General features: G+C 36.1%; 1 pseudogene; it reads right to left on the bottom strand.

Moving 5' to 3' along the window:
• Window positions 1-86,208: 86,208 nt before the first annotated feature.
• On the bottom strand, window positions 86,209-132,050 carry LOC149169243 (calcium-transporting ATPase, endoplasmic reticulum-type pseudogene; annotated as a pseudogene).
• Between the last annotated feature and the right edge of the window lie 12,129 nt (window positions 132,051-144,179).

The raw sequence follows: 144,179 nt of genomic DNA, 5'->3' as shown, positions 1-144,179 counted from the left end.
AGGTACGTTGGAGGCCCATCTAATGGGCAGGTGTCAGCCCAAGTGCACCATGGGTTACAGTTATGGGTTGGTGAGCTAGTCTCGCACAAGTATATTTATGGTTGCATTAACTTCGTCCTACAGTCTCCTAGTTATCTGCGTTATGGCTCTCAATATGTTTGTCACTCCCGTAGCTTCATCGCAGACCACTGTTGCCTTATGGGTTGCTGCTATGAGTGTTTCCATGAGCCACTATGTTAGTGAGCTTCTGCTCGTCATTCCCTCACTCGGCTCAAGAGAATTCTCTATTCAATTGGCTCTGGTTACAGGTACTCATGGACTTGTCGGGGTTCCATTTCCGCTTCTCTCTAGGCATTGGTTTCTTTGTCATTCCTCTCTGTGTATCTGCTGCTCGGTCAAGCCTCTGCATGTTATCATGTCGCGTGAAAGGCCCAGAATGGGGAGTAGGTGAGGTGGTTCCCGCGGTTGCGCCACCCATCAGCGGTCCACCCCCATCTCGGACCCTTCCTCGGATGCGTTGGAATCTGGTCGTAGCAATCCTCCAGCCACCAGAAGTGGCAGGGGTAGGGGTCGAGGGCGAGTTAGGAATGATGAATGTGAGCATAATGCTCATCACACTATCCGTTACCGCATCCCTTGTTCTTTAGCTAACTCATCCTTCATAGCTTCAGTTACAATTGAAAAATGTGAGAATGCCCGGGGTTCGAGAGCGGCCCATCCTGGGGTTCTTGCAGATCAGAGGACGAAAAATCCGATTGATAACCAGCGCCAGGTCATGGGAGGCCTTTCTGTGGTGAATTATGAAGCCAACGCAGGTCCAAGTGCGCCAGCAAGAGGAGAGCCTATAGGCTCAGAGGTCCATCAGTCTGACTCTGAGGACTCACCTCAATTCGGGTGTAGGGTCATTGAGGAGCCATACACCTCAGAGGATGATTGATCCAGCCCGTGCGTCCATTCTTTGCAGTTTCTAAAGTAGGAGCTCACCTCCTTTTTTGAGTCTCGATGTTAATGTATGTTTCAGGTCTCTGTCAGTTAATGTTTTGTTTATGTTTAGCGATGGATAGCTGTGGTTCAATTTTGAGTTTTATGGGAGTCAAAAATATTGTTGTAGGTCTTCTGTGTACTGAGGTCTAGCATATTTTTGTAAAATGCCAACTTCATGGCAAGACTTTTGAAGGCAGCTGCCTTGTTGTAACACTTTTGTATAAATAATAGGAGTAGATTGATTGAGAAAAAAAAAAGGAAAAAAAACAATCGACTTAAGAACTATGATAATTGTGTAGAATATGGAGAATTAGTCATGCAACAAAATTTGCATAGTTGAATATTTATAGACCATGAAATGGATAACTATCTAGTAAATAGTTGTTTGGATATTCACTTGAAGATTTTGAAAGTGATACAAATCCATTAAAACTCTTTCGTATGAGCCAGGTCTACCCTAATTCTCAAAATTAAATGACTAAAATGAAAGAAAAGGTTAAGGCTCCTATCTGGATCTCATATAATTTAAAATGGGTGATTCATGCGCACATCTAAATTTTGAGAACATCATGGGGTATAAAGTCTCCACGATACCTTAGATAGGTACAAATGATTTGTCCTCATGGGCCTCATAGCCTTTTATATGGCTAAATTAAAAACTTGCCTTTTATATGGCCAAATCACAAACTTTCTAGTGATAACACTCTCTATGTTTCACATTTTTATGGTTGGTTATGTCGAATTATTTACTACATTTTCATTAGCCTCTTACCCCACTCCTTAATTAGCATGCCATATGTATTATAATTCATAATCCATTTAACCTCCAAGGAGACCTAGCCAATAGGTTCCTTACCTATTCAACTTCATTAATATCACCACACATGGTATAGTTGTTTAGTCACTTGTTCAAGGAACACATCTCCATATCTATAATGTATCCATTTTCACAAATCATAAAATAAAAAATAACAAAAATTTCAACATTTATACCATATTGTCCAATAGAATATCTTTCAAACATACTGGTATTCCTTATCATCCTTGTTTAAAGAATCTATATAAAGTCACCCATTCTTGGAATGATTTTGGTTGTTTGTATCTCTTCTTATGTCCTAGTATCCATCACCACAACTCCCAAATTTTCTATCATTAGATATTTATCCATTTTCTTCCACTTATCTTGAGTTATAATTCCACATACACTTAGCATACTGAGTTGATGCCCTAAAACTAGATCATATTATGTCCTAAGTTTATATTTTATAGCCACCCTTTTTACCATAATTTATTCTCCATCTAGTGAAATTATTGTGTTTCATCATCATTGACTATCCCATCCATAATTATCAAAATCTATCTCTTGCATAGTAGTAATTTTATACTTATTTGATTTCAAGGGGCCTCTCGTACCTTGTTTTTTATTATTCATTCTTATTAACACAAAGTAATTTTTTCGAAGAGAGTTTTTTTTATCATATTTCCCATTCCCATTTTATGGTGAAACCTAGACTATACAGATAGTCATCATTGCTCCTTTCTTCAATGCCCCCCCCCCCCCCCCCCCCCCCCAATATTTGGCATTATATCACTATCGCATCAAGATCGGTCATATATTATGACAATTTTATCTTCGATTGCTATGTGAATACCCATGATCTTATATGGATACAAAAGTATTCAAGTAAGATAACCTTTCATAGTACTACCCTATAAGTTCCAAGCCCCGCACTGACATAATAATTTGTATAGAATTAATAGTTCCCCTTAATGATGATACATATTTCCACATCATAGGTTATCTCGCTACACAATTATTTACTATCTTTTAAATAGTTCATCATGTGTAGACATGATCCAAAAGTGCACATGTATATTATCATGATATCTTTTTATGTCCTCTAGCAACTCAACTATGGGAGAAAATTGAACAATTCAATAGAAGATCGGAAGATCGGATGGGAGATATCACAGAAACCATCAGAAAATGGCCAAAGCACCCTTTTCAAATTCAGCTTCTAAACTCTCTGTGGAATCTAATCCCAGGCTTTTCTATTGGATACTCTAGAAGGAAAGGAATAGCATAATTTTTAACAACATCAGCAGGCCAATTGATACTCTTTGGCTTCTTCTGAAACAACATCTCCAAGAAAATCTAGCCATCAGAAACTGGCAAGACATGGAGCTGCCAGAATCACCTCAGGAATGTCTCATCTTGAAAGCCTGGAATCTGGACCTATCCTTTTTGGTCCATGTCAAAGCTCGTCCACCAACCAGTTCAGCCTCTCCTCTCACTTGGTCCCCTACTGCAATCAACTCATACAAATTGAATTTTGATGGGGCAGCCAAGGGCAATCCCAGGCCGACGAGATTTGGGGGGTCTTCAGGAACAACATGGGCGTAGTATTGCATATCTACTATGGAACCATGGGCAAAGACACAACCAACGCTGCTAAATTGGAAGGACTGTGGAAAGCGATTTGCATTGTAGATAAAAAAAGCTTCTTCCCTTTAGAGGTTGAGGGAGACTCCCTTATCCTAATAACAACAGCTACCAGAATACAAGCAGGTACTTTGGCAGCCAAGATAGCTTCTAGCTGGAGGTTGCTCCGCTGACAGGAACTTTTATAGGAAAGGCTTCATAATCACCAAAGCATTACCTTCAAGCATGTCAGATGCAGTGCCAACAAAGTAGCAGATATACTCGCCAATCAAGGAGTAAACCAACAACTCCCTTATTTCTCAGGACCCCTCGAAGACTCAGATGATGAACAACTCAAACATGAATGCACTTCTCTGGTGCAACAGGACTACTCACTCCCAGATGTGGGTGTTTGACAGGTCACAAGGTACGTTGGAGGCCCATCTAATGGGCAGGTGTCAGCCCAAGTGCACCATGGGTTATAGTTATGGGTTGGCGAGTTGGTCTCGCACAAGTATATTTATGGCTGCATTAACTTCATCCTATAGTCTCCTAGTTATCTGCGCTATGGCTCTCAATATGTTTGTCACTCCCGCAGCTTCATCGCAGACCACTGTTGCCTTATGGGTTGCTGCTCTGAGTGTTTCCCTGAGCCACTCTGTTAGTGAGCTTCTGCTCGTCATTCCCTCACTCGGCTCAAGAGCATTCTCTATTCGCTTGGCTCTGGTTCCAGGTACTCACGGACTTGTCGGGGTTCCGTTTCCGCTTCTCTCTGGGCACTGGTTTCTTTGTCATTCCTCTCTGTGTATCCGCTCCTCGGTCAAGCCTCTGCACGTTATCATGCCGCGTGAAAGGCCCAGAATGGGGAGTAGGCGAGGTGGTTCCCGCGGTCGCGCCACCCATCAGCGGTCCACCCCCATCTCGGACCCTTCCTCGGATGCGTTGGAATCTGGTCGTAGCAATCCTCCAGCCACCAGAAGTGGCAGGGGTAGGGGTCGAGGGCGAGTCAGGAATGATGAATGTGAGCATAATGCTCATCCCACTGTCCGTTACCGCATCCCGTGTTCTTTAGCTAACTCATCCTTCATAGTTTCAGTTACAATTGAAAAATGTGAGAATGCCCGGGGTTCGGGAGCGGCCCATCCTGGGGTTCTTGCAGATCAGAGGACGAAAAATCCGATTGATAACCAGCGCCAGGTCATGGGAGGCCTTTCTGTGGTGAATTATGAAGCCAACACAGGTCCAAGCGCGCCAGCAAGAGGAGAGCCTACAGGCTCAGAGGTCCATCAGTCTGACTCTGAGGACTCACCTCAATTCGGGTGTAGGGTCATTGAGGAGCCATACACCTCAGAGGACGATTGATCCAGCCCGTGCCTCCATTCTTTGCAGTTTCTGAAGTAGGAGCTCACCTCCTTTTTTGAGTCTCAATGTTAGTGTATGTTTTAGGTCTCTGTCATTTAATGTTTTGTTTATGTTTAGTGATGGATAGTTGTGGTTCAATTTTGAGTTTTATGGGAGTCAAAAATATTGTTGTAGGTCTTCTGTGTACTGAGGTCAAGCATATTTTTGTAAAATGCCAACTTCATGGCAAGACTTTTCAAGGCAGCTGCCTTGCTGTAACACTTTTGTATAAATAATAGGAGTAGATTGATTGAGAAAAAAAAAGGAAAAAAAACAATCCACTTAAGAACTATGATAATTGTGTAGAATATGGAGAATTAGTCATGCAACAAAATTTGCATAGTTGAATATTTATAGACCATGAAATGGATAACTATCTAGTGAATAGTTGTTTGGATATTCACTTGAAGATTTTGAAAGTGATACAAATCCATTAAAACCCTTTCGTATGAGCCAGGTTTACCCTAATTCTCAAAATTAAATGACTAAAATGAAAGAAAAGGTTAAGGCTCCTATCTGGATCTCATATAATTTAAAATGGGTGATTCATGCGCACATCTAAATTTTGAGAACATCATGGGGTATAAAGTCTCCACGATACCTTAGATAGGTACAAATGATTTGTCCTCATGGGCCTCACAGCCTTTTATATGGCCAAATCAAAAACTTGCCTTTTATATGGCCAAATCACAAACTTTCTAGTGATAACACTCTCTCTCTTTCACATTTTTATGGTTGGTTATGTCTAATTATTTACTACATTTTCATTGGCCTCTTACCCCACTCGTTAATTAGCATGCCATATGTATTATAATTCATAATCCATTTAACCTCCAAGGAGACCTAGCCAATAGGTTCCTTACCTATTCAACTTCATTAATATCACCACACATGGTATAGTTGTTTAGTCACTTGTTCAAGGAACACATCTCCATATCTATAATGTATCCATTTTCCCAAATCATAAAATAAAAAATAACAAAAATTTCAACATTTATACCATATTGTCCAATAGAATATCTTTCAAACATACTGGTATTCCTTATCATCCTTGTTTAAAGAATCTATATAAAGTCACCCATTCTTGGAATGATTTTGGTTGTTTGTATCTCTTCTTATGTCCTAGTATCCATCACCACAACTCCCAAAATTTCTATCATTAGATATTTATCCATTTTCTTCCACTTATCTTGAGTTATAATTCCACATACACTTAGCATACCGAGTCGATGCCCTAAAACTAGATCATATTATGTCCTAAGTTTATATTTTATAGCCACCCTTTTTACCATAATTTATTCTCCATCTAGTGAAACTATTGAGTTTCATCATCATTGACTATCCCATCCATAATTATCAAAATCTATCTCTTGCATAGTAGTAATTTTATACTTAGTTGATTTCAAGGGGCCTCTCGTACCTTGATTTTTATTATTCATTCTTATTAACACAAAGTAATTTTTTCCAAGAGAGTTTTTTTAATCATATTTCCCATTCCCATTTTATGGTGAAACCTAGACTATACAGATAGTCATCATTGCTCCTTTCTTCAATGCCCCCCCCCCCCCCCCCCCAATATTTGGCATTATATCACTATCGCATCAAGATCGGTCATATATTATAACAATTTTATCTTTGATTCCTATGTGAATACCCATGATCTTATATGGATACCAAAGTATTCAAGTAAGATAACCTTTCATAGTACTACCCTATAAGTTCCAAGCCTCGCACTGACATAAGAATTTGCATAGAATTAATAGTTCCCCTTAATGATGATACATATTTCCACATCATAGGTTATCTCGCTACACAATTATTTACTATCTTTTAAATAGTTCATCATGTGTAGACATGATCCAAAAGTGCACATGTATATTATCATGATATCTTTTTATAAATTTTATAGCCATGGAGACTCCACCCTCATTTGTATAAGAGATCATCCACACAAGTATGATTGGTTACTATCACATAGGTTTCATGATCTACATTGGATCATCATACAATTCTTAATCTTAGTACTCTCTAGGTGGAAAAATTGGAAGAATTGATAGGTACAACCCATTTTAGTGGTAAATCCTAATTTGGAAATTATCATTTGAGAATCTTCCAAAACCATTATGAGGTATCAAATTACAGTTTTTTGGAGTTGAAATTTGTATGACTCGTGCACACAAAAATAATGTTAATCTAAGCATTAATACCTTTCCAATAGTGTGAAAATCATCTCAATCGAATAAAATATCTGATTTTTATACTTCCCTCAAGTTGACGTATATTGTTATCTACCATAGTATGAGTGGATGCCTTGTCAACCCCCATTACTCACACATGTGGGGCTAGGTACATGTGGAAGTTTTAGGAGTTTTTATAAGGTCAAAGGTTGTATGAGTAATTGATGGTTGAGGGGGTAAAAAAATATTGTATTTTCGAATATCTAATATCATAAAATATTGTATACCATGTAGTATTTTAATTGCAAGAACAATATTTTAGATGTGACGATGAACTTAAGGTAGGAATTGAAAGACAAAAAGAGAGAAGAGAGAATAAAAGGTCGCTCTTTAGACTAGGAAACTAAAACATAGTTTGAATTTAGTTGTTTATAATTTCTTTACACAAGTATAATTGAATAACACTCTCCTAGAGAGGAACAATGTGCACTATGTGTGGCTCCTTTTGCATGCTCAAATAGTAGAAAAATCAACTCCCTCCTCGTATTAGTTAAGTAGCCCAAAAATATTGTTGTGTTTTCAAAAAAGTTGGAGTAAACATTAGACTTTACTAAGGATATCAAGTGGGTGTACTTCGATTCGTAGGGAGGATTCACTATTATCCTCCTCACATGGGTTCCAGTCCTATCAAGATTTACATGATTGTTGATGTTCCTCCAAATTAGCTACAATTTAAGGCCCATCTCACCATCCTTAACATTTAACCTCTCTCTTTTCATTTGATGACATTATTTTCAGCTACAATGTGTTCATTACGAAATTTTAGATATAATTTCATTTGTGCCTAATATTATTTATTTTTGTAGAATATTGTGAGAATATTGAGCAAATTGTAAAGATTTGGAGGCTAAGATAATGAATGGATTTGCACCCAGCAATAGATGGACCAAAATTGGATAATAAATGAACAAGGTATTAAGAAAGTATTGAACAAATTTTGGATCTCTAGTTATGAGAAAATATAGGAATGCACTTCTTGTTATTTAATGAAGATTCCTAATGTTGGGAACTAGATCCAATTTTTGAGGGATTTTGCAGGGGAAATTTACCTCCTTTCAACGATAATTCTTCCCCATCAATTTTTATAAGTTAAATTTTGAATTTTCCTACAGGGGCATGTATTTCTTAGTCTTCTCGTGGAGAAAAAACGTTATTTAGAAGTTCTACTTTCATTTCCAATATGGATGTACTTTGATTGATTCAAATAATGATGTTTGGTTCCATTTAGATTCTAAAGCTTGGTTTCCTTTATAGGACTCTAGGTATACCTGGGATTTTACATCCTAGGAGCCTCATAGCCCTGTTTTGCAATTTCTTTATTTTCTTTGAATGTTTTTTTCACGTCATCTCTTATTTCAGTATTTAGAACATTCCTCTTTTATTGTAGGTCATATTGGTTAAATGATTGAAGTTCATCATTTTTCATGTTATTTACAAAGTCACAAGCATGATTCTTCCCTATAAAAACTTTAAAAATTCATATTCATCATTGAGCTACTTGGATTGGTTTGCTAGTTCACGAATCTAGAATTTCTAGAAGTCTCTTGTAGTGAAATAGTAGTAAGTTTCTTATATTTTTTAGCACATGTTAACAAGCCTATTTTGAGTTTATTAAAATTATATTAAGTCCTAAAAATATTAAATTTAATACAAAAATTTACCCCATAATATTTTCACTTTATTAGGTTATACATTTGATAGGTTAACTAGCTCACTCATTCTTGAATTTCTAGTTTTTAAAGTAGTAATTTTCTATTTTTTTTAGCATATGTTAAAAAAGTTATTTTTGAGTGATTTCACTTGGATTGGAGTCCTAATTCATCCTAATTAATAAAAAAATTACACCATCCCATTTTCATTTGATTTTCTTCGTAGTTTGTGAGATAACTTAGAGGACACACTAGCTAGTAGACTAGGTATTTAGAGTTTTAAAGTATAAAGGTGGCATAATATGTTTTTTGGTGTACAAGTGCTATTGTGGATTTTCAAGGTTATAATTTTCATTTACACTCCTTATTTTACCACCACATCCTTCTTTATACCTTAACATCTTCTCCAAAACATTGTTCAAAGAAAGTACATTTCTGGTTTGTTGAAGGCCACCATGTGCATTGTTACTATTGCAAGATGGGCCCTTAAAGGGTACTAAGCTTCAAAAAGGAAACATAAAACCTTATCCTATATTCCACTACCCTTTCCCACCTTTATATAACCTTTTACACACTAATAATTCTCACGGATCCAAATCATGTAGCAAAACAAGTCAATCATGTAGTATCGTGTAGAAATCATATAGAAGTCTTGTAGCATCCTATAGCATTGTCTAAACTTGACCATATTTTATTTAAGAGATTGATTTTGGTATCTTGGGATTGAATAATTACCTCCAAACTTAGAATCCATGGTTAGGGAGTACCAAGGACCACTTTAGACCCATCCTTCCTTCACTCTAAGTACATAATAATAATTAAAATTAGTAGACAAGTTTCCACATTTGCATCAAAAATATTGTTCCCTTATGCAATGTGTAAGGAATTTTTTACTAAAGCTAAATTATCTTGAAATTAGTTATAATAAGGTAAACCATTCGATGCAGTTAGTTTAGACCTAGTTTTTGAAGTTATATTCTTAATATTTCCAATCATACGCTTTATATCAAGTTTATTTTTTCAAGCAAATTTTTACATTCTACAAGTAGAGTAATGATTTACATTTTGCAAGTAGAATCTTGATTTGGATCTACAAGTAGGATAACATATTTCATCTCTATAATTAGTACATTCTTATACCTTCCTACAATTGTAGTTAATTATTATTTAGAGTTGTTTAATGCCCTTTTGTTAATTTTAGTTATGGTCTATGCTTAGAGCAATTTATTTCAATTTTCACTGTTGGCTCCATATATTTTCCAGATTAGCAATAACATTAGCATTAAAGTAAATTATAGATAGAACATAAACATAAATCATAGAAGACAAGCCAAGACAAGAGGACACAATATGTGGCGCTAGCCAAGGACAAACCCGAATGTGGGGAAACCCTTGATCAATTCTTCTTATATGTTCTTCAATAGTTCAGCAGAGAGAGCGAGTGATAGTACATTTACAACAGAAGTCAACACTTTGACTTATTTAGATAAGAGCATAGATCATCTCTATGAAGATGATACATGAGATCAGTTGAAGACATGCTGCTTCAACTAATTCTCCAAGGTCACTCCTTCACTTATCGTTGTGCTGCATTTCATCATCATGCCCCACCCCACCGCGTTGCACTATGCTGCACCCATCATCAATATGTCGCATCTCATCACACTTCATTAATCATGATTGTACCCATCACTGTACTGCATTACGTGCCATTGCTGCACCATGTTTCCATACTAACCTATGTGTTGGTTGCACCTTGCTTGCTTGTTATCTCTAGCATGCTTGTTGTCCTTAGCATGCTTGACACATGATCATCTCTCATGCTGGTGACCAAGAGAGGTATCAAGGTTGTGAGGTGGGATGATGGCTCTGGACACTGTTGATGAAAATTGTGCAAGAGTCACTAAGTGATGGAGATGGGAAATCCAAGCCGACAGGGATTTTTTGGAAGGTCTAGCTTGGTGAGAAGGGACAGCTTCGGTTGCAGGAAGGCAACGTAGACAGAACCTATGTATTTTCCGGAATGAGTAGGCAACAAGGGATTGACAACAAAATGTGCGCAATTTTAAGGAGGAACAGGCATGGCAACATGGAGGATCAACAGGAAAAAAATACGTAGTTTTTTGGAGGAACTCACTGGGAGCTTGACAGCCAAAACTACGCAATTCCTATAGGGAACTGATAGCTAGCTTTTGGGTCACTGGCAATAGCAACTACGCAATTCCCAAGGGGAGCTCACAGTTAGTTGCCGGGAGCTTGGCAGTAGAAACTGCACAATTCTTAAAGGGAACTATTGGTCTACTGCTAGGAGCTTCTAGTGAGAGAAACTGCACTAAGGCTGGGAGGTCAGCCTACTAATCATCTATGTACAATTTCTAAGGTGAGGAGACTACTCGGCAGTAGAAGGCATGCTCATGAAAACTACGCAATTTTCTATATTAGCAGTTGGTCGACTATCAGGAGGACTGATTGGGAAAACTTCACAAATTTATGAGAGAGACAGGGATGGGCACTAGGTGTCTGTCAGCCTATCTTCCTAATTTCCTTAGTCAGTAGAGCGGGTAACGTCAGCAACTTGTGTGCATATTTTGAGGGTAGTTAGTCCCGGGGTGGCTACCGGGCCCAACTCCGACGCAGGAGCATTTAGCCCAAGGAAAATCATTGTAAATAGTAGACATAGGGGGTCATCCATTTTAAGAAATAGCTTTCCTAATTATCAAGTTAATGCAATATTTAGGCCTTTAAGTGTAATTTTATTAGATAACGGGAGAATATGTAAATGCTCTCAAAATAAATAAATGAGAACATGAGTAGTAGGAGTCAAATGCAACTCTCCAGGGGCAAGAGAGAGTTTTGTTAAAGGGGTGATTAGAACCTCCAGTGATCAAATCCAATGCATTCTTTTAAATAGTGAACTTGCGCGTTCAATAGGAAGAGGCCACTAATAGTAGAATTAGGCCTGTGTATGTGTGTGTGCGATACCAAAGAGTAGCAAATGTAATATGATCTTTTATATTAATATATGCAAGATTTATTCTTGTTCTGTGTCAATATGTTTAAGAAGTATGTCATGAGTGATTTAATATCAGTTTGTAGGCTCTTCAGGTTGCATGCAGAATTCTGAAGGACGCAGAAGCAGAGAAAGAGGAACATAATTCAGAAGAATCGAAATGGATCATTGAATCCATTAGAGATCTGCAAGAAGAACAAAGATCAAAGGAGAGTGAGGAGTTATGCCTAGAAGGAAGAACGAGCTGAAAATGAGCAGAAGGCAGGAACCTTTAAAGAAGCTAAATCACCAAGAAATTGAAGAAACAACATAACTTTCCAAGTAACAGGGATGAGAGGAGAAGTCCAGAATTGATACTCAGTAGCCATTGGATCTTCAAATATCAACGATCACGATTGAAATCACAATCAAATTTCAGACGTGCCAAGATACAGTGATAACAAACCCAACGATACTCCAATAAGAAATTGGCGATATCGCCGATAATCCTATTGGTGATCACGCAATCAGAGGTTCACAAAAAAAGAAGTAATGTTCTGGTGGATGAGCGATATCCAATAGCGATTATCAGAATATCGGAGTTCGAAACCATTAAAGTTCAGTGCAACAAAAGCATGGAGTAAATAGTGACTGGACCTGATGATAATCACAATCGCGGGTCTATATATATCTAAAGTACATGGATGCTGTTAGGAGGGGAATTTCCTTTGTATTCCGGTATATTATTGTGCCTGATACTTTATATGGCACAATATTTTTAACGTGAAAACATGTGTTAGAATTCCAATAGTGGAGATTGGAGTCAGAGACGGGATGGTGCATAAGTCTTGATAATCGATAGCGATCGCAATAAAGGTTTTAACCTTGGAATTTGTGCAGGAACCATATAAAGGTGGAAAAGGTGGGTTTGTGTATGAGTTCCCCTTTAGTAAAGGGAAAGGCGTTACATATATGCAGCAAGGAGTTGACCAGAGGCATAACCTATGGTTCAAGGGTTTTAATACAGTCCCGATAGGAATGTTCAAGTAGGGTGATTGAAGTTTTGACAAGAAAGGAACTTATAAAGGGCCATGAAAATTTATTATCTGAAGATTTCATTCCATTGTAGAGTACAATGGCTTGGGACAGTTGTGGATGCATTATTTTGATAAATCCATACTATGGGTATGTGAAGGTGGTTTACCCTGCACCAAACTCTCCGGGTGGCCATCATGAAGGTTGATGGAATTGCTTGTAGGCAGCGAAACTTGAAAAGACTTGCTTGGTGCTTTTGCACTATTTAGGTGACAATCGATTAAGTTGATGGCAAGGATATGTTTGGTTGTCAGAGAGGAGTCTGGTTGTGAGAATTTCAACAACATGGCTAAGTGTGTGGATGAGTGAAAGATGAAAATGTGATCTTACAACACACATCCCCATGACTTGACAATGAGATGACACGAAATAACGAGACACACATGTTCAACATGACTAACCGATGGCGTAAGCGACAAGTGCAACACTCATGATTAATCTTTGATTGACCATGACGATGCTTGCACAAGAGTGAATTGGACTTCATGCATGAGTTGAAAAATGATTTCATAGCAAACATAACATATACACATGAAGCAAAGGCCTTGACCAGAACATGGTCTCAAGCAAGAGATTGACATCAACATGCAAAAGCTTCAGTGGAATGAACAAGCGAGGTGGGTGTGAAGGCTCACACAAGCTCACAGAGTGAACCCCAATGTATGCAACCATCAAGGGAAAGTCTCAAAGGAATCTATATTATTGATAATAAAATAATATTAGTAAAATAAAATTATTTTAATATTAATAAAATAAAATTAGTTATTTTAATATTAATAAAGTAAAACTAGTTTTAAGGCTTCGCTTGGGTTTAGGTTTTACTAGTTCTATAGGATGTGATTTTTTTAGGTTGATTTTTCCAATTTTTGCATTTATACTTAGGAAAGAAAAATTTTATTCTACCAGAAACATTAGTGTTTTTTTTTCCTCATAAACAACTTTGCTTGGCACATAAAAATTCGGTTTTAGTAGCATTTTTTTTTAAATTTTGAAGATTGACCCTAAAAAAAATCATCGTTCTAGTATCATCACTTTTTCGTTTTCAAGCTGTATTTTTCACGAAATTTTTGTTTTCATTGCCATTTTTAAAACATGTTCAAAATTGACCCTAAGGAATAAAAACCATCATTCCAGTATACAGACTTTTCATTTTTAGCATTGTTTTTGATTTTTTTTCGGGGGTTTTTGGCCAGAGTTCTTGTTTTTAGTTTATACTTCCCGTTTCAAAGTTTACATTGTTCCTTGTCCATAGGTTGTTTGATGTAACAAGCTGCCATCCAAGTTTGGCTGCCAGAGCAAAGGAGAAATCTTTTAATTTCTTGATGCCCCATCCTCCCCATTTCTTTGGTAAATTGAGTGCCTCCGACTTGACCCATGTAAAAATTTTGCCTATCTATTTTCCCTTCCAAAAGAATCTACAACATAAGGCCTGGATCCTGGAGAGTATACCACGAGGAATCCATGCCAATGACATCCAATAGACCGAAGTGGCCTCAAGAACAACTTTAATGAGGATGATTCTGCCTGCCCTAAATAGGTATTTGTAGTACCAAATATTGTGTATTTTCTCCATCTTTGAATTAAGCCATGTCCAATCTGCTATGTTATACCCTAGAGGCTTCAACTTGTAATCCAAGTATCTAAGGCCATCCTCCAATCTTAGTAAGGTGAACTGGAATCTTTGTAGCACAAAATGTATTTCATATTGGGAACATCCAGTGTCTGTTAGAGTGGACTTGGTGCAGTTTACAGCCATACAAGTCGCTGATTGGAACAATGCGAATGTGTTCTTCCCATTTGTCAAATCCCCTATGCTTCCATTGATAAATATAAAAACATCATCAAAAAATAGTAGATGAGTTAACATGCATCCTTCTATGATTTTTATAACCCACAATCTGCCCCTTCATCTTTCTATATTTTTATAATTATAATTAATTATAATTATAATTAATTATAATTAAAATTAATTAAAATTATAATTATAATTATTAATTTTATTAATTATAATAATAAATATAATTGTGGGTTGCAATTACATCCAGGTATAGGAATATCACCCATCTTTAATGTGGTAGATTTATTCCCATACATTGTCAGTCATGAAGGGGACAGTTTGGTACAACCAAAACATGATACCCAGGAAGAGAGTAGTTCATGAATGGGACAAATGCCTTCAGCTCAGCCACTTGAAATCGAAGGAATCCTCGATACACAAGTGGCCAAGCAGACTCGGAGAAATGAGTACTTACTATGCCCCATCAAGTGGAAGAACCACCCTATTAAGGACAGTTCGTGGCTTGACTCAGGACAGATAAAACGTGTACAATATTTTATCGAGGATCTCATGGACCAAAGCCATGAATTTTCATCTACCTCAGGAGCCTGATGTAAGAGCATCCAACTAAGGGAGGTCATGGCTGGAGTGTTTGTCTTTGCAAACAGAATGAGCTTAAATTAGTTTTTTTTTTCTTTTTCATTTAAATTTCTAGTGATGGCATTTAGGACCTTATGTTAAGTTTGAGGCCATCTCATCCCATTATTTGTTTTTGTTTATGTTCTTTTTTCTTTTTTTTCTCGGCAAAGACTACTATCTATTAACTTAAAATAAAAATATTTTTACATGTAAGCGAGACCTCAGAAGAGTCATGAGGCATCTGTACACAACAAGTTCACCTTAGAATGGAAGGATTCTGAGCATAGGTGCTACAAAAAACTTCATAACAGAAAAACATTTCAGATAAGGACCAGAAGATGAGAGAGATTGTGCACGAGAGCATAGAAGCGAGAAGCCATTGCAAGTCTGCCTGTAAAACATTGCTTCTGCCCTGGAACTGAGCAAAAACTTCAAGCTGACGGAGATGAGCCATGTGTTTTATCAAGGAAACCTGAAAACAGTTGTCTACTTGACAGACAAAAAGCAAAAATAAATCGAACAGTGTCGCGTGGCCTTAGTCTTCCTTGCCCCCGCTAGAGGTCTTCTCATTTGTTGGACGGTCACTAGCCACCCCCAGAACTTCATCGCCGACCTTATCGTCCTCAGGGATTAAAATTGGGCAATTGGAATCATTCAGAGCTTCATCCCCCTCAGCAGGGAGAATATCAACATGGGGCAGAGTAATTCTCGGGCTATCAATATGGCCTGTCTGTTCCACCATAGCTTTCTTCGGGCTGTCCAAGGTCAGATGTTGCTCGCTGCTCTGAGAGGGTTCCGGAGCGATGCAGGCCAAAGGATGGATTTGGTTTTCTTCCTCAGAGATAATTAAGGTGATGTGGGTAGAGATTAGAGGTCGATTGAGGTTACTCTGGAATTTAAAATGGGTGGTCTGAAAGGCATTGTTTGGGAGAGGCCGACGAACAGAGCTAGAGGGCTGCACATTCGCCTGAGGTGGAGGGAGATTAGCAGGTGAGTGATCAGGGTTATCAGAGCTACTGGGAGAAAGCTGAGAGCCATCACCGAGATTACCTCTGGGTCTCTTCCTGCCCCCTTGTCAGACCATATTGAATAGCAAGAGAAGGGTGACGGAAACCACAAAAACAACAGAGAGCGCAATTGAAAAGCAAAATGCGTGAGCCAGAGAAGGATGAGTGAGCTGCTTACCCCTGATACGTGCTTGAAACCTGCAAGGCACACCTCTGAGAAGGAGGACTCTCTTGCTTCCCAGATAATTCGTGAACCAGAACTCAAAGCTAGAGTAATTGAAACACACCATGAAAGGGAAGAGTCGGGTGGTAATGAATATAACCATCCTTGCCATGCTTTGAACCAAGTAAACCAGAAATGTGCAGACACCACTGTTGCCGTCAAACTGTTGATCATCCATTTTACCTAAGGTGAAGGTCTGGGGAGCGCCGCTGCTCTGCAGCATGCAGTACGCAGTAGTAACACTTGGCGTCAGAGCCATTTATGGCCGTAGTAACACCCGCATCCAGGGTGTTTATGTTCTTTTTATTTTTGTTTAAAAGTTACTTTTTGAAAACAGTTAAGAAAGAATAGTTATCAAGGAATAACTAAATGTAACTACTGATAGTTCAGTAAATGGACAATGATATATACAAGGAAAAGAAAAAGAAAAAAAGAAAGAGGAAACAACTACTGTAATCACCATCATAGTATTGAATAGAAACAATTATGAAATTGTTCTGAACAAAAACAAGAAATTATGAATCCATATATTGCAGACTGAGTATTTTCTACCTAACTTAACAAAGATCATTTATCCATTTTATAATGAAGACAGAGAATGAATAACTAACACAGGATCAAAAAAAGTACACGAACAAGTTCGGTAAAACAATGAAGTGAGCTTGCAGAAGAATCAAGTAAATCATTGTCGAAGGCATATACAAATTCCTAGAGGTACCAACAGAACTCATAACTTTTTCCCTTTACTATTTAATTATAATAAAAAAATCACTATGTCTATATATCGATATCGAATACCTACAGTGCAAGATACAACTACCCAAAAATATGTCTAAGTTACAAAATAGAGGTCCTGTATAATAGTGGCAAACAAACCTTTGAGTTTCCCATGGGACCAACATGAGCATAGTCTCCTAGAAACATAAATATAGTCGCATATACAAGAATAACCTAGAGGCATAGATTATAGGTTACAAACCAAGGAGGTCGAAGCCACTACCCTTGAAAATAAACCAAGCAAGAAGCATAACAGTTCAAACAAATCGACAAAGGAACAACAAGGTGTGACCCTACCCGATACTTGCGTAAGTGTCAGGGCACATGACCAGGCAATAGTGAGCCCAAATCCATTTCCTATCACGACCACCAAAATGAAGCTGTCAACAACCAAGAGACAAAGTCGTGAAACAAGAAAACCAAAGATAGAGCTATGGGTTAGGGAAGGCTCACTTACCAGAGCCGAGTTTTGCTAACGAAGGAAGGAAGCTGCAGGCTAAGGCCACAGTTGCAGAGTGCCCACTGCTCGCCAGGAGCAAGAATAATCAATGATAGTCGAAAATGAGGTAGAATGTTAAAACATGGAGGGAGAGAGCTTACCTCTGTTTAGATCCTGGAATAACACTGAGAGTCGAGTTGCCCCACAACCATGACCTGCAGAAAAAAACCAAATTTATAGTCAAATAGCGAGGCGGACATCTAAAAACTAGTAGCATAATCGAAACCAGAGAACAACAAGGACCCAAGACTAAGACCAAGGGTCCCAAAACTTTAGAATAGGGTGTAGAATAGAGGACATTGTTGAGTGTGTAAGCGAAACCCTGAGGAGTAGTGACTTGAGACAGAGCAGAAACAGTCACCTCGACGATGCAACAGAAGACCAGAGCAATAGTGGAATGAGGCGAGCTAGGGTTTCTTGAGTATAGTAAGAGGCAAGAGGAGCAAGCCCCAAGACGAGGACACTTGTACTCAAATCAATCAAACCACAGTACTGCGCCTTAAAACCACACATCGAAACAAATCATCCACGAAATCCAAATAAATGATATGTCCTAGGTAATTAGGGTAGGGTACCATCAAAATATGCCTACTATAGTACTGAAATTTAGGAAAATTATTATAGAGGTTTTGGAAATATCTATTTTGGTGCAGAATATCCATTGTTATCGAAACCTAATTTAACATTTTCCAAGTTGAACATGAGTTAAATTAATCAATACCTAAGCTTTGCCTCCAAAAAATCATGTATAAATTCTGGAATATTCCTTTAGACTCCTCCATTAATACTCTACTCCAACACTGAAATTTAGGAAAACCATTGTGAAGGTTTTTGAAATATCTGTCTTGGTGCAACATAACCATTGTTATCAAAACCTAATTTAACATTTTCCAAGTTAAGCATGGGTTAGATTAATTAATACTTGAAGCTTTGCTTCCAAGAAATCAAGAATAACTTTATGAATATGCCTTCATACTCGGTCAATACTTAGAACTCATATTTGCAATAGGGCTTCATGCATGCCATAGCGAGGACTAATGTTGGATTACTATCAAATTCTTTTATATCAACAAATGAAAAATCATTGCATTCCTGTTTTGAGAATGGAGAAAATAGTTAGGATAGTTTCCACCTTATCAAATAAACAAATCCTAAATGTGTAATGTTGGATGACTATAAAATTATTTTATATCAACTGATGAAGAATCATTGCATTTCGGTTTTGAGAATGGAGAAAATAGTTAGGATAGTTTCCACCTCATAAAGTAAGCAAGTACTAAATCATTTTTGGTAGAAGTATATACGAATGGTCATTATTTACATGTGAGATGGTTATGGGTTACTCCGATGACAAAGGGTGAGACGGTTATGACATCAATCGTGTGTGAGGGTTATGGGATTATCTGTGTGTTAGTGTCAGTCTTTCCAGCCTTCCTCCAGTGATCAAATATGCTCTTACAAAGTGATTTTGAAGTGTCAAGGTCAAATTTTGTCATTTCAGTGAGTCTTCAAGCAAAATTTGGTCACTAGGCATTAGGTCTAGGGTTTTCCCAAATGTCAGTCCATGTCACCATTCAACTGAGTTTATCATCATTCATAGGGTTTTCATTATCATGTCAGTGTCTAATGAGTCATTTCACACCTTTTTCATGCTTCAGTTGCACCTAGGCAAGGTCATTTCCCTCTCCTAGGGTTTTGAAGGAAATTTCTCTTGGATGGTCAAATCATTGGCAAAACTTGTTTCCTGATGTTCATACACCTTTCCCTATCCTTAAAGTACCTTATCAAACACTTCCCATCCCTTAGATTCGCCAAATTCCTCATTTTTGCACAAACCCTAGTTTCTAGCTACGACCTGGCAATTTTCTAGGTTTGGCCTGTGTTTTGCCCTTTTCGACCCCTTCCGCTCACTCAATCTCAGAGATTCCACTTTCCCCTGCTTCCTAACATCCCTCCCCACTCCCAAAAATTTCCCCAAGAATTTAGAAGCCCCCTATCCCCTTCATTTCGCTTCATTTCGACAAAATCCCTTGTTTCACACATCGGGACAACTTGCACTCAAATGATTTTTTAGAGCAATAAAAGATGAATTTTGGAAATCTGAGAGAGGTTTTTTTCCATAACATGACAAAGAAGAAAAACCTCCTTCACGTTTTTCACAGGTGTCATGGTTTTAGAGAAATGCCAAAATTACAATCGCTGGATCCAAGGAGTTTGGCCAAGGCACAAAAACGGAAAAAGAAGACCAATCCCCTCCGTATTTTGGCTGAGGCTTCACTCAAAGATCATGGCACTCAATAGCCTAGCCACAGCTCAAATCCCAAAATTTTTTGAGAATTTTGGGTAATTTTGGCATTTTTTGGAAATTTATAGGTTTTGGCTCCTCAACGGGTCTCACCCACGGTGAGACCCTTTGTCATGGCAGCTCCTTTTTACAAAAACTCATCATTTCTAGATTTTTTATGAAAATTTACATATACGTATGGATGGACTTGAGTTTTTATGGAGTTTTGGGCCTCCAAAAGGTCAAAATACATGCAACATTTGACTTTCTGCCCCTTTTTTGAGTTGCAGAAAGCTGTCTTGGGAGAATTGATTTTTGACAGGGAAAATGAACTCCAAATTGAAAAATTATAGTTGGGTTGGAAAGTAGATTCAAATACCTTTCCAACAAGCTATCCTTCACCCAATTCTGACACCAGAAAGTGCCTCAAACAGAGCTCCCAATGTGCGCGACCCGTTGAGCAGAGTTTGCCAGATTTCACTGTACAGCCCAGAAAACGCAGATTTGACTCAGTTTGACTTTTGGGGTTGAAGATGATTATCTTTGATGTAATTATTGTAACTATAAGACACTTTTACTCTTGTTTAACACTTCTAGAAGATTTGTCAAGGGTAAATATTTAATGAATGGATTGGTTTCCTAGCTTATAGAGGCAAGTTGTTTTGACTTCCTAGATTTTAGTGCTCAGTTTAGAATTAGTTGAAACAGCTCCTAGAAGGATGAGATCGACCCCTAGAGGCAAGGGAAGAGGTTGGCTTGCCTATATTATGTATTTTCTTAATCATTTTCAGGGGTTGGAAGGTTGGACTCTTGAGGGAGAAGCTATCATTGTATATTTTCACTGTATCTCTACAATTTTTGGCTAAGGAAGACGAGGGTTTTGCAGTCATCTTTGGGATTCTTGTGGATTCATGTGTTGATGGTGTGTTTCTCAACGTTCTTGTGAGCTTTGTTATGTGATTCATTTCCTTTCTTTACTGTTTCACATTAAACAAATGAAGTGTTAAAGTAGGAATTCATGCTAGCCATGCTCTGCTTTTAAATTTGTTTAATTTCCATGTTTTCTACTGTCTAAAGGGAATTCAAAGTCATTGTTTGCTCTCTTTAGCTCCTCATCTGTCATTCCTGATCATCCATCTCAAGTTAAGGCATCAATATTGTTTCCTACCTCGTGCCAAGGAGACCCCTGCAGAAACTGTGTCCAATCTCCACACCCAAAATTGCAATTCCTCAATTTGCCACCAAAAACCCAAAAAACCCCAAATCAACCTTTTAAATCAGTTCACTAGCCTAATATCAGTGTTACCTTGTTGGTCATCTCATCTGATTGAAGATCTACCGAGATTGACCGGAGAGAGTCTTCTCCTGCCCCGTAGGGCTAGCTACGAGGCTAAATGGTTTGATGTAGCCTTGAGGTTTGCCTTTCTTAGCCTGAGGTGAAATTTCAAGTGCTAACATACTGGCGACCATACTGGGGAAGAACAAACTTGTTTGTGAATTGGTGTGTTTGTTTCATAAGTCTTAGACGGAGCCTGAAGTTATGCCAGGTAGCCTTCGAAACGCTTTTGCTTTGCATTAGCGGAAGTAGATAAACGCTGCTTCAGTCAATCTCCGTGAGCTTGTGAATAGAACACTTCATTCGCATTTTACCCCAGTACATGTATCAAGTTCAGATCTGATTTTTGATAGTGGACAACGATCAGACACTGACAAGGCTGAAATCATTCACTGGCGACTCCTTCACTGAAAAATCTAGAGATCAACGCTTCATGGTGACTTCACTGCAGAGAGATCAGTAGCTTTGAGATTTTCAAGATGGATCGGATTGCAAGAAGATATGCCCCCTTGAGCCGAGATCACATTCTAGGTTTTCCGAATAAAATTCCGAAGGTAGATTGGTCAAGGAATCTGCCTACATTTAATGATGATGCTAAGAAGGATGTTGCTTTACATCTAGTTAGATTTCACATGCATATTCACAAGTTGAAGGTGGATTTTCCTGAAGATTGCTTGATGAAGATATTCATGGCCACTCTGGAAGGTAAAGCCCAATCATGGTATGAAAGTTTTCCACCTGCTTGTATTTTTTGTTTAAAGGATTTTCATGCTATGTTCATTGAAAGATATAAGGACTCTTATCCATCATTGAATTTAGTTCAAGACTGTTGCAAGCATGCCTATAGTTTTATTGAAAGCCTTGAGAAGTTTTATGAAGATGATAATTTCATGGATGAAGAGATCATGGAAGCCTTGTATGAAAAGTCGTTTCAGCAGCACATAGAAATCTTAGATGATACTTGTCAAGATCAGCAGGTTGAAGATGGTCATATGGCTGTAATTGATGAAAGAGAAGAGCTTGTTTCAGATCTGCCTACAGAAGAAGACAGCGTGGAAGATAACCAAGATTCAAGTTTAGAATGTAATGCAGTCAACTCAGCTATTTGAGATCAAAATTCAAATCATGGTGACCAAGAATACCTTGTGCCGAATCCTGAAAAGGAGAGTTTTGTTGTTGAGATCATGGACAAAGTTCTTGATCCAAATGTCCTTATGCCATCAAAACAGAGCCTGCATGAGGAGGTAATTCAGCTAGCTCATGAACATCAAGATGAGATCTTTGTTCAAGTAAGTGAAAACTCTTCTTTCAATCATAATTTGGATAGTTTGATTGCCATGTCATATGAAGATGATCAACAATGTTTCCAAGTTTCAGAAGATCAGGACTGTCATTCAGATTTTTCATGTTTTGAAATGTGATTTCAAGAAGACAAGACTTGTTTGAGCAAAGGGAAACAGAAAGTCTTATCTCCTTTGTCTGAAGAGGAGATAGATCAGCTTTTAAAAGGTCATGCTACAACCCAAGCTAAAGCAAATCGGCAGTGTGCACATGGTCACGAAAGTGTTGGTGAAACTTCTTGCTCTTTTGAAAATGATGACATTCTTGTAATTAGTTTTATAGATCAGCAAACAGATAATATTTTCTTTCATGAAGATAATGAGGCTATCATGCTTGATGATCTTGAGGATTGTTTTCTGTTTAAGAATGACCTAGACCATGAAATTGAGGAAAATAAGCTTGACAGAGACAATATGTCAAAATTTCTCACGGTCAAGGAATTTACAGCCAACACTCATATGGCAGAAGCTTATACTTCTCTCTGCCTTCCTATCAATCAGCAACCCACTGTTCTTTCAGATCAGAATGAAGCAAGTACTTATATTTTTGCAGCTGGATCTCCAAACAAGGTAGTGCTTCAGGATTATCAAGATCCCTTTGGCATTCTTCTGCAAGCATTAGAAAAGATAAATGTTGCCTGGTTCATTATCATAAGCTTTGGTTTCAGTGGTTATTTTGAGTTGCCTACAGGCTCATCGTTTCGCCTGCTCGAGATAAGCGAGAGCAGAAATTTGGTATGTAGCCATCTGCTGGATTGGTTACATTGGAAAGCTCATTATACATGATTGTACATATTTCATTAGTATGCAGGTGGTTGTCATCATGATTCCAAATCTTGATGGATTGCTACCGTTTTTCCAAAAGCTTTGTAAAGTTTTGTTTTAAGTCGGTCATGAGTCATTTGTGTTTGGTCTGTTGAGTGAGTTTTTTCAAGTTATTTTAGTTTGCCATCGAGTCGGTTTCAGTCAAGTTTCAGTTAAGTTTCATTCAGTTTTTATTCAAGTTTCATTCAATAAATGAGTCAAATTCTTGTGTCGTTTGCCGAAATAATGACTCCATTGCCCAATAATTGAAAGGCACTGGTCTGCTCTCCCAGAGGTCTAAGGTTCTTGGCACCTCCAAGGAGATACCATCCCCATTGGAGCCAATGTTAGTGTCAGTATTTCTAGCCTTCCTCCAGTGATCAAATATGCTCTTACAAAGTGGTTTTGAAGTGTCAAGGTCAAATTTTGTCATTTCAGTGAGTCTTCAAGCAAAATTTGGTCACTAGGAATTAGGTCTAGGGTTTGCCCAAATGTCAGTCCATGTCACCATTCAGCTGAGTTTATCATCATTCATAGGGTTTTCATTATCATTTCAGTGTCTAATGAGTCATTTCACACCTTGTTCATGCTTCAGTTGCACTTAGGCAAGGTCATTTCCCTCTCCTAGGGTTTTGAAGGCAATTTCTCTTGGATGGTCAAATCACCGGTAAAACTTGTTTCCTGATGTTCATACACCTTTCCCTATCCTTAAAGTACCTTATCAAACACTTCCCATCCCTTAGATCCGCCAAATTCCTCATTTTTGCACAAACCCTAGTTTCTAGCTACAACCTGGCAATTTTCTAGGTTTGGCCTGTGTTTTTCCCTTTTCGACCCCTTCCCCTCACTCAATCTCGGAGATTCCACTTTCCCCTTCTTCCTAACATCCCTCCCCACTCCCAAAAATTTCCCCAAGAATTTAGAAGCCCCCTATCCCCTTCATTTCGCTTCATTTCGACAAAATCCCTTGTTTCACACATCGAGACAAGTTGCACTAAAATGATGTTTTAGAGCAATAAAAGATGAATTTTGGAAATATGAGAGAGTTTTTTGTCCATAACATGCCAAAGAAGAAAAACCTCCTTCACTTTTTGCATAGGTGTCATGGTTTTATAGAAATGCCAAAATTACAATCGCTGGATCCAAGGAGTTTGGCCAAGGCACAAAAACGGAAAAAGAAGACCAATCCCCTCCGTATCTTGGCTGAGGCTTCACTCAAAGATCATGGCACTCAATAGCCTATCCACAGCTCAAATTCCAAAAAATTTTGAGAATTTTGTGTAATTTTGGCATTTTTTGGAAATTTAAAGGTTTTGGCTCCTCAACGGGTCTCACCCCTGGTGAGACCCTTTGTCATGGCAGCTCCTTTTTGCAAAAACTTAGCATTTCTAGATTTTTTATGCAAAGTTACATATGCCTATGGATGGAATTGAGTTTTTATGGAGTTTTGGGCCTCCAAAAGGTCAAAATACATGCAAAATTTGACTTTCTGCCCCTTTTTGAGTTGCAGAAAGCTGTCTGGGGAGAATTGATTTTTGATAGGGCAAATGAACTCCAAATTTAAAAATTCTAGTTGGGTTGGAAAGTAGACTCAAAGACCTTTCCAACGAGCTATCCTGCACCCAATTCGGACACCTGCAAGTGCCTCAAAAAGAGCTCCCAATGTGCACGACCCGTTGAGAAGATGTGCGCGACCCGTTGAGCAGACCTTGCCAGATTTCACTATACAGCCCAGAAAACGCAGATTTGACTCAGTTTGACTTTTTTACGTTGAATATGATTATCTTTGATGTAATTATTGTAACTCTAAGACACTTTTACTGTTGTTTAACACTTCTAGAAGATTTGTCAAGGGTAAATATTTAATGAATGGATTGGATTCCTAGCTTATAGAGGCAAGTTGTTTTGACTGCCTAGATTTTAGTGCTCAGTTTAGAATTAGTTGAAACAGCTCCTAGAAAGATGAGCTCGACCCCTATAGGAAAGGGAAGAGGTTGGCTTGCCTATATTATGTATTTTCTTAATCATTTTCAGGGGTTGGAAGGTTGGACTCTTGAGGGAGAAACTATCATTGTATATTTTCACTGTATTTCTGCAATTTTTGGCTAAGGAAGACCAGGGTTTTGCAGTCATCTTTGGGATTCTTGTGGATTCATGTGTTGATGGTGTGTTTCTCAATGTTCTTGTAAGCTTTGTTATGTGATTCATTTCCTTTCTTTATTGTTGCACATTAAACAAATGAAGTGTTAAAGTAGGAATTCATGCTATCCATGCTCTCCTTTTAAATTTGTTTAATTTCCATGTTTTCTACTGTCTAAAGGGAATTCAAAGTCATTGTTTGCTCTCTTTAGCTCCTCATCTTTCATTCCTAATCATCCATCTCAAGTTAAGGCATCAATATTGTTTCCTACCTCGCCCCAAGGAACCCCCTGCAGAAACTATGTCCAATCCCCGCACCCAAAATTGCAATTCCTCAATTTTCCACCAAAAACCCAAAAAACCCCAAATCAACCTTTTAAATCAGTTTACTAGCCTAATATCAGTGTTACCTTGTTGGTCATCTCATCCCATTGAAGATCTACCGAGATTGACCGGAGAGAGCCTTCTCCTGCCCGTAGGGCTAGCTACGAGGCTAAATGGTTTGATGTAGCCTTGAGGTTTGCCTTTCTCAGCCTCAGGTGAAATTTCAAGCGCTAACACTCTGAATGTAGAGGATGGTTTAATCATCTAATAACAAATAATGTAAAGTGACATTCAAGGGAGTTTATTTAAGAGAAAATGTTTACGTAGTAAATATAAAATGAATTATGGAGTTAATATAGAATTTTTTTTAATTTATTTATCAAATTTCTAATTTATTTATATTTTTATTAATTTTCCATACTTCTTTTATAAAAATGGTATTTGGCCCATGGTATTAAAATGGTATTTGATCTATAGGCTTCACCTAACTAAAACCTCTTTTTTTACTCTTCGTAAATATAAAGAGGTTTATGCACTGAATAAAAAAATGTTTTTTTTATTTACCATACCTCTAGTTTATTTATATTTTTATTTATTTATCATATCTGTGGAGTAAGCATTAAAAGAGGTTTTATTTATTTACCATACCTAGAGTTTATTTATAGTTTTATTTATTTACCATACCTATTTTTTTTAGTGTTCATAAACTTCTTTATATTTTAAATTTTTATGGTGTTTATTCATAATAATAATTAGATTGAATTCTAAATAAGCCAACATTAGATTAAAAATGTTAAATGTTTACATTTACATTTATATTTACATTTATTTTTACAAGTTTATGTGAGATCTACCCCCATACTGAGGGTCTCTAGGCAATAGCAATGGAGCATGAGGATTTTGAGAGAAATTTTAATATCGATAAAATTAAATTTTATGTTAAAATAATTCAATTTAGCGATAAAAATGGATTTGGGGTGAGGATAGCCATGGAAAATGATAAAATTAAATTTTATGTTAAAATAATTCAATTTAGCGATAAAAATGGATTTGGGGTGAGGATAGCCATGGAAAATGATGATTACGGAAATCTTAATGAATATATTTTTATTGATAATGAACTTAAAATAATATAATATTAGTAAAATAAATTTATTTTAATATTAATAAAATAAAATTATATTGAAAGGTTAAGTTATTTGGTTTTATGGTAAGTCACCAGGTTAATTCTTTTCAATACTCTTAGGTTTAGGTTTTTTTAGTTTCATGACTAGTCTTGACATATCACCTTGGCATGTCACGTGGTCAATTCTCCTCAACACTCTTGGGTTTAAGCTATACTAGTTTGGTCCAACGATTGAGCTCAACGCTCTTGAGTTTCAGCTGGAATGTGATCCCTTTTAGCTGTCCAAATAGTTTTTGGGGAAATATTAATAAAAAAAATAATTATAAAAATAATTTTATTTTATTTTTTTTCATAATTTCAAAAATGTTATTTTGAATTAATATTTAAATAAAAAATAACATTATATAGATAACATTTTTTAAATAGTTTGGAGTGTGATTTCAATAATTTAATTTTATTAAATCCTTTTTAATTCTTATCTCTTGTGAAATTAATTCTCAAACAATTTAATCTAAAACAATATTAATAATAATATTAATTATAAATTAGTATATATGATCCCACCAATTATCTAGTAAAGTTACCCTTTATTCCTCCCGTGAATCTTCTGAGATGTCTAGCTCATCCATTGCCTCCTTTAATATTTTGAACTTCTAGTTGGAATCTCATCCTTCTATCCCATCTCATGGCTTTAATATGCAACATCTCATGGCTTTAATATGCAAATATTTTGAACTTCTAGTTGGAATTTCATCCTTCTGTCCCATCTCATGGCTTTAATATGCAATAGATGTTGTGGATGTACTTAAAATACAATACTAATTTTAGTTTAAAAAATAATTTCGACCATTTTTAAATGTTTAAATTTTTATGTTTACTTTTATTTTATATCAAACATTATATAGTTAGATAAATTAATTAAAAAATATAAAATAAAACATTATATAATTAGATAAATTAATTAAAAAAATATATTTTTAGTATAAAGGATTAATGTAATTTCTTCATTGAGCTTACATCTAATGTCTATAATAGGTTAGAAATATGTCACCTAAAATAATATAATGTTAACATTTTGATTTTGTTAAAATAAAATTAAAATATGGTAGAGATATGTAATTTAATATAAAAATTAAATAGCAAAAAAAACAAATTAACCCTATAAAAATTAAATAATAAAACAAATAAAAATGACTCATGTTGTTGACTCATGGAATTCCTCTCTCATATACTCTATTTAAGCGGCATTAAACTAGCCCAGATTCATGTTAGTTTGATGTTATATTTAGATACATAATTAGTAGCGTTGAATCCGTGTATCCTATAAAGGTAAAAAATATTATAGATATGTTGGCACTATGCATTTGTGTGCAGAGGTGAGGAAATATTAGGAAAAATATAATTATTACATTTTATCTAATATGTTTTCCTACCTCCATCCACTTTTTGCTAAGTTATATTGGATAAAATATAATACTATAATATTAAAATTTGCCCAATATACTTCTTATTGTAATTTTTCTTTATATTTGCAATTTAAAAGTAAACAAGCCCAATTATAAAATTAGTAGGAGTCACGGGAAATATTAAGTAGAATGTAATATTTAAGGTGGGGTGTGCCCTAAAATATTAGGTAAAATTTAACAATATTACTTTTTAATTAGTATTAAGCCACATGTGTAGATGTAATGTACATAAACATTTGTAATAATTAATATAGACATGTTCATTCTATAAATTTAATTAATAAGTTCATAAAAACTAATTATTTACAATATGAAAAGATTTCTAATCATGAATATTTATCATGGATATTATTAACTTCTAAACAGGTTTTTTTTACAATACCATGGACCAATACCTACAAGAGAAATATAAAGAAGAAGAGGAGGGAAGAAAATTATAATACCATGGGTCATCTAGGCTTTTGATTATTATGTTATCAATCTAGGCTTTTACACCATTGGCCAATACCATGGTTTATCAATACCACATGCCCAAAAACAATCACTTATTTCAAAATCAAAATATTCTGCAAATAATTTATTTTAATTTAATTTTATAACATTTTAGAATTAAATCTAAGAGAAAAAATGTTAGAATTACTTTTGAGGTATATCTGAACCCTCCATCCTCACGAATACTAATAATATTCCAATAGAGATTAAATGGAGGTTTTAATAAAGTAAAAATTGAGAATACTTTTATATATACATATGTGAAATTTATATAATACAAAAAATATTATAAAAAACCATGATAGACACATATTAACCAAGGATCCAAGGGAAATGAGAAAGAAAGGTGATTAAAAATGATAGATGAAAGATAGTGCATGATTTTTTTAAGTTTTTCATTATTGTATTTTCTTTTACATGATTGATCCTAAATATAAGCTTAATATTTTACAACCAATTATCCTTTTTTTTTAATGAGATACTTTCTTAAATACAATACAATGGGATCATATTTAAGAAAGTGAGTTAGATGGAAGGGGGGATAGAGTGGTGGAGAGAGACATAGAGTTGGGAGAGATAGTTAGAAAGGGGAAGGAAGAGAGAGAGGAGGGGGAGAGAGGGAAGGAGAGATGGATTTGGAGGGGGGGAGAGGGAGCGAAGAAAAAAGACTTTGAGAGATAGAGCTTTAGAGAGAGGGAGTGACAAGGGAGAGATGAAGATGGAATGAGGGAGAGAGGAAATGAGGGAAGAGAGAGACAATGCGAGGATAGAGATAGGGAAAGAAGGGTAAGAGAGAGACAAGGAGATATAGATATGGAGGGAGAGAAGGGGGAGGAGAGAGAATGAGAGAGGGAGGGACATAATGAAAAATTCGGAGGGTGGAGAGAGAGAGTGTGTGTGTATGTTGGGGGGAGAGACAGAGGGAGGTGGGAGAGAAGAAGAAAAAATAGAGAGGACTTGAGAGATAGGAGAGAGGGAGAGGAGGAGAGAGAGATGAAGTTTGAAGGGGAAGAACGAAATAGAGAGAGAAAGGTGGAGAGGGAGTGGAAAGGGAGAGATGGAGAGAGAAGAGCAAGAGAGAGAGAGATGAAGAGAAAGTGTGTGTTTTGGGGGTGATAAGGAGAGACAAGGGGATATATATATATATATATATATATATATATATATATATATATATATGGGGTGGGGGTGAGGGTAGAAGAGAGAGGAAAAGGGAGGGAGGGAGGAAGAGAGATAGATGGGATATAGAGATATAGATGAGAGAGAGAGAGAGCGATAAGGGGAATAGATAGAGAGGGAAAGGAAGAGGGATAGATAAACAGATAGATATATATGGGGTAGGAGAGAGAGTGTGTGACATGTGTTTAGGGGCCTGACATAGACAAACAAATAAATAGAGATGGAGGGAGGTATAGATATAGATGGCAAGGGTAGAGAGGGCAGAAGAGAAATATAGAGAAAGGGAGTGAGAGGAAGATAGGGAGAGACAGGGGATAGAGCGATGGGAAGAGAGAGAAGGAGAGGGGGGAGATAGAAATATAATGAAAGGTGGAGAGAGAGGCAATAAGAAAGAGACACACAGATTCAAATACAAACATAGAAGCTAGATCTAGAAAGTCACGAATATTTCTGATTTTAACTAAAATAGATATATTGATTTCAATGTAGTTGATTTCTATTACAATTTGATCACATGCACTATATGCATTGATTTTCATGTAGATGTCAATTTATAATCTTATTTAATACCTTACACTAGATGCATTTATTTCCGTTTCGATGTCGATTTATACTCCTATTTAATTGCTTGCACATGATGCATTGTTTTGAGTGTAGATACTATTTTCTAATCCTATTTGATCACTTGTACTAGATGCAATGATTTCAGTGTACATGCCAATTTGTAATCCTATTTAACACCTTATGCGATATGCATTGATTTTGTGGTAAACATTGGTTTCTACTAATATTTGATTGCTTGCATTATATGCATTGGTTTCAATGTAGATATTGATTGTTAATCCTATTTGATTGCTTGCACTAGAAACATTGATTTCAATATAGATGTTGATTTCTAATCCTATTTGATTGTTTGTACTATATGCATTGATTTTAGTGTAGATGTTGATTTCTGATTTGACGCAACTAGATGTATGATGTACATTAATTTCAAAGTAATTAGATTGATATTGTGCATTGATTGTAGTGTAAGAATATCTCTACATCCTCCATCTATACCTTTATCTCCCATTGTCTCTCCCTCTCCATCTCTCTATCTCACCCCCTAAAAATACAAACTCTCTCTCCATATCTATCTATCTCTCTCTCCCTCCCTCCTCTTCCCCTCCCTCTCCCTCTCTTCCCCTTCTCTCTCTCTAACATTTCTCTCTCTATCTATATCTCTTCCACCCTCCCTATCTTTGCTTCTTTCTTCTTCCCTCTCTCACCCCCCATCTATGTCTTATCTCCCTTGACTCTCCTTCTCACCCCCAAAAACATACACACTCTCTCTTAGTGTAAGCACATAAAAATTATTGATGGCGTGCATTGACTTATGTATTACATTAATTCAACCGTAAATACAATACTTGAATTTTCATCCTAAATAAAATGTTTTCTTACCCTAAATGTTTTCTTATTGAAACTATAAATTATTTATAATTGGCTATATTCTTATTACTATGATTTTCCATCATTCAACATTTTTAATTACTTTGCATTCAAACACGGTAATATAAATTAACTACCATTGAAGATTATTTTGGGTTTAACACTCCATAAGTCACAATTATTTACTTTGGAGAAAACTATTATTAATATTGGAGAGCCATAGAGACATTCTATGATGTTTACTATAGTCCCTTCGGTTAAATATTTGAATGGTCTATGATTCCAACAACTCTTTTCATATGGTCAATATGAAAAAATGAAAAAACTAATAGGTGTGACAATAGGAACAATATAACAAAATAGTCTTAGGTTGATCGCAATGAATATTGTTTATACTTGACTATATTCTTATTATTCATATTTCCTATCAATAAAAATTGTTACATTGACACTTTGCACTGAAAATTTTCATTTCATCATTTTTCACATTCAAGTTACTAAGAGTCTCCCTCATCTCAACAAACTGGGGTAACTAAGAAAATTTTAAATTAAATTGACCAAATTAATCTAAGACATATTTAGCATATTTAAAATGATCAAAATAATTAGATATTCAACAAATTTTTTATGACCACACATGAATGAAACCAACCTAGACCCATCTTAACACTGGATCTATCAAGTGCCGAGAGAGATCAAATAGCTTGAGATGCAAACCTCAAACAAGTTTTGCACTAAAAAATAGGTTTGTGCCTTAAGAGATTTGATCCCTCTCTGCGCTTGATAGATCCTGTGTTAAGATGGATTTAAGCTTGTAATATCAATCTGAATGATAATAATAATGATAGTAATGATGAAAATAATAAAATTAATTATTTTAATATTAATAATGATAATAATTTTAATAATTTTAAATATTATAATAAATTACTATTAATTTAAATAATAATACCAATAGTAAGAATTATAATTCTTTCTCTTCTCTTTTAAAAGGGGTGCTCAATCTTCGCAAATTCTCTTTTGATCCCTTGGTGTATTATTTTCTAAAAGAAAGGTTAAACTCTACCCTAGCATTAAGAAAGATCTCGGTTGACGATATTGTTTGCAACATTGAATTTTGCATAAGGACTTATGTGATCCCATTAAAAATATCAGTAATCATTATTGTGCAATTATTCTTAGGAAAGCTAAACCTCCTAGGAGCAATATTAGCAAGTTGAAATTCGAGGCCCTTAAAGTTTTAAAGAATAAACCCCACAATGTTGTCCTTAAAGTCGATAAACGAGGGTGGTTTTCATCTTAGATAACGATGACTACCGAAGGAAAATGATAGATCTCTTGTGTAACAACGATAGTTATATAAAGCTCAATAAGAACCCCCTAAAAAAAAATCTACAATTGTTTCCTTAGCTATTAAATCTAATAGCTCTGTCATCTCCATAAACCATAAACTAACTGACAACAACCCTCTCACTTCGATAATTTGTTGGCTTCGCAAGATTCATAAGGAGGGAACTCCCCTTAAACCCATTGTCAATATATTAGGTGGGCTTACTTATCCTTTAGCTAAATATTTAGCCTTGAAGCTTAGGGCCCTTGTTGTTCATGCTAATTATTTTTCAAGGAATTTTACTGTTTTGTGAGTGAGTTAAAAGGTGTAAATTTGAGCCTAATGATATTATGGTTAGTTTTGATGTGGTTTCTTTTTACACCAATGTCCACATTAATGACGTTATTGATTTAATCAATCACATCACTCACCCTCATTCAATGAGGGTAGTTGAGATTTTTCTTACCCTTAATTTCTTTAGCTTTGATGGTGAATTCTATGAACATATATGTGGCAACGTTGTCATGTGTTTTCTTCTCTCTCCCATCGTTGCTAATCTGTTCATGGAAGATTTTGAATCTAAAGCTTTGGATTCAACTCAATTATGATCAAATTTGTGGAATTTTTTTTATGATACCTTCATCTTGTAACCTCACAATCATGATAAGTTGAATTAGTGTTTTTAGCATCTCAACAATCAATCAAGGTCCATCAAATCTACCATGGAGCCTGAAGTTAATGGTAGCTTACTCTTCCTTGTTGTGCTTGTCTCTAAGAAAGATGATGGTTCTTTCTCTCACCAAGTCTTCGGTGAGAAAAATCACCCTAATTAATATCTTCATGTTGATTCACATCACTATTTGGCCCAAAATATGGGTATTCTCAACACATTAGCTACTCTGGCTTTAAGGATTTTTGATGAAAGTCACCTGGTGAATTAGAAAACCCTTCTCAATTTTTTTGAAAGAATGGCTGTAATGAATACCAAGGTATGAAGGATTTTCTAAAAGTCAGCCATGGTGCTAAGACTAAAAAAGATTTGGGTGAATTGGTTTTGAGTGTCCAACTTCCCTTTATCTAAGAGATTACTGACAAAATTTCTCATATTTGTGAGAAGCACAATGTTTCTTCCACTTTTATACCCTTGAAAACCATTAGTAGCTCTTTAAGATCCATCAAAGGCACTACGTAGCTTAAAAACATGAAGGTTGTTTATTTGGTTCCATGTTCATGTGGGACCCCTACAATGGAGAAATTGGCCATTCCATAAATCAAAGGATTCAAGACGATGTAGTTGATATAAGACATGGTAGTAATCCACTTAATCTTTGACTAAACATATTAAGAAGAAAGGACACCTTATTTGTATAGAATATTCCAAGGTCATTGCTAGGATTGATTTTTCCTCACAGGCCTCACCACCTTTTATATGGCCAAATCACAAACTTGCCTTTTATATGGCCAAATCACAAACTTTCTAGTGATAACACTCTCTATCTTTCACATTTTTATGGTTGGTTATGTTGAATTCTTTACTACATTTTCATTGATCTCTTGCCCCACTCTTTAATTAGCATGCCATATGTATTATAATTCATAATCCATTTAACCTCCAAGGAGACCCACCCAATAGGTTCCTTACCTATTCAAATTCATTAATATCACCACACATGGTATAGTTGTTTAGTCATTTTTTCAAGGAGCACATCTCCATATCTACAATGTATCCATTTTCACACATCATAAAATAAAAAAGAAACAAAAATTTCAACATTTATACCATATTGTCCAATAGAATATCTTTCAAACATACTGGTATTCCTTATCATCCTTGTTTAAGGAATCTACATAAACTCACCCATTCTTGCAATGATTCTGGTTGTTTTTATCTCTTCTTGTGTACTAGTATCCATCAGCACAACTAACAAATTTTCTATCATTAGATATTTATCCATTTTCTTCCACTTATATTGAGTTATAATTTTACATACACTTAGCATACCCAATTCATGCCCTAAAACTAGATCATATTATGTCCTAAGTTTATATTTTATAGCCACCCTTTTGTACCATAATGTATTCTCCATCTAGTGAAATTATTGAGTTTCATCATCATTGACTATCCCATCCATAATTATCAAAATCTATCTATTTCAATTTAGTAGTAATTTTATACTTAGTTGATTTCAAGGGACCTCTCGTACCTTTATTTTTATTATTCTTTCCTATTAACACAAAGTAATTTTTTCCGAGAGTCTTTTTTAATTGTATTTCGCACTCCCATTTTATGGTGAAACCTAGAAGATACAAATAGTCATCATTACTCCTTTCTTCAATCCCCCCCCGGTATTTTGCATTATATCACTATCGCATCAAGATGGGTCATAAATTATGACAATTTTATCTTCGATTCCTATTTGAATACCCATGATCTTATATGGATACCAAAGTATTCAAGTAAGATAACCTTTCATAGTACTACCCTCTAAGTTCCAAGCCCCCCACTGATATAAGAATTTGTATACAATTAATAGTGCCCCTTAACGATGATACATATTTCCTCATCATAAGTTATCTCACTACACAATTATTTACTATCTTTTAAATATTTCACCATGTGTAGACATGATCCAAAAGTGCACATGTCTATTATCATGATATATTTTTATAAATTTTATAGGCATGGAGACTCCACCCTCATTTGTATAAGAGATCATCCACACAAGTATGATTGGTTATTATCACATGGGTTTTATGATCTACATTAGATCATCATACAATTTTTCATCTAACTTAGTACTCTCTAGGTGGAAAAATTGGAAGAATTGATAGGTACGACCCATTTTAGTGGTAAATCCTAATTTTGAAATTAACATTTGAGAACCTTCCAAAACCATTATGAGGTACCAAACTACAATTTTTTGGAGTCAAAATTTGTATGACTCGTGCACACAAAAATATTGTTAATCTAAACATTAATACCTTTCCAATAGTGTGAAAATCATCTCAATCGAATATCATATGTTAATTTTGATGCTTCCCTTAAGTTGATGTATATTGTTATCTACCATAGTATGAGTGGAAGCCATGTCAACCCCCCATTACTCACACATGTGGGGCTAGGTACATGTGGAAGTTTTAGGAGTTTCTATAAGTTCAAATATTGTATTACTAATTGAGGGTTGAAGGGGTAAAAAATATTGTATTTTCGAATATCCAATATCATAAAAGATTGTATACCATGTAGTATTTTAATCACAAGAAAAATAATTTAGTTGTGAAAATGAAATTAAGCCAAGAATTGAAAGACAAAAATGGAGAAGAGAGAATTAAAGGTTGATCTTTAGACTAGGAAACTAAAAGATAGTTTGAATTTAGTTGTTTATAATTTCTTTACACTAGCATAATTAAATAACACTATCCTACACAGGAACACTGTGCACTAAGTTTGGCTCCTTCTGCATGCACAAATAGTAAGAAATTCAACTACCTCCTCGTATTAGTTAATTAGCCCAAAAGCAGTGTTGTGTGTTCAAAAATGTTGGAGTAAACATAGGACTTTACTAAGGATATCAAGTGGGTGTACCTCGATTCATAGGGAGGATTCATTAATATCCTGCCCACATGGGTTCCAGTCCTATCAAGACTGACATGATTTCTGTTATGCCTCCAAATTAGCTATAATTTAAGGCCCATCTCACCATCCTTCAACACATTTAACCTCTATATTTTCATTTGATGACATTATTTTCAGCTACAATGTGTCCATTAGGAAGGTTTAGATATAATTACATATTTGTGCCTAATATTATTTATTTTTGTAGAATATTGTGAGAATATTGAGCAAATTATAAAGATTTGGAGGATGAGATAACGAGTAGATTTTCTCCCGGCTACAGGATGGACCAATATTGGATAATAGATGAAGAAGGTATTATGAAAGTATTGAACAAATTTTGGATCTCTACCTATGAGAAAATATAGGAATGTGCTCCCTGTTATTTAATGGAGATTCCTAGTGTTGAGAACCAGATCCAATTTTTGAGGGATTTTTCAGGGGAAAATTACCTCCTCTCAAGGAGAATTCTTCCCCGTCAATTTTTATAAGTTAAAATTCGAATTTTCGTATAGGGGCATGTATTTCTTAGTCTTATTGTGAAGAAATAATGTCATTTAATAGTTCTACTTTCATTTTCAACATGGATATACTTGGATTGATTCAAATAATGAAGCTTGGTTTCATTTTTAGATTCTAAATCTTGGTTTCCTTCATAGGACTCTAGGTATACTTGGGATTTTACATTCCAAGAGCCTCAAAGCCCCGTTTTGCATTTTCTACATTTTCTTTGAATGTTTTTTTCACTTCATCTCTTATTTCCACATTTAGTAAACATTCTTCTTTTATTCTAGGTCATATTGGTTAAATGATTGAAGTGCATCAATTTTCAAGTTATTTACAAAGTCACAAGCATGATTCTTCCCTATAAAAACTTTAAAAATTTATATTCATCATTGAGCTACTTGTATTGGTTTACTAGTTCACAAATTTACAATTTCTTGAAGTCTCTTGTAGCGAACTAGTAGTAATTTTCTTCTATTTTTTAGCACATGTTAACAAGCCTATTTTTAGTTTATTAAAATTATATTATGTCACTAAAAAATTTAATTTAATAAAAAAAATTACACCATAGAATTTTCACTTGATTAGGTTAGACATTTGATAGGTTAACTAGCTCACTCATTCTTGAATTTCTAGTTTTTGGAGTAGTAATTTTCTGTTGTTTTTTAGCACATGTTAAAAAAGGTATTTTTGAGTGATTTCACTTGGATTGGACTCCTAATTCATCTGAATTAATAAAAAAATTACCCCATCTCATTTTCATTCGATTTTCCTCGTCATTTGTGAGATAACTTAGAGGACAAACTAGGTAATATACTAGGTATTTAGCGTTTTAAAGTATAAAAGTGGCATAATATGTTTTTTGGTATACAAGTGTTATTTTGGATTTTTAGGGTTAGAATTTTCATTTACACTTCTTATTATACCACCATATCCTTCTTTCTACCTTAACAAATTCTCCAAAACATTGTTCATCGAGAGTACATTTCTAGTTTGTTGAAGGCCACCATATGCATTGTTCCTATTGCAAGATGGGCCCTTAAAGGGTACTAAGCTTGAAAAGGGAAATAAAACCTTATCCTATCTTCCACTACCCTTTCCCACCTTTATATAACCTTTTACACACTAATAATTCTCACGGATCCAATCGTGTAGCAAAACAAGGTAATCATGTAGTATCATGTAGAAATCATATAATTCTTGTAGCATCCTATAACATTGTCTAAACTTGACCATATTTAATTTAAGATCTTGATTTGGTATCTTTGGATTGAATAACTACCTCCAAAATTAGAATCCATGGTTGGGGAGTACCAAGGACCACTTTAGACCCATCCTGCCTTCACTGTAAGCACATAATAATAATTAAAATTAGTAGACAAATTTCCACATTTGCATAAAAAAGATTGTTCCCTTATGCAATGTGTAAGGACTTTTTTACTAAAGCTAAATTATCTTGTAATTAGGTATAATAAGGCACACTCTTCAATGCAGTTAGATTAGACATAGTTTTTGAAGTTATGTTCTTAATATTTCCAATCATACGCTTTAGATCAAGTTTATTTTTTCAAGAAAATTTTCACATTCTGCAAGTAGAGTAATGATTTACATTCTGCAAGTAGAATCTTGATTTGAATTTGCAAGTAGGATAGCATATGTCATCTCTATAATCAGTACATTCTTCTACCTTCCTACAATTGCAGTTAGTTATTCTTTAGAGTTGGTTAATGCCCTTTTGTTAATTTTGGGTATGTTCTATGCTTAGACCAATTTATTTCAATTTTCATAGTTAGCTCTATATCTTTTCCAGATTAGCAATCACATCAACATTAAAGTAAATTGTAGATAGAACATAAACATAAATCGTAGAAGGCAAGCCAAGACAAGAGAACACAAGATGTGGCGCTAGCTAGGGAAAAACCACAATGTGGGGAAACCCTTGATCAATTCTTCTTATATGTTCTTCAATAGTTCAGCAGAGAGAGATATACTATGTTTACAACAAAAGTCAACACTTTGACTTATCTAGATAAGAGCATAGATCATATCTAAGAAGATGATACATGAGATCAGTTGAAGACATGTTGCTTCAAATAATTCTCCAAGGTGACTCCTTCACCTATCGTTGTGCTACATTTCGTCATCATGATTCACCTCACTGCGCTGCACCATGTTGCACCCATCATCATTATGTTTCATCCAATCACGCTTCATTAATCATGAATGTACCCATCACTGTACTACATTATGTGCCATTGCTGCACCATGTTGCCATACTAACCTATGTGTTGGTTGCACCTTGCTTGCTTGTGTTCCTTAGCATGCTTGTTGTCGTCAGCATGCTTGAGACATGATCACTTCAGATGTTCGTGACCAGAAGAGGTAGCAAGGTTGTGAGGTGGGATGATGGCTCTGGGAACTTTTGATGAAAATTGTGCAAGAGTCACTGGGTGATGAAGATGGGCAATCCAAGTCGACAAGGATTTTCCACAAGGTCTGGCTCAACAAGAAGGGATAGCTCAGGCTGCAAGAAGGCAAGGCAGATAGAATCTACCCATTTTTCAGAACAAGTAGGCAAAAAGGGATTGCTAGTAGAATGTGTGCAATTTTATGGAGGAACAGGCATGGTGGCATGGAGGATAGACAAGTAGAAATTATGCAGTTTTTTGGAGGAACTGGCCAGGAACCTGACTTCCAAAAATGTGGAACTCCTAAAGGGAATTGGCAGCTAGTTGTTGGGTCACTGGTAGTAGGAGCTACACAGTTCCAAGGGGAAATCACAGTCAGTTTCTAGGAGCTTGGCAGCAGAAACTGTGCAATTCCTAAACGGAATTGTCGGTCTACTGTTGGGAGCTGCTAGTGAGAGAAATTGCACTGAGGATGGGAGGTTAGCCTAATGATCATCTGTCCATAATTTCCGAGGTGAGCAGACTACTAGGAAACATAAGTCATGCTCATGAAAACTACGAAATTTTCTAGATCAGGGATCGGTCGACTGTCGGGAGGACTGACTAGGAAAACTACGAAAATTTATGAGGGAGATAGGGATGGGCACTCGGTGTCTGTTGACCTATCTGTGTAATTTCCTCAGTCAGCAATGTGGGCAAGGTCAGCAACCTTTGCGTAAATTTTAAGGGTAGTCAGTACTGGGGTGGCCGCCAGGTCCAACTCTGATGCAGGAGCATTCAGCCCAAGTAAAATCATTGCAAATAATAGACATAGGGGGTCATGCATTTTAGGAAATAGTTTTCCTAGGTATCAAGTTCATGCAATATTTATGCCTTTAAGTGTGATTTTATTAGATAACAAGGGAATATGTGAATTCTCTCAAAATAAATAAATGAGAACATGAGAGGTAGGAGTCAAATCTAACTCTCTAGGAGCGAGAAAGAATTTTTAGGAATTAATTAGAGTATATATGGATCATTGAGAGGTAAGGATAATTTTTTGTTTCAAAACAGAGAAAAGGATGGATTGGATAAGGTCTGCCACATGTGTATTCATGCAGAGAGCTTTAGGGCTTTTGTTAGAGGGGTAATTGGATCCTCCAATGATCCAATCCAATGCATTCTTTTAAATAGTGAACTTGCGTGTTCAATACGAAGAGGCCACTAATAGTAGAATCAGACCTATGTATGTGTGTGTGTGCGAGACCGAAGAGTCTTAAATGTAATCTGAGCTTTTATGATAATATATGCAAGATTGATTCCTGTTTGCGTCAGTAAGTTTAAGAAGCATTTCATGAGTGATTTACTATCAATTCGTAGGCTCTTCAAGTTGCAGGAAATATTCTAAAGGATGCAGAAGAAGAGAAAGTGGAAAACAATTCAGAAGAATTGAAATGGATCATTGAATCCATTAGAGCTCTGCAAGAAGGACATAGATCAAAAGAGAGTGAAGAGTTAAGCCCAAAAGGAAGAACAAGCTGTGAATGAGCAAAAGGCTGGAACCTTTAAAGAAGCCAAATCACTGAGAAATTGAAGAAATAGCATAACATTCCAACTAAAAGGGATGATCGAAGAAGTCTAGAATTGATACTGAGTAGCCATTGGATCTTCAAATATAAACGACCATGATTGAAATCAAAATTGCATTTCAGAGGTGGAAAGGGACGGTGATAACAAACCCAATGATACTCCAACGAGCGATTGGCGATATCGTCGGCAATACAATCGGCGATCATGCAATTGGATGTTCACAACAAAAGAAGTAATGCACAGGTGGATGAGCGATATCCGATAGCGATTATCAGAATATCAGAGTTCGGAAAAATCGGAGTTCGGTGTGGCAGAAGCGTGGAGTAAATAGTGATCGGACCCAATGATAATCATAGTCACGGTTCTATATATATTTAAAGTTCAAGGATGCTGTTAGGAGGGGAATTTCCTTTGTATTCCCGTATATTATCATGCACGATAGTTTATATGGTGTGGGATTTTTAACGTGAAAACATGTATTGGCATTTCTCTAGTGGAGATTGGTGTTCGAGAAGGGATGGTGCATATGTCTTAAGACTGTGGAAGTCTCGATAGCCGATAGTGATTGCGATAAAGGTTTTAACATCAGAATTTGTGCAGGAACCATATAAAGGCGGAAAAGGTTTGTTTGTGTATGAGTTTCCCTTTAGTAAATGGAAAGGTGTTATATATATGTACCAAGGAGTTAACCAAAGGCATAACCTATGGTTAAGGGTTTTAATATAGTCTAGATAGGAAGGTTCTAGTAGGGTGATTGAAGTTCCGATAAGAAAGGAGCTTATAAGGGCCATGAACATTTATAGTCTAAAGATTTGATTCCTTTGTAGAGTCCAATGACCTAGGACAGATGTGGATGCATTATTTTGATAAATGCATACTGTGGGTATGTGCAGGTGGTTTACCCTGCACCAAACTCTCCGGGTGGCCAACATGAAGGTTGATGGAATTTCTTGTAGGCAGTGCAACTTGAAAAGACTTGCTTGGTGCCTTTGCATTATTCAGGTGACAATAGCTTGAGTTGATGGCAAGGATATGTTTGGCTGTCAGAGAGGAGTCTGGTTGTGAGAACTTCAAAAACATGGCTAAGTGTGTGGATGAGTGAAAGATGAAAATGCGATATTACAACACACATCCCCATGACTTGACGATGAGATGACTCGAAATAACCAGACACACATGTTCAACATGACTAACCGATGGTGTAAGTGACAACTGCAACACTCGTGATTAATCTTTGATTGACCATGACGATGCTTGCAAAAGAATGAATAGGACTTCGTGCATGTGTTGACAAATGATTTCATAGCGAACATAACATGTACACATGAAACAAAGACCTTGACCAGAACATGGCCTCAAGCAAGATATTGACATCAACATGCAAAAGCTTCGGTGGAATGAACAAGCGAGGTGGGTGTGAAGGCTCACACGAGCTCACAGAGTGAACCCTGGTGTATGCAACCATCAAGTGAAACTCTCAAAGGAGTCTATATTATTGATAATAAAATAATATTAGTAAAATAAAATTATTTTAATATTAATAAAATAAAATTAGTTATTTTAATATTAATAAAGTAAAACTAGTTTTAAGGCTTCGCTTGGGTTTAGGTTTTACTAGTTCTATAGGATGTGATTTTTTTAGGTTGATTTTTCCAATTCTTTTGGGAAAATATTAATAAAAATCTTGTTATGCCAAATTTTAAGAATTATTTGTTAAAAAAGAATAATTTAAAAATAATTTCGTTTATTTTTTTTATAATTTCAAAATGTATTATTTTAAATTATTGTTGAAATAAAAGATAATGTTATATTCATAACATTTGAGAGGTAAGTTTTGAGTATGAGTTTAATTGGTTGGTTTTATTATTATCCATGTTAATTATATTTATAATTATAATTAATTATAATTTTTATTTTTTTTCCTTTTGGAAAAAACTTAATTTCCATCAAGTGAGAAAATTACATGTTGTATGTGCATGATGCATATGTTGTAAGAGGGTAAATTCTCTGGTATAGATCTAAATTTGATGCCCTCTGTCCACAGACGTAGGCATCATTCTCAGATGTATTAAGCATAATGTTTTATAAAAAAAACTCTGGTCATGTAGAGGAACCGCACTATTCTTGTTGTAAAAAAAAACATATGAATATTTACGGATGGAAACTAAGGTGCAAAAATAAAAACATGTAGCCATGTTGGCTTTGAGCTTGCTACACATCTATGTCCATAAAAGTTCGATGGTAGTACTGATAATAGGCTCCTTCCCTATGTTCCTAAATCATCCAAGTGCTGAAAGGCCTGTCCGCAGCTTCTTTGGATAAGATGTCAGCATCTGCATTTCGTTCCTTGAAAATGTGATGGCATGCAAATGTGTCAAAAGATGTAATAATTCGAAGAGCCTCATTCATTATATGTCACAAAGTATATGAAAAACATCTAAATTTTTTGTTTAACTAGTCACAGACAACTTTTGAGTCCCCAAAGAGTTGTAGATCCCTACAGTGGTTTTCCAAAGCAAATTATATGAGGAATTTTACAATGGATAGCTCAGCTAAGTTATTCTTGCCCCATCCTAATCCCATTTGTATATGGTAATAGTGGGAATAATTGATATATAGAATGGCCTCAACATCGCACCCTCCCTCCTGTGCAGAACCATCAAAGAAGGCCAAAGGCTTCGAATGATTAATGGTTTCAGGAACAATGGTTTGAGGCTGTGCGGTCTCATCGTCATCAAGGATGATGTCAGTAACGATATAGTAAGCAATGGAAAGCCAATGTGGAGAGGTGTTCTGGAATATGAGCTTGTTGCAAGTGATCCAAAGGCCCCACCCGATGCGAAGCGGGAGGTTTCAAAGCTTTGTTGGGACAACACTTGACCACCATGATGACTAGGCCTCCTTTACAGTAATACCTTTCCACTTTGTCAGAGATGGAGCCACAATTAAGATCAATTGCCAGAGGTCTTGAGCAGCGTAACACTCAATAAATAGATGTGTGATATATTCATTGTTTCATTTGCAAAGGCAACACCAAAAATGGTCATGTTGTGCTCATTTGAGAAGGTTATCTCCTCTGGGAATTTTTTCTTTCAATATGGTCCACATGAGAAGTGTGTTCTTGGGGGCGCTTCTGGACACCAAGCTTCGGCTATCACAAGGTATCCTTCCTTTGGGGTATATTTTCCAACTTTCGATAGCGCCCATATTACCTCATCTTCCCCTTCGCCAATCCAGATGTGAGATTCAGTAAGAGCCCAAATATATGCATTCCACTGTTGTGTCCATTGTTGTGGAATGTTTATTCTCTAGGCTGATTTCCAAGCTTGCTGAAATAAAGTGGTGTGCTCTGGGTCTTATATGTGGTCGATATGGGTAATGTTGATATCTCTGAGAAAATTACTGAGCTTGTTTGGAAACTTGTGGGCATTCTCACAGCCAATCCACGGGTCTAGTCCAATCCTCACAGCCATTCCAGACTGTATTTTCCAAGTGATGCCAACTCTGGTGATGTCGAGAGATTTAATTATAGCCTTCCATATAATTGATACCCATGTGTGGTATCTTTGAGTTTGTCTTAGGCAGTCCATGAAGTTAAGAGGGGCGATGTATTTTGATATAACCACCCTTGTCCATAGGTTGTTTAATGTAACAAGCTGCCATCAAAGTTTGGCTATAGAGCAGAGGAGAAATCCTCTAATTTCTTGATGCCCCATCCTCCCCATTTCTTGGGGAAATTGAGTGCCTCCCACTTGAACCATGAAATTTTTTTGCCTATCTGTTTTCCCTTCCAAAGGAATCTACAACATACGGCCTGGATCCTAGAGAGTTTACCCCAAGGAATCCATGCCAATGACATCCAATTGACCAGAGTGGCCTTGATATCAACCTTAATGGGGATGAGTCTACCTGCCATGGGTAGGTATTTGTAGTACCAAATATTGAGACTTTTCTCCATCTTGGAAATAAGCCATGTCCAATTTACTATTTTATAGCCCAGAGGCTTCAACTTGTAACCCAAGTATCTAGAGCCATCCTCCAATCTTAGTAGGTGAATTGGAATCTTTGTAGCACAAAATGTATTTCATATTGGGAACATTCAGCCTCTGTTAGTGTGTACTTGTTGCAGTTTATAGTCATATCGGTGGCCGATTGGAACAGTGAAAATGAGTTCTTCATATTTGTCAAATCCCTTGTGCTTCCATTGAGAAATATCAAAATTTCATCCATAAATAGAAGATGAGTCAATATACATCCTTCTGTGAATTTTATACCCCGCAATCTGCCCTTCATCTTTGTATATTTTTATAATTATAATTAATTATAATTATAATTATAATTGTTAATTTTATTAATTATAATAATAAATATAATTATTATTTTTCTATTATAATTTATTTTTTTAAGTTTCATGTAGAATGACCAAGTCAAAATGTTAAAGAACTAACCGTTCATAGTTTTAATTTCAATTAATTTTTATAGCTCTCACGAGCTATCCAACAGAATATCCACAACAAGTTACACATCATCAAAGGATTTGGTCCAACCTAGGTATGGTCTATGGGATTTTGTGTGGGATATTGATAGGCTTCATCATTTAGGATCTAAGCCAGCATGCATCCATCTTAATTATGGATTTAAGATGAGTCTAGAGGGATCGATATATACATAAAAAAATTAAATGATATATAATATATATGCAATTCACACTAAAATATTTTACACAACATGTACATCTATACATTTTATCATGCAAATTAAAATTATTTTTTATTATTAACTTATTTTTAATTATATGTCAATATTAATTCGTATTAAAATCTATACATTTTAACACGCAAATTAAAATGATTTTTTATTAACTTATTTTAATTATATGTCAATATTAATTCGTATTAAAATATTTTATCAATAATCAAATCAAAAGATTTAAGCATCTTAGTCACATTTTTTACTTTACAACATATTTATTTTCTTATTATAACCTACATTATTTTTCTATTTAGAACATAATTTTTAAGTTTTCTTTTTAGGGGAATCAACTGAGAGACATCTCCTCATAAAAAACCTTACACATCTCCTCATACTGGGTTGTAGAATGAGTCTCTCCCCTCAACCCCATGAGGATGCCACCATGGAGATTCTTAGTGAACTAGCAAGGTGTCAATATATGAAAATAGTTAAGTGAAGAGATGATATGTCCATTCAATGATCAAAGAAATGATGATAATAAAAATGTGATTTTCCTAATGTGAGTAATGACCTTGATTTTTTATATTAACCTCCAAAATTTGGTCAAACAAAATTTAGGTTACCACACTTAAGATATTAATCCATGACCACATTAAATGAGTTCTATAATGAGTCTCATTTCCTTTGAAACTATGATATATGTTAGTAAGATAGTTTCTCTAGTTGTAGTTTTGTTGACAATATGTTGGTTTTGAATATTTTTAGTGGTGGCATAAATATAAGAAAAGATATATAAAGACAAAGAGACACAATATATGAAGAAGACATGAGATATCAACATCTTGAACTTGGGTGGTAAAATAAAGCTTAACAACATTATGGAGATAAGACAACAGTATTGGTAGGATCTTTTCCAAGGAAGACAATCATTTGGAGGAATTGGATAATTAGACTTAGAAAAACTTCAATTTATTTGTGGAAATATCCACATATCCTAATTCTAGTAAAAGGATTTTTCGTTTGAGTGTTTGAAATTGCCACTAAGGTATCTAAACTATCTTACACCAATATTGAAAGTGTCGATCTCAATCCCTATTCATGAATAAATGTCATATTAAATTCAAATGTCAACTTGGACACTGAGAAGATTCTCCTAGTATGGATTTGTATCACAATGCTACTATTGATATTTTGTTTGAAAAGGTACTCAAAAAACTCGTAGTGTTGTACATGCCTTTTATGTAGTAGATTTAACTTTAGTATGGTCCAATTACTATGACATGGCATTAAAGTGGGGATATCAATCCCTATTTTTGAATACATTTCGTATTAGATTCAATGTCAAGTTAGACAATGAGGAGATTCTCGTAGTATGGGTTTGTATCCCAATACTACTATTGATTTATTGGTTTGAAGAGGTGCTCAAAAAAATTGGTAATGCTGTACATTCCTTTTATGTAGTAATTTTAACTTTCATAGGATCCACATACTATGACATGGCACAAATCCTCATAGTGTTGGAGGTGAGCAAAGGTCTAAAAGAATTGACTGATATTAGAAGGGGATTTGATCTCTTTTGCGTCAGTCTATACTAAGAGTAGATTCCATGTGGATTTGTACATTTACACTAACATGGGAACCTTAATACATTATGTAATCACTTAAGTATTCAAAATAATTAGGCTTCAAGGAAGAATCCAAGAGACTCAGAGACAAGGAGTTAGAAATAGTCAATGTCATGAGATCATGAGCAGAAAAGAGGATTTATGGGTTCAAATTAATTTACATTGTCTTCAAATAAGAACTATTGTATAAAATTATTCAAACTCATTAGATAAGTCTATGATCCAAATCTTGTTGCAACTAATGAAAATAAGATAACAACATAATTTTCGGTAAGACTTATTAATCTCATTCTATTAATATAAGATTTTTCTTTGAAAATTTTCATTTCTGGGAAATCGAGAAATAAGGATCTGGTCAAATGACAATAATTATTAAGTTGTTTTCTAGCTAATCTATCTCATATAAAATATCTCAACCCACCAACCCTCATAAGTATACCTAGAATAACAGAGATTTTGAGTGTTGGAAAAGAAGCAAAAAGGTTCCATTTCCAACCTTCTTACATATGATACTTTAGATGAAAAGGGTACATAGGAATCCAACACCTTGGAAGCAATCAAGTATAATTTAATACCTAGAAGTAAAGGATATCTCGATTTTCCAAGAACAATGGAAATGGTCTTAAATTGTTTTCAAGGGAAAATACCCAAATTCAATCAAAGGAAAAGGAAAGTTTTTATATATGTGACTAAAAAGAAGCATCCTTTGAAGTTAGATATGGGAAACAACTATGCTTAATTAGGGTCTTTAAATTAAATTCCGTAGTAAGGGTTCCATATGTTTTTTTAACCCTCAATTGTAAAGGGTTGACTAACCCATTTAAGAAGTTGGTCATAAAGAGTTTAGTATGGGGTAGATCTCACATAAACGTATAAATGGAAATATAAACATAAATTTAAATGTAAACAGTTAACATGTAATGTTTAACATTTTACATTTTTAATCTAGGCCCTATTTAGAAATCAATCTAATTATTATTATTTATAAGCACAAATATAAATTTAAAATATAAAGAGGTTTATGAATATTAAAAAATAGGTATGGTAAAAAAATATAAATATAAATAAACTAGATATATGGTAGATAAATATATCCTTTTTTATATTTAGTCCATAAAATTCTTTAGATTTGAAGAAGACTCAAAAGAGAGGTTTTATATAGGTGAACCCTATGGGCCAAATACTATTTTAATACCATGGGCTAAATACCATGGGCCAGATACCATATTTATAAAAGAGGTATGGTAAAATTAATAAAATATAAATAAACGATATGTATGGTAAATATATAATATTTTTTTATATTTACTCCATAATTCATTTTATATTTACTAACACTAAAAAATGAGGTTTTATTTAGATGAAGGATATGGGCCAAATACCATGGGCCATTTTCTATTTGTATGCTTGGTAGGACTCTTAGATTTTCATGTTTACATGTCAATAGTTCAGCCCCCTACGGAGATGGTAGCACAAGATTCAAACCCAAGATTTCTGAGGAGACTCCATTTCCACTATGGTCACCACATGAGCTACCCCATGAGCACATAAGCCAAATTATTATTAATAAATATGCAAAAAACATTATTAACCCTAATATTAATATTAATAAAAATAAAGACGGCACATGGTATTGACATAATCATAAGTTCCAAGTAGCATGGAACCTTTGGATATTGCAGGGAAAATTTCCATGTACGATGGGAAATTTTGAATTTCCTTAATGAGCGAAAGTGGGTTGTGTAGTAGGTTAGATATTGGTTGGAACTTATAGTAGATGAGTTGTTCAAGGGTGATGACCTTCTTGATATGAGGTAACATAATCATATGAAGAATTTATGAATTAATGAATTTCATTGAATACACAGCCATGTCTATGAAGTATGTGGTACTCTAAGGGTGCATCTACAATCTAAATGTATATTAAGATATTTTCTTCCTAATAGCTCTATGGCGACATCTTGCTAAAACCATTCTAAATGATATGGGTGACCATTATCCATAATCCCTATGGATGATGGAAGAATGGCTGAACTGGGAGGAGATTAACATCTTTCACATGTCTTTGAACATAATACAAGTAGATACATACTTCCTCGTAATGCATTAGGTGGATGGTAAATTTTTTGGTTCTAATAGGGATTTGGAGAAATGCCAAATAGGGTAGTATGAACTCTAAGTTAACCAAGTTGAATGTGGTGAACTTAGAATTAGAAGATTCAACTACTCCCAATGTAGACAATAAATAATCTCTTTGAGAAGGACATGCTTGCAATACTTCTAGTGTTGACATGGCCACATGAGACTATGATAGACATTAAATGATGTTATAATTGTAAGTTGCCATAACATAAGGGTTATGAGTTGTACTTCCTAGAGGTTCCTCTGGTACTCATCGGTTAGGGTCGTTACCAGGGTGTGAAATCATTAAAGAGGCACTTGCTAGGAGTTTGGTGGCTTTTATGTTGGTTGACAATGAGTTATAGGAATACTATATTGGTAATTGTAGGTTTTGAGATAAATATATATTAAGTTCATGTATATATTATAGAAAGTACGATTTTTAAATTGAGATATAGTTAGTGGTTTAGGTTCATAGGATCTTAGTAACAGGGAAGAGTTGTCGAATGGCTATTAGATAGCGACATATCATTGTTGATGGAATGGATTGTGTAAGATGACCAGTTCTAGTGGTTAAGAAAAGGTTTTTTCCGTGGTTTTTCAAGAGGTTCTATGACTTTTGGGATGTTAGGACCCAAGGTGGTCATGATACTACTCATACTTGTATACTCTATAACCTAGGGGAAATATTAAGTGTAATGGGTGAAGTCACCACATACCATGGAAGGGAAGGTATTCCTAAGGTCATTTGTTCATTCCATGTTTGGGTCGGTTATTATTGATAGTGTTTCTATTCTAATTATTTAGATTCACATTACCGTCGATGTCAATGTTTAGGTTGGAGCAATCTCTCCTTAGCCAATAGTTGGTATTTTGTTTTTTCTTCCCTTTATTTTTCTCATTATTATGTCATTTTGAGAGATTTACCAAGTTCATTTGCTCCATTGCTTATATCTTCTATGATGGTGAAGGTTGGACGAAATTAACACCAACATGTTGTTGAGTAGGCAATGATAGATGGGCTTAAAGACTGATGTTCTTTTAGACAGATTAAATCTTAGTGAGATTTGAAACTAAATGGGTAAAGGAAAATTTGTGTTCGTTGATCATGACATCACATGTTCATGTGCTTCTATAAACACATACACATATATTAGTGTCATTTTCATTAATTGTGTTCATTCTAGGTTGTTAGAGGTAGCATATTTTATCCTCATCACTTAGGTAAAGGTTTGGATATTGCTTTTCATATGTTTATTTCGCATGGAATATTGGAATGTGGAAGGTACAAAAAAATAAAAAGTCTCACTCAATATTAAATTCTTTAGGGTTAAGATTACATGTTTGAAGGCTTAATGGTGGGACAATATGTTCCAACCATTTTTTTTTAGCCCATTTAGTTCAATTAGTTGTTATTGATGATGATTAATGTTTGGCTAGTTATGTGATTACAAGTGCTCAATTTGTATAATATTGGGTGTGGTGCATTCTTATATGCTAATATGTTTGCCACGGAATCCATCGACAAATATGACAAGAATCCAATGGTTTCCTAATGAGATTATGCTTATGGGTATATCTATATATATATATACACAAAAACATATACATATATACATATAATAATGTGTGTGGGGGATCATTATGTAAATATGTAAGTTCTGAATCACTACTTTCTGCTACAAACATAGGTTCCATTTTTCTGCTTGGGCACTTAGAGATTAATCACCAAATTTTGTTCTCTTAATTTTTTTCACAATCAATTTTGAAAAAATTATAACCATATGTCCATTTCCCAAGATGAAGGGATCTAGATACCAATGTTAAAGTTTATATATAAATAAGGGCATGGGTGGAAGACATTCATGGCATTTTGTCTCATATAGGAGCATCAAAATCATTGTTACAAGTAAGACAAAACCCCAAGATGATGATGAATATGGGATAAAGGTAATCATTAAAAAGGAGAATGATGAAATAATTAATATTTGTGATCATGAAATGATATAGTGAGCTATGTAAATATGTAGACTAATTCTGGAAGTCTACGTGAGTGAGAGATTAGGAGAAACTAGAGAAGTTAGGGATAGAAATTTTAGGAGAAACTAGAGAAGTTAGGGATAGATATTTTAGGAAAAACTAGAGAAGTTAGGGATAGAGATTTTAGGAGAAACTAGAGAAGTTAGGGATACAGATTTCAAGAGAACAAAATTTGGTGATTAATCTCTAAGTGCCCAAGTAGAAAAATGGAACCTATGTTTGTAGTAGAAAGTAGTGATTCAGAACTTACATATTTACATAATGATACGATGATCCCCCACACACATTATTATATGTATATATGTATATGTGTGTGTGTGTATATATATATATATATATATATAGATATAGATATACCCATAAGCATAATCTCATTAGGAAACCATTGGATTCTTGTCATATTTGTCGATGGATTCCTTGGCAAACATATTAGCATAGACAAATGCACCACACCCAATATTATACAAATTGAGCACTTGTAATCACATAACTAGCCAAACATTAATCATCATCAATAACAACTAATTGAACTAATTGAGCTAAAAAAGATGTTTGGAACATATTGTCCCACCATTAAACCTTCAAACATGTAATCTTAACCCTAAAGAATTTAATATTGAGTGAGACTTTTTATTTTTTTGTACCTTCCACATTCCAATATTCCATGCGAAATAAACATATGACAAGCAATATCCAAACCTTTACCTAAGTGACGAGGATAAAATATGCTACTTCTAACAACCTATAATGAACCCAATTAATGAAAATGACACTAATATATATGTATGTGTTTATAGAAGCACACGAACATGTGATGTGATGATCAAGGAACAACAAATTTTCCTTTACCCATTTAGTTTCAAATCTCACTAAGATTTAATCTGTCTAAAAGAACAACAGTCTTTAAGCCCATCTATCACTGCCTACTCAAAAACATGTTGGTGTTAATTTCGTCCAACTTTCAACATCATAGAAGATATAAGCAATGGAGCAAATGAATTTGGTAAATCTCTCAAAATAACATAACAATGAGAAAAATAAAGGGAAGAAAAAACAAAATACCAACTATTGGCTACAGAGAGATTCCTCCAACCTAAACATTGACATCGACAGTAATGTGAATTCAAATAATTAGAATAGAAACACTATCAATAATAACCAACCCAAATACGGAATGAACAAATGACCTTAGGAATACCTTCCCTTGAATGGTATGTGGTGACTTCACCCATTACACTTAATATTTCCCCTAGGTTATAGAGTATACAAGTATGAGTGGTATCATGACCACCTTGGGTCCTAACATCCCACAAGTCATAAAACCTCCTGAAAAACCATGGAAAAAACCTTTCCTTAACCATTACAACTGGCCATCTTAAACAATCCCTTCTATCAACAATGATTTGTGGCTATCTAATAGCATTTCGACAACTCTTCCCTGTTATTAAGATCCTATGAACCAAAACCACTAACTATATCTCAATTTAAACATCATACTTTCTATAATATATACATGAACTTAATATATATTCATCTCCAAACCTACAATTACCAATATAGTATTCCTATAACTCACTGTCAAACAACATAAAAGCCACCAATCTCCTAGCAAGTGCCTCTTTAATGATTTCACACCCTGGTAATGACCCTAACCCATGAGTACCAAAGGAACCTCTAGGAAGTACAATTCATAACCCTTATGTTATGGCAACTTACAATTATAACATCATTTACATTCTATCATAGTCTCATGTGGCCATGTCAACACTAGAAGTCTTGCAAGCATGTTCTTCTCAAAGAGATTATTTATTGTCTACATTGGGAGTAGTTGAATCTTCTAATTCTAAGTTCACCACATTCAACTTGGTTAACTTAGAATTCATACTACCCTCTTTGGCATTTCTCCAAATCCCTATTAGAACCAAAAATTTTACCATCCACCTAATGCATTACGGGGAAGTATGTATCTACTTGTATTATGTTCAAAGACATGTGAAAGATGTTAATCTCCCCTGAGTTCACCCATTCTTCCATCATCCATAGGGATTAGGGATAATGGTCACCCATATCAGTTAGAAGGGTTTTAGCAAGATGCCACCATAGAGCTATTAGGAAGAAAATATCTTAATATACATTGAGATTGTAGATGCACCCTTAGAGTACCACATACTTCGTAGACATGGCTATGTGTATTCAATGAAATTCATTACTTCATAAATTCTTCATATGATTATGTTACCTCATATCAAGAAGGTCATCACCATTGAACAACTCATCTACTATAAAGTCCAACCAATATCTAACCTACTACACAACCCACTTTCACTCATCAAGGAAATTCAAAATTTCCCATCGTACATGGAAATTTTCCCTACAATACCCAAAGGTTCCATGCTACTTGGAACTTATGATAATAATTTTTTCCATTTTTCACCGATTAATTTAGCTCTATACACATTTATTTTAGTCATGGTGGACCCATATGCCACTCGGTCCACAATAATTTCATCATCCATGTATAATAAGACATCATCTACCATTGAAGCAACTAACCCTATCACAAACTCTAACTATTATTTCCATGATTTAAATTTGTGGGGCATCTAGTGACAATCATGCCAATGTTCCCAAGATTCACCTTAGGTATTACCATTTTGTATATTTTAATCCCAACTCTTCCACCGATATCTAAATTATGATCTGATAAAGTTCTAAACCCTGTGGAACCCACCATCATCCTAATGAAAATTGGGATTGATAAACTAGGTAGGATCAATACTAGAAAAGTATGGGGAAACAACTAAGCTACTCCTCATGTCACTCAATGTTATTATCCTTGTGATTCCTTGATTTATTCCCTGAACCTACTCTGTAAACTTAAAAAACTAAGGAATATTCTTCATCATATACCTAATACCATTACAACCCAATGTAACTACTATGGCTACTTCCCCAACCTGGGTGAAGGAACCTACCCAAATGTACAAAAGGAATTTACATAAAAAGAACCTGTCTACCATATTTTTTATATATGGAAATTACACTCACCATTTTCTAGTCTTGGCTTAATTTTGGATCACATTGGGCATAATAATTAGAAAACCATTCCAATGTAATCCAAAATCCATCTTGAACCAATATCATAGTCTCTAGTGGTTAGGAAACCTAATTTGATCACTATTTATTATGTTTCCACAATAGTTGCAGTGCATACTACTGACATGTGTAGTCTTTGCCAGTGCTTTTTTACAATTTCAGTTATCTATGCCTAATAATCATTGAGTGCTATATCCATTACATGGTCAATATTATGTTATTGCAAAAGTCACTAACCAAAATGCGAATAATAATCAAAGCAACACCACCATAGTCTCTCCTCCCTTTCCCTGTCAAAACAAGTTTACACATCATATCCCAACTAACTCCGTGGAGTATCCTTGATAGAATATTCCATCTCCTATCGTCGGTAACTCACTAGAGTAGCCTTGGTATGATATTACCCCCTCCTCCTAGATCCCATGACAAAAATGACTTCACACACATCTATTTCATTTCCAAATCTAATGGGATTATATCACACACTAAAAACCATTTCCTATTAGATACCAATGCCTAGCTTATGTCCTCAAGTAGGGTTACAAGAGCCTTTATGACTAACAATTCCAATTCCATTCATTTGATAAAGGTGATTTTGTCCTTTCTTATGATCTTTTCATAGACACATTAGGTCCAAATAAATTCAATACTCTCTAACAAGGCCATTTCACCATCAATAAATACTTAAAATAGGGAACATGCATCCTTGATTACCTTAAGGGACACATTTTGAAATACCACAAAAAGAGGTTGTATTTGAAGATATTATACCTTTGAGTGGCCACATTCCCCCAAAAAAATCACATGTACATTATAACTCATAAATTTAGTAGGAATTTCAATTCCTTTTTTACAATGACATACATTTTATCATTCCCTAATCACTTTAATGTATTGATTTTCCAAACGATTCATTAGCAAGTATATCATATCAAATTCATTGACTGGTCCAGTTGATGGAGTCCAATTTTTTCCTTCATAGTTTGTTGCATTTATTCACCCTCACATAAAATGTTCTAGTCAAGTGGTGTATGCTTGAGATAAAAATGAATAACAAAGGAGTGTAATTTTTAATGATTAGATTGTTTGATGATGTCGTTGAGCACTAGATATTTTGCCTCAATTTTTATCTTGATTATAAATTCCTCATGAAATAGTTGAATACTTTTTACTTTGTTTGTGATCCATATTTTTTTGGAGTATTTTTTAATTGAAATATTACACTCTACTTTACCACATTGCTTTATTTTTCTCACGATGCATCATACATTTGAATGTATCTAATATCATCACTGTAAAAACATGTAAAACACATCAAAAGGTAGAAACATGCACCATCATATGGAAATATCAAGACATAACCATAAAAATGTTATATAGTTATAAATATGTGTGTTTCCACATGCACATATATGTGTGTCTATTTGTCATAGTTTCAAAATTACAAAGAACATGAACAATAGCTATTGGTCCCCACTATGGGCATGTCACCAAAAATTGAGATGAAAATGTGGACCATACCCATACAAAAAATATTCATATCCATCAAGCAACTACGATGATGGGGATGGAAGCCATAAATACTTACCTAAAACGGGTACTCCACCTACTTATCCTACTTTTCTTTCCTTTACACCATTGCAATAACTCTTCCTATTATCTATCTACTAAAAAATTGGCACTACATAGATGCAATCTTGACATAGTAATATATGATATTGTCATTGATATTTTCCTAACTTTCCTTCGGTAATTCTCTCAAAATCGGGTTGAAAAAACACCACAAGTTAGATTCCTATGTGTAGAGTTCAATTTTTAGCCACCACTCAACCACTAGTTCTAGGCTCATGTTGTTAGGCCCCTATACTACTAGTGTAACCCCTTATTGTTATTAGTAAAACCCACTTATTATATTGATGTACCCATGTAGTGCCCATATTGTTACTATTGTGCCACATAGAAGCCCACTATTGTTACTGTTGTGCCCTACAATATTATTGTTATGTAGGCTTTGATTGTATTGGGACCACTTAGACTCCTATATATAGAAAGGAGGTATTTTCATTTGTATCATCGAAGAATTGTTCATTTATGTAATGTAAAGGAGGTTGCCCCCTCGAAGAGGCTGAATTCTAAGGCGTGGATTTATCTTTTCTATCTTTTCTTGAGCTGGTTTCATAACATTTGGAATCAGAGCTTTGGATTCTAGGGTTTCGCTGCTCCAAACAGGTCATCGTGGAATTTTCGCTATAACTTTTTTTCTGTGACGTTTCAGAAGTCGCAAAAAAAACCCATTTGAGAAGAATTGGCGTTGAACCTTGGGTCCGAATGTTAGAGCTTTTCACACGATATTTTCGGAGATATGATCTGAGGAAGTTGGCCTTTTGCAGACTCCTGAATTACATTCAAAACAGGTGACCTGGGGAAAATCGTCATAACTCTCTCTCTGAGGATCGGATTGAAATTTCATAAAAAGGTACAGAAAGAGGACGGAGTGTAGTTTCTTGTATGTGTGTTTCAGATTCAAAGGCTGAAACAGTGACTCGTGGCACGTCGTAAAAGTTCGCTCTACTGAACGAGTCTAAAATCAAGTCACTGTGGGAGATTTCACATAACGCTTCCTTGAAGAATCCAATTTGGCTCAGACTTGTGGCATTGGAAAGAGGACGCAGAAGGCTACTGCAGGTAGCAATTTCAAAATTGGATGGTCCGAAATTACAGAGATACATCAGATTCAATATCAGGCTTCTATAAAGTGAAAAAATGTGTGTAGTTTTTTTTTAATTTTTGTGTAATCTTGGTTTAACGGAATTCAAAGGGCATAGTAAAACATTATTATCGGTAACTAATGCCCAGAGGAAAGAAAATGCAAACACCTAGTAAGGAACCTGAAAGCTCTAGCATGACTCATGAAGAAGAGGAAGAAATGCTACATGATATATCAAAATTACAAGAACAAGTGCAACAAATGTCACGCTCACAAAAGCTAAGATAAGTGGCGTGGAATCTAAGATGGATGGCATGGAAGCTAAGGTGAATGGCATGGATGCTAAAATTGAAGGCAAGGATGATAAGATGGATGAATTGAAGAAGTTGCTACAAGAAAGGGTCACTAATGGTGAAAAGGTAGTAAAGGAAACTCATGATGAGAATAAAAGAAATGTTAATCATGATTCCATAGACTCTAATGATGGATCAAAGACTCACCATGTTCCAAAAATCGATATGAGGAAGTTTGATGGCAAGGATCCCGCCACATGGATATTACAGATGGAGCAATTCTTCGATCTCAATAATGTGCAAAACACACAAAAGGTACGTATGGCAACTTTATATTTGGAACCAAATCAGTTTGTATGGTATCAATGGCTTTGTTCTCGTAAACAATTTATCACTTAGGCAATTTTTACGGAAGAATTGATAGCACATTATGAGGATACAAAAAGAAACACTTTTTTTAGCCAATTGATAAGTCTCAAACAAAAGGGTTCAATAATGGAGCACATTGAGGAGTTCCAAAAATTGAACATAAGGGTAAAAGATATTCCAGAGGAGCATAGGATTGATGTGTTCATAGGGTCTTTAAAGGATAATATCCAACATGATGTGTGCCTTTGGGAACCTGATTCATTAGAGAAGGCATTCAGGTTAGCAAGAAAAATGGAAAGCAAAATTATGGCAACTAGGAAGCATACCATTCACAACTATAAAGACGGAATTGTTGTTGCCCATAGTCTTCCACAACCTACAAGGTTGACACCACAAAAATTGGAAGAAAAAAGAGCAAAAGGGCTTTGTTACAATTGTGATAGTAAATACACAAAGGGTCATAAGTGTGGTGAGAAGAAATTATTCTACATAGATTGTGAAGAGGAAGAAGAAAAGGAGCAAGAAAGGTCAAAAGAAGAGGATATATTCCAGGAACAAAGCCTAGATGAAGAACAAATAAATCCGACCATATCTTGTAATGCATTGGCGGGAATTACCACTCCTCAAACCATCAAGATAGAAGGACAAATCAAGAAGAAAAAGGTAATAGTGTTGATTGATTCAGGAAGCACCCACAATTTTATTCATTGTAGGGTAGCAAAAGAATTGAATTGCTTCCTATATCCAACACCAGAGTTTCAAGTGATGATTGCAAATGGAGGAACAATAAATTGTTCTGGAAAGTGCCATGATATCAAGCTATCCATGGGAGAATATGTATTGACTAGCCCAATGCTTTCCATTCCAATGGGAGGTGCTGATGTTGTACTAGGAGTCCAATGGCTACAATCCTTGGGTACAATAGCTTTTAATTTTCAAGAACTTTTCATGAAATTTTCTGTGGAAGGAAAGGAAGTTGAATTAAGGGGTATTGCAGGGAAACCAGGAAAGATAATTAGCTCTAATGGCATGACAAAGCTTCTAAAAAAGGAGCAAAGAGGTGTAATTGCACAATTATGTTCGCTAGATGTTTCCACATTGGAATCATCTATTTCTCCAGATCTCCAAAAAGTCCTGGACAATCATTCCAAGGTATTTGAGACTCCCAAAGGTCTCCCACCTATGCGTGATCATGATCATGCTATTCATCTGATGCTAGGAAGTGTTCCTCCAAACATCAGGCCGTACAGATATCCATATGTCCAAAAAAGTGAAATTGAACGTATGGTTGCAGAAATGCTAGAGGCTGGTATAATTCAACCAAGTCAAAGTTCTTTCTCAGCTCCAGTAGTATTGGTGCACAATAAGGATGGATCATGGCGCATGTGTCGAGATTATAGGGAGCTCAACAAGCTCACTATTAAAGATAAGTTCCCCATTCCTGTCATTGATGAATTACTGGATGAATTGCATGGATCAATTTACTTCACCAAGTTGGATCTTCGTTCGAGATATCATCAAATCAGAATGAAGATTGAAGACATTCCGAAAACGGCATTTAGAACTCATGAGGGTCATTATGAATTTTTGGTCATGCCTTTTGGCCTTACCAATGCACCTTCAACATTTCAAGGTTTGATGAATTCAATTTTCAAACCATTCCTTAGAAAATTTGTGTTGGTATTTTTTGATGATATACTAATCTACAGCAAGTCTTGGAAGGATCATGTTGAACATGTTGACAAGGTGCTACAACTATTGGAGGAGAAACAATTATATGCAAAAAGATCCAAATGTTTCTTTGGAGTCCAGGAGGTGGAATATTTGGGTCATATTGTATCTCATGAAGGAGTTAAGGTAGACCCTAGCAAAATTAAAGCCATTAAGGAATGGAAAATCCCCACATCCATAAAGCATCTGCGAGGATTTCTTGGGTTGACAGGGTATTATCGCAAGTTCATTAAGAATTATGGGAGAATAGCAGCACCTCTAACAAAATTATTGAAGAAAGATTCATTTTCATGGACTCCGGAAGCAACAAAGGCCTTTAAACATCTTAAAGAGGCAATGTGCCAAGCACCGGTCTTAGCTACACCGGACTTCACAAAAACCTTTATTGTGGAATGTGATGCTTCAGGAAATGGAATTGGTGCTGTTCTAATGCAAGATGAAAGACCCATTGCTTTTGAAAGTCGTCCAATCAAGGGAAAGTTTTTAAGCAAAGCTATTTATGAGAAGGAAATGTTGGCAATACTCCATGCACTTAAGAAATGGCGACCCTACCTAATGGGAAGACACTTCAAGGTAAAAACGGATCATGATAGCCTTAAATACTTTTTAGAACAAAGATTATCCTCTGAAGAGCAACAAAAGTGGGTCACAAAGATGTTGGGTTATGACTTTGAAATCATCTACAAAAAAGGGAAGCAAAATGTGGTGGCAGATGCACTCTCAAGAAATGATGAGGATATGGAAGCATTGTTGTGTGTCATTTCTATTATCCAACCAGATTGGATAAACGAAGCAAAGGAGGAATGGAAGAATGATGAAGAAGTGTGGGCACTTATTCGAAAGCTACAACAAGATTCCAGTACTTCTGATACATTTAGCTGGAAAAATGATTCGTTATGGTACAAAGATCGCTTATACCTCTGTAAGAATTCCCAGCTAAAACAAAAGATTCTTATGGAATTGCACACTTCTCCCTTAGGAGGGCACTCAGGATTTTTAAAAACTTACCACAGGGTTAAGAAGGAATTTTTTTGGGATGGCCTTAAATCAGATATTCAAAGGTTTGTGGCGGAATGTTTGGTTTGCCAACAAAATAAAGTTGAAACAATTAAGACACCGGGTCTATTACAACCTTTATCCATTCCAAGCCAACGTTGGGAGGAGGTTTCAATGGATTTTATCACAGGTTTACCCAAGTCTGAGGGAAAGAGTGTCATCATGGTGGTTGACAGACTTACCAAGTATGCACACTTTTGTGCATTATCAAAACCATTTAAAGCTAGTACAGTTTCTACTGCATTTATGGAAACATTTCAAAAGCTACATGGAAACCCAAAGATTATTGTAAGTGACAGAGATCCCATTTTCACTGGAAATTTTTGGACAGAATTATTTTCTTGTCTTGGTACTCAGTTAGCTCATAGCTCATCTTATCATCCTCAATCTGATGGGCAAACTGAGATAGTAAACAAATGTTTGGAAGGATATCTTCGTTGCTTTGTATCTGATAAACAACACAATGGGTCAAATGGTTGCCTCTGGCTGAATGGTGGTATAACACTTCCTTCCATACAGCAACAAAAATGACCCCATTTATGGCACTTTATGGGTACCAACCACCATCAATCACATCATATTTAAGAGGAAATTCTAAGGTTCAGGCAGTGGAACATCACATCGAACATCAACAACAAGTCCTCCAACTCTTAAAGGATAACCTCGTGTTGGCACAAAATAGAATGAAACAACAGGCAGATCAACATCGCAGTGAAAGAAGTTTTGATGTAGGTGATTGGGTATTCCTACGGCTACAACCATATAAGCAAATGTCCCTAAAGCAAGCTAAGAAGGATAATAAATTATCACCAAAGTATTATGGTCCGTACAAGGTGTTGGAAAAGATTGGTACTATGGCATACAAATTGGAGCTTCCTGCAGCTTCTCGATTGCACCCAGTTTTCCATGTTTCATGTTTAAAGAAGGTCATAGGCGACAAGCTCCCGGTTCAAACAATATTGCCAGAACTTGACGAGGAAGGAAAAATTATATTGGAACTGGAAGCAGTCACAGAAACAAGAACTCGACAGCTACGAAATCGATCAATTTCAAAGTATCTTATCAAGTGGAAGAACTTATCTGCTGAAGATTCCACATGGGAGGATGAGAATTTTATGCAGAAGTACCCAGAACTGCTCAAGCGTTGAGGACAACGCTTTTTGAAGGAGAGGGGCATGTTAGGCCCCTATACTACTAGTGTAACCCTTTATTGTTATTAGTACAACCCACTTATTATATTGATGTACCCATGTAGTGCCCATATTGTTACTATTGTGCCACATAGAAGCCCACTATTGTTACTGTTGTGCCCTACAATATTATTGTTATGTAGGCTTTGATTGTATTGGGACCACTTAGACTCCTATATATAGAAAGGAGGTATTTTCATTTGTATCATCGAAGAATTGTTCATTTATGTAATGTAAAGGAGGTTGCCCCCTCAAAGAGGCTGAATTCTAAGGTGTGGATTTATATTTTCTATCTTTTCTTGAGTTGGTTTCATAACACATGTAGTCCCTCTATTATACCATATTTTCTACATAGTCATATCAACATCGTCACTGTGCTACTATCATTGGCTCCATGGTAGACATTAGTGTTTCCATTGTATTAACCTCTCATCTATTAGGCCATATATCAGCACAAAAATAAAGGTACCCATTAATAAACTATAGAAGTAAATAGTCAAAGAAATGCATAAGTAAAAATTAATCAAAAAACCATTAACATACTCAACCACAACACCTCACTACTCATTGGGAGGAGAGACCATAGTAGGGTCCCTGTGGAAAATATTTACCTACCACTCCCAACCATGTGGGCAAGCACCTCACCCACCTTCCATGTGTGCCTCCCACCTGTCATCCTTTTACCATTAGTTATGATCATAATAATAGCACATTCTCTAAAAAATAAAATAGAATATAGGGGAAAAGGTGAATTCCATCTCTTTGCATGTATACTATTGCATTATCTGTGTGAACATAAACTATGATTAAAGATCCCCAAGTGAATAGGAATTCTTGGATAACTTGGTCCATGACCAACACTTGGTCATTAATGTTTCTCTAGTTGCCAAAGCCTCCATAGATAAACACCATCATAATTACCACCACCTATAATACTAAGTCCTCGATAGAAGATATCCCAATGAATTCTCCCTCCTTTCCTTCCAATATAGAGCAATACTAGGTGATTAGTTAGATGATAGACCTTATGGCATTCCTATACCTTCCAAGTGAGGCATTAGTTAGTCCCTTAATCCCTTGATGGGGATACTAATCAAGAAATATGACTTTAATTAAGGACTCAAACCTAGAAATTGGTCCCATGGAATGAATTGATGCTCATCATATTACCACTTGTATATCATCTCTCTCAATGATCCATCATTAGAGTGAATAATAAGGAAATCAAAATATTTGAGCACGTCATAAAAATCTAGCTTGGACCTAACTAGAGGATGAGATCTCATATCTTTGTGACAATAAATCAAACTCTCAAAAATGTGCTAGCATGGATTAATGGTCAATAGGTGGCTACAAAGCCAGAAACCAGAACACTATTAATTTCCATGGCTTAGAAATACAAATATTGCACAAATAGTGTATCCATTTTTCAAACAATCATGGAAGTCACATATATACTGATTTAATAATCATGCAATTCATTCATGCGGCTATGTTATAAACAATTGTAGTATTTTCATCAAATTTCCTACTTTCATCCGCAATTCTCATGGCTACCTATTAAATAGTCAAAATGCATATCATTGCAACAATCCACTTAAGAACTATGATAATTGTGTAGCATAAGGAGAATTGGTCATGCAGAAAAATTTGCATAGTTGAATATTTATAAACCATGAAATGAATAATTATCTAGTGAATAGTTGTGTGGATATTCACTTGAAGATTTTGAAAGCGATACAAATCCATTAAAATTCTTTCATATGAGTTGCGTCTACCCTAATTCTCAAAATTAAATGAATAAAATGGAAGAAAAGGTTAAGGCTCCTACCTGGATCTCATATAATTTAAAATGGTTGATTCATGTGCACGTTTAAGTTTTGAGAACATCATGGGATACAGAGGCTCCATGATATCTTAGATAGGTACAAATTATTTGTCCCCATGGGCCTCATGCCTTTTATATGGCCAAATCACAAACTTTCTAGTGATAACACTCTCTCTCTTTCACATTTTTATGGTTGGTTATGTTGAATTATTTACTACATTTTCATTGACCTCTTGCCCCCCTCCTTAGTTAGCATGCGATATGTATTATAATTCATAATCCATTTAACCTCCAAGGAGACCCACCCAATAGGTTCCTTACCTATTCAACTTCATTAATATCACCACACATGGTATAGTTGTTTAGTCACTTGTTCGAGGAACACATCTCAATATCTATAATGTATCCATTTTCACGTGTCATAAAATAAAAAAGAACAAAAAATTCAACATTTATACCATATTGGCCAATATAATATCTTTTAAACATAGTGGTATTCCTTATCATCCTTGTTTAAAGAATCTACATAAACTCACCCATTCTTGCAATGATTCTGGTTGTTTGTATCTCTTCTTATGTAGTAGTATCCATCACCACAACTCCCAAATTTTCTATCATTAGATATTTATCCATTTTCTTCCACTTATCTTGAGTTATAATTTCACATATACTTAGCATACCCAATTGATGCCATAAAACTAGATCATATTATGTCCTAAGTTTATATTTTATAGCCACGCTTTTTTACCAAAAATTATTCTCCATCTAGTGAAATTATTGAGTTTCATCATCATTGACTATCCCACCTATAATTATCAAAATCTATCTATTGCAATTTATTAGTAATTTTATACTTAGTTGATTTCAAGGTGCCTCTCATACCTTGCTTTTTATTATTCATTCTTATTAACACAATGTAATTTTTTCCAAAAGAGTTTTTTTTAGTATTTCTCCTTCCCATTTTATGGTGAAACCTAGACTATATAGATAGTCATCATTTCTCCTTGTTTCAATTCTCCCCCCGTATTTGGCATTATATCACTATCACATCAAGATGGGTCATACATTATGACAATTTTATCTTCGATTCCTATTTGAATACCCATGATCTTATATGGATACCAAAGTATTCAAGTAAGATAACTTTTCATAGTACTACCCTATAAGTTCGAAGGCCCCCACTGAAATAAGCATGTGTATACAATTAATAGTGCCCCTTAACGATGATACATATTTCCACCTCATAGGTTATCTCGCTACACAATTATTTACTATCTTTTAAATAGTTCATCATGTGTAGACATGATCCAAAGTGCACATGTCTATGATCATGATATATTTTTATAAATTTTATAGGCATGGAGACTCCACCCTCATTTGTATAAGAGATCATCCGCACAAGTATGATTGGTTATTATCACATGGGTTTCATGTTATGCATTGGATCATCATACAATTTTTCATGTAACTTAGTACCTTTTAGGTGGAAAAATGGGAGGAATTAATAGGTACAACCCAATTTAATAAAATAATATTATTAAAAAAATTATTTTAATATTAATAAAATAAAACTACTTATTTTAATATTAAAAATATAAAACTAGTTTTGAGGCTTGGTTTGGGTTTAGGTTTTACTAGTTCTATAGGATGTGATTTTTTTAAGTTCATTTGTTCAAAATAATTTGGGAAAAATATTAATAAAAATATTGATATCCTAAATTTTAAAAATTATTTTTTAAAAATAATAATTTAAAAATAATTTCTTTTAATTTTTTTATAATTTTAAAATATATTATTTCAAATTAGTTGAAATAAAAGATAATGTTATATTGATAACATTTGAGAGGTAGGTTTTGAGTGTGAGTTTAATTGGTTGGTTTTATTGAGATCCATGTTAATTATATTTATAATTATAATTAATTATAATTTTTTATTTATTTCTTTTTGGAAAAAACGCAATTTCCATTAAGTGAGAAAATTACATGTTGTATATGCATGATGCATATGTTGTAAGAGGGTAAGTTCTCCAGTATAAATCTAAATTTGATGCCTTGTGTGCACGAAGGGAGGTATCATTCTTAGATGTATTAAGCATAATGTTTTATAAAAAGAAGCTCTAATCATTTATAGTAACTACACGGTTCTTGTTGTAAATAAAACATATGTATATTTACATATGGAAACTAAGATGCAAAAATAAAATCATGTAGCCATGTTGGCTGTGAGCCTGCTACACATCTATGTCCATAAAAGGTGGATGGTAGTACTAATAATAGGCCCCTTCGCTGTGTTCCTGAATCATCCAAGTGCGGAAAGCCCTATACCAACTTCTTTGGATAATCTGTGAGCATCTGCATTCCATTCCCTGAAAATGTGTCAAAAGATGTAATAAGTCAAAGAGCCTCATCCATTATATGTCTCAAAGTGTATGCAAAACATCTAGTTGTTTTGTTTAACCAGTCACAGACAATGAGTCCCCAAAGAGTTGTAGATCTCTATAGTGGTGTTCCAAAGCAAATTGTATGAGGAATTTTACTATGGATAGTTCGGCGAAGTTATTCATGCCCCATAATAATCCCATTTGTATATGGTAATAGTGGGAATAAGTGATATACGGAATGGCCCCTCCATCACATGCTCTCTCCTGTGCGGAACCATCAAAGAAAGCCAAAGGCTACGAATGATTAATGGTTTAAGGAACAATGGTTTGAGGTTGTGCAGTCTCATCATCATCGAGGATGATAGAGTAATAGATCACGATATGGGAAGCAATGGAAGGCCAATGCGGAGAGGTGTTTTGGAATATGAGCTTGTTTCAGGTAATCCAAAGGCCCGAGCTGATGAGGAGTGGGAGGTTCCGGAGCTTTGTTGGGACAATGCTTGACCACCATGATGTCCACGCCTCCTTTAAAGTAATACCATGCCACCTGGTCAGAGATGGAGCCACAATTAAGATCGATTGCAAGAGGTCTTATACAACATGACACTCAATAAATAGATGTGAGACAGATTCGTTGTTGCATTTGCAAAGGCAACACCAAAAAGGGTCGTGTTGTGCTCGTTTGAGAATGTTATCTTCTGCGGGAATTTTGTTTTTCAATATGTTCCACATGAGAAGTCTATTCCTAGGGGACTTGAGCTTCCTCAAGTGCTTCCACCATGACTTGACGGCTTCTGGACACCAAGCTTTGACTATCACAAGGTATCCTTCATTTGGGGTATATTTGCCAGCTTTCGATAGTGCCCATATTACCTCATCTTCCCCTTCACCAATCAAGATGTGAGCTTCAGTAAGAACCCCAATATATACATTATAATGTTGTGTGAATTGTTGTGGAATGTTTATTCTCTAGGCCAATTTCCAAGATCGCTGAAATAAAGTGGTGTGCTCTCGGTGTACTACATGGCTAATATGGGTAATGTTGATATCCGTGAGAAAATTCTTGAGCTCGTCTCGCAAAGTGTGCACATTCCCGAAGCCAATCCATGGGTCTAGTCCAATCCTCACAGCCATTCTAGATTGTATTTTCCAAGTGATGCCAACTCTAATGATGTCAAGAGATTTAATTCTAGCCTTCCATATGATTGATATCCATGTGTGGCATCTTTGAGGTTGTCTTAGCCAGTCCATCAAGTTAAGAGGGGCAATGTATTTTGATACAACCACCCTTGTCCATAGGTTGTTTGATGTAACAAGCTACCATCAAAGTTTGGTTGGCAGAGCAGAGGAGAAATCCTCTAATTTCTTGATGCCCCATCCTTCCCATTTCTTGGGAAAATTGAGTGCCTCCCGGTTGACCCACACAAAAATTTTGCCTGTCTATTTTTCCCTTCCAAAGGAATATGCATCATAAGGCCTAGATCCTAGGGAGTACACCACGAGGAATCCATGCCAATGACATCCAATAGATCGGAGTGGCGTCGAGAACAACTTTAATGAGGATGAGTCTGCCTACCCTCGATAGGTATTTATAGTACCAAATATTGAGTCCTTTCTCCATCTTGGAAATAAGCCATGTCCAATTTACTATTTTATATGTTTGAGGTTTCAACTTGTAACCCAAGTATCTAAGCCCATCCTCCAATTTTATTAAGGTGAATTGGAATCTTTGCAGTGAAAAATGTATTTCATATTTTGAACATCCAGCCTCTGTTAGGGTGGACTTGTTGCAGTTTACAATCATACCAGTGGCTGATTGGAACAATACAAATGTGTTCTTCATATTTGCCAAATCGCCTATGATTCCGTTGAGAAATATCAAAATATCATCCACAAGTAGCAGATGAGTCAATATGCATCCTTCTTTGATCTTTATAGCCCCGAATCTGCCCCTTCATCTTTCCATATTTGTAAAATTGAAATTAATTAAAATTATTAATTTTATTAATTATAACAACAAATATAATTATTAATTTTGTGTTATAATTTTTTTTTTTTAAGTTTTATGTAAAATGACCAAGACAAAAGGTTAAAGAACTAACCATTCATAGTTTAAATTTCAATTAATTTTTATAGATCTTGGGAGCTATCCAACATCTCAGGAACTATCCAACAGAATATCCACAACAATTTACACATCATCAAAGGATTTGTTCCAACCTAGGTTTGCTCTATGAGATTTTGTGTGGGATATCGATAGGCTTCATCATTTAGGATCTAAACTAGCATAGATCCATCTTAATTATGGATCTAAGATGAGTCGAGAGGGATCAATATATACATAAAAAAATTAAATGATATATAATATATATGCAATTCACATTAAAATATTTTACACATGTATATCTATTTTCTATACATTTTATCATGCAAAGTAAAATGATTTTTTATTATTAACTTATTTTTAATTATATGCCAATATTAATTCGTATTAAAATCTATACATTTTATCACACAAATTAAAATGATTTTTTATTAACTTATTTTAATTATATGTCAATATTAATTCGTATTAAAATATTTTATCAATAATCAAATCAAAAGATTTAAACATCTTAGTCACATTTTTCTACTTCTAATTACTTTGCAACATATTCATTTTTTTATTATAACCTACATTATTTCTCTATTTAGAACATAATTTTTAAGTTTTCTTTTGAGGGGAACCAAGTGAGAGACATCTCTACATAAAAAACTTACATATCCCCTCATACTGGGTTGTAGAATGAGCCTCTCACCTCAACCACATGAGGATGCCACGATGGAGATTCTAAGTGAACTAGCAAGGTGTCAATATATGAAAATAGTTAAGTGAAGAGGTGATATTTCCATTCAATGATCAAAGGAATAATGATAATAAAAATGTGATTTTTAATGTGATGATCTTGATTTTTTATATCCATTAACCTCCAAAATTTGGTCAAACAAAATTTAGTTTACCACACTCAAGATATTAATCAATAACCACATTAAATGAGTTCTATAATGAGTCTCATTTCCTTTGAAACTATGATATAGGTTAGTAAGATAGTTTCTCTAGTTGCAGTTTTGTTGACAATATGTTGGTTTTGAAGATTTTCAGTGGTGGCCAAAATATAAGAAGAGATCTATAAACACAAAGAGACACAATATATGAGGAAGACATGAGATATCAACATCTTGAACTTGGGTGATAAAATAAAGCTTAACAACATTATGGAGATAAGACAGTGGTATTGGTAGGATGCTTTCCAAGGAAGACTATGATTTTGGAGGAATTGGATAATTAGACTTAGAAAAACTTCAAATCATTTGTGGAAATATCCACATATCCTAATTGTATTAAAAGGATTTTTGGTTTGAGTGTTTGAAATTGCCACTAAGGTATCTAAACTATCTTGCACCAATAATGAAAGTCGGGATCTCAATCCCTATTCATGAATAAATGTCATATTAAATTGAAATGTCAAGTTGGACACTGACAAGATTCTCCTAGTATGGGTTTGTATCCCAATGCTACTATTGATTTTTTTGTTTGAAGAGGTACTCAAAAACTGGAAATGTTGTACATGCCTTTTATATAGTAGATTTAACTTTAGTAAGGTCCACTTACTAAGACATGGCATGAATGTGGGGATATCAATCCCTATTTTTGAATACATGTCAGATTAAATTCAATGTCAAGTTAGACAACGAGGAGATTCTCTTAGTATGGGTTTGTATCCCAATACTACTATTGATTTTTTTGGTTTGAAGAGGTGCTCAAAAAAATTGGTAATGTTGTACATGCCTTTTATGTAGTAAATTTAACTTTCATACGATCTACATACTATGACATGGCACACATCCTCGTAGCATTGGAAGTGAGCAGAGGTCTAAAATAATATTAGAAGGGGATTTGATCTATTTGCATCACTCTATACTAAGAGTAGATTCCATGTAGGTTTGTAGATTGCCACTAATATGGGAACCTTAATACATTATGTAATCACTTAAGTTCACAAAAATTAGGCTTCAAGAAAGAATCCAAGAGGAGACAAAGGAGCTAGAAATAGTCAATGTCATGAAATCATGAGTAGAAAAGAGGATTTATGGGTTCAGATTAATTTAGATTGTTTTCAAATAAGAACTATGGTATAAAATGATTGGAACTAATTAGATAAGTCTATCATACAAGCGTTGTTGCAACCGATGAAAATAAGATAAGAACAGAATTTTCGGTAAGACTTATTAATCTCATTCTATTAATATAAGATTTTATTTTTTTTGAAAATTTTCATTTTTGGGAAAACAAGAAATAAGGATCTCGTCAAATGATTATAATTCTTAATTTATTTTCTAGCTAATCTATTTCATATAAAAATCCCAACTCACGGAACGTCATACCTATATGAGTTTGAGTGTTGGACAAGGACCAAAAAGGTTCCATTTCCAACCCTCTTACATATGGTATTTTAATGAAAAGGGTACATAGGACTCCAACACCTTGGAACCAATCAAGTATAATTTAAGACCTAGAAGCAAAGGAAATCTCCATTTTCCAAGAATAATGGAAAGGGTGTTAAATTGTTTTCAAGGGAAAATACCCAACTTCAATCAAAGGAGAAGGAAAGTTTTTATACATGTGACTTAAAAAAAAAGCATCCTTTGAAGTTAGGTATGAGAAACAACTATGCTTAATTAGAGTCTTTAAATTAAATTCCCTTGTCAAGGGTTTCATATGTTTTTTTAACCCTCAATTGTAAAGGGTTGACTAACTCATTTAAGAAGTTGGTCATAAAGAGATTAGTGTGGGGTAGAACTCACATAAACTTATAAATGTAAATATAAACATAAATGTAAATGTAAATAGTTAACATGTAATGTTTAACATTTAACATTTTTAACTGGTTGCTATTTAGAAATCAATCTAATTATTATTATTTATAAACACAAATATAAATTTAAAATATAAAGAGGTTTATGAACACTAAAAAAATAGGTATGGTAAATAAATAAACATATAAATAAACTAGAGGTATGGTAAATAAATAAACCCTATTTTTGTATTTAGTCCATAAACCTCTTTATATTTAAAGAAGAATCAAAAAAGAGGTTTTATGTAGGTGAACCCTATGGACCAAATACTATTTTAGTACCATGAGCTAAATACAATGGGTAAATACCATGATATTTTTTTATATTTACTCCATAATTCATTTTATATTTAAAAACACTAAAAAATGAGGTTCATTTACGTGAAGCCTATGGGCAAAATACCATGGGCCATTTTTTTTTGTAAGCTTGGTAATACTCTTAGATTTTCATGTTTACATGTCCATGATTCAGCTGGCACTTCATTTCCACCACTATGGCCACTTGAGCTATCCCATGAACACATAAGCCAAATTATTATTAATACATATGCAAAAAAACATTATTAAGCCTAATGTTAATATTAGTAAAAATAAAGATGGCACATGTTATTGACCCATCTTATTGAGAACCAATGGTATTGACCCATGGTATTCAAGTGGAATGTAGCCTATTCAACGGGGGGAATTAAACCAACATAGATCCATCCTTACTCTCCATCTATATTGGGATATGCAAATTAGCATAGAGTGAAAGAAGATTTGATATTTAAGGGGGGAATTAAGCCAACATAGATCAATCTTTACTCTGCATCTATATTGTGATATGCAAACTAGCATAGACTGAAAAAAGATTTGATCCCTTTGGATAGATCCAGAGTGAAGACGGATCTATACTAGTTATCAACATCACTTTTGTGCTAAGCTAAATCGGCTAGATCTAAATTGTGTCCACTTTGAATGTTTTACAAAACTGTGTTTATTTGGATTCTATTGTCAATTTCTCACATATAGTCTCCATGGAGGAGTTAATATTCTTTACATTTTGCTTTTACTAGACAAACACAACTTGAATATTTTATAATTTAGATTGTGTAGTTTGAGTGTTCTTGTGTCCACTTTGAATGTTTTACAAAACTGTCTTTATTTGGATTCTATGGTCAATTTCTCACATATAGTCTCCATGGAGGAGTTAATATTCTTTACATTTGGCGACAAACACAACTTGAATATTTTATAATTTAGATTGTGTAGTATGAATGTTCCAAATAAACTGTGTTTATTTGGATTCTATCCTCAATTTCTCACAGATAGTCTATAAGGAACATTTAATATTCTTTACAATTGGCTTTTGCTAGACCAACACAACGTATTTTATAGTTTATATTCTTTATAGTTGGCTTAGATAAACATATCTTGAATATTTGATATGATAGATTTTTATGGCATAGTTTATATTCTTTATAATTGGTTTTTATTAGACAATCACAACTTTGAATATTTTATATGACAAATAAATATGGGAGAGATTTCTGTCTAAATAAAATTTGTTAAATTTCATAATTTTAGGTGTTTTTGGAGGTTTTGGATGATGTTGAATCCATTTCCACCATAAAAACATAATTCAAACACTACATCTGTAAAAAAAAATTGATTCTTTTTAAGAGAATTCTGACCACTTTTAAAGGTCTCAACAATTCCTCAATGTCCACAATGTCCATAGACTACTTCATTTTTATCAATTGTTTTCCATTTTCAAGCACTAATTTACATCTGTTAAATATTTATACAGTACTTGTATAGTTGGAGTTTGCACAAGGGATAGTTGGAGTTTGCACAAGGGAAGAAAGTAACAGTTTGGTTGAGAATGATTTGTGATCAGTATGGAAATGATGAACAGATCGCGGGCACGAGGATTTGTAATTGGCACAATCAATGATGAAGAGCCGCTGGCCCTAGCTGTAGCAACAGTGTTTGCAGTTGGGTGACGCAATGATGGAATCTTGGCACAGCAAGCTACGGAGCAACGATCTGGAATTGTGGCTCTCAATAATTGATAGGGGTATGCCCAGTTATTTAATTTGGCTGATATGAGGCATGACCAAAACAAGGGATGCCTCAGATCAGCCAAATTAAATAACTGGGCATACGACTCTCGATTATTTACAGCCACAAATCCGGATGGTTGTCCGTCAGCTTGCTCTGCCAACATTCCATCATTGACTGCGCTAACTGCAAACCCTGTTGCTGCAGTTAGGGTCGACCGCTTTCATCATTGAGTGCGCCAATTCTAGATCCGGGCACCCTAGGTTGCACCGCTGCAACCTTTTCATCATTGCTCATATCAATTCCAAATACGGGTGCACCAGATTGCGACTGCTGCTCCCCACCATTCATTGCACCAGTTTCTTGTGCTTTTGCTTCACCTCGGGCAATATTTGTTTCACTCTGTTGATCTTCACTATGAATTGGAAAGCTGACATGCGTCCCCCCTGAACCACCACTGTACCGAATGCGTGCTTCCATTTTCCTGCTAATGGAAACTATTGTTCCTTTCTCCCCTAGTGTGATTGTGTGTTCAAACTCCAACTATACAACCAAGAAAAAAGGTTCTATGCAACATCAAAACTATATCTTATAAAGATATAAAAACTGCTTTATAACTGCCTCGATGGTGATATTAACGGAAAATGAGGATTTTGAAATGGGTAAAACCCTACCTTAAACTCAATTCAATTTACTTACAAAAGTATGTTTGCCCCGTAATAATAGCGACAGGGATGGAGAATAAGGAATTTAGAAAATGTTTCATAAATAAAAAGGTGTATTATTTTTATTATTTTAAAAAAAGGTTTAAATAGAAATAATTATTAAATTTTTGAATATAATAAATTATTAAACTTTTGAATATGACTAATCACATTGATGATGAACCACCACACTCTAACAAATATTAACTATTCTGTGTATACTATGTTTCAAGAGTGATGTTGATAACCAACATAGATTTATTTTTACTCTCTATCTCCATGGAGGGGTCAAATATTTTCACTCTAAGCTAGTCTTCATATGAGGATATGATCCTTATGGGTGCTTAGTAGATCGAGAGTAAAGATGGATCTCTGCTGGTTTAATTCCCCCTTTAAAAAATCTACATTCCACGTGAATACCATGAGTCAATATCGTTGGTTCTCAATACCATGGGTTAATACCATGTGCGATCTTTATTTTTATTAAAATTAATATTAGGATTAATAGTGTTTTTTCATGGTATTAATAATAATTTGGTCCATGGTATTTGGCCCATAGGCTTCACCTAAATAAAACACCATTTTCGAGTGTTCATAACTAGCAATTGCACCAGAATCAAGTACGCAAACAAGTTCAACAAAACAACGGCGTGAGCTTGCAGAAGAATCAAGTAAATCATTGTCGAAGAAATATACAAATTCCTACAGGTACCAATAGAACTCATAACCTTTCCCTTTACTATTTAATTATCTAAAAGAAATCACTGTGAATATATATATAGATTTGAATACCTACAGTCCAAGATACAGTTGCCCAAAAATACGGCTAAGTTACAGAACAGAGGTCCTATACAATAGTTCCAAACAAAACTTCGAGTTTCGCACAGGACCAACATGAGCATAGCCTCCTAAAAAAATAAATATAGTTGCATATAGAACAATAGCTTGGAGGCATAAATTACAGGCTACAAATGACGGAGGTTGAAGCCACTACCCTCAAAAATAGACCAAGCAAGAAGCATAACCCTTCAAACAAATCGACAGAGGAACAACAAGGTGCAAACCTACCCGATACCTGTGTAAGTGTGAGGGCACACAATGAGCCAATAGGGAGCCCAACTCCATTTCCTGTCACAACCACCAAAACGAAGTCGGCATCAACCAAGAGACAAAGTCATGAAACAAGAAAATCAAAGGTAGAGCCAAGGGTTAGGGAAGGCTTAGTTACGAGAGCCAAGTTTTTCTAATGAAGGAAGGAAGCAGTAGGCCAAGACCACAGTCGCAGAGCACCCGCTACTCACTAGAAGCAAGAACAATCAATGACAGTCGAAAACAAGGAAGAATGTTAAAACATGGAGGGAGAAAGCTTACCTCTATTTAGATCTTGGAATAACACTGAGAGTCAAGTTGCCCCACAACCATGAACTACAGAAAAAAACAAAGTTTATAGTCAAACAACGAGGCGAACATCTAAAAACCAGTAGCATAATCGAAACGAGAGAACAACAAGGACCCAAGACCATAACCAAAGCCGAATAAACAGAAACCCAGGACTGAGACCAGGGGTCGTGAAACTTCAGAACACAGTGTAAAATAGAGGACATTGTTGAGTGTGTAAGCGAATCCTTGAGGAGAAGTGAGCTGAGACAGAGCAGAAACACTCACGTCGACAGTGAAACAGAAGACCGGAGCAATAGTGGAATGAGGCGAGCTATGGTTTCTTGGGTACAGTAAGAGGCGAGAGGAGTGAGCCCCAAGACCAGGCCACTTGTCCTCATATCAATCAAACCACAATACTACACCTTAAAACCACACATCGAAACAAATCTTGCACGAAATCCAAATAAATGATATGTTGTAGGTAATCAGGGTAGGCTCGTATCAATTTTTGGTATCAGAGGAGGTTGGATTAATTTGTTTTTACTTTATATAATGGAAGTCGGAAGAAGAGGTTAGGGAAGAGCGATTCGAAGAGTAGTAGATGAAGGATTGAGGGAAGAGATTAAGATCTTGAATGCCCGCTTGGCAGTAGTGGAAGCAGGAAGAAGAAGAGATCTAGACACACGAGATGAGAGTGAGGAAGAAGCTGCAATTATGATAGATGGATCAGATGAGGAAGGACCTGAAATCATATTGTTAAGGTCAGTTATTGCCTAGTAGTAAACCAAAGCCTGAGATTTCAAACTATGATGGTTGTTTGTCCACAGAAGTGTTGTTGGTCTGGATCAGTGAGTTAGACAAATACTTTGAATGTGAGGAAATCAGCAAAGATAGAAAAGTTAAATTCGCTGCCACTAAGTTGAAAGGACATGCAGCCTTATGGTGGGACAATGTCCAAGCAAAGAGGAGAGGATTGAATAAGTTACCCATTAAAACGTAGGCCAGAATGGTCGCCAAAATGAAGGGTAAGTTTTTGCCCAAAGATTACCAGATTGCTTTATATCAGGAGGTGTAGAATTTGAAACAAAGAGGACTGATGGTGAAAGAATATACCGAAGAATTTGATTGGGTGAATCTAAGAGCAGGTTACATTGAAGACACCCGAGGAAAGACATCAAGGTTTGTGAATGGCCTAACGCTAGAGATATTAGACGAGATAAGTATTCTTTCTCCAAAAACCATAGAGGAAGCATACGAGAGACCTTAAAGGCAGAAGAAAAGATTGCAAGGAATCAGAATGCATGAAGTGGACATGAATCTAGTAGAGGGAAAGGCCAATCATTTGGCAGAGGAAAGACTTCCGACAATAGTGAAGAAGGTAGCAGTTCAAAGACCTCGGGGACAATAGAAAAGGAAGGTAGAACTAGGGGAGGAAGGCCATACCAGAGAGGAAAGGGTAATGGAAGAGGCAGAGGGGCTGCCTACGAGTGTTACAAGTGCCACAAGTGGGGGCACAGGTCCTTTGAGCATCTAGAAAGTGAACAGATTCGACAAAGAGGAGCATATGTTGCTTAAACAAAGGAAGCAGAGACACCACCCCAAGAGGTATACCAGAGACAGGAGAGTCCTTAGTCTTAAATAAGGTGCTACTAAAACTGACAGAGGCAATTGAACAAACCCAGAGAAAGGCATTATTCTAGACTGTGTGCAAGTCACATGAAAAATGCTGCAAATTGATTATAGATAGTGGAAGCACTAAGAATCTAGTTGCAAGAGAGATGGTGGAGAAATTGGGTTTGAAAATGTTGAAGCACCCAACTCCCTATAAGGTGTCTTGGTTATGGAAAGGACATCAACTACTAGTTGATGAGTAGTGTGAGGTGGAGTTCCATATTGGCAAGTATAGGGACAAGGTGATTTGTGACATCATGCCCATGGACATGTGTCATATTTTGCTAGGTAGACCATGGCAGTATGACTGAAAAATTGTTCATGCCAAAAAAACAAACTGTTACAAGCTTGTCAAGGATAGGATCAAGCATACCCTAGTACCCATCGAGGAAGAAGAAACAACAAAAACTAGTGGGACAAAAGTGCTGCTGATGGGAGGAAACGAATTTTTAAAGCAGATTGAAGATATTGAGATAAATTATGTTGTTTTAAGGAGACTGAGAGCAGTGTTTTTGCACACTGAAAATTCTAACTTACCTGAAGAAATCCAAGATTTGTTGCAGGAATTCAGCGACATTGTGTTAGATGATTTACTGGATAAATTACCACCAAAGAGAAGTTTCAATCATCACATATATTTCATCCCCAGAGCTAGTTTACCAAATAAAGATGCTTATTGGATGAGTCCTAAGGACAACATGGAAATCACAAAGCAGGTACATGAATTGTTGGACAAAGGATTGAAATGAGAAAGTTTAATTCCTTGTGTAGTTCTGACAATTTTAGCTCCCAAGAAGGGAGGCAAGTCGAATGAAGGTCTGTATGAATGGCTGGTGATGTCATTTGGATTGAGTAATGCCACTAGCACCTTCATGCGCCTAAAGAATGAGATGTTGAAGGACTTCATTGAAAAATTCGTGATTGTATATCTTGACAATATACTGATTTTCAACAAAACCAAGGAAGAACGTTTTCGACACGTTAGATATTTTTTAGAGAAGTTACAGTAGAATAAGTTGCTGATAAATTTAAAAAATATTCTTTCTTTTAGAAGGAGTTATTTTATTTGGGCTTTGTGGTTGCAAAAAATGGGCTGAAAATGGACCCAGGAAAATTTGCAGCTATATTTAGCTAGCCATCCCCTAAAAGTTTGTTTGAAGTTCAGAGTTTTCATGAGTTGCCAAGTTTCTATCACAAGTTTATAAAGAATTCTAGTGGAATCTGCGCATCCATTTTGGATACCATCAAGAAGGAAAGTCAGCATTTCCATTGGACTGAAGCTGCAGAGAGGAGCTTCCAGATATTGAAGAAGAAGATCACTGAAAGGACAATTTTGAGGTTGCCTGATTTTAACAAACCTTTTCAAGTTCATTGTGATGCCAGTGGTACAGCCATTGGAGCCATACTCATCCACGAAGAAAACCAGTAGCTTACTTCAGTGAGAAATTAAATGAAAGTAGACTATCACACGGAATAAGTCGATCTTGCGGACAAGATAGACCTTCCTAGAATCTAAAGAAGACCTAATGACAAGCAAACCAACCAGACACTATCTTTCTCTAAATATGCTTTTATAAACAATGGCAAACAAGTGTTTTTAGGGCCTACCTTAGGTCCAACGCAAACTTGTGTATGCCCTCACTCCTTTGATCCAAATGAGCTCCTTTTCGCGAATCTGCAAATACAAAGAAGGAAAACAAATTAAATTGCACCTGAAAAGCCAATTGCATAAAACATATTTAACATGAAAGTCAAGGAGTCCATGAAACAAATAACATAAGATACTTGTTAAGAAAAATGAGTTTAATTGTATTAATTCAAAAGAAGAAGAACTTTACAACCTTTGCCTTGACGTTGTACAAGCTCCTCCCAGGGTCCAGCAAGAAGTCTCCTCTACTTTGACAAAATTCACTCACTCCCCAGTATGGTCGCCATTTTGTCACACAGAATAAGTCGATCTTGTGGACAAGATAGACCTTCCTAGAATCTAAAGAAGACCTAATGACAAGCAAACCAACCAAACACTATCTTTCTCTAAATATGCTTTTATAAACAATGGAAAACAAGTGCTTTTAGGGCCTACCTTAGGTCCAACGCAAGCTTGTGGATGCCCTCGCTCCTTTGATCCAAATGAGCTCCTTTTCGCGAATCTGCAAACAAAAACAGGGAAAACAAATTAAATAGCACCTGAAAAGCCAATTGCATAAAACATATTTAACATGAAAGTCAAGGAGTCCATGAAACAAATAACATAAGATACTTTTTGAGAAAAATGAGTTTGATTGTATTAATTCAAAAGAAGAAGAACTTTACAACCTTTGCCTTGACGCTGTACAAGCTCCTCCCAGGGTCCAACAAGAAGTCTCCTCTACTTTGACAAGTTTCACTCACTCCCCAATGAAGCCAAAAAGATGTGTGATCTCTCCTCTTAAGCTCAACTAGGAAGTCTTGATTTCACCAACATTTACCCTAAAAAATGTTCAGCTTCTAACCTCCTCAGCAACCATCCCAATGCCTGTATTTATAGTGCAATGGAGGGAGGTTACTAGGTCCTCCTTTAAAGGGATAAAGCCCTCCTTCAAAGGGATAGCTCCTCTCATCAAGGGATTAGCTCCTTCTCTTTTGGGATGCATGAACCACCTCAGAGCGAACACTCCACGTCAAAATTCCTTCTAGAAACCTCTAGAATTAGCCCAAAGTGAGTTTTTTAAGATAAAACATGCGCCTTTTGACTTTCACAGGGGTCCGCACCTACACCATTAGGGACAGAGTCGGCAGGTCCGCAGCTTTTGTACACAGAAGGTGCGGGACCGCAGGTGACCATGAGAGAAAGTGCGGAATGAAAGTTACATTGATTTTTAATGTCTTTCTCTCATTTCCAAAGCTTGATTTGAAGAGCTGAGGTCTGAGACTTGCTTAGGAGGACAGTACAAGTGATGATAGACCCATACTGACTGCAAATAATCATGGTGACAATATTTTTGTGTAACAAAGACAAAAATAAATGTCTTATGATAAGCAATTTTATGCCTTCGTCCAAGCATTGAAGTATTGGAGACATTTTCTGTTGGGTAGTGAGTTTGTCTTGTTTTTTATAATTCTATGTTACAGTATGTTATGCAGTAGCATAAGCTGAATCATAAGCATGCAAAATGGGTTGAGTACTTGCGAAGTTTGACATTCCTATTGAAGCATATCAGTGGTCAAACCAATAAGGTGGTAGATGCACTAAGCAAAAGAGTTTTACTCTTGTACAAGAGCACGATACAAGTGTTAGGTTTTGAACACCTGAAGGACTTGTATCAAATAGATGTAGATTTCAAGGAGGCTTATGAAGCCTGCCAAAATCCCTTGTCGAGGAATAATAGTCCATGGCTGGACCATAACTTGTAGGAGGAGCTACTATTCAAGGGAGGAGAGTTGTGTGTTCCAGAGTGTTTGATGAGGAAGAACATCATCCAGGAAAAACATAGTGGATGTCTAGCTAGAAATTTTGGTATTGATAAGACCTTGGATCGGCTCAGTCATTTCTATTAATGGCCAAAGATGCGAAGAGACGTGCAACAATATGTGGCCAGGTGTAAGATATGTTAGTTGGTGAAAGGGCACAGTTACAACACGGGGTTGTATACACCCTTATCTATTCCAAACAAACCGTGGGATTCAATCAGTCTAGACTTTGTCTTGGGTCTACCAAAAACAAAGCAGGGTTTTGATTCCATCATTGTGGTGGTGGAATATTTCTCCAAGATGACACACTTCATCCCTTGCAGGAAAACCAGTGACACTATCCATGTAGCACACTTTTTTTTTCACTGAAGTCATTAGACTACATGGCTTACCCAAGTCCATTGTTTCTGAGAGGGATGTGAAATTCATAGGAAATATTTGGCGCACCTTGTGGACAAATCTGGACACCAAGTTAAATTTTAGCTTCGCTTATCACCCACAAGCTGATGGGAAGATGGAGGTGGTGAATAGGAGCTTAGGAAACTTGCTACAGAGTCTAGTTGGAGAAAATTCACAAATATGGGATCGTGTACTTACCCAATCAGAGTTTGCATACAATGATTCCCCAAATCAAAGCACAGGAAGTAGTCCCTTTTAGATCTTTTATGGAGTGCATGAGTTATGAGATTTGGGACAATTAGAGAGAAGAAGTGTTGATGGGGAAGATTTCGCAAGAGCAATTAATGACCTACATGAGCAGGTGAATTCAAAATTATAGGACAATAGTCAAAGGTACAAACAAAAAGCAGATCTAAAATGACGAGAGGTACAATTTAATGTAGGGGATCAAGTCCTAGTGCATATGCGGAAAGAAAGATTCCCTAAGGGAAAATACAATAAGTTGAAATTGAAGAAAATTGGACCTTGAATAATTATGTGTAATTTTTTGCAAATGGCTATGAGCTGCAATTGCCTCCAGGTATAGGAATATCATCCATCTTTAATGTGATGGATTTATTCCCATACACTGCTTGTCCTGAATGGAATAGTTCGGCATAGCCAAAATGGGATACTTAGGAAGAGAGTAGTTCGTGGATGAGACAAATGCCATCAACTCAGCCACATGAAATCAAAGAAATCCTCGATACACAGGTGGCCAAGTGGACTAGAAGAAAGGAGTACCTCATGAAGTGCAAGAACCGCCCTATTGAGGATAGCTCATGGCTTGATGCAGGAAGATACAATGTGCAGGGTATTCTATCAATGATCTCATGGACTAGAGCCATGAATTTTCATCTACATTGGGAGCCAGATGTAGGAGCATCTAGCTAAGGGAGGCCATGGCTAGAGTGTTTGTCTTTGCAAACAAAATGAGTTACACTTAGGTTTTATTTTATTTTATTTTCATTTAAATTTCTAGTGACGACATTTAGGACCTTATGTTAAGCTTAAGGCCATCTTTGCGCACTATTTGTTTTTGTTTATGTTCTTTTTATTTTTGTTTAAAAGTTACTTTTTGAATACAGTTAAGAAAGAACAGTTATCAAGGAATAACTAAATGTAACTACTAACAGTTCAATATCTGTACAGTTATCTATACAAAAATAGAGGAAACAACTACTGTAATCATCATAGAGCATTGAATAGAAACAAGCATAAAATCATTCTGAAGAAAATAAGAAAGTCTGAATCCATATATTGCACCTTGAGTATTTTCTTCCTAACTTAACAAAGATCATTTATCCATTTTATAACAAAGATAGAGAATGAATAACTAACACAGGAGTAAAAAATGTACGTGGACAAGTTCAACAAAACAACAGAGTGAGCTTGCAGAAGAATAAAGTAAATCAGTGTCGAAGGAATATACAAATTCCTATAGGTACCAATAGAACTCATAACCTTTCCCTTTGCTACTTAATTATCAAAAAGAAATCACTGTGTATATATATCAATATCGAATACCTATAGTCCAAGATACAACTGCCCAAAAATATGGCTAAGTAACAGAACAGAGGTCTTGTACGACAATGCCAAACAAAACTTCGAGTTTCCGATGGGACCAACATGAGCATAGTTTGCTAAAAACATAAATATACTCACATATACAACAATAGCCTGGAAGCATAAATTACTAGCTACAAACTAGGGAGGCCGAAGCCACTTCCCTCGAAAATAGACCTAGCAAGAAGCATAACCCTTCAAACAAGTAAACAGAGGAACAACAAGGTGCGACGCTACCCAATACTTGTGTCGGTATTAGGGCACATGACCAGTAAAAAACAAGCCCAATTCCATTTCTTGTCATGGCCACCAAAACGAAGCCGTAAGCAAGCAATAGATAGAGTCGTGAAATAAGCAAAACTGAAGATAGAGCCAAGGGTTAGGGAAGGCTCACTTAAGAGAGTAGATTTTTTCTAATGGAGGAAGGAGGCCGCGGGCCAAGGCCACAGTCACAGAGCACCCACTACTCGCTAGGAGCAAGAACAATCAACGATAGCTGAAAGTGAGGCAGAATGTTAAAACATGGAGGGAGAGAGCTTACCTCTATTTAGATCCTGGAATAACACTAAGAGTCAAGATGCCCCACAACCATGACCTGTAGAAAAAACAAAATTTACAGTCAAACAACGAGGAAAACATTTGAAAGCCAGTAGCATAATCAAAACCAGAGAACAACAAGGAATCATGATCATAATCAGAGCCAAATAAACAGAAACCCATGACTTAGACTAGGGGTCGCAAAACTTCAGAAAAAGGTGCAAAAGAGAGGAGATTGCCGAGTGTGTAAGCGAAACCTTGAGGAGCAGCGACTTGAGACAAAGCACAAACACTCACCTCGATGGCGCAACAAAAGACCAGACCAATAGTGGAATGAGGTGAGCTAGTGTTTCTTTTGTACAGTAAGAGGTAGGAGGAGCGAGACCCAAGACCAAGACACTTGTCCTCAAATCAATCAAACCACAGTACCACACCTTAAAACCACACATCGAAACAAATCATCCACGAAATCCAAATAAATGATATGCCGTAGGTAATCAGGGTAGGGTCCCATCAAAATATGTCTACTGTAGTACTGAAATTTAGGAAAATTGTTATAGAGGTTTTGGAAATATCTGTTTTGGTGCAGCATATCCATTGTTATCCAAACCTAATTTAACCTTTTCCAAGTTGAATGTGGGTTAAATTAATCAATATCTGAAGCTTTGCCTCAAAGAAATCAAGTATAACTTCTGGAATATTCCTTCAGACTCCTCCATCAATACTCTACTCCAACACTGGAATTTAGGAAACCTACTATGAAAGTTTTGGAAATATTTGTCTTGGTGCAACATAACCATTGTGAAAGTTTTGGAAATATTTGTCTTGGTGCAACATTTTCCAAGTTAATCATGGGTTAGATTAATCAATACTTGAAGCTTCCCCTCCAAGAAATCAAGAATAACTTCTGAAATATGCCTTCATACTCGGTCAACACTTAGAACACATATTTCTAATACGGATTCTTGTAGTGATGGCTAATGTTGGATGACTGTCAAATTCTATTATATCAAGAGATGAAAAATCATTGCATTTCGGTTTTGGGAATGGAGAAAATAGCTAAGATAGTTTCCATCTCATAAAATAAACAAATCCTAAATGGCTAATATCGGATGACTATCCAATTCTTTTACATCAACAGAGGAAGAATCATCACATTTCGGTTTTGAGAATGGAGAAAATAGTTAGGATAGTTTCCACCTCATAAAATAAACAAGTCCTAAATCATTTTTGGTAGAAGTATGTACGAATGGTAATTATTTCCCTCTGAGATGGTTATGGGTTACTCCAACGACAAACGGTGAGAGGGTTGTGACATCATTCGTGTGTGAGGGTTATGGGATTATCTGTGAGAGTAGAGGATGGTTTAATCTTCTAATAATAAATCTTACGGTTTAGAATGATGCAAAGTGGTATTCATGGGAGTTTATTTAAGAGAAAATGTTTATAGAGTAAATATAAATTGAATTATGGAGACAATATAAAAAATTTGTTTTATTTATTTACTAAATTTCTGGTTTATTTATATTTTTATTAATCTATCATATCTCTTTTATAAATATGGTATTTGCCCATGGTATTTGGCACTTGGTATTATAATGCTATTTGACCCAGAGGATTCATCTAAATAAAATATATGTTGCACGGATACCCGCACCTGGGGGTGGGGTTCTCGAACCTGTCCCGGGTTCCTGCACCCAAGTACCGGATTCAGGTACGGGTTCATCCTAGATGAACCCAGAAGAACCGAGTTCTTCCATGAAGAATCAGGTTCTTCAAAAAAAAAATTGGGTTCTTTTCCTTTAACGGGTTCTTCGGGTTGGGTTCTTTGGGTTCTCCATAAAAAAACTATATTAAAAATTTAATTTTCAAATAGTTTTTTTTATTGAAATTTAAAAAATAACTTATAACAAAGGTAAAAAACCTAGAAAACCCTAAATCTTTAAAACTTTAACTCTTTATGAACGCACACAAGCAAATATCTGATACGTGATCACTCATTTCATTTAACTTTTAAGTTTTCTCCATTTGGTTGAGGCTTGAGTCGTCCTCGCTTACCATTTTCGGTGGCAGTGGGCAACTTCAGCAGCAGTGGGAAGCTTCAGTGGCAGTGGATAGAGCAGCTTCAGCTGCAATGGTATTTACAATTTTCCATTTTAAATTTTATTATTCCACGAAAACGTTTCACAAGACCCACGTGTGAAAAATATAGGTGCATTATATTACACATTTGAACAGTGAACACCCATAGGGGCTCAACTACATTAAGCAGAATTGCTGGAATGAATGTCACAATTTCTTGCTGTTTCGAACTGTCTTGAACATGAGCCACAACTGTGAGTCCACTTTTATACACTCAATTTTCCTCCTAGAGCTGCAGCATAGTCCCTCCTCCTTGTTGTTGTCAAACACTGAGCTATAGGGCTTGATTCATGCCATTGTTTACACAAAACAACTCACTGTTCACTAAGGAACAGACCTCGGCCTCCCTATGCAGACTCCTGTACCCAACCGAAGCCCTAAACAGAGATGACAATGCCACAAACTTACCTCTACTCAGCCGAGACTTGTTAAATTTTTAATTTTTTATACTATATACTATAATATGAGAAGTATACGTTTCAGTTATTTTAACATGAAATAGTTGCAATTAGATTAATAAAGCACAGAAAATCTTCATCATTTTTTGCATTAATGAATGGCATTACATAATTTCATTCATACACTGAATATAGCTCTTTGCTATTCTTTACAATATAAACCATTCAGTGAAAATGTATTTCAAATTTTCAACTCAATCATCTACACAACATTCAAGCCAATTCATTATCTACCCTCTAACAATGGTGTTTCTTGCCCTTGCAATGTAATTTCACCATGGATCAACAAAATCCAATTAAATGGTTCAGAATTTGTTCAGGAAAAACAGTTCATAGTATATATATTTTAATTTTTGAAAAATTGAATCATTACATTTGTCATTAACATATAAATTCTGTGGTTTTTTAAGGCTTGTGGCTACATTAAAGTATAAATTATGGCTACCGGCAGCATATATTTCACTGCTATCCCACCAAACACACAAGGCAGCCCAATAGAATAAAGATTAAAATGTTGAGTCTTTGAGAACTCACGATACTTTAGGATTTTTTAGCGTACTCCTGAGTTTGTAGGAAACTAGGCTAGTGTATCTCAACTGTGTGTGACAAAATCTATCCCATTTAAATGATTATCATTAAAGTTTTCTTGTTTAAAGTTGAAAAAATATACAAATTCAAATTTCATATATATTATTAATTATAAATTTATAATTTATAAGATATAATTATTAAAATTTAATATTATTATATTACCCGACGGACCCACGCACCCTATTTCCAAAAATGCCGTCCCCGTTCCCGTCCCAGTCCCAGTCCCCGCACCCACGTTTCCTGGCAACATAGCTCTTCATCAATATAAAGAGGTTTATGAACTAAATACAAAAACATGTTTTATTTATTTACCATACCTCTAGTTTAGTTATATTTTTATTTATTTATTATATTTTTGGAGTAAGTATAAAAAGAGGTTTTATTTATTTCCATATCTTGAGTTCATTTATATTTTTATTTATTTACCATACCTATTTTTTTAGTGTTCATAAACTTCTTTATATTTTAAATTTATATTTTCTTTATACATAATAATAATTAGATTGATTTCTTAATAGGGCCGACATTAAATTAAAAATGTTAAATGTTTATGTTTACATTTATGTTTATAAGTTTATGTGAGATCTACCCAGGTCTCTCTAAGCAATAACAATGGAGCATGAGGATTTTGAGAGAAATTTTAATATCAATAAAATAAAATTTTATTTTAAAATAATTCAATTTAGTGATAAAAATAGATTAGGGTGAGGATAGCCATGGAAAATGATGATTTCGGAAATGTTAATGAAAATATTTTTATTGAAAATAAACTTAAAATAAAATAATATTAGTAAAATAAATTTATTTTAATATTAATAAAATAAAATTAGATTGAATGGTTAAGTTATTTGGTTTTATGGTAAGTCATCATGTTAATTCTTTTCAATACTCTTGGGTTTAGGTTTTAGTAGTTTCATGACTAGTTTTGGCATGTCATGTGGTCAATTCTCGTCAACACTCTTGGGTTTAAGCTATATTAGTTTGGTCCAACAATTGAGCTCAACACTCTTAGAATTAAGCTCGAATGTGATCCCTTTTAGTTAATTTGCCCAAATAGTTTTCGGAAAAATATTAATAAAAAATAATAATTAAAATATATATATATATATATATTTATTTATTTTATTTTTTTCCCTAATTTCAAAAATATTATTTTAAATTAATATTTAAATAGAAAATAATATTATATAGATAACATTTAAAATATAGTTTGGGGTGTGATTTTAATTAGTTAGTTTTATTAAAATCCATTTTAATTCTTTTCTCTTGTGAAATTAAATCTCAAATTTATAATTCAAGAAATTTAATCTAGATTTGAATTAAAATAAATCTAAAATAAAATTAATAGTAATATTAATTATAAGACGGACCTTATGGTCGAGCCCCTCCGGACCTTATGGTCGAGCTTGCTATAGCACCCTTCTATTTCACTCAGCAATCTAGTAAAAGCTACTTTTTATTCCTCTGACGGATCTTCTGAGATGTCTAGCTCATCCGTTGCCTCCTTTAATATTTTGAGCTTCTAGGTGGAATCTCAACCATGAGGCCCATCTTATGGCTTTGATATGTAATAGATGTTGTGGGTGAAGTTACTTGAAAAGGCAATAATAACTTTAGTATATATATATATATATATATATATATATATATATATATATATATATATATATATATACTATTTTTAAATGTTTAAATTTTTATTTTTATTTTTATTTTATATCAAACTTTATATAATTAGATAAATTAATTTAATAAATAAATAAATAAATAAAAAATAAAATAAAAAAATTTATTATAGAAAGTTAATGTAATTTCTTCATTGAGTTTAGATTAATGTCTATAGTATGCTAGAAATATGTAACCTAAAGTTATATAATGCTAACATTTTGCTTATGTCAAAATAAAATTTTCAATGGTAGAGATGTGTACCTTAATGTAATGTAAACATTGTAACTTGGTGATAATAAAATTAAAATAACAAAAAGAACAAATTAGCCCTATAAAAATTAAGTAATAAAAAAAATAAAAATGACTCATGGAATTCTTCTCTCATATCATCTATTTAAGGGGGATTAAACTAGCCTAGGTTCATGTTAGTTTGATGTTATATTTAGATACATAATTAGTAGCGTTGAATCCATGTAGCCTATAAATGTAAAAAATATATTATGGATATGTTGGCACAAGGCATTTGTCTGTAGAGGTGAGGAAATATTAGGAAAAATATAGTTATTTCATTTTATCTAATATGTTTTCCTACCTCCATCCACTTTTTACTAAGTTATATTGGATAAAATATAATACTATAATATTACAATTTACCCAATATACTTCTTATTGTAATTTTTCTTTATATTTGTAATTTAAAAGTAAACAAGCTCAACTATAAAATTAGTAGGAGTCATGGGAAATATTAAGTAGAATGTAATATTTAGTGTGGGGTGTGACCTGAAATATTAGGTAAAATTTAATAATATTACTTTTTAATTAGTATTAGGCCACATGTGTAGATGTAATGTAAGTAAACATTTGTAATAATTAATATAGACATGTTCCATCTATAAATTTAATTAATAAGTTCATAAAAACATAGTATTTACAATATGAAAATATTTTTAATCATGAATATTTATCATGGATATTATTAACTTCTAAGTCGGTTTGTTTACAATACCATGGGCCAATACCTACAAGAGAAATATAAAGAAGGAGAGGAGGGAAGAAAATTATAGTACCATGGGCCATCTAGGCCTTTGATTATTATGTTATGGATCTAGGCCTTTACACCATGGTCCAATACCATGGCTTATCAATACCACATGCCCAAAAACCATCACTTATATCAAAATCAAAATATTTTGCAAACCCATTATTTAAATTTAATTTTATAACATTTTAAAATTAAATGTAAGAGAAAAAATGTTAAAATTACTTTTGAGGTATATCTAAACCCTCCATCCTCACTAATACTAACAATATTCCCATAGAGATTAAAGGGAGGTTTTAATAAATTAAAAATTGAGAATACTTTTATATATACATATGTGAAATTTATAGAATACAAAAAATATTATAAAAAACCATGATAGATGCATATTAACCAAGGAACCAAGGGAAATGAGATAGAAAAGTAATTAGCAATGATAGATGAAATATAGTGCATGATTCTTTTAAGTTTTTCATTATTGTATTTTGTTGTACATGATTGATCCAAAATATAGGTTTAATATCTTACAACCAATTATCTTTTTTATTAATTGAGATACTTTCTTAAATACAATACAATGGGATGATATTTAAGAAGTGAGATAGATGGAAGGGGGAATAGAGTGGGGGAGAGAGACATAGAGTTGGGAGAGATAGTGAGAGAGGGAAAGGAAGAGAGAGAGGAGATGAGGGAAGAGAGAGACAATGTAAGGATAAAGATAGGGAAAGAAGGGGAAGAGAGGGACAGGGAGATATAGATATGGAGGGAGAGAGGGGGGGAGAGAGAAGGAGAGAGGGAGGGACATAATGAAAAAGTTGGAGGCTGGAGAGAGAGAGTGTGTATGTTTGGGGGAGAGACAAAGGGAGGTGGGACAGAAGGGGAGAGAGAAGAAGTAAAAATAGAGAGGACTTGAGAGATAGGAGAGAGGGGGAGAGAGTGATGAAGTTTGAAGGGGAAGAAAGGCATAGAGAGAGAAAGGTGGAGAGGGAGTGGAAAGGGAGAGATCGAGAGAGAAGAGCATGAGAGAGAGAGAGAGAGAGAGAGTGAGTCTATGTTTTTCAGGTGAGAAGGAGAGACAAGGGGAGATATAGATATATATGGGGCTGGGGAGAGGGTAGAAGAGAGAGGCAAAGAGAGGGATGGAGGAATATATACATATGTGATATAGAGATATAGATGGAAAGAGAGAGAGGGGGGGGGGAGAGAGAGATAAGGGGAAGAGATGGAGAGGGAAAGGAAGAGAGATGGATAGATATATAGATAGATAGATATGGGGTGGGAGAGAGAGTATGTGACATGTGTTTAGGAGCTTGACATAGAGAGACAAATAAAGAGAGATGGAGGGAGGTATAGATACAGAAGGCAAGGGTTGAGAGGGTAGAAGAGATATATAGACAAAAGGGGGGAGAGGCAGATAGGGACAGACAGGGGAGAGAGGGAGGGGAAGAGAGAGAAGGAGAAGGGGGGAGATAGAAATAGAATGGAAGGTGGAGAGAGAGGCAATAAGAAAGAGACACACAAAGACAAATACAAAATAGAAGTTAGATCTAGAAAGTCATGAATATTTTGGATTTTGACTAAAATAGATGTATTTATTTCAATGCAGTTGATTTCTATTACTATTTCATCACATGCACTCTATGCATTGATTTCCATGTGGATGTCAATTTATAATCCTATTTAATACCTTACACTAAATGCATTTATTTCAGTTTCGTTGTTTATTTATACTCCTATTTAATTGCTTGCACATGATGCATTGGTTTGAGTGTAGATATTGTTTTCTATTCCTATTTGATCACTTGTACTAGATGCATTGATTTTAGTGTACATGTTGATTTCTAATCTTATTTAACACCTTACACTATATGCATTGATTTTAGTGTAGATGTTGATTTATGATTTGATGCAACTAGATGTATGATGTACATTAATTTCAAAGTAATTAGATTAATATTGTGCATTGATTGTAGTGTAAGAATATCTCTACATCCTCCATCTATATCCTTATCTCCCATTATCTCTCCTTCTCCATCTCTCTATCTCACCACCTAAAAATACACAAACTCTCTCCATATCTATCTATCTCTCTCTCTCCCTCCCTCCTTTCCCCTCCTTCTCCCTGTCTTCCCCTTCGCTCTCTCTAACATTTCTCTCTTTGTATCTATATCTATTCCTCCCTCCCTGTCTTTACCTCTCTATCTGATCCAAGTGGATGTTGTTGGCCACCAACTTATCCCATTTGGACCCCCACAACTATCTCTTTCAATTTTTTAGTTTCTATAATTGTAGCACAATTTACCATTTTTAGCAGCTTTTAAGGTCTTGAACTTCTGGAGCCGTTTTGAGGCCATAAATGACATTTTTTTGGAAATCTGGGTGCAACATGGGTCCATGAACCGATGTTGCTCTTCCCAAAGTTGTAGTGATCAAATAGATCTTTCTAATGAGCTATTGTACACATCAAATGAGGATCAGGTGCCAAAGTTACGACCCCGGGAAGTTGATGTACCAACTTACCCAAAACGGGGTCCACAATTTGCCATTTCATCTTCTAGGGTTAGGTTTTGGGATGTGAAGGATTTTGCATTGTCTCTCAGCAATAAATAGGTCTTCGATCCTCATTGTAACATAGTTCAGAGGCATGTTGCCACCACATCTCTTCTCAGAGATAAGCTACCATAGCCCTAGCTGGTTTATTTCCATTGTTGTTTGTAAGCATATTTCAGTATTTTACATTAATGAAATGAAGTATTATTTCCACTGCATCTTTGCGCTTATGGTTATCTATGTAATTTGTTTCATTCCTATTTAAATCTGGATCACTCTTCTTCCCTCTCTCGTCCCCCATCTATATCTTATCTCCCTCCACTCTCCTTCTCATCCCCAAAAACATACACACTTTGTATTAGTGTAAGCACATAAAAATTTATTCATGACGTGAATTGACTTATGTCTTACACTAATTCAATCATAAATACAATATTTGAATTTTCAGCCTAAGGAAAATCTTTGCTTACCCTAAATGTTTTCTTATTGAAACTATAAGTTATTTATAATTGGCTATATTCTTATTATTATGATTTTCCATCATTCAACATTTTTAATTACTTTGCATTCAAACATGGTAAACTTCCATGGAAAATTATTTGGGGTTTAACACTCCATAAGTCACAATTATTTACTTTGGAGAAAACTATTTTTAATATTGGAGAGCCATAGAGACAAATTATGTTGTTTACTACAGTGCCTCGAGTTAAATATTTAAATGGTCTATGATTCAAACTATTCTTTTCATATGATCGAGACGAAAAAATGGAAAAACTAATAGGTGTGACAATAGGAACAATATAACGAAATAGTCTTAGATTGATAGCAATGAATATTGTTTATAATTGACTATATTATTATTATTCACATTTTCTATCAATCAAACTTGTTACATTGACTCTTTGCACTCAAAATTTTTATTTCATCATTTTTCATCATTCAAGTTACTAAGAGTCTCTCTCGTCTCAACAAACTGGGGTAACTAAGAAAATTTTAAATTAAATTGACCAAATTATTCCAAGACATATTTAACATATTTAAAATGATCAAAATAATTATATATTCAACAAATTTTGTATGATCGCACATGAATGAAACCAACCTAGATCCATCTTAACAACGAATCTATCAAGCATCCAGAGAGATCAAATAACTCGAGGTGCAAACCTTTCCTCAAGTTTTGCACTAAAAAATAGCTTTGTGCCGTAAGAGATTTGATCCCTCTCTCTGCTTAATAGATCTTGTGTTAATATGGATTTAAGCTTGTAATATCAATCTGAATTATAATAATAGCTAGTAGTAATGATGAAAATAATAATATTAAATATTTTAATATTAGTAATGATGACAATTTTAATAATTTTAAATATTATAATAAATTAATATTAATTTAAATAATAATATCAATAATAAGAATTATAATTCTTCCTCTCCTCTTTTAAAAGAGGGTGCTCAATCTTCACAAATTCGCTTTTGATCATGTGGTGTATTATTTTCTAAAAAAAGGTTAAACTCTGCCCTAGCATTAAGAAAGATCTCTGTTTAGGATATTATTTGCAAAATTGAATTTGGCATAATGACTTATCTGATCCCATTAAAAATATCAGTAGTCATTATTGTGCAATTATTCTTAGGAAAGTTAAACCTCCTAGGAGCAATATTGGCAAGTTGAAATTTAAGGCCCTTAAAGTTTTAAAGAATAACCCCAACATTGTTGTCCTTAAAGTCGATAAAGCAGGGCAGTTTTTATCTTTGATAAGGATGACTATTGAAGAAAAATGATAGATCACTTGTGTAACAATGGTAGTTATATAAAGCTCAGTAACAACCCCCCCAAAAAAAATCTACATTTGTTTCCTTAGCTATTAAATCTAATAGCTCTGTCATCCCCATAAACCATAAACTAACTGACAACAACCCTCTAACTTTGATAATTTGTTGGCTTCCATAGATTCACAAGGAGGGCACTCCCCTTAGACCCATTGTCAACATATTAGGTGGCCTTACTTGTCCTTTAGCTAAATATTTAGCCTTGAAGATTAGGCCCATTCTTGGTCGTACTAATTATTTTGTCAAGGACTCTTACTCTTTTGCGAGTGAGTTAAAAGGTGTAAATTTGATCCTAATGATATTATGGTTAGTTTTTATGTCATTTCTCTTTACATCAATGTCCATATTAATGTGGTTGTTGAGTTAATCAATCACATAACTCACCCTCATACAATGAGGGTTGTTGAGATTTGTCTTACCCTTAATTTTTTTAGTTTTGATGGTGAATTCTATGAGCATATATGTGCAACGTTCTCATGTGTTTTCCTCTCTCTCCCATCGTTTCTAATCTGTTCATGGAAGATTTTAAATCTAAAGCTTTGGCTTCAACTCAATTATCATCAAATTTGTGGAAAAGGTTTTTTATGATACCTTCATCTTGTAGCCTCATAGTCATGTTAGGTTGAATCAGTATTTTTAGCATCTCAACAATCAATCAAGGTCCATCAAATTTACCACAGAGATTAAAGTTAATGGTAGCTTACTCTTCCTTGATGTGCTTGTCTCTAAGAAAGATGATGGTTCTTTCTCTCACCAAGTATTTTGTAAGAAATCTCACCCGAGGCAATATCTTCATGCTGATTCAAATCACTATTTGACCCAAAATATGGCTATTCTCAACACATTAACTACTCTAGCTTTAAGGGTTTCTTATTGTTATGCAACAATTTGTCACCATTTTTCACCGTCCCTGTTACCCCTCACCCGCACACTGGAGGACTCATTCCGGGACGTGTGAGAAGTGACATGACCTGAAACCACTTGCATCATATTCCTCTAAGTATGAGCTTCATATGCCCTGAAGACATCTCCTGCAAAATATCCATGAAAACAACTCCTTTTGCATTAGCGCGGGTCCATAGTGTACTGCCTGCGCCAATGAGGGAAATCCTCTAAATAGGGCACGCCATTGGCGCTCTGTCTCATAGTCGCACTCGCGCCAGCCGAATTGAGTAAAGTTTCTAACCAACAAGCTTACGAAGGTTCTCCTTAACCCATTCACCAACTGAATCTATGTTGAGCTAGGATGGTTTGGCTTCGAATCTCCATACAAGGGAAGTGGTTTTCCACCTTTCATGGAAGTTTCTAAGTGATAAAGCTAATCCCATGCATAATGTGGTTGATCCTATCTCTTTCCTCTCTATCTATAAAAGCTTGTCTCTATGCCTTGAGAAAGCTATTAGTAGTTCCAGTTCTACTATAGTGATAGAGAATTCCAGGAGTTCAAGAGTTTGAAGCTGCAAGAGCCTTCTTTTCGCCCATAAGGCCAAATCTAAGTGAGGAGATTCTTGTCACCCAAGAGAGAGAGGCTTGTTTCTCATCCCAACAAGCTTTGCAAGAATTGTGTAGCTGACAACCCAGCCAAAGGAGGATTCGACATCAGAACTATGGTTGTATTCTTCTTTGTTATTTATCAATAATAGATGACTATCATTATGGTTCCACTCTCATTGTTCTGTGATTGATGTTGAGTTATATCTTTTCTGACTGATATATAATTGCATCTACTAGATTTTATGCTTGTATTTGTGTTGTTCTTTTCATGTGCAAGTGTCCAATCACGGAGGTCGTGGGGACCGTGACCCGCCAAGGCAAAGGAACGAGAGCGATGTCTCTTCTACGAACACTAGCATTGGAATCCAAGTAGGTTCTCGCTATCCACTTTTTATTTGCAATTAGGAACTTGCGTGATAGCATTATGTGATTGTTGCTAGACCCAGCCTGGGCTAGTAGGGATCGTCTCTGTCCGCAGAGAGGATTTACCTCCACAACAATTTGGCGACTCCACTGGGGAGTTAGCTTGTTTTTCGATTTGTAAACTTTAGATGGAGCCTGAAGTACGGCGAGATAGCCTTCAAAACACTATTGCTTTGCATTAGCGAAGTAGATCAACGCCACTTCATTCAATCTCTGGTTTGGTTTACGAGCTAAACAGCTCGGAGTTTGTCTTGTCTCTTTGGTTTCTCTTGTTTTGATTGCTTAGATAGCTTTCTGTGTTGGATGCTCTGTTGTCTCTTTCTGCCTGGTCTGTCTGGATACTGTCGACCAAGCCTTGGACAGCTTTTTTTTATTTTTAAGCTAGCAAACTTGATTGGCGCTCTTTTTTGCATGACAGTCGCGCCAATTGGCGCCACTTTCTAGTGTACAGCCCGCGCCAATCCTCAATTGGCGCTAGTTTTCTGCTTGACAGTCACGCCAGGCCTGTGAACTTTTCCAGTTTTCTTGTTTGCAGCCTTCCAAGCTTGGGTTTTGTGTCTAGCTACACCTTTTTCAATCACTTGAGTGTGTCAGAGTCTTGTTTGACTGGTTTTGAGGTTTTTTGGAAAATTCTTAATTTTATTTCCTTTGATCATTACTTGGAGGTTTGTCTCAGTCTTTTCACAGTTTTGCATCTTTTTGCTTTTGTTTTTGCAAAAAAATTTCCCAAAAAAATTGTGTATGAGTGTTAATCGCCTTTGAGTGCTTTTATTTTTTGATCTTTGGAACTCTCACCTGTTTTTCTTGATTTGCACTTGATTGATTCTTAGATTACAATCATATTGTGTTTGAGAATTCTCTTGCATAGATCACACTTGCACAATTAGAATTATCATTTTCACGATATGAATCAAAAGTCTGCATAGATTACATTTGCATACTTTGGGTGTTTGCCATTTTCTACCGATTTCACGTTTTAGCCCTAGGACATCTAGTGGCTTTGCGTGTCGAATTTTTGGTCTTATATCATTCCAGTCAACTTTTTGGTTACTATCTTGCACTTGTTCAGTGGTTGTTAAGTATTTTATTGCATTATTCGAGTGATTTACTTCTTTTTCACTTGGAGTCCGCTCGGCTTCGTTTTGAACCTAGATCACATGGCTCATTGAAGTCTTTGGTGTTCTTCTTGGTTTGAAGGAATGCCTTGGTGTTTTGGGGATTTGATTGTGTTCTCATTGAGTGAAATTTGTATTTTTTACTCGGTGTTATTATCTCTCAAAATTTGTTTAGTGCACTTTGCCATTGAGAAGAAAGCGAACAATCTCTTTTGCGTTGAATTAGGTAATTGAAATTAGAAACTTTTCATTAATTAGTGATTTAAAACAAAAAAAAGTTTCATTTATTGCCATTACCTGCATTAGAGTGGTTCTTGTTTGTGGTCATTTTGTTTATTTGAAAAATTCTCAACTCTCTCGTAGTTAGTATTCATTGAACGAAACGATACGTTTTGGCATATAGCTTGCATTTAGGGAATTGTGAGAGATTACATACGGTAGGACCTGGAAATCGAAACCTAATCAAAGATCAACCGTAAAATGAACTGAATGAACTTAAAAACGCATTGGAACATAACGGTCACTGTTTAGAGGTCTAGGCTAGAGACGTGCTCCGGCGTATAAACTTAGTCACTTTTGTTTCACTTAAAGATGGGTGATTCCTCCTTCCGTGACGCAACAAGTGGTCTAACACGGACTTGAGCTCCCACGTACTGTCGAGTATATGGGGAGACCCCACTAGGTTATCATCCTTTATCCACAGGAAGCCGTGTCTGCCGCCTTATAAGTCGTAACGCACCGAACACAGCATTCGGGAAGATTGACTGTTGTACGGGAAGTCCTTGCTTTTCATATGACTGCCAAGGTGTATATGCAGTTTTACGAATTTGTTTGGTAAACCTTTTTGCCTAGCTCTCCAGAGTAGTCACTTCTGATCCTTTTCAGACTCCCTAAACGAAAAGGCTCATCTGAGCATTTGTCACTTCGGGCTCACTAAACATTCAAAGGAGACTAGAGTCATCTTTTTGTCCTTTTCTCGACTTTTAAAACATGAAAAGGTCAAGTTGTGTCCTTGTGTCTTAAAATTTATTTGGCCATGCTTAACATTACCTGGTTAGATCTTGTTTGCATTATCTTGAGTAGGCTTCTTTTCGTTCTCGATGGCAACTTTTCTGGGGTTCACCGACCCAGGGATCCCCTCTGACGGGAACCCTGGTCATTTCGCTCCTTTTGGAAATGCTGGTGCTCCTTATATGGCGACGTTGTCCCTCCCAGGGTTAACTGTTGGGTTGCCAGTCTCGTTGTTCTCAACCTCTTTGGTCCCTGCCATCTCACCGTCTAGTCAATCCGTCCCTCCACCTCAACAACATCATGTTGATTCTAATGTCGATCTCTCCCCTTCTACACCCACTTCTACATCCTCATCTTCTACTTCACCTAGTGAAAGTCTCGATTCGAATAACCAGGTGGCTAAGAAGAAGAAGAAGAAGAAGAAGAAGAAGAAGGATCCTAAGGGAGAGGTTACAAGTGCAGGTACCCCCTTGAGTACACCTGAAGTCGGGCCCCCTTCCGCTCCTCTGCGGAAGGTCAAGTTTCCTTGTCGATTATGCAAGGAGGACCATCTTCTTCCCGATTGTCCTGGCATTCCCAGGGTACTAGAAGTATGGTCTCGTGATCCGGCCCTCCCCTCATCGTCCTCTGAAGCTCACGGCGATGCTACCTTATCAGTTGGGAAGGGTAAGGGAAAAGGGAAGATTCAAATCCCCTGTAGACTTTGTGAAGGAAATCATCCCCTTCACCTTTGTCCGCTCATGGATAAAGCCTTCGTTGTCTTGGAAAGTCTTACAACTCATTCACCCCAACTTCCCGTTGGTTACCAACGTATCTTTGTAGCCGCAGATCGTTCCCCTGCTGACAATGAGATTGATTCATATTCTTCTCTTGTCCAGCCTCCTCTTCCCGAACCTGGCTGTGCCCAGCCTATTCCAGACCAACCATTGGTCATAAAGAGTGTCGACTTGAGTTCACCACCTGTCGAATACTCTGTTTCGGAAGAGCATCACTCCCATGTTCTTCTCGTCTCCTCAGATTCTCCTGAGTCCGGAAATGACTCTCCTATCCCATCCACACCCGAGAGTCCTGCTTCAGTTCCTTTAGAGCAGGGGGTCAATCATATGATTCCCCCACAAAGTAGTTCAGTCGTTTCCTTCGATTGGAGTCTTTTGACTACCTCTCGCCTTCCATCCCATGTGCCTTTCTGGGTCACGGTACATGCCTATAATAAGGCGCTACCTGGCACTGTGTTGGATGAGGGAGCATCGGTTAGTCTTATGCCTGCCACTACTTGGAAAGCCTTGGGTTCCCCACAGCTTTTTCCAGTCGCACCGAATCTGACGGCTTTTGAAACAGGAACTAGTCGACCATTAGGGATCCTTCCACAGTTCCCTGTTACTTTCGGAGGTAAGACCGTCTATATAGACATATCAGTTACCCAAGGTGCTTTAGATTTCAGTCTTCTCCTTGGCCGTGACTATGTTTATGCCATGGGGGCCCTGGTCTCTTCACTTTTCCGGGTGGTTTGCTTTCCACATGATGGAAAAATAGTGACGATAGATCAATTATCGTTCGTCCATCCCTGGGTGCCTCCCACGTAGTTGTCATCCCCTCCTGGTTTTCATCCACCAGTTGCATATGCCCCATCACAGATCAACTACGTGGCCACCTATCCCGTGCCTGGATCCAGTGATGCCACCGTCGTGCATAGTGTCCTGGAGGCATTGGGCCCTGACTTCCAAGATGTTGACCTTCCATCAAGAGTGGAACTCTTGGGAGCCTCAACTTCCTATTCATTATGGTGAAGTTCCATTGGAGCATAGTTCGTTTCCCTATGTCAAGCTCCTTAAACAATGAAACTAGGTGTCAGAGCACAGTTCCTTGTCTTGTGTGAAGCTCGTTAAAAAATGAAACATAGATTCCGGAGCACAGTTCCTTGTCTTGTGTCAAGCTCGTTAAAAAATGAAAAAAAGAGTCCCGAGCATAGTTCTTGATCTTGTGTCAAGCTCGTTAAAAGATGAAACAATTTCCCCTTTCCAATCGCGTCTTTCAATTAAGATCTCGTAAAGCTTCATTTCATCCACTTTGTTGAATGCAATGAAGCTTGGGGGGCATGTACCTCATCCTGCACCATTGCACTGGGGGCATGTGCATTTCTAACAAGCAGAGTCCTTCCTAGTTTGAGCTTGTGTCTAGAGGATAGTTTTGATCTTGTGGCGACCTCGTTAAAAAATGAAACAATGTGTCTCGAGGATAGTTTTGATCTTGTGGCGACCTCGTTAAAAAAAGAAACAAGGTGGTCGAGCATAGTTCCTGATCTTGTGTCAAGCTCGTTAAAAAAATGAAACAAGGGTTATGAGGATAATTCTTTTACTGTGTCAACCTCATTAAAAAATGAAACAACTCCTCCTTTTCCAAATCAAGTCTTTGATTAAGATCTCATAAAATATAAGTCGAGTCTTTCATAGATCTCGAGAGTGAACCTTAATTCCATCCACTTTGTTGAATGCAATGAAGCTTGGGGGGCATGTACCTCAATTTGCGTCATTATGCTGAGGGCATGCAAGCTTAGAACAAGCATAGTTTTTCATTTCAAGCTTGTGTAAACATAAAACCAAACCCAAGCAGAGTTCTCCATGGTTCAAGCTTGTGTAAAAATGAACCCATACCTGATTTACATCTCGTGATTGCCTTTTAGCTGCTAAATTCTGTTAGATGAGCCTTGGTTGTTTCATTCCATCGCCACCATCTCTTTGGCTGATCATATGCTTTCACTTGGTTGTTTTACCTTTCCTGAGGGACCGCAGTTATGAGTGGTTTTGTTAGCCAGCCTCTTGACCATTACATGTGTTGAGCAGTTCCACCATTGCTAGAGCCAGTTGCTACCCTTTATACCACTCGTTCCTCTAGGATGAGTCACCTTTAAGCTCTTTTCTGACTCGTAAAATATGAAAATATTGTCGAGTATTTGCCCTTTTTGACTCGTTAAAGAGAATAAAATTGGAGGTCTACGTTTAGCTCTTTTCTGACCGTTTAAAGATGAAAAGATTGCCAAGTTCCCTCTTGACTTGTTAAATGGAAATAAGGGGCGGTCGTCTTTAAACTCTTTTCCGACCATGTAAAAAACAAAAGATTGTCGGGTCTTTGTCATTTCAGGCTCATTAATGGTTACGAAACGACGTAATATCAATCGCTTTTTTACTTTTTCATGTCGATGTCACTACATCTGAAAAGTACTCCTCGATCGTAATGATCGGGTGGTTCTTTCGAGCATTGTTTTATACTTTTTCGGGCTCGAGAGACACAATTTTATGAAAAAGGACCCCCCTGGAGTTCACTTTTCTGCTGTCTTTTCAGACTCTCTAAACATGAAAAGACACTGAGTTCTTCCTTTGTCAGGCTCGTTAAAACTTAATGACATCGGATTCTGTCATAATGACACCTTACAAGCATATGCTATCCCCATCAAGCTTGTTAAAAATAACTGGGGTACTCGCCAGAAATGGTGGGGAAAATGGACCCATAATTATTTGTCGTGTCGGTAGTATGTCGCTCTTGAAAATGGCACTTGTTTGCTTTCGTGTCCGGGTGGGGACATCTCATCTTGCTTTTACACTTGCCTCCGTGGGTTTGGGTTATCCTGTTTGACCTCTCATCTGCTCATTTCCTTGTCACCGTGACCTCTACTCCTTTGATGTCAAATACTACCAAGTCCACTGTCGTGCCGCCGATATGTTCAAGAGAAGTTGACCTCTGCAGGATTACAACCTCCCTCTGATACCTCACATAATTCTGATTCACCACAGTATTCTTCCTCTGTTTCGTGTCGATGATGTGGGAAACACTATGGCCCACCTTCGATCAAGGTCACTTCCTGTCAACTTCAGCTCATTATCCAGGAAGCTTATCTAGAGACTCCCTTCCGGTGCCTTGGAGCTTGCATGCCTCAATGGCATGTTCTTCGTGTTCGATGAGAGGTTTTCATCATTGGCCTCCGATCGAATGATTCTATGGGTGTTTGACGCTAGCTCATTGATTCGCACGTCGTAGATTGTACCTATAGTACCTTGAGGACCATTGTCATTATTGGTGGTACCTCTCGCATCTCTTACTAGTTTTCACTATTGACTGGTAAACAGACGATGTTCAAGCATGTTCGACTTCAACCCATGTATTCACATGCTTGGACTTGTACTCCGTTCAGGTCGAGATGGAGCGCAAGACCCTGGATTTTGTCTATTGGAATCTAGGCTGTGATTTGTGGCTTATTATGATCATTGCATGACTCATTCACTGGATGGCTGCGACCATGCCTGAGTCTATTTATCGATCCTCACTGGATGGTTGCGCCCATACCTTGGATCTAGATTCTTATGTGCTCTATTATGGATGGCTGCGCCCATACCACATCTATCATGTACTTGAGATATCAGTTGTACTTCTTTACGTAGGTTCTCTCATGGCCGTGTTATCAGTGACGCATGGTCTTGTAAAGCATTTCACCCCTCTCTCTCTCGGGCCTCATGCTTTAGGGGGCATCTATTACATAGCAATTTGTCACCATTTGTCACCGTGCCTGTTACCCCTCACCCGCACACTGGAGGACTCATTTCAGGACCTGTGAGAAGTGACATGACCTGAAACCACTTGCATCATATTCCTCTAAGTATGAGCTTCATATGCCCTGAAGACATCTCCTGCAAAATATCCATGAAAACAGCTCTTTTTGCATTAGCATGGGTCCACAGTGTACTGCCCGCACCAATGAGGGAAATCCTCTAAAAAGGGCGCTCCATTGGCGCTCTATCTCAGAGTCGCACTCGCGCCAACCGAATTGAGTAAAGTTTCTAACCAACAAGCTTCCGAAGGTTCTCCTTAACCCATTCACCAACTGAATCTATGTTGAGCTAGGATGGTTTGGCTTCGAATCTCCATACAAGGGAAGTGGTTTTCCACCTTTCATGGAAGTTTCCAAGTGATAAAGCTAATCCCATGCATAATGTGGTTGATCCTATCTCTTTCCTCTCTATCTATAAAAGCTTGTCTCTATGCCTTGAGCAAGCTAGTAGTAGTTCCAGTTCTAGTATAGTGATAGAGAATTCCAGGAGTTCAAGAGTTTGAAGCTACAAGAGCCTTCTTTGCACCCATAAGGCCAAATCTAAGTGAGGAGATTCTTGTCACCCAAGAGAGAGAGGCGTGTTTCTCATCCCAACAAGCTTTGCAAGACTTGTGTAGCTAACAACCCAGCCAAAGGAGGATTCGACATCAGAACTATGGTTGTATTCTTCTTTGTTATTTATCAATAATAGATGACTATCATTATGGTTCCACTCTCATTGTTCTATGATTGATGTTGAGTTATATCTTTTCTGACTGATATATAATTTCATCTACTAGATTTTATGCTTGTATTCTTGTTGTTCTTTGCATGTACAGGTGTCCAATCACAGAGATCGTGGGGATCGTGACCCGCCAAGGCAAAGGAACGAGAGCGACGTCTCTTCTACAAACACTAGCGTTGGAATCCAAGTAGGTTATCACTATCCACTTTTTATTTGCAATTAGGAACTTGCGTGGTAGCATTGTGTGATTGTTGCTAGACCCGGTCTGGGCTAGTAGGGATCGTCTCTGTCCGCAGAGAGGATTTACCTCCACAACACTTATGAAAGTCACTTGGTGAATGAGAAAACCCATCTACTTAATGCTTTTGAAAGAATGTCTATAATAGATACCAAGATATGAAGGAATTTTTAGAAGTGAACCATGGTGCTAAGACTAAAAAAGATTTGGGTGAATTGGTTTGGATTGTCCAACTTCCCTTTATCTAAGATATTATTGACAAAATTGCTCATATTCATTAGAAGCACAATGTTTCTTCCACTTTTATACCCTTGAAAACCATTTGTAGCTCTTTAAGATCCATCAAATACACTACGTAGCTTAAAAACATGAAGGGTGTTTATTTGGTTCCATGTTCATGTGGGACCCCCTATAATGGAGAAATTGGCCATTCCATAAATCAAAGGATTCAAGGCAATGTAGTTGAGATAAGATATGCTAGGAATCCACTTCATCTTTGACTAAACATATTAAGAAGAAAGAACACCTCATTTGTATAGAAGATTCCCAGGTCATTACTAGGATTGATGAATCCCATCATCATAAATTTAGGAAGGTCATCGAAATCGACAAAAGTTCTAATATGCTAAGTAAGAATGATGGATGGAATATCAACAATTGTTGAATCCCATCTCTTTATTTCCAGGCATTGTCATTTTTATTTCTCTCCCACTTTGGTTTTTTTTTCTTTTTTTCTTTTCCTTGTTCTTCTTATTTTGAATGATTAGTAGATTTCTTTATTCCTTTCATTATAGTGATTGATACTACTTTAAATAGGTTATTTTTGTGTTCTATTGTCCTTGCCTTTTTATTTTTGTTCATTCATTGAATTCTTTTTATTCTAGTCATTTATATGTCTTCTAATTTCCTTTTTTATTTCATTCGCTATTGTAATTATATAACATTATAATTCTAAATTTTTGTGTTTTATTATTGGTGTTCTCAATTATATTTTTTTAGATTTATTTCCTTGAATATCTTTATTATTCATTTAATCTTTTATATATATTAGTATTGTTGATTGTTGTTTTTGTTAATTTCCTTTTAAAATAATTTTCTTATTTGTTGTTATTTTAGTTAATTATTATTTTATTTTTTTCCTTATTTAATTTAATATTTTGTATTCATTGCCTTTTTTGAAATTTATTAAATTTATTAGGATGTGAATAATTATGATATACTTTTTTTTTTCAATTAGAAACTATTTATAATAAAAATATATAATATTATTTTCCATGTATATTTTTTTCTTCTTTATAGTTGTATTTTTGTTCATCTATATTTTTCTTTGTTATTTGAGTTAGCTTTAATTTGTTTTTTTTTCCAATTTTTTTTTGAATTTAATAATGTTTATTTTCTTTCTGTATTTGCTTTCATGTTTATTTTAATAATTTTTTTAGGTTTTTGTAAAATTGCTTTTTAATATTATATGTTTTATTTTCTTACCATTATAATTTACGATTTATAAGAAAGATTATTTACCAAGCTAATATTATGCACGGTAAAATGAGGTTGAGTATCCATGGTTATGAATTTTTTAATATTGTAAGTTTATTGTAAGTATTTAGTTTTAATTAAAAAAAAAAAAAATTTGTGGTTTTTGAACATGTGATATTGATGACTCATAGTATTAGTCCATGATATTGTAACAAAGCTTGTTTAGAAGTTAATAATATGAATAGTAAAATGAGGCGAATACTCATGGTTAAAATTGTTGTTATATATTGTAAATATTAAACTTTTATGTGCTTATTAATTAAATTTTAATATTGTTAAAATGATTCTTAATTTTCTATATGTTATATTTTAAAGTGATAGGTAAAAATGTTCACAAACTTATTATTAGCATAGTGTGAGTTTAATTGGTTGATTTTATTATGATTAGGAGTTATTAATCATTTTGATGCTTAGTATATTTTGAGTTTGGATACTAACTTTTAAATGGAATAAGTACTTAAAAATAAGAAAAATGTTTAATTGTTTTTGAAATTTTTTAAAAGGAGTATAAATAATAATATTATAAATTTTCAATTTGAATTATAGTATAAAATTAATTAAAAATAATAAATAATAGTTTAGAAATGTTTTATAATAAGATAAAAAATGTTCTACATTATATATAATATGGAGAATGTATCTATCTATGAGAATGATGAAATTAAAACATTTGAGTCGTAAACATAGATTTATATATTATATCATGAAAAACAAGGGATATGAGGAATTATACTTCAACAGATTCACTGAAGGGGAATTATATTAATAAACTATCATTCCATGTGGTTTTTATTATACATATAGTCTCTTTATATAATTATAACAACATCACTCTCTCTGCAATATATGTATGTATCTCTCATCAAATCTCTGTCCCTACCTTCTCTAGTTTCTCCTAAAATATCTATCCTAACTTGTCTAGTTTCTCCTAAAATATCTATCCCTAACTTCTCTAGTTTCTCCTAAAATTTCTATCCCTAACTTCTCTAGTTTCTCCTAATCTCTCACTCACGTAGACTTCCAGAATTAGTCTACATAATTACATAAATCGCTATACCATTTCATGATCAAAAATATTAATTATTTCATCATTATCCTTTCTAATGATTACCTGTGATCCCATATTCATCAACATCTTGGGGTTTTGTCTTACTTGTAACAATGCTTTTGATGCTCCTATATGAGACAAAATGCCATGAAGTTCTTCCACTGATGCCCTTATTTATATCTAAACTTTAACATTGGTAGCTAGATCCCTTCATCTTGGGAAATGGACATATGATTACAACATTTAAAAAAACGATTATGAAGAAAATTGAGATAATGGATTTTGTGATGAGTCTCAAAGTGCTCAAGCACAAAATGGAACCTTAGTTTCTAGTGGAAAGTAGTGATTAAGAAATTGCATATTTCCATTTCAATTTGATCCTTTGAAGTAGTATCATCTTCATTATCTTTATCGTCCCCACTCTCTATTGTTTATGATATTTTTTCTTCATTCTTTATCATCGCTGGTCTTCTTCACTTGTACCTTCAAAACATAAGTAATGTTGAAGTCCATATAAAATAGTAATGATCCACCATAATAAATGGGTAACCAATCAATATATCTCTCACTTCTCTAGGAATACATTTCTTATACATGGCTCATCAATAAGCCTTCGTACCTATGCATTCTTTTTCCCTTGCATCTTCATCGTCATCCTATCATCATCCTAGGTATTTCATGTACTTGTAATCATGATTTTGATTCTCTTGCATCAAAAATAATGTCATGAAGTACTTCCACCCAAGGCCTCATTTATATCTCAATATTAACATTAGTAGGTAGATCCCTTCATATTTGGAAATGGACATATGGTTATGATTTTTTCAAAATTGATCGTGAAAAAAATTAAGAGAACAAAATTTGGTGATTAATCTCTAAGTGCCCATGCAGAAAAATGGAACCTAAGTTTGTAGTAGAAAGTAGTGATTTAGAACTTACATATTTACATAATGATACGATGATCCCCCACACACATTCTTATATGTATATATATATATATATATATATATATATATATATATATATATACCCATGTGCATAATCTCATTAGAAAACCATTGGATTCTTGTCAAATTTGTGGATGGGTTCCTTGTTAAACATATTAGCATAGACAAATGCACCTCACCCAATATTATAGGAATTAAGCACTTGTAACCACAGAACTAGTCAAACATTAAGCAACATCAATAACAACTAATTGAACTAATTGAGTTAAAAAATAAAATTGGAACATATTGTCCCACCATCAAACCCTGAAACATGTAATCATAACACTAAAGAATTTAATATTGAGTGAGACATTTTTTTTTTTTGTACCTTCCACATCCCAATATTCCATGAGAAATAAACATATCACAAGCAATATCTAAACCTTTACCTAAGTGACAAGGATAAAATCTTCTCCTTCTAACAACCCAAAATGAACAAAATTAATGACAATGACACTAATATATATGTATGTGTTTATAGAAGCACATGAACATGTGATGTGATGATCAAGGAACATGAATTTTCCTTTACCCATTTAGTTTCAAATCTCATTAAGATTTAATCTGTCTAAAAGAACATGAGTCTTTAAGCCCATCTTTCACCACCTACTCAACAACATGTTGGTGTTAATTTTGTCCAACATTCACCATCATGCAAGATCTAAGCAATGGAGAAAATGAACTTGGTAAATCTCTCAAAACGACATAACAATGAGAAAAATAAAGGGAAGGAAAAACAAAATACCAACTATGGGCTAAGGAGAGATTGCTCCAACCTAAACATTGACATCGACAGTAATGTGAATCCAAATAATTAGAATAGAAAAACTATCAATAATAACCAACCCAGACATGGAATGAACAAATTACCTTAGTAATACCTTCCCTTGCGTGGTATGTGGTGATTTCACCCATTGCACTTAATATTTCCCCTGGGTTATAGAGTATACAAGTATGAGGGATATCATGACCACCTTGGGTGCTAACATCCCACAAGTCATAGGACCTCCTAAAAAACCATGGAACAAACCTTTCCTCAGCCACTAGAATTGGTCATCTTACACAACCCCTTCCATCAACAATGATTTGTGGCTATCTAATAGCCATTCGACAACTCTTCCTTGTTATTAAGATCCTATGAACCTAAATCACTAACTATATCTCAACTTAAACATTGTACTTTATAGAATATATACATGAACTCAATATATATTCATCTTCAAACCTACAACTACCAATATAGTATTCCTATAACTCACTGTGAACCAACATCAAAGCCACCAAACTCCTAGCAAGTGCCTCTTTAATGATTTCACACCTTGGTAATGACCCTAACCCATGAGTACCAGAGGAACCTCTAGGAAGTACAACTCATAACCCTTATGTTATGGCTACTTACAATTATAACATCATTTACAATCTATCATAGTCTCATGTGGCCATGTCAACACTAGAAGTATTGCAAACATGTCCTTCTCAAAGGGATTATTTATTGTCTACATTGGGAGTAGTTGAATATTCTAATTCTAAGTTCACCACATTGAACTTGGTTAACTTAGAATTCATACTTTCCTCTTTGGCATTTCTCCAAATCCCTATTACAACCAAAAAAGTTACCATCCACCTAATGCACTATGGAGAAGTATTTATCTACTTGTATTATGTTCAAAGACATGTGAAAGATGTTAATCTCCCCTAAGTACACCCATTCTTCTAGGATCCATAGGGATTAGGGATAATGGTAACCCATATCAGTTAGAACCGTTTTAGCAAGATGTCCCCATAAAGATATTAGGAAGAAAATATCTTAATATACACTGAGATTGTAGATGGACCCTTAGACTACCACATACTGCATAGACATGGCTATGTGTATTCAATGGAATTCATTACTTCATAAATTCTTCATATGATGATGTTACCTCATATCAAGAAAGTCATCGCCATTGAACAACTCATCCACTATGAAGTCCAACCAATATCTAACCTACTACACAACCCACTTTCGCTCATCAAGTAAATTAAAGGTTTCCCATCGTACATGGAAATTTTCCCTACAATATCCAAAGGTTCCATGCTACTTGGAAATTATGATAATGAATTTTCCAAATTTTCACCAATTAATTTAGCTCAATATACACATTTATTTTAGTCATGGTGGACCCATATACCACCCCATACACACTAATTTCATCATCCATGCATAATAATACATCATCTACCATGGAAGCAACTAACCCTATCACAAACTCTAATTATTATTTCCATGATTTAAATTTGTGGGGCATCTAGTGACAATCATGCCAATGTTCCCACGATTCACCTTAGGTATTACCATTTTGTATATTTTAACCCCAGCCCTTACACCATTATCTAAATTATTATTTGATAAAGTTCTGAACCCTGTGGAACCCACCATCATCCTAATGAAAATTGGGATTGATAAACTAGGTAGGATCAATACTAGAAAAGTATGGGGAAACAACTAAGCTACTCCTCATGTCACTCAATGTTATTATCGTTATGATTCCTTGATTTATTCCATGAACCTACTCCCTAATCTCCATAAACTAACGAATATTCTTCATCACATAGCTAATAACATCATGACCCAAAGCAAATACTACGGCTACTTCCCCAACCTGGTGAAGGAACCTACCCAAGTGTACAAAAGGAATTTACATAAAAAGAACCTGTCTACCATATTTTTTATATATGGAAATTACACTCACCATTTTTTAGTCTTGGCTTAATTTTGGTTCACGCTGGCCACAGTAATTACACAACTATTCGAATGCAATCCAAAATCCATCTTGAAGCAATATCATAGTCTCTAGTGGTTAGAAAACCTAATTTGATAACTTTTTATTATGTGTCCACAATAGTGGCATCGCAGACTAGTAACATGTGTAGCCTTTGTCAGTGCTTTTACACTTTTAGTTATCTATGCCTAATAATCATTGAGTCATATATCCATTACATGGTCAATATTAGGTTATTACAAAAGTCACTTCCCAAAATGAGAATAATAATAAAAAAAGCACCACCATAATCTCCATCCCTTTCCTAGTCAAAACAGGTTTACTCCTCATATCCCAACTAACTCCTTGGAGTATCCTTGATAGGAAATTCTATCTCCTATCTGAAGTAACTCCCTAGAGTAGCCTTGGTATGATATTTCCCCCTCCTCCCAGATCCCATGACAAAAATGACCTCACACACATCTATTTCATTTCCACATCTAATGCGATTATATCACACACTAAAAACTATTTCCCATTATATATATATATATATATATATATATATATATATATATATATATATATGTCTACCTTATGTCCTCAAGTAGGGTTACAAGAGCCTTTTATGACTAGCAATTCCAATGTCATTCATTTGATAAAGGTCATGTTGTCCATTCTTATGATGTTTTCAATGACACATTAGGTCCAAATAAGTTCAATACTCTCTGACAAGGCCATTTCACCATCAATAAATACTTAAAATAGGGAACATATATCCTTTATTACCTTAAGGGACACATTTTGAAATGCCACAAAAAGAGGTTTTATTTGAAGATATTATACCTTTGAGTGGCCACTTTCTCGACAACAAATCACATGTACATTATAACTCATAAATTCAGTAGGACTTTCAATTCCTTTTTTACAATGGCATATATTTTATCATTCCATAATCACTTTAATTTATTGATTTTCCAAATGATTAATTAGCCAATATATCATATCAAATTCATTGACTGGTCCAGTTGATGGAGTCCAATTTTTTCCTTCATAATTAGCTGCATTTACTCACCCTCACATAAAATATTCTAGTCAATTGGTGTATGCTTGAGATAACAACGAATAACAAAGGAGAGTAATTTTTAATGATTAGAGTATTTGAGATGTAGTTGAACATTAGATATTCTGCCTCAATTTTTATCTCAATTATAAATTCCTCATGGAATAGTTGAATATTTTTTACGATTATTACACTCACATTTACCACATTACTTTATTTTTCTCACAATGCATCATACATTTGAATGTATCTAATATCATCATTTTAAAAACATGTCAAACACATGAAAAGGTAGAAACATACACCATCATATGGAAATATCAAGATATAACCATAAAAATATTATATAGGTATAAATATGTGTGTTTCCACATGTGTGTCTATGTGTCATAGTTTCAAAATTACAAAGCGCATGAACAATAGCTATTGGTCCCCACTATGGGCATGTCACCAAAAAGTGATATGAAAATGTCGGCCATACCCATACAAAAAATATTCATATCCATCAAGTGACTATGATGGTGGGGATGGAAGCCATAAATGCTTACCTAGAAGGGGTACTCCACCTATTTATCCTACTCTTCTTTCCTTTACACCATTGCAATAATTCTTCCTATTATTTATCTACTCAAAAAATGGCACTACATAGATGCAATCTTGACATAGTAATATATGATATTGTCATTGATATTTTCCTAACATTCCTTGGGTAATTATCTCAAAATTGGGTTAAAAAAATACCACAAATTAGATTCCTATGTGTAGAGTTCAATTTTTAGCCACCACTCAACCACTAGCTCTAGGCTCACATACTCCCTCTATGCTACGGTATTTTCTACATAGTCATCTCAACATCATCACTGTGCTACTACCATTGGCTCCATGGTAGACATTATTATTTCAATTGTATTCACTTATCATCTATTAGGCCATATATCAACACAAAAATAAAGGTACCCACTAATAAACTATACAAGTAAATAGTCAAAGAAATGCATAAGTAAAAAATAATCAAAATCCCATTCACATACTCAACCACAATGCCTCACTACTCATTGAGAAGAAATACCATAGTAGGGTCCCTGTAAAATTCCATACCACATAGGTGAATTATAAGATCACTTCTTCTAAATGGAAACACAAAGTGAAAATGTTTTAGGAAATTATTGACCTACCACTCCCCCACCCATGTGGGCAAGCACTTCACCCACCATTCCATGTGTACCTCCCACCTCTCATCTTTTTATCATTAGTTATGATCATAATAATACGACATGCTCAAAAAAATACAATAGAATATAGGGGAAAAGGGGAATTCCATCTCTTTGCATGTATACTATTGTATTATCTATGTGAACATAAACTCTCATGAAAGATCCCCAAGTGAATAGGAATTCTTGGATAACTTGGTCTACGACCAACATTTGGTCATTAATGTTTCTCTAGGTGCCAAAGCCTCCATAGATAAACACCATCATAATTAACACCACCTATAATACTAAGTCCTGGATAGAAGAGATCACAATGAATTCTCCCTTTTTTCCTTCAAATATAGAGCAATACTAGGTGATTAGTTACATGATAGACCTTATGCCATTCCTATACCTTCCAATTGAGGCATTATTTAGGCCCTTAATCCCTTGATGGGGATACTAATCAAGAAATATAACTTTAATTAAGGACTCAAACCTAGAAATTGGTCCCACGCAATGAAGTGATGCTCATCAGATTATCACTTGTATATCATCTCTCTCAATGACCCATCATTAGAGTGAATAATAGGGAAATCAATATTTGAGCACATCATAAAAATCTAGCTTGTACCTCACTAAAGGGTGATATCTCATATCTTTGTGACAATAAATCAAACTCTCAAAAATGTGCTAGCATGGATAAATGTTCAATAGGTGGTTGCAAAGCCAGAAACTAGAACACTATTAATTTCCATGGCTTAGCAATACAAATATTACACAAATAGTTTATCCATTTTTCAAACAATCATGGAAGTCACATATATATTGATTTAATAATCATGCAATTCATTAATGACGCTATGTTATAAACAATTGTAGTATTTTCATCAAATTTCCCACTTTCACATGCAATTCTCATTGCTACCTATTAAATAGTCAAAATACATATCATTGCAACAATCCACTTAAGAACTACGACAATTGTGTAGCATGTGGAGAATTAGTCATGCAAAAAAAATTGCATAGTTGAATATTTATAGACCATGAAATGGATAATTACCTAGTGAATAGTTGTGTGGATACTCACTTGAATATTTTTAAAGCAATACAAATCCATTAAAATTATTTCATATGAGTGATGTCTACCCTAATTCTGAAAATTAAATGACTAAAATGGAAGAAAAGGTTAAGACTCCTACCTGGATCTCATATAATTTAAAATGGGTGATTCATGTGAACATTTAAGTTTTGAGAACATCATGGGGTACAGAGGATCCATGATATCTTAGATAGGTACAAATGATTTGTCCTCATGGGCCTCACACCTTTTATATGGCCAAATCACAAACTTGCCTTTTATATGGCCAATTCAAAAACTTTCTAGTGATAACACTTTCTCTCTTTCAAATTTTAATGGTTGGTTATGTTGAATTATTTACTACATTTTCATTGACCTCTTGCCCCCTCCTTAATTAGCATGCCATATGTATCATAATTCATAATCCATTTAACCTCCAAGGAGACCCACCCAGTAGGTTCCTTACCTATTCAAATTCATTAATATCACCACACATGGTATAGTTTTTTAGTCACTTGTTCAAGGAACACTTCTCTATATCTATAATGTATCCATTTTCAAACATCATAAAATAAAAAATAAAAAAAATTCAACATTTATACCATATTGGCCAACAGAATATCTTTCAATCATAGTGGTATTCCTTATCATCCTTGTTTAACGAATCCACATAAAGTCACCCATTCTTGCAATGATTCTGGTTGTTTGTTTCTCTTCTTATGTACTAGTATGCATCACCACAACTCCCAAATTTTCTATCATTGGATATTTATCCATTTTCTTCCACTTATCTTGAGTTATAATTTCACATACACTTAGCATACCCAATTGATATCCTAAAACTAGATCATATTGTGTCCTAAGTTTGTATTTTATAGCCACCCTTTTTTACCATAATTTATTCTTCATCTAGTGAAATTATTGATTTTCATCATCATTGAATATCCCATCCATAATTATCAAAATCTATCTATTGCAATTTAGTAGTAATTTTATACTTATTTGATTTCAAGGGTTCTCTCGTACCTTGATTTTTATTATTCATTCTTATTAACACAAAGTAATTTTTTCCAAGAGAGTCTTTTTTATTGTATTTCCTTTTCCCATTTTATGGTGAAACCTAGACTATATAGATAGTCATCATTGCTCCTTGCTTCAATTCCCCCCCTAGTATTTGGCATTATATCACTATCGCATCAAGATGGGTCATACATTATGACAATTTTATCTTCGATTCCTATTTGAATACCCATGATCTTATATGGATACCAAATTTTTCAAGTAAGATAATTTTTCATAGTACTACCCTATAAGTTCCAAAACCCCCATTGACATAAGCATTTGTATACAATTAATAGTGCCCCTTAATGATGATACATATTTCCACATCATAGGTTATCTCGCTACACAATTATTTACTACCTTTTAAATAGTTCATCATGTGTAGACATGATCCAAAAGTGCACATGTCTATTATCATGATATATTTTTTATAATTTTATAGGCATGGAGACTCCACCCTCATTTGTATAAGAGATTATCTGCACAGGTATGATTGGTTATTATCACATGGGTTTCATGGTCTACATTGGATCATCATACAATTTTTCATGTAACTTAGTACTCTCTAGGTGGAAAATTTGGAGGAATTGATAGGTACTGCCCATTTTAGTGGTAAATACAAATTTAGAAAATAACATTTGAGAATCTTACAAAACCATTATGAGGTATCAAATTACAGTTTTTTGGAGTTGAAATTTCTATGACTCATGCACACAAAAAAAGTGTTAATCTAAACACTAATACATTTCCAATAGTGTCAAAGTCATCTCATTCGAATAACATATGTGAATTTTATATTTCTCTCAAGTTGATGTATATTGTTATCTACCATAGTATGAGTGGATGCCATGTAAACCCCCCACTACTCACACATGTGGGGCTAGGTACATGTGGATGTTTTAGGAGATTCTATAAGGTCAAAGATTGTATTACTAATTGAGGGTTGAGGGAGTAAAAAATATTGTATTTTTGAATATCTAATATCATAAAAGATTGTATACCATGTAGTATTTTAATGACAAGAACAATAATTTAGTTGTGACAATGAAATTAAGCTAAGAATTGAAAGAGAAAAAGAGAGAAGAGAGAATAAAAGGTCGCTCCTTAGACTAGGAAACTAAAAGATAGTTTGAATTTAGTTGTTTATAATTTCTTTACATGAGTATAATTGAATAAAGCTCTCCTAGAGAGGAACAATGTGCACTAAGTGTGGCTCCTTCTGCATGACAAATAGTAAAAAAATCAACTCCCTCCTCGTATTAGTTAAGTAGCCCAAAAGTAGTGTTGTGTGTTCAAAAAGGTTGGAGTAAACATTAGACTTTACTAAGGATATCAAGTGGGTGTACCTCGATTCATAGGGAGGATTCACTATTATCCTCCCCACATGGGTTCCAGTCCTGTCAAGATTGACATGATTGTTGATGTGCCTCCAAATTAGCTACAATTTAAGGCCCATCTCACCATCCTTCAACACATTTAACCTCTCTCTTTTCATTTGATGACATTATTTTCAGCTACAATGTGTTCATTAGGGAGGTTTAGATATAATTTCATATTTGTGCCTAATATTATTTATTTTTGTAGAATATTGTGAAAATATTTAGCAAATTATAAAGATCTGGATGATGAGATAATGAATGGATTCGCTCCCAACTATAGGATGGACCAAGGTTGGATAATAGATGAACAAGGTATTATGAAATTATTGAACAAATTTTGGATCTCTAGTTATGAGAAAATATGGGAATGTGCTCCCTATCATTTAATGAAGATTCCTAGTGTTGGGAACCAAATCCAATTTTTGAGGGATTTTGAAAGGAAAATTTACCTCGTTTCAAGGATAATTCTTCCCCGTCAATTTTTATAAGTTAAAATTCGAATTTTACTATAGGGGCATGTATTCCTTAGTCTTCTTGTGAAGAAAAAATGTTATTTAGAAGTTCTACTTTCATTTCCAACTTGGATGTGCTTGCATCGATTCAAATAATGAAGTTTGGTTCCATTTTTAGATTCTAAAGCTTGGTTTCCTTCATAGCACTCTAGGTATACTTTGGATTTTACATCCCAGGAGCCTCAGAGCCCTGTTTTGCAATTTCTTCATTTTCATTTAATGTTTTTTTCACTTCATCTCTTATTTCCGCATTTCGTAAACATTCTTCTTTTATTGTAGGTCATATTGGTTAAATTATTTAAGTGCATCATTCTTCAATTTATTTACAAAGTCACAAGCATGATTCTTCCCTATAAAAGCTTTTAAAATTCATATTCATCATTGAGCTACTTGCAATGGTTTACTAGTTCACGAATTTAGAATTTATGGAAGTCTCTTGTAGCGAAATAGTAGTAATTTTCTTCTATTTTTTAGCACATGTTAACAAACCTATTTTGAATTTATTAAAATTATATTATGTCCTTAAAAAATTAAATTTAATAAAAAAATTTACCCCATAGAATTTTCACTTGATTAGGTTGGACATTTGATAGGTTAACTAGCTCATTCATTCTTGAATTTCTAGTTTTTGGAGTAATTTTATGTTGTTTTTTAGGACATGTTAAAAAAAGTATTTTTGAGTGATTTCATTTGGATTGGAGTCATAATGATCCTAATTAATAAAAAAATTACCACATCTCATTTCCATTTGATTTTCTTGGTCATTTGTGAGATAACTTAGAGGACAGACAAGCTAGTAGACTAGGTATTTAGCGTTTTAAAGTATAAAAGTGGCATAATATGTTTTTTGGTGTACAAGTGCTATTGTGGATTTTTAGGGTTAGAATTTTCATTTGCACCCCTTGTTATACCACCATATCCTTCTTTCTACTTTAACATATTTTAATTAGAATCTTGATTTGCATCTGCAAGTAGGATAACATATTTCATCTCTACAATTAGTACGTTCTTCTACTTTCCTACAACTGTAGTTAGTTATTAATTAGAGTTGGTTAATGCCCTTTTGTTACTTTTAGGTATGTTATATGCTTGGAGAAATTTATCTCAATTTTCACAGTTAGCTCCATAACTTTTGTAGATTAGCAATCACATCAGCATTAAAGTAAATTGCAGATAGAACATAAACATAAATCGAAGAAGACAAGCCAAGACAAGAGGACACAAGATGTGGCACTAGCCAAGGACAAACCCCAATGTGGGGAAACCCTTGATCAATTCTTCTTATGTGTTCTTTAATAGTTCAGCGCAGAGATAGAGGGATGGAGAGAGAGAGATAGTACATTTACAATAGAAGCCAACACTTTGACTTATCTAGACAAGATGATATATTATCTGTAAGAAGATGATACATGACATCAGTTGAAGACATGCTGATTCAACTAATTCTCCAAGGTGACTCCTTCACCTATATTTGTGCTGCATTTCATCATCATGCTTCACCTCCCCGCGCTGCACCATGCTGCACCCATCATCACTATGTTTCATCTCATCACACTTCATTAATCATGACTATACCCATCACTGTACTGCATTATGTGCCATTGCTGCACCATGTTGCCATAATAACCTATTTGTTGGCTACACCTTGCTTGCTTATTGTCCCTAGAATGCTTATTGTCCTCAGCATGCTCGAAACATGATCATTTCAAATGGTGGTGACCGGGAGAGGTAGCAAGGTTGTGAGGTGGGATGATGGCTCTGGGCATTATTGATGAAAATTACGTAACAGTCACCAGGTGATGAACATGGGCAATCCAAGTCAATAGGGATTTTCTACAAGGTCTGGCTCGGCTGGAAGGGATAGCTCAGGCTACAGGAAGGCAAGGTAGACATAATCTACGCATTTTTCGAAACGAATAGGCAACAAGGCATTGACAGCAAAATGTGCACAATTTTATGGAGGAATAGGCGTGACGACATGGAGGATCAGCAGGCAGAAATTACGCAGTTTTTTGCAAGAATTGGTTAGGCGCCTGACAGCGAAAACTGTGTAATTCCTATAGGGAACTAATAGCTAGTTGTTGGGTCACTAGTAGTAGGAACCACACAATTCGCAAGGGAAACTCACACTCAGTTGTCAGGAGCTTACCAGCAGAAATTGCTCAATTCCTAAAACGAACTGTTGATCTACTGCTGGGAGTTGTTGGTGAGAGAAACTACACTGAGGCTGGGAGGTCAGCCTACTGATCATCTCTAGACAATTTCTAAGGTGAGCGGACTACTGGACAACAGAAGGCATGCTCATGAAAACTGCAGAATTTTCTAGATCAACAACTGGTTGACTGGCAGGAGGACTGACTAGGAAAACTGTGCAAACTTATGAAAGAGACAGGGATGGGCACTGGGTGTCTGGCGGCATGTCTGTGTAATTTCCTCAGTCAACAGAGTGGGAAAGGTCAACAACCTATGTGCAAATTTTGAGGGTAGTCAGTCCTAGGGTGGCCACCGGGTCCAATTCTGATGCAGGAGCGTTCAACCCAAGGAAAATCATTATAAATAGTAGACATAAGGGGTCATGCATTTTAGGAAATAGTTTTCTTAAGTATCAAGTTAATGTAATATTTAGGCCTTTAAGTGTGATTTTATTAGATAATGGGAGAATATATTAATGCTCTCAAAATAAATAAATGAGAACATGAGTGGTAGGAATCCAATCCAACTCTCTAGGAGCAAGAGAGAGTTTTTAGGAATTAATTAGAGTATATATGGATTGTTGAGCGATAAGGAGACTTTTTTGTTTAAAAATAGAGAAAAATATGGAATGGATAATGTCTGCCACATATGTATTCATGCAGAGAGCTTTAGGGCTTTTGTTAGAGGGGTGATTAGATCCTCCGATGATCCAATCCAATGCATTCTTTTAAATAGTGAACCTGCGCGTTCAATAGGAAGAGGCCACTAATAGTAGAATTAGGCATGTGTATGTGTGTGTGTGCAAGACAAAAGAGTATCAAATGTAATCAGAGATTTTATATTAATATATGCAAGATTGATTCCTTTCTGTGTCTATATGTTTAAGAAGTATTTCATGAGTGATTTACTATGAATTCGTAGGCTTTGCAGGTTGCAGGAAGAATTCTGAAGGACGCAGAAGCAGGGAAAGATGAACATGATTAAAAAGAATCGAAATGGGTCATTGAATGCATTTAAGATCTTTAGGAAGGACAAAGATCAAAGGAGAATGAGGAGTTAATCCCAAAAGGAAGAATGAGCTGTGAATGAGCAGAAGGCCGGAACCTTTAAAGAAGCCAAATCATTGAGAAATTGAGGAAACAACATAACTTTCCAAGCAAAAGGGACGAGCAGAGAAGTCCAAAATTGATACTCAGTAGGCGTTGGATCTTCAAAGATCCATGACCATGATTAAAATTACAATTACATTTCAGAGGTGCCAAGGGACGGTGATAACAAACCCACCGATACTTTGACGATTGATTGGTGATATCGCCAATAATCTGATTTGCAGTCGTGCAATCGGAGGTTCATAATTGAAGAAGTAATGTGTGGGTGGATGAGTGATATCTAATAGTGATTATTGAAATATTTGAATTTGGAACCATCGAAGTTCGGCTCAATTGAAACATGGAGTAAAAAGTGACAGGACTCGACGATAAGCATAGTCGTAGGTCTATATAAATTTAAAGTTTGTGGATGCTGTTAGGAGGGGAATTTCCTTTGTATTCCCATATATTATTGTTCCTGCTAGTTTATATGGCGCAGGCTTGTTAAAATGAAAACATTTGTTAGCATTCTGATAGTGGATATTGGAGTTGGAGAAAGGATGGTGCATATGTGTTAAGACTGTGGAAGTCCCGAGAGCGGATAATGATTTCGATAGAGGTTTTAACCTTGCAATTTGTGCAACAACCGTATAAAGACAGATAAGGTGGGTTTGTGTATGAGTTTCCCTTTAGTAAATGGATAGGCATTTTATATATGCAATGAGGAGTTAACCAAAGGCATAACCTATGGTTCAAGGGTTTTAATACAGTCCCGATAGGAAGGTTTAGGAAGGGTGATTGAAGTTTCGATAAGGAAGGAACTTATAAAGGTCCATGACCATTTATGGTCCGAAAATTTTATGCCATTGTAGGGTCCAATGACCTGGATATTTGTGGATGCATTATTTTGATAAATCCATGTTGTGGGTATGTGTGGGAGGTTCACCCTACACCATTAGTGGTATCATAGCAACCAACTAGAGGACAATCCATTCAAGTGCAGAAGAATGGGTGAAACAAGATCATGCTGAGATATTGAAGGTGATGTAATGTGTTCTGTTTTAATTTAAGAATATGGGTTTTTATATTAATGCATAGGTGACAACAAGAGAAGCTATGAGAGAAGAACCAAATGTGTTCTTGAAGATAGAGTAAGGAGAATACTCTGAAGAAGAAGTGGTAGTGAACCTGAGGAATCTAATAAGAAATTTGACAGAGATGACAACTTAAGTGTTCTCAAGAGAGAGTGAGAGATTGTAGAAGCCTAGATGTAGCAAAGGTGTTTCTCAAGAAGAAGAGGTTCTAGACAGAGTACCTATGCTTACCAAAAGACTAAGTGAGGAGAGATTAGTGAGGTAAGATTGCAGCCAAGAGGACTAGTTGTTGCAGAGGGTTGTTGCAGAGGATCTCATGAAGAAAAACAGAAGAAGATTACTACTGATAGTCATAGTAGAGGTTTAGAGAGGAGACACAACAGAGGATATAAGAAATATGATTCCAAAGCAAATGGAAAGAGGATGAGTCAAGAAGAAATTAACAAAGAGGTTGCTGAATTAAAAGAACAACTCAATGCATTAAAGAGAATGCTTGAGGAAAGCCGGAGACTAGGTTGGGTCTTGAGGAAGAAGCCAGTGGAATGGCATGAGATGCAGGGAAGTCTACCGCAAATGCAATTAAAGTGGATGAAGGAAAAGCTTAGGGAAGTTGATCTAGAAATGGAAGAATCCATTTGTAAACTAGAACAAGGAGAATTTCTGGGAGAAATTGAAGATGAAGACTTGAAGACTGAAACCTCAAGTGAGACCAAAAGGTCTGATGATTTTAAATCTAACAATTTGTGTATGTTTGCAGATGAAGGACAATTGGTTGATATTGTCATGAAGAAGGAAGAAGATGTACATAATCTAAATTCTTTTCTAGATGGAGATGAGATAGATAGATATCATATATAGCTAGAGGAAGATACTAAGCAACCAAGTGAAGGGCTTGAAGAGATTGAAGAAGAGACTATCAAAGAATTTTTGGATCATATGAATGCTTTAGAACAACAAGGACATACAATGGCTGAACCATCAAGTGAGACCACAGGGTCTTATATTTTTGAAATTGTTAGTTTATGTATGATGGCAGATATTGCAGGAGAAAAGCCGCCATTTGAAGATATCTTCAAAAAAGATAAACAGCAAGGGACTGACGGAAAACTTAAGGAAGAGACTATGTTGGTTGAAAACATAGTAAAGGATCATAGATTCACCATGATGATAGGCAAAGTGGAAATAGACATGAAAACTATGAGACAGTCCATGAAGAAGAAGAACATCTACTGAAAGATTTTAAGGAAGAGGAAGTCTATGGGAAAGACTTAGCAAAGATAGAAAGAACATTAACATAGGAGTGTTTTGAAGAGGATGGACAATATTTTGAAGATGTAAAAATTCTGGAGGAGTACTCTAGGAGAAGAGAGTATGATGAAGAACACCTCTTGAAAGAGGAAAGTAGTGATTTACTATAGAAAAAAGTCCATGAGAGTACCAGGGTCAAAGGAAGATAGTATTTTAATATTGTAACACAACATGTGAAGGATGAAGCTGGAAGAGAGCATTGCGATGAAGTGCTTGCTAAGTATGAAGAGGAGATTAAACTATTGGAGAAAATGATGAAAGAACCTGACGGTAGAACAAAAGTTGTAGTTGCAGTTTTTGAAGAAGAAGATGTGTCTCAAGTAGCCATGGAGATAGGAAGATGCAATAATTTGTTTGCAGGATCATTAAAAAGCATGAATGGATATGAGTATGTGATCAAAGAGATTGATCAGAGGTTGTCTAAAGATGGAATCAAAGAATTTCAAAGTAAAGATAACCAATAGCAGGTTAAGGAAGGAGAAGTTCACTACTATGAACCCAAGTAGGAAGACATCATTAGAACAGATGGTGTGGAAGAGAGACTAACTGACAGTCTCATGAATTCTGTTGAGAATTTGAATCAACATACTGATGTGATAACAAAGGAAAAGGAGAAGAAGGAGTAGCAAACTAAATTATTGTCAAAGGAAGATAAGGCACAATAATCTTATGTTTTTTATTTTAACAAGTGTTTTGAGTGTGTAGGTTTTGTTGCAAATGCTGGAGGATATTTGACTCAAGTGAAAAACCAAATAAAAGTGAAAGAAGAGAATTATATGGAAGAATTCAATCCATGGAATGGAGAAATTAATTTGTTGGAGGAAACGCTGAATAGTCATGATTCAATCATGAAAGAGGGCAATGATGATAGGGAGGCAATTAGTAAAGCAAGTAAACTGAAGAATATAGCAAGTAAGAGAGAAGTCAACATAGGAGTCACAACAAGTGTTGAGTAAGCAAACCAAAAGTTGAATCAAGAAAAGCAAGAGTCAGCATAGAAGACAACAATAATAACCTAGAACAAAGAAATATGAAGCAGAAGATGGACCAGCCCAAAGATATGTTGGATATAGAAATTGAAGAAATATGGCAGAAGATGATGAAGCAGTCCAAACGGAGGAAAATGGTAATAGTAGCAAGCAATATCAATTAGAAGTTGAACTTGATTGACAGGAAGAAGAGAATGGAGCAAAAGACAACATAAGTACAACAACAACAAGAAAGTAGAGCATACAAATAGTTACAGAACAAAGCGTGCGATCCAGAAGACCAAGACCAAAAGACACATGATCAGGAGATCATGAATATTTTCTACTTTGGGAGTTTGATGCAGGAGAATTCAGCCAAAGGCAAATCATTGTAAATAGTAGACATATGGGGTCATGCATTTTAGGAAATAGTTTTCCTAGGTATCAAGTTTATGCAATAGTTAGTCCTTTAAGTGTGATTTTATTATATAGTGGGAGAATATGTACATGCTCTCAAAATAAATAAAGGAGAACTTGAGTGTTAGGAGTCAAATACAACTCTGTAGGAGCAGAAGAGATTTTTTAGGAATTAATTAGAGTAGATATGGATCATTGAGTGACAAGGAGACTTTTCTGTTTTAAAACAGAGAAAACGATGGAGTGGATAAAGTTTGCCAGATATGTATGCATGCAATGAGCTTTATGGATTTTCTTAGAGCGGTGATTGGATCCTCAAATGATCCAATCCAATGCATTCTTTTAAATAGTGAACATGCGTGTTCAACAGGAAGAGGCTACTAATAGTAGAATCAGGCCTATGTTTTTGTGTGTGTGTGAGGCCGAAGAGTCTCAAATGTAATCTGAGCTTTTATATTAATATATGAAATATCGATTCCCGTCTGTGTTAGTATGTTTAAGAAGTATTCCATGAGTAATTTACTATGAATTCATAGGCTCTACAGGTTGCAGGCAGAATTCTGAAGGACAAAGAAGCAGAGAAAGAGGGACATGATTCATAAGAATCAAAATGGATCATTGAATCCATTAGAGCTCTACAAGAAGGGCAGAGATCAAAGGAGAGTGAGGAGTTAAGCCCAGAAGGAAGAACAAGTTGCGAATAAGAAGAAGGACATAAGCTTTAAAGAAGCCAAATCACCGAGAAATTGAAGAAACAACGTCACTTTCCGAGTAAAAGGGACAAGCAGAGAAGTCCAGAATTGATACTGAGTAGCCGTTGGATCTTCAAATATCAACAGTCATGATTGAAATCACAATCGCATTTCAAAGGTGCTAAGGGACAATGATAAAAAACCTAGCGATACTCTAATGAGCGATTGGTGATATCACCGATAATCCAATCATCGATTGCGCAATCGGAGGTTCACAATGAAAGAACTAATGTGTGGGTGGATGAGCGATATCCGATAGTGATTATCAGAATGTCTGAGTTTAGAAACATCAGAGTTTAGTGCAGTGGAAGTGTGGAGTAAATAGTGACTGGACCCAATGATAATCATAGTTGCGGGTCTATATATATTTAAATTCCGTGGATGTTATTAGGAGGGGAATTTTGTTTGTATTCCTGTATATAATCATGCTCGATAGTTTATATGGCGCGGGATTTTTAATGTGAAAACATGTTTTAGCATTTCGATAGTGGAGATTGGAGTCAAAGAAGGGATGGTGCATATGTGTTAAGGCTGTGGAAGTCCCAATAGCTGATAGCAATTGTGATAGAGGTTTTAAGCTCGGAATTTGTGCAGGAACCATATAAAGGCAGAAAACGTGGGTTTGTGTATGATTTCCATTTAGAAAAGGGAGTGGCATTATATATATGTAGTGAGGAGTTAACCAAAGGCATAAAATATGGTTCAAGGGTTTTAATATAGTCCCGATAGGAAGGTTCATGCAAGGTGATTGAAGTTCTGATAAGAAAGGAACCTATAAAGGGCCATGACCATTTATGGTCTAAAGATTTGATTCCATTGTAGAGTCCAATGACCTCGGACAGTTGTGGATGCATTATTTTGATAAATACATATTGTGGGTATGTGTAGGTCGTATACCTTATAGCACAATCTCTGAGTGGCCAACATGAAGGTTGATGGAATTGCTTGCAAGCAACGCAACCTGAAAAGACTTGCTTGGTGCTTCTGCACTATTCTGGGTGACAATCGATTGAGTTTATGGCAGGGTTATGTTCGGTTGTCAAAGGGGAGTCTGATTGTGATAACCTCAACAACGTGGCTAAGTGTTTGCACGAGTGAAAGATGCAAATGTGATCTTACAACACACATCCCCATGACTTGATGACGAGACAACTCAAACAAACCAGACACACATGTTCAACATGACTCACTGATGGTGTAAGTGACAAGTGCGACACTCATGATTAATCTTTGATCAACCATGATGATGCTTGCGCAATAGTGAATAGGACTCTGTGTGTCAATGTGACAAATGATTTCATAGCGAACATAACATTTACACATCAAGCGAAGACCTTGACTAGAACATGGTCGCAAGCAAGACATTAACATCAACATGTAAAATCTTGGGTGGAATGAACAAGCGAGGTAGGTGTGAAGGCTCACACAAGCTCACAAAGTGAACCCGAGTGTATGCAACCATCAAATGAAACTCTCAAGGGAGTCTTTGAATTTGGGTGTAGGACAAAATTTTGGAGGGTGGTTGTAGCCGCTACAACACAACCCTTTGAATCCACATACATCTTTCACATATATGTCTAACTCATATTTATAGGGCTACAAATAGTGATGCACATAGACTCAAGTTTAAATTGGGTTGGACCGAGGAACCTATATTATTTCAATAATCTAGAATCAACACACTAAAACAAAATCATAAACCATTAACACTAAATGAAAAAAAAATCACCAAAATTCAGTATATTCATTTTAAAACTCAGATTTTGTATAATGATGAACTTAACACACTTAAATAAAAATTTCATAAAACATCAACCCCACCTTAAATATTATCATTATTATATCTAAAATTTTGTACAAAAATGGACTTTTATAATTATATGATTTTGAATCAGTTTTATGTCTTCTAGTTGAAGAGGCTACACATATAGCTATATAAAAGGAAATTTCATTTTGCCCTTTGTAATGATAATGATTAATCAAACATAGTAAGGCTATACAAAAGGTTAAACTAACTACCATATAAATTTGGTTATCTTTTTTTGTTGTGTTAACCAACTTAGATCCATCTAACACTAGATCTATGATTCACCTAGAGGGATCAAATCCCTCGAGGTGCAAACTTTCTTTTTGGAGTATAGAAATTTAGGAAAGGTTTGTGCCTCAAGGGATTTGGTCCCTCTCGCTGCATGATAGATCCAGTGTTAGATGGATCCAAGTGGGTTCCAGTTGAGGGCAACAATGCCACATTTTTATATCATCATTATTATGTATATGTTTGATATTAACTTGAAAATTCTCATTATGTTTTCTTTTCTTGGCATGACCATATCATTCTCTTCTTTTATTTAGTCTGTGTTTTTTGCCTGGAATGGTTTGTACATCTGTTTTTGGATGTTTTGAGTGGTTTTTGTGTTTTACATGTTTCGATTTGGATGGTAGTGTTTTTGAATGTTACAATTGTTGTGTTATATGTTTATATGTGTATGTAATTGTCTATTAATAACTAGTTGGTGATGAAGAAGAGAGACAATATTTTCAATAGTTTGCAGGATACTTGATACTACATATATATTTCATTTAATTTTAGGTATCACAACTTCTAACAAATAATTAATTATTAATAGTATCCCTCTAGGTATTACTAAATATGTATTGAGGAGTAGTGTTAATAATTTACTATCTTAATATTATTCTTGAAATAATTTGTTTCTTTGCTAATGTTTGAAATAATTTATTTCCTTCAAGAATATTTTGATTTGTTTTTAATTTTTAAAAATATATCTTCTCCTCATGTAAATATTTTGAATATATGTAATTGTCTATCAGTAATTAGTTGGCGATGAAGAAGGAAGATGATATTTTCAAGGATTAATTTGCATGAGGATTGATTCTACACATCTATTTCATTTTAATTCTAGGTCAATTAATTCTTACTAGTGTCCCTCTAGGCATTACTAAATATATTTTGAAAAATATTTCTTTTAATAATCTATTGCCTCAATATTAAAATATAATGCATCTAATTCAAGCAATCAAATATGATTATAAAACAAAATCTACACTAAAATCAATTCATCTAATGCAAGAGATCAAATGAGATTATAAATCAACATCTACACTGAAATCAATGTGTCTTGTGCATGCAATCAAATCGAATTATCAATTGACATCTACACTGAAATCAATGCATCTAATGCAAGCAATTAAATAAGATTAGAAATCAACATCTACACTCAAATCAATACATCTAGTGCAAGCAATCAAATATAATTAGAAATCAACATCTACACTAAAATCAATGCATCTAGTGCAAGCAATCAAATAGGACTAGAAATTTCCATATACGCCAAAATAAGTTCATCTAGTTCAAGAAATATTCTTCCCTTTCTCCCTCTTCCATCTAATCTTGAAACATATTTTTGATAATTTACAGCCTCAAGATTAACAACATCTAATCCATCTAATGCAAGGAATGAAATAGAATTAGAAAACAACATCTACATGAAGAAATAAAATAATCCTAGAAATCAACATCTACATTGAAATCCATGCATCTAGTGCAAGAAATAAAATGTAATTAGAAATCAACATGCATGCCTAAATAAATGCATCTACTGCAAGCAATCAAATAGGATTAGAAAACACTATCTACACTCAAATCAATTCATCTAGAGCAAGCAATCAAGTAGGATTAGAAATCATCATCTACGTTGAAAACAAATGCATCTATTGAAAGCAATCACATAGGATTAGAAATCATCAACTACACTAAAATAAATGCATCTAGTGCAAACAATCAAATAGAATTAGAAATCGTAAACTATATTGAAAGAAATACATCTAGCCCAAGAAATTCTCATCCCTCTCTCACTCCTCTATAGCCCAAGAAATTTTCTTCCCTCTCTTACTCCTCTCTAGCCCAAGAAATGTTTTTCCTTCTATATCACACCCCAAACACACACACACTCTCTCTCTCCATATCTATCTATCTCACCCTCCACCTCGCCCTCTCTCTATCTCTCTCTTTTTCCCTCTCTACACCTCCCATCTATATCTCTATCTTTCTCTACTTGTCCTTTGTCTCTCTATATCAACCTTAAAACATACACATTATTTCTCCATATATATCTATCTCTCCATCCCTCTTGGTGAGCTCCAGTATTGCAACAATAATGCTGCAACTCCTGGGACTCCCTTCTTTACTTTTAACAACCCGGTAGTTCGTAACAAACTTGGAAGCGACGGTGCTATATGCACAAGTACTAGCTCTTGCCGCAGATGTCACTTGGTCAACTGGCACAAGTCTACTAGGAGCTTAATCTAACTTCTTTGAGCTCTGAGAAGAAGCTTTTTAACTGATGGATGAAAACAAACTCAAAGAAGGTTGATCTACCTGTAGAAAGAAACTGGAAAGCTGAAAGGAAATGTAAACCTAGCAAACCCTAATTTCACCAGCTATCCCTACCGATGCAAGTGGTGGGCTCCAGTATTGTAGAAATAATGCTACAACTCCTGGAACTCCCTTCTTTAATTTTATCAACCCGGTAGTTCGTAACAAACTTAGAAGCAATGGTGTTGTATGCACAAGTACTAACTCTTGCCACAGTTGTCACTTAGTCAGCTAGCACAACTCTTCTAGGAGCTTAAGCCAACTTCTATGAGCTCTTAGAAGAAGCTTTTTAATTGATGGATGAAAGCTAACTCGAAGGAAGCTAATCTATTTGCAAAAAGAAACTGAAAGCCAAAAAGAAACGCAAACCCTAGCAAACCCTAATTCTACCAGCTAGTCCTACTAACGCAAAGGAGAGCATGAAAACTACTGAAAGAGATGCCATTACTTCTATGAAGGTAAAATACATGTGTCTAGACTACCTCTATCTGAAGAAAACATCTTTTTGTATTTTTGATTAAGTTGTTGGAATTATCATGCATGTGCTTTTAACTGGCTTTTCACTGTGCAGGGGTGGATCAAGGAGGAGAAATGCTTGGAAAAGGTTAGGATGGTACAGAGAGGGTCTAAGGAGCCCCTAACACTCTTCCAGAGAGTTTCACAAAGTTTGCTTGCCAAAAAACCTTGTTTGTGAGCTTCTACAGGAAGTTTGTAGGGGTTCTACAGGATGTTTCAGGAATTTCTACAGGATGTTCAGAAATTTCTACAGGATGTTTTAAAATTGGATTTTGGAGGATGGGTGAGTGAGGTAAGGTGCATGAATGGATAGGGAGGTAGGGTAGGGGCCTGAAATGACCTAAGGACTGATGGTTGGAGTGGTGAGAGGGTGTGGAAAGCTAGCTTGGCTTAGAGAAGGCTAAGACAATGGAGGAGCAATAAGGTAGGGTTACGTGGGTAGAAAGACAATTGTGAGACGAGGAACCTAACTAGGAGATGGAGTAGCTAGCCTGGATGAAGCTTGGGTGAATGAGAGGGAGATGGAGATGCCCTGCACGGTGTACACTTAACCGAATCAACTATGTCCTGCACACAATCGAAATCTTAGCTAATCTAGTGTAACTGTCAATGAAACAAATGAACAACAGCTTTATTCATAAAGAGAACCATGTACAGCACTTAAGCAAACAAACATTTCAAAAGGCGTGAATGCATGATTAACTCCTACAAATGAAAACATTACACCAAAGATTGCATGGACAAGCAAACTAGTGTTTTTGTTGGGCAGCAAGGTCACCTTTGTCCCAACTCACGATCCCACAGAGGGAGAGGTAAGATCAGAGGTGCTTGAGCCCTTTTTCCAAGGATCCTTTATGTTATTAACCTATCAAATCAATCTGAATATGAAAATCTACTTTAATCATCAAAATCACAAACTAAATAACAAAACAAGATTTAGATCTAAATAGCAGATTTTATTCTAAGAATGCAGCAAAGACACATAAAGGTAAACAAACGAGGTATTGGGTGTTTGAGATGGGCCCAACCCCAAGAGCTACAGCCTCCTCAGAGAGATTTAGAGCTGGTGCAAAGCTGGATTCATCTTTATTGATCAAGAAATGAAGAGTTACATCAAAACTGTCCACAAGGAGAACTTGAAAATGAGCTGACAGGAAAACTAATCTGTTGCCTAAAAATCGAACTACAAAATGACTACAACAAGACTATGAAATGACTAACTACCAGCTAACCCAAATGAGGCCCTAAGCCTTCTTATTTATACAAATTGAGGACCCCAACAGTCCTCCTAAACATTAGGGATTCGGCTGCCCAAGACTTGTAGTTAACAGTAGTCCTACTTGATTTGCTTGGCTGCCCTTGTGCTAATTGATTTGGTGGCCTTTGAAATTCGAGCTGATGGTGGAGAATTCGAGGTAAGGGCCCATAAATGAAGGGGACATCTTCCTACAAATCCTCTCCCTTGTTCTCCCACGAATTTGGCTGCCAAGTGCTCATTAAAACCTTCAATTTTGTCTCCAAGTTGACCAAAAAGGCTACACAAAGCACCCATTAGACTTGTTGGCATAATGACTAACCCAGTTCACTCTATTAGCATAAATATAATAGAAACTTGCAATAAACTAATGAGAATGGTGGATTAAGTTGAATTAGGAGGTTGAATGAGCCCAAATAACTATCCATTTTTGGGGCTCATCATCACCCCCCTACTGAAAGTGTTTCTCATCCTCTGAGCAACCAATCTATCTCCTCATCTTTGATGGCCCTGGTGGCCTCCTTGTCATGCCAAGCTCCTGAAGTGATGTCCTCTTCTTTGTCATGAAAACCATGCTTTTCTCTCTGCTTCTTCCCATTGTCTGCTCCTTTTCTTAGAGAATTCTCAGCCTTGGTATGATTGTGTAAGTATATTTAATATGATGGTTGAAATGGTAGTGAAAGGAGATAAAACCCATGGAGGATGGAAGAGAAGAGTGGTTGCATGCCTCCTCAACAGACTTCAAGCTTCAAGTCCCTCTCCATACTTGATTCTGGCCTGCCCAAAGGCTTCTACAGGCTGTTTCTGGTAAAAATACAGAACTTCCTATAGAAAGTCCTGTAGCTTCCTGTAGAAGGTTGAACCATGACTAAATTGTGTCTGAACCCTAAAAAAAATGAGTGTTCATGGAGGGGATGGATGCGCTTAGGGTGGCCAACACAGGTGCTACCTCCTTAGCTAAAATCTCGGCCAATTTCTCCTTCTGCTTCCCTTTCTCTAAACTTCCTATAGAAAGTCCCAAACAATGCAAAGCCTTTGAACTCGTTTGATGAAACTTCCTCAAGAGTAATTCCCTTGATGCATCATCTATTTCAACAACTGATCCATCTGCAAGTTGTTGAAAAGCACTCCTTTCAAGAAAATTTTCCATGGCGCCCTTCACTAGCAGACGATTTTGTCCCATTGGTTCCATGACAATAACACCCATGGATTTTCGATCACAATCAAACTCCAATAAAGCCTGCCTCTTTGATATTTGTATCCACCAATCACAATTGCCCAATTTCACTATGCCACTGTTGAGAATGGCACTTGTATCACCTGCCATTGGGTCTGGAACTCCCATTTTTTCAACCAATACCTTCAAGGCTGCCTCAGTGGGAATACCAATAGCACGGAACTAGTGACCTTGACAAGATATCCCTGCATCATTGCAAGCTGCAGCAAATTCTGCCAGAGTTTCTCAATTTTCCCCCATATTATGTGCAGGCCAATCCAATATTTTTCCATCCTCAGGATTACATGTTGTTCCTTCAACAGTAAACTCTCTAAGTGAACCAGCACTGTGCCCTATGGCTATAAACTCACTGACAGACATCTGATTGGTTGTAAGAGTACCTGTCTTATCAGAGCAAATCACTGTGGTGCAACCCAAAGTCTCCACGCTCGGTAGCTTACGCACAATAGCATTCTTTTTTGCCCTCTTACAAGTGCCAAGAGCCAAACATGTAGTAATCACAGTAGGCAATCCCTTTGGTATAGCAGCAACTGCCAAAGCAACAACAATCTTAAAGTAGTACGTACATTTCTCAAAGGAAAACCTGATATTTTTTTGGCCACCCATCTATGACTTCCCATGAAAGAAAATATTTGTAGTTCATGATCCAGAAAAGAATACAAATGGCACCAATCACTATTGTCAGTCTTTCACCAAATTCATCTAACTTTCTTTTCAGAGGGGTATCATGACATTCCATTGAAGCTTCCTGAATTTGTGCCTGAATTTTACCTATTTCTGTAAACATGCCAGTGCTCAAAACAATGCATGTGCAACAGCCATTGGTAACTGTAGTTCCTGCAAACACCATGCATGCTTTTGGCTACAAATCGCAGTCACACAAGGTGGCTGGATATGTTCTTTTGACCACAGACATGCTCTCTCTGGTCAAGGAGCTCTGCTCCATCCTAAAGGTGGATGTCTTGAGGGACACAATTCTAATGTCTGCAGGAACCTTGTCTCCCACCTTCAGTTCCACTATATCTCCTGGAATAAGTTCTCTAGAGGGAAGATCTACAACATAATGTCCATCTCTCAAGACCTTTGCATGATCAGATTGCATTTCTTTGAGAGCTTCCAAAGCCTTCTCAGAATTATTCTCCTACCATACTCCAACAATGGCATTGAGGATGAGAATCAGGAGAATGACCAGGGGCTCTACATAGGCTGTTATGCCCTCCTCAGAAGACACATTATCATGAAAGTAGGCGAGAAGAAATGAAATGCCAGCTACCAGCAGAAGTATTTTAACAACTATATCATCAAATTGCTCCACTGCCAGCTTCCACAAAGGTGTACCATTTTTCTTCTGGAGCTCATTCCATCCATATATTTGATGGCGTTTTTCGACTTCATGAGAATTTAAACCAGTCTCTAAGCTCACATCATATTCTTCTAAGCATTCTTCAACAGTTTTAGACCAAGCAAGGAATATCTTGTCCTCCATGGACTATGAAATAGATGATCATATTCTGAATTCAAACAGATTGCTCCAGCATTAACAGATCTATAATGCGTTTGAAAAAACCCAAAATCAATACTTTAAAGAACCCTGGTAACCTTGGACACGAGCTTTAATTACTTTTCTCATTTCAAGCTTGAATTTTGACAAAAATCTCGGGTTTTCCTTCTGCAGAGCTGTTTTTTGCGTTTCCTGTAGACGACTTCCTGTAGAAACGCCTGTAGAGTGCCCTTGCACCTCTAAGCGAGCCTGATACGCGGGATAATTTCAAAAATAGGTAGAAAACCTGATGGATGACGACTAGTTAACAGATTGTGGGAGCAGAGGACGCGTACTTTGGCTAAAGACGTTACAGGTGCAAATGAATCAGCGGGTGGTGAGAGTCAACCGAGCATTTTTCAATTACGGAATGATTTGTGGTGAGGGAGTGAAGTGACTAGGGGTACGTGGCCACATGCAAACTGCAGTGCTATCATGAACTTCATGTTCTCTTCTAGATCAGTTGCACTGGAGTTCAAACGGCCAACACTCCCTGTTTTTTTAATTTCCACGTGAGTCGACTATCCATGTATACTGCATGATTTATGGGTGAGCGCTAGAGAAGGCACTGTTGGGTTAACTTTGCTAGATTCCTGGCTTAATCTCACCATTTAATTCATTTATGCACTTTTAAATCATATTGATGCAAATAGAGGAACTGATTTAGACACATACCTGTAAGTCAGTGTGCTGCTGTGTCCTTTTTGTTGCTGCATGCATTTGTTTCTTTGGTTGCATGATGGCTTGGTTGATGATTCATGGTTGTTTTTTCCTTGTGCAGGTGTCCTCTGGCCGGATGCATGCTGCAGGAGTTCATTTCCACATTCATATCTGCACCTTCAAGCTGCTGCTGCTGAATTTTCACAGGACCAGAACCTGTTTTCGCCATTGCTCCCAAACGGTAAACCGGATCGATCTGAAAATTGCTGAGCATGTTCCTATCATCATGATGCACCTCCCATAGTAAAATCGTGATCAATGGATGCACAGATTTCGAGAAAACTGGAAAATGGCTGAAGCTTTCAGAGATCAATTTCTTAGAAACCGTGGATTGGAATTGGCTGAAACTGCTTGGGTAGGCTACTACCACCTATGTGCATCTCCCCATGAAACATATTTTAAAATGGATGCATGGATATGGAGAAAATGCAAAAATGGCTGATGGTGATGGAGGCTGATTTCTTGGAAATCGTGCACCGGGGTTGGCTGAAACTGCTCAGGCATGTTGCCATCACCCTGGTACAATTCCCCGTAAAATGGTTTTTCAAATGGATGCATGGTTTTCAAGTTATGGAAGAAACAAATTCTCTTCTAGGTATTTTTGCTTCAAGGCATTTTACAGTTTTGTTGCATGGCATGAAAAATGAACTTGGGCTATCATGCAGGCATGGAGATGATGGAGGAGGAGTTTTTAGATTGCAGGAGGACTTCTGAACCCTTGAGGAAGCTACCATGTTCGCCAAACCACCTTTTTGAAATCCATTTCTAGCTTCCTACAATTTCTACAGGAACTTCCTGTAGAAGCACAATGAGAAGCACAATGAGGTGGAAAAGATGATGGAAAAGGGTGAGGAATGGGAACATGGATGCTTGCAGGCATAACCAATGGATTCCAAGCTTTAGGTCCCCTTCCAAAATCGAATCTGGCTCGCTTGAAGGTTCTACAGGATGTTTCCTGTAGAAATATAGAACTTCCTCTAGAAGGCACAAAAACTCCTTTGTCTTTGTTTTGAGTGATCCTCCTGACCTGCAATGTCATTGCTGCAACCTGAAATTATTCAATGGAAAGTAGATTTATTTTTCTTTTTCTTTTTCTCTTTTTTTTTGAAAAACAACTAGGGTGCCTCATGGAGGTTTTCACCCTAATTGCCTGCCCTGGGCGCCTCCAAGGGAGGTTTTCACCCAGAGATCTTATTCTCTTTTCTCCTTTTTCCCAACTCATTGACCGCCTCATGGAGGTTTTCAATCAATGAGCCAATCTAAGGCACCTCCGAGGAGGTTTTCACCTTAGATTTCTATTTTCCTCTTTTTTCATTTTTTCTTTTTCTTTTTTCTCTTTTTTCTTTTTTCTTTTTTCTACCCTACCCTACTTGAAAAACAAAATCGTTCTCAAGTATAAGAATACTTCCAATGGAGCCATGTGCACATCGAGATTAGAGATAAACTGATGTGGAGGCTTGAAATGCATGCTTTGATAGCTATCCGGATCTCAGAGACCAAATGATTTGACTTTGAAGGGATCAAACATAGCTGAAGAAGAGAGTACTGCTGCAACTTAGTGACCTTCTGAAACCATATCTCAATATAGCTTTGATATCCTTGGTCCTTTTGCTGATCTGGGTCATGTTTCATGTCACTTTCTACTATGACTTCCTCATCTTCCTCTTTTTGCTGATCTTTCTCTTGAATACATGGAAGATTTGACAGTAACCATGAGGGAACTCTGTCGATCTCTGATTCTGATCTCTTCTCTTCATCAAGTGTAGCCCATGGTTCTTTGATCTCCTCTTTTGAATCTTCTTTTTCCGGATGTGGTCCTTCAATGCTTTCAAGATAATCTCTGCTTTGCAACACTCTTCCTGAGCTATGGTGAAGATCATCGAGCTCAAGAGGAGTCATTTGGACATGTTGTGTCTCAGCATTGCAATTTTGTTGAGCTACTCCAATGGACAAGTTTGGAAATGGTGGTATCGGTAGCTCAGTGGGGGTGTATATTTGAGATGGATGTGGATGGGGTTGTGGTTGGGTAGGCATTTGGGGTTGCCTTGGTGGAGGAGGAGGTGATGATTGCAGTTGAGTAGGTGGTGGAGGAAAAGAAGTGGGAGGAGTGTTGTATTCGGGCCTCCACCCCTGATGAAGTGCATTCCATTGAGGCTGTGGCTGAGCATAAGAGTGAAATGAATGAGCAACTGGTTGGGCATAATATGGATCTTTGAAGGAACAAGGAGGAGGTGTGAACCAGGAAAGATGAGCAGGGGGACCCCAAGAAGGCATGAAAGTGGCTTGATAGGGGTCATAATAGGTCTCAGATGTCCCTTGTAGTTCCTGCTGATAAGATATAGGTTCATGTGGCCTCCTTTGGTTCATATAATAGAGTGATTCAGTGGCTCCTTGGGCTCTCTGATATGCAGCTTTGATTCTGGGTAAGGAAGGGAACTGATCTGTAGGATGGTATTCTTCACATACAAAGCACACTTCTATGGAGTACAATGGACACTCGTTCCTAGGATGCTTTCTAGTGCACCTAGGACAAAAAATGGCCAAAGCCATCTTGGCTTCTTCTTGCTTCTTTTGGATCCGCAAGGTATCCAGTTGCATGGCAAGAAACTGCCTCATATCACTCTTGAAATCTTCGATCTGATTTTCAAATTCATCTTTGGACAAGGTACTGCTCCCAACATTTCTACTTGTAGCCATTTGCTCCAGAGGAATGGTTTCTTCTTCTTCTTCCCTTGAGGTTCTTCAAATATGTCCTGTTGTCCACCTAAGGGTTCTTTAATCACAGCCATCAAAGAAGAGAGAATGTTGGCTATGTGAAGTAGTGGGGGTGTTGTTCAGTCATTTTTCTAACTTATCTCTACTCCTACAAGGCATGAAATGAAATCTTTTTGGTTGATTTTTATTTTTTTCTACTTCTACCTGCAAAACTGAAATAGATTGAACTGCAACTAACTGTCTTGCTAAAATGAAAATGTGGAATTGAAACGAAAGCAGGAAAGGACTAATCTATTTTTCTCAAATGAAATTGCAGGGAAATTATAGTCTACGCTTGCGGAATTGAAATCCTACTTTACGCTTGCAGAAATGAAATTGCGGAATTGAAATGCTAATCTATGAAAGTGGGAAATGCTAATCTACTTTTGCATAAACGAAATTGCATGGTGGAAATGAAATAAACTACTTAGTAGAAGATTGTAGTGGAAAATAGAAGAAAAACGAAAATCACCAATACTCTAACGCTTCCCCAGCAACGGCGCTAAAAAGATGGTGGGCTCCAGTATTGTAGCAATAATGCTACAACTCATGGAACTCCCTTCTTTAATTTTATGAACCCGACAGTTCGTAACAAACTTGGAAGCGACGGTGTTGTATGCACAAGTACTAGCTCTTGCCGCAGCTGTCACTTGGTCAGCTAGCACAAGTCTGCTAGGAGCTTAAGCCAACTTCTATGAGCTCTTAGAAGAAGCTTTTTAATTGATGGATGAAAGCTAACTCGAAGGAAGCTAATCTATTTTAAAAAAGAAACTGAAAGCCAAAAAGAAACGCAAACCCTAGCAAACCCTAATTCTACCAGCTAGTCCTACTGACGCAAAGGATAGCATGCAAACTACTGAAAGAGATGCCATTACTTCTATGAAGGTAAAATACATGTGTCTAGACTACCTCTATCTGAAGAAAACATCTTTTTTTATTTTTGATTAAGTTGTTGGAATTATCATGCATGTGCTTTTAACTCGCTTTTCAATGTGCAAGGGTGGATCAAGGAGGAGAAATGCTTGGAAAAGGTGGGGATGGTACAGAGAGGGTCTAAGGAGCCCCTAACACTCTTCCAGAGAGTTTCACAAAGTTTGGTTGTCAAAAAACCTTGTTTTTGAGCTTCTACAGGAAGTCTGCAGGGATTCTACAAGATGTTTCAGGAATTTCTACAGGATGTTCAGAAATTTCTACAGGATGTTTTAAAATTGGATTTTGGAGGATGGGTGAGTGAGGTAAGGTGCATGAATGGATAGGGAGGTAGGGTAGGGGCCTGAAATGACATAAGGACTGATGGTTGGAGTGGTGAGAGGGTGTGGAAAGCTAGCTTGGCTTAAAGAAGGCTAAGACAATGGAGGAGCAATAAGGTAGGGTTACGTGGGCAGAAATATAGTTGTGAGACGAGGAACCTAACTAGGAGATGGAGCAGCTGGCCTGGACAAAGCTTGGGTGAATGAGAGGGAGATGGAGATGCCCTGCACGGTGTACACTTAACCGAATCAACTAAGTCCTGCACACAATCGAAATCTTAGCTAATCTAGTGTAACTGTCAATGAAAGAAATGAACAACAGCTTCATTCATAAAGAGAACCATGTACATAACTTAAGCAAAGAAACATTTCAAAAGGCCTGAACGCATGATTAACTTCTACAAATGAAAACATTACACCAAAGATTGCATGGACAAGCAAACTAGTGTTTTTGTTGGGCAGCAAGGTCACCTTTGTCCCAACTCACGATCCCACTGAGGGAGAGGTAAGATCAGAGGTGCTTGAGCCCTTTTTCCAAGGATCCTTTATGTTATTAACCTATCAAATCAATCTGAATATGAAAATCTACTTTAATCATCAAAATCACAAACTAAATAACAAAACAAGATTTAGATCTAAATAGCATATTTTATTCTAAGAATGCAGCAAAGACACATAAAGGTAAACAAAGGAGGTACTGGGCGCTTGAGATGGGCCCAGCCCCAAGAGCTACACCCTCCTAAGAGAGATTTAGAGCTAGTGCAAAGCTGGATTCATCTTTATTGATCAAGAAATGAAGAGTTACATCAAAATTGTCCACAAGGAGAACTTGAAAATGAGCTGACTGCAAAACTAATCTATTGCCTAAAAATTGAACTACAAAATGACTACAACAAGACTATGAAATGACTAACTACCAGCTAACCCAAATGAGGCCCTAAGCCTTCTTATTTATACAAATTGAGGACCCCAACAGTCCTCCTAAACTTTAGGGACTCGGCTGCCCAAGACTTGTAGTTAACAGCAGTCCTACTTGACTTGCTTGGCTGCCCTTGTGCTAATTGATTTGGTGGCCTTTGAACTCCAAGATGATGGTGGAGAATTGGAGGTAAGGGCCCATAAATGAAGGCGACACCTTCGTACAAATCCTCTCCCTTGTTCTACCACGAATTTGGCTGCCAAGTGCTGATTAAAACCTTCAATTTTGTCTCCAAGTTGACCAAAAAGGCTACACAATGCACCCATTAGACTTGTTGGCATAATGACTAACCTAATTCACTCTATTAGCATAAATATAATAAAAACATGCAATAAACTAATGAGAATGGTGGATTAAGTTGAATTAGGAGGTTGAATGGGCACAAATAACTATCCATTTTTGGGGCTCATCAGCAAGAAAGAGGATGCAAGCTACTGAAAGAAATTCCATTGACTTCTAGGAAGGTAAATACATTTATCTAAGCTACTTGTACAATAGCATCTAAAAAAAAACATCTTTTTGTATTTTTGAATAAGTTTCCGGAATTATCATGCATGCGATTTGACTGTTTTGACTATGCAGAGGTGGATTGGTGAGAGGAAATGCTTGGAGGAGGTCAGGAAGGTTCAAAGAGGGCCTAAGGGTCCCTAACACCCTTCCAGAGAGTTTCATAGAGTTTGGCTATAAAGAGACCTCATTCGTGAGCTTCTACAGGAAGTCTGCAGGGGTTCTATAGGATGTCTGTGATTTTCTACAGGATGTCTGTAATTTTTCTATAGGATGTTCAGTAATGGGATTATGGAGGATGGATGGAGGAAGAAAGATGAAGGAGTGGGTATGGAGGTAGGATAAGGGTTGGAGGTGGTCTAGGACTTGGTGGATGGAGATGAGGAAAGATGTAGATGGCTGGATTTGTTCAAGTAGGACTGAAGCAATGTTGCACAAAAACTAGGGTTATGTGAGCAAATGGAAAACGTAAGGCAAGAATTTGAGTTAAGGGATGGAGTAGATGGGTTTCATGGAGTATGGGCAGATGGAGAAGTGGTACAGGTGCTCTGCAAGTTGTTTTTCCAACTGAACCAACGAAGACTTGTAAAATCAAAGACCTAGTTACGTTGACCTAATCTGATCTAGCTGACAGTAAAGAGAATGAACAGAAGTTTGAACTGCAATGAAACCATGGATACTAACTTATGCAATTAAGCAAGCAAAGATCTGAACATGTAACCAACTTCTGCAAATGAAAATCAAACACTAGTGATTGCATGGAAATGCAAAGTCAACGTTTTTATGGGCAGCAAGGTCACCTTGATCCCAGCTACTCATCCCACTAAGGGAGAGGTGAAATCAGAGGTGTTTGATGGCCCTTTTTGGAAGCTTTTCCCTGTTAACAACCTATCAACTCAATCTGAACATCAAAAGTTTTTCTAATCATCAACAGTGACCTAGTTAATCAACAAGATTTAATCTACTTAACATAAATGATTTTGTAAATACATAAAGAACAAATAACAATACATAAAGGAAGCCTTAGCACTCGGGTTGGGGCCAACTCCAAGAACTGCAGGCTCCTATAAAGAACTCAGATCTGATGCCAAGTAAAGCTGCTTCTCATTACTCAAAACAAGAATGTTATACAGTAGTAGCTAAGAAAACAAGCTGAAAAAGACATCACTATAGTGCAAATACCAAAAGTTCTAAAAGTAAACTATGAAGGATGAGCCTTCCTATTTGTACACTATGAGGGGCCTAGAAGCCCTCCTAAATTCAAGGGAATCAGCTGTTCCAACTGCTAGTAAACAGTCACTCTTCCCAAAGCTGCTCGGCTGCCTTTAGAACTCGTTTTGGTGGCCTGTTGAGCTCGGAGTTGAGGGTGGAGATTTCGAGGAAGGGCCATTTAATGCCAAAGACAACCTCCCTATGAATCCTCACCTCACGCTTGGCTGTCACCTAGGCCATAATTGCTTAGTTTTGCTCCAAAATTTGTCCAAAAAACCTAAAATGACCATGGATTAGCCTCCTTGGTAGAGCAACCACCCTTATTCGTTCAAATAACATAATCATACTAGAAATACATGCATAATCTATGAAAGTGGAGGATTGAACAAGGACAATTAGGCAAAATGAGCCCAATAAGTTACCCCATTCGGGGCTCATCATCACCCCCTTGCTAAATGGGTTGTTGATCCTCTGAGCAACTAGTCCAGCTCATCCTCCTTTATGGCTTTGATCGCCTCCCTTACGTCCCAGGCCTCTGTGGTGATATCCTCTTCCCGATCATGGAATCCTACCTTCCTTTCCACTTCCTCCTATTTTCTACCTTCCTCCTCTTCCTTCACTCCTTCTAGCAATCCCAAAAGTAAAGGAGGACCAGATTTCAAGCCAATCCAATTGCCCGAAAAATTCTGCATCAACTGATTGTAGAGAGGTACCCTTGCCAAGGCTTCCCTCATCCTGGTGGGAGAGTGGTATTCTTTTATCTTTAGGTTGTGAGGCAGTGTGCTCCACCGCCTTGTGCAGGCATGTAGGCAGTTTTCTCCCAACAGTCTCTCCATGTCCTCAAAGTGGGCAATGGCTTGAGTCTATTGCTCCATGTATTCCGGTAGATCCTGAGGACTGTTGGCCAAGTGCTGGTGGGCGCTTATCACTGCTGAGGGGTCATCCGGCTCTTCCCTAATCATGAGTGACTCACTAAGCTCTCTGCCTATGATACTGCAGACCTCTGCTGCTCTCTTCTCCTCATGACTCATTGAAGGGGCCATGGCCATAAGATGGACATCTCCTATCACTGTTTTGGGATCCCATGCGTTCATGTTCAGAAGGGCGAAGTTGTGCAAGTAGAACTCTGATAATTTGGCCCTATCCTCTAATGAACTAGTGCCACATAGAGCTGCAAACTGATGATAGTTTTGGAATGGGGTGATACCCCTTTGGGCCAAGGTATTGATCTGAAACTGTAACCGCTGATCATTGAGGTATATGGCATAATATTTGGCACGTTTCCTACACTGCAAAGCTTCCATTTCCCAGCTGGCCATGTAGGCTAGTTGGGCCTCCTTTTCTTGTGCCTGTTGTTTTAGAGACTGTATCTCCAAGCCTGCTTGCAATTCTTTTTCCTGTAGTTGACAATTCAGTGTCTCAATTTGTGTCTACATCCCTTCCTTTCTCTACTGTTCATTAGGGGTATCTTTGGCTGTTGTGGGTTCCTCCTATTGCTTTTGTTCTCCCAATATGGGAGGCCTGTCTTTCTTCCTCTGTCCTTGTAACTGTAGCTGCTGTCTAAGAAGCTCATTTTCTTCTTGTAGCTTGACCCATTGGCTGATCTCCACATGTTGTACCATAGCCAATTCCCTTCTTGCCTCTTTGAGTTGTTCCTATAAAGGACCTATATCTACCACACCCTTGGACTTAGCGATTTTCATCCAAGTGTGGGTCCTCACTCTCTCTTCTTCTAGTGCAAGGAAAAGTGGCACTGTGAATTTTTGAGGAATGATCTTTTCGGCCTCTAAGAAGTTATAGTAGGAGCCCAAGCTGGGCTGGGGGCTAGGTTCCATAATGTTCTCCACCTTTTCTTCCTCGTGTGGTGATTTAGCTGCCTCACCTTCCATTGTTTCGGTCTCCTTTATCCTAGCTAGTGTTTCTTGTAGAATAGTCTTAGCATCTTGTAGAGAGGCCTCCGTGTCCAACATTTTCATTCTTTCTCTCCAGGTGGATGTCTTCAGGCTTCCCCGTTCATAAGTGATGGATGCCTTGGAGGGGGACCTCTCCTTTTGTGTGGTAGGGGTGTCTAAAATTGTGATTGGTTCTTTTGACGGTGGCTGGGGTCTGCCAATCTTAATCCTCACGCTCATTCTTGCCTTAAAATATAGGGAAGGCTCCCTCTTTTGCTTTCCCTTCTTCTTGGGAGATGTGCTTAGGGTGGCCAACACAGATGCTGCCTCCCTAGCTAAAATCTCCGATGATTTTTCCTTCTGTTGCCCTGTCTCCAGACTTCCTGTAGAAAGTCTTGTGATGATTGTTTTCTATCTTCCTGTAGAAATGGTTTTCAGGCCTCCTGTAGAAATGGTTTTCACTGTTTTGGCCTTCTTGGCTGGGGGTGCCTTCTCTTTTAATTTTGTTGTGGGTTCCTTGGATGTGCTCTCACTTGCTTGGGCTTTTTCAGTCCTTTCTTCCCTGATTTGCAACCGTTCCTCCCTTGGCATTTGTGCCTTTATTCCACCCACAGTTTTGGGCTCAGAAGCTTGGCCTTTCTCTTGTTTCTCTTCCTACTCTTTTTGTGGTGGTCTGTCCTGGGGTTCCTTACCCTTGGCTTTCTCTTCTGCCTCAATGTGCTCCCTTTCCTCACTGCTGGATGAAGTGAGTTCCTCGGCCAGAATCCAGATATCATCATCCTTGGACATATTGCGGAAAATCTCCCAGGAGAGGGACAATATAGGTATGGAGGGCATCTTCTACTAGTAGATTGATAAGCCCATGATGATCCAGCTGGTCCAGTGTCCCTTCCTTCATTTTTCTGCCACACTCCATTAATGATTGTAGGAGGAAAAATGGGATGCTTAACTTTTGTTATGTGGGTAAATCCATCTTATGCCTGAGTTCAGTTAGCAACCGGAAGTGATAACCATATACAATACTGAACTTCCCCTCACAGGTAATGTATTTCATGATCTGAAGGCTGACCTCGCTCCAAAATGGATGTAGGCTGGCTCTCCGAACCCCATTTTGATCCTATGAAAACTGATCTTCTGGTAGGAAGAATTCCTTTTTGGATTTTTGGCCCAATGCCCTCTCCTCTATACTCCAAGATATCCCCAATGGAAGATCAGTGACATGACTCATGAGTTGTGGGGTAAGTTTAAAGGTCAACCCTTTGAAATTTACAGTGGCCAATATCTTGGATTTAGGCTGTAGAGACATTAATAACTCTTCTTTCACCTCATCATCATGACCTTGAATTCTGTCACATAAGGTCATCCAATTGGCACGGGTAAATAGGTCTACCAGCTCGGGAGTTTCTCACAATTTCATAGAATCCGAGGGTTCCTTTCTGATAAACCCTCCTGGCATGGTGAAAATGCTCTGTTTTGGCTTGTGTTCTCATCAGAAGGGGAATTTTGTGTATGGTTTCCTCCTTTGATTCTCGGGATAGGGTTTCTCAAATGTTTTTATCTCATTTTGCACCAATTCCCTAGTTATAATGCTGCTGCTGCCCAAAACTTGACTGTCAAAAGGGAATTAGGCTCTCACAGACAGAGTGCAGAGATTAATTTTCACAAAAATATCATACAAGTCACATTCTTCATGAACAGGTTAGCCCTTACAGTGGTTTATCATTTCTACAGGAGGAATTTGTTAACAGGAACCGTGGAGGAGAATGTGACGCAGAACCAACTGAAAAAAATTCTGTGTATCACACAGGCAAACCACCAATCTTGACCCACAGGCAGACTTTTTTTAATTCCCCTACTCCAAACAATTTAATTCACCACCTTTCGAAATATCATGCATGGGAATGGTGTTTTCGAGCCTACTGTGGAGTACTAAAGAAGGTATGTTTTTGGTAATTATTTCAGCATCTTTGCACTAGAACTTACAAACCCTTTTGCATCATGAACTCAGAAAACGATAAGGTATTGCAATAAAATATGTGAGATTAATATGCGAGACGAAAACACTGACAATTGTCATTTACTTATGCAGGAAGGAGGAAAAACAAGAAGTTTCCGTTCCAAAGGAAATGACAAGGACGGGATAACTGTTGTCCCTTTTACGGGAGACCATATGCAAACAAGGCAAAGAAAATCAAAGCGAATCAGCCCTGGAAAGGAAGTGGAGATATCGGCTCGGCGCGGGAAAGGAAAGATATGACTGAGGACTAATGATTCGGTGAATCCCTCAGGATCCTTGATCCTAAGGGATTGCTATTTTATCTATTTCTGCACTTAGATATCTCCGCCTTCACCCTTATAAAAGGGGCAACACTATTAGCTCGAGGGGGGTTCTTGATGTTTTTATTTAATTTCTCTGAAGATTGAAACTCTTATCATCGAGTCTCGTTGAGAACTAATCTACTGTAATTCCATTTTATGCATTAATACAAACTCAGTTGCTATTTCATCCCTGAGTCTGGAATAACTTCAATCTGTGTACCCCTGGAGGCTAAGGGCCCGGCCCTGGAGGACACTTGCTCCTGTAATATTACGTTTGGTTTATGTGTGGTTTGCTTATCAGCGTTATTTGGTAATATGATGCATTTTGTTAGTTTAAATCACATGCTCTATTATGTTTACTTTACTGAGACAGAACTATTGCATTGACTCTGCAACATATCACTGTTCTTCTAAGTGTTAATATAATACTGTCAGTCCTTAC

Source organism: Pinus tabuliformis, chromosome 4_2, assembly GCF_031772625.1.
Source record: "Pinus tabuliformis cultivar Carrire ecotype Pingquan chromosome 4_2, CPIR1, whole genome shotgun sequence".
Classification (NCBI taxonomy): domain Eukaryota; kingdom Viridiplantae; phylum Streptophyta; class Pinopsida; order Pinales; family Pinaceae; genus Pinus; species Pinus tabuliformis.
Note: the sequence above shows the minus strand (reverse complement) of the source record. Positions and strands in the feature narration are given on the sequence as shown.